Source organism: Chrysemys picta, chromosome 25 (genome assembly GCF_011386835.1).
Source record: "Chrysemys picta bellii isolate R12L10 chromosome 25, ASM1138683v2, whole genome shotgun sequence".
In the NCBI taxonomy this organism is placed as follows: Eukaryota; Metazoa; Chordata; order Testudines; family Emydidae; genus Chrysemys; species Chrysemys picta.
In genome coordinates, this window is record NC_088815.1 from 7,419,014 (window position 1) to 7,540,585 (window position 121,572).

The 121,572-nt window shown below is 48.8% G+C and overlaps 3 protein-coding genes across 13 annotated transcripts in view; 2 read left to right on the forward strand and 1 right to left on the reverse strand.

Moving 5' to 3' along the window:
- Positions 1-1,884: 1,884 nt before the first annotated feature.
- On the reverse strand, positions 1,885-15,258 carry LOC101944135 (acidic leucine-rich nuclear phosphoprotein 32 family member B). 2 transcript variants are annotated; one of them, XM_065578425.1, is made up of 7 exons: positions 15,099-15,258; positions 9,049-9,198; positions 7,169-7,291; positions 6,446-6,647; positions 5,939-6,054; positions 5,367-5,412; positions 1,885-3,852 (listed from the first exon to the last, which is right to left on the reverse strand). In XM_065578425.1, the coding sequence occupies exons 1-7, from the start codon at positions 15,150-15,152 to the stop codon at positions 3,764-3,766; spliced, it is 780 nt and encodes a 259-aa protein (XP_065434497.1). In that variant the 5' UTR covers positions 15,153-15,258; the 3' UTR covers positions 1,885-3,763. The 2 variants fall into 2 exon arrangements, with proteins under 2 accessions (XP_065434497.1, XP_065434496.1); XM_065578424.1 differs by having other exon boundaries at positions 5,939-6,057.
- A 16,505-nt stretch (positions 15,259-31,763) lies between these two features.
- On the forward strand, positions 31,764-67,443 carry ACER1 (alkaline ceramidase 1). 3 transcript variants are annotated; one of them, XM_024105783.3, is made up of 7 exons: positions 31,764-31,958; positions 37,650-37,755; positions 50,210-50,324; positions 52,325-52,463; positions 58,891-59,016; positions 64,218-64,355; positions 66,787-67,439. In XM_024105783.3, the coding sequence occupies exons 2-7, from the start codon at positions 37,663-37,665 to the stop codon at positions 66,953-66,955; spliced, it is 780 nt and encodes a 259-aa protein (XP_023961551.2). In that variant the 5' UTR covers positions 31,764-31,958; positions 37,650-37,662; the 3' UTR covers positions 66,956-67,439. The 3 variants fall into 3 exon arrangements, with proteins under 3 accessions (XP_023961551.2, XP_023961552.2, XP_065434740.1); XM_024105784.3 differs by having other exon boundaries at positions 31,765-31,928; XM_065578668.1 differs by lacking the exons at positions 31,764-31,958; positions 37,650-37,755 and adding an exon at positions 46,501-46,991 and having other exon boundaries at positions 66,787-67,443.
- A 27,489-nt stretch (positions 67,444-94,932) lies between these two features.
- MLLT1 (MLLT1 super elongation complex subunit) overlaps positions 94,933-121,572 on the forward strand; it is a 69,456-nt gene continuing 42,816 nt past the window's right edge. For 7 of the 8 annotated variants that reach the window (XR_010594881.1, XR_010594882.1, XM_024105779.3 and 4 more), the window contains exons 1-3: positions 94,933-95,092; positions 100,598-100,778; positions 111,737-111,819. Coding sequence is in view for 6 of the 8 variants with exons in the window: in XM_024105779.3 (XP_023961547.2) it covers positions 95,081-95,092; positions 100,598-100,778; positions 111,737-111,819 (276 nt within the window). In the remaining 2 variants the exon portion in view is untranslated. The remainder of the gene's footprint in view (positions 95,093-100,597; positions 100,779-111,736; positions 111,820-121,572) is intronic. The other variant, XM_024105781.3, reaches the window with a different exon arrangement.

The following is a 121,572-nucleotide window of genomic DNA, read 5'->3' on the forward strand; positions in this document are numbered from 1 at the left end:
CTTATCTAGTTAGACGGTAGGGGCCTTGGGGCTGTCTCCTGTCTATACAGCACCTAGGACACAGGGATCCTGATCTGGTTTGGGACCTCCGGGTAATACCGTAATTTAATATTTAAGAGCACTGGCCCTTCCCTTTGCATTGAAAAACCAAAGGGGGCATCCCAGCCATCTGACAGGCCTCACGCTCCCTTTCCCACCAGCTCCCAGAATCGGCCACATCCCTGCTGGTGCGATGAACTGGACGGGGGCAAGCACCTCCTAGTGCTACAGAGCAGCAGGAAACCGAGTGGGAGCAGGGATTGTTCGTGGTCCCTCACCTCAACCCCTCACCCACCCTGGAGCCTGGGGCCCAGGCTAGTCCCTTCACCAGAGATCGGCCCACCTGCCAGGCTAGGGGAAAGCCCAGCCCCTGAAGCGAACAGACTGCTGGGAAGCAGAGCATGAGATTCGCAGTCTCCTTGACCAGTGCTCTGACCCGAGCAGAGGGCCAGATTCTCCTGTCCGCCACCAGAAGGGAAGAAAGTGGGTGTCCGACCACCAGGGGGAATCCGAGGCTGGCAAAACAGGACTTCCCTTGCCTCCCAGCAGCCTAGAGGTGGGATGGGAAACTAGCCAAAGTGGATCTGCAGCAGACCACCAGTGCTCAGGACCTACTGCAGAACCCCCCATCACTTTCCTTGCAGACTGTGGACCTATTGGGGGGACAGGGTGTTTTTCTCCCAAGCCTGGATCTCCCATGGGAACCACTCTAGGTTGTCTGCCCATCCTTCCTGGGGGCACCTGCTTCCCAACTTGCTGGTCTTGGGTAAGTGTGGGCACTTGATTTTGTCCTTGAGCAGTCATGGTTGCTGGGTGCTGCCTCCCTTGCCACCTTGCTGTAGCAGCCAGGCCTTCTCCTGACACCATAAGGTAGCTCAGCTGGCCACAGCACTATGCATGATTTGGGGGCCCTGACAGATCCCAGACAAGGAGAGTTTGATCAGTCACTATTGGGATGCAACTTCCCCTTGTTTACAGCATGATGGGGCAAAGGGAACAGACTGTTTAAAGCCAGCAAAGCACAACCCAATATTCTAGAACAACCCTGCCCCTGTTATGGGGGAGGGAGGAAGATGGAAATCCATCTGGTAAGGTCTTTTCCATCTCATTTTAGGATGCTAAACTTCCTTTGCACCCAGTAGGCTGCAGGGCTGGAGTACAATTCCTCAGACAGGGTTATTGGAAACCAAGGGTCCTTGCAAACCAAGACTACTAAGGCGTGAGAGCGGTCTAGGCACCATGTTTGGCCAGTGTCCCTTTAAGCAAGTTGGCCATGGCAAAATGCTTCTGCAGGAATTGTGCCATGGGGCAAGTGTGGATGTTACAGAAAAGCCAATCAAGGAGGATTGGAAAGAAATTTGGAATTTCTTCTGCCTCCCCACCAAATCAACCTGATCCCCTTCTATAAACCTGAAAGTCAGCCTCTTCCCATGGAATTTAAGGGCATCTGCCCTATGGAACTGATAATGTAGCACAAGCCCTCCAGATTTTAACCAGGTCTTCCATTCCAGCAAAGAAATAAACGAAGGCTCCATATTACTGTTATTTCAAGAGTAGAAAGCATATTATTTCTAAGTCTGAGGTGATCGTTATACATCATGAAGGAGCAATAGAGAGCATGCGCCTACATTATTAGCTATGAAAGGTAACCAGAGACAAAGTAATCACTGGCTTCCCAGAGAGATCCTGGCACTCACAAGAAAAGCTGGCCATAAACTGTGCTTCTAGATTGAGGAGTCCTGGAGTGAAAACCTTACTCTGAGCAAGAGCGTGGACGATACACTCCCATGTGTCTCACCCAGTGCTGATTTCCCCAAGGAGCAGTGAACACACCATCCATTGCAATAGGTTTTTAAAAACTGAAGTCTTTATTAAAAGTTTTATCCAAATTTTGTAACAAAAAAAGATACAAAAGGGGTGAAGATCCTTATTTCTGGGACTAATCTGACCAATCGAAACCTGACAGTTACTAGGCGAATATAAAATCCATACAATCTGCTGAAAAAATGCAGGGAAAAAATTTAAAATATCAACTGCTGCTGTGAATTTTTTTTTAAAATTCCTTTAGCATTTATAAGTTACTCAGTTTGCATTTTACAGGAGAAGTTCATCTTTGAATGGTTATCGCTACTGTACAATGCAAGAGACAAGGGCAGGGCTAGAAATCGAGATGTGCTGCAGTACCCAATGCACCTTTGCAAAAATTGCCTTTTATAGGAGGGGTGAGAGATTTTTCTCTTCTTGCTGCAAGAGGAATACGTGCAACTGCTGGGTGCTGACATTTGCCCGCAGTGGCTGAGGGAGAACCCTGTTAAGTGCCAATGCATCTGCATTAGTATAAAGCCTCAGGGAACACCCCCACAAACCTGGTTAAAAGATAGTTGCTCTCCCCCACTCTCACCAACCTATCTGAGCAGAGATCACTAGGCACTCAATACTGAAGGGTTGGTTAATGCCCCTTGATGCCATGGAGCCAAAGCTCTCCTTAGAAACTAACAGATGTATCATGTGAACACAGGTCCGAAATCCCATGCGGCACTTGGCAGGATTCCACCTCCCTGTTCTAAAAAAATGCCTCAAACAGGTCAGAGAGGCAGTGGCTCCACTCCTACGGGCTGGGGTGAAAGGGAAGAGAGACAGCTGTCACAGCACATAGTGCATAAATGGGAAAGAGCTGGACTTCTCATCACTCTGAAAAGGAAAAGGAGAGGTGTACGTGCACCAGGCTAACAACTGAGGCCACTGTTGAGAGCTGTTACTGGCTAGCCAGAAGGACCCTGAGAATATTTAGGCTAACCCGGTCTCCCGGTGAATGCCGAGTTAGGTGTATCACAGTAATAATGGTTAGTGTGTGTTCTGTACAGTGAAAAATGCAGTTTGGTAGCAGTGCAGTATCCCCTTGCCTGATGTTTCCTATTCTTCCTTGAAGGTGTAGGTTGACAGGGGGGTGGAGAAAGCCTCCTTATGGCAAGTGAAGACATTCACATCTGCCAACCATAATTACTTTGCAGACATTCAAGAACTGAAAGCTACAAAGAAGTGGCTAATGGGTAAAAATATTCCAGTTTATTAAAAAAATAGGAAAGCAAGAGACAAGGCTACTGCAAAGTTCCTCCTAACAGGTCTGAGATGCAGCGAAGAGCAGATTCTCTAAGGGACCCAAGCCCTTTTCCCCCACCCCCAATCGCTAGAGTATCTCCAAGCATCTCCAACTATCACACCACTATTGTTGTTTCAGTTCACTTTGGGTGACTGCTTTCAGAGTCCACTTACACGAGCAGAGTTTGCATCCGCTGCTCAGAATGCTTGCAAGCTTCTTCAAATGTTGGGCTGAGGACATGTATGCTGGGGTGGTGAGCGTTCGCCTCTTGTGGTCATGTGGGATGGCAAAGGGTTGTTGGAGCTCTCGGTCCCATGCGGTAAGGCTGATTTCAGACATGAGAGATGCTCTAGGAGGAGAACTTTTTTTTGCAAAATGCTGCGCAAACCACAGAACGGAGAAAGCCTTTGGTCATAAAATACTTGTGAGAAAGTGAGTCTTGTATGGAAAGATTCCCCTGAACGCCTACTGTATTCTAAGTCTTAAAAAAATATATTGTGGACACTGCAGCCATACAAAAGGGGGAGGGGCCGGGAGAGGGGGATTTACAGTCTCACATGGACACAATGGGGAGGTTAACAAGCACAGTCATAGTCCGTAAAACTGATTGGCTCGCTAGGATTATCAGTCGTCATCCTCATCCTCTTCATCTTCTGGATCTTCCTCTCCCTCATCCTCTAGATCTCGTTTTCTCTTCTCTCCCTGTGGAAGGTCTGCAGGGAGGGAGGAAGGATTAAATTCTATTCGCAGTCTTGCAGAACAGCATTTGATCTCATTCTTCACAGGCTATTTAAGCTACACATCTTGCAGGGGAACAAGTATGAACTAGAATCACAGCAGCTGTTGGATGGAGTCCCACCCACTGTTCCATTTTACGTGGCATCCAAGCAAAAGCCTTGGGCAAGTTTTTCAAGTGGTGAGTGCTTTTTGGTGCTCTTGAGATGTTTCAGAGGGCCCAAATTTTAGATACTGTGGGCACCTGAACTCTAATGTCCCCTTTTTTGAGGTGTGAAATTGGGCACCCAAAAACGGAGGCACCTAAAATCACCAGTCACTTTTGAGACTCTCAGCCACGCTTATTCTTGGAGATTTGTCATTCAAGAGTTGTGCCAACCTCCATTTTCCTATAAATACCCTTACAAATATTTTAATCAACTATACATAAGCCCATCCAGATCCAGTCTTCAACTATCTAGGGAATTTACTTCCAAGTTAGAAAGGAGATGCCCTGTGCTTTGTTGCCTAGAGTGAAGCGAGACCCCAGCTAGAGTCTAAAAGAAACCACAGTTCCTAGAACAAGCAATTTATAGAAATGCTAACACAGCAGAGCTTCCGTTAGAGCCTCTCCTCCTTCCAGAGTATTATACTGAATTACACAGAACTGGGTTATTTTGCCAATCTACCTGATCAGCTTTTTAGCAACTGAACCTATTAATACTGACTGACTGTTTTAAATGTCTTGGGATGGTGGTATAATTTAGTTCAAGTGTTAACCAGTTTCTCTTGGGCTGTAGATTCATGCTTGGTCTCAGTTCGAAGCAGTCGTATTTCGGTAAGTGTGCAAAGTTAGGTCAGCCATTTCCCCGTAAGTCGCAAAAGAAACAGGGACTCACGGATCTGAGGCTGGAAGCTACAAAACATGGCTTGTTTTATAGAGCTCATTGAGGAAGGAAAATGGATTCTACCTGAGACTGATTTAGCTGCACTGAATGTTCTGTCAGCAAGTTTACATTAGCACACTCCGATCTCACCACCCAATCGTGGTTTAAAACAACAAGCCCTGCAGTTAAAGATGTACCAGGTCTTTTCCCTTAAACGTGCAAATCAAATGCAAAATCAGTGCAGCATTATGGCTGGAGAAACTATAAGGTAAGGAAACTCAAAAGTTAGTGGTTTTTGACGTGCAGTTTGGGATTGATGTTTAGAGCAACTAATACATTCCCATGGAACACACAGGATGCACTGAGTAGCAGAGTGGAAGCCCTAACTTTGAATTTCCTGACTTGGGTGCTTTGTTTCCCAACCTCAATACTTAACATTTTACGTAGCTGTGGGACAGTGTCCTGGTTCAGTGGGAGCAAGACTTCCTTGCCATAAAAGAGAAAAGTGCCTTGTTCTATTGCTCAGCCCCCAGAAGGAGACCGTGACTGTTCGCATCAGAGTAGTGGATGGTTAATGCTACCTTTGTGAGTGCTGCATCTTAATTAGGAGAATTAGATCTACTCACCCTCCTCACCTTCGTCGTCATCTTCATCCTCCTCATCCTCTTCCTCCTTGAATTAAAAAAAATAAATAAGAATCTTTGTTTATACAAGGACCAAGATCCAGTGACTAGAGATCTAATTCCTTTTCCACTCCAATCTTTCATGTATGACTTCAAGAGGACATTGCCCTCTGGCAGCACAGGAACTCAAAATGGACAAGTAACAAAATCAGCCCCTCTCCCTTGCACCCTAATGCCTGCCCCCCTTCCTCATCCTTCATCTCACAGGGACAGGAACTTGTGGGCACAAAGAAAGAAATTGTAATGCCGCCTGGAAACACAGCAAGGTGTTTCCCCCTCATACCATCCCCACCTACAGCATCAGGAATCCAGGCATCGCTTCCCAGAGCAGCTGACTACCTAGGAAGTTCTCTTCTTGAATGAGACTAGCCTCAGGCAAGGATACAGCATACTTGGCCAGATTACAGAGTTTCTCAGGAGGACTGATTTTCATCCGCCAGGGCACAGATGAAGTATTTACTAACAGGCAGTCCCAAAGGCTCACACTGATGTCAAACCAACAAGAATAGCCTCACCTCATCATCGACTCCATCTTCTTCCTCTTCACCTTCCAGATCATCTTCATCCTCCTCCTCGTCATCAATGACTTCCTCATCCAACTCATCTTCCTCATCGTCATCCTCTTCCTCACCTTCTACCACAACAAAGGGAGATGAGTGGGTTCCCCACCAATGTGCTCAAAGCAACACACCAGGGACAGGGAACCAGGAAATGCACCCAGACAGCTTTTTGCACAGATGTGCCAACTCAGAAAACGCAACTAACCCAGAACAGCCCTACTGGCATTAGGTAAAGCCCTATGCCCACAGAACAGACCTATGCATGGGAGGTATGTCAACTGACAAGCCCAGCTGGCTTAAATCAAGCTTGGTTTTCCAGTTCATGCCTGGGGCAGATGGGATTACCAAAGCAAGATTAGACTTTGGCAATGAATTCACACCACTACTGAGGTGGTCAGTGGGGGATGGCTAGTGAAATAGGTGGGTGGCAATTACAGAAAGCCAATCCAAAGCCCCCTTTACCTTCTCCGTTCTCATCATATTCATCATCCAACCCATCACCATCTGCTTCAGGGTCTGAGTCAGGGGCCTCCTGGTCATCGGCATCAAACCCATCCAAGTAGGTGAGTTGGGGCAGAAGGGCAAACATGCTCTCCCGGTAGTTGATCAGCATTGTCACCTCACAGTTGAAGAGGTCCAGGCTATGCAGATTCGGCAGTTTCTTCTGCAAAGATTAATTGTTAGGCCATTAGGACACCGTTCTGGTAAACTTGCTATGAGCAAAGGGATGAGGAGACATTAGGATGTCCCTGGAGCAGGTGGTTTACAACCTGACCTATAGTAAAGTAACTCTTTCATGCATACTATCTTTTGTAATATGTGCCCCTCAGAATACCTAGGACTGATGTCAGACACCCCCATGTGGGCCAAGCAAGTCATCGCCATGACACACCCAGGTGCCATCTACCTCAAACAACGTCCGACCCCTTAGCAGTCCTTTCCCAGGTGGACACGGAGCACTCTACAGCCACAATTTCATGTTCCTTTAGCAACTGGCTGCTGGTTTTCCAGACAGAGGAGCCAATCACTATTAGCCCAGCCACATATTGGGCAACTCGTCAGTTCATATTAGAACCACAAAGTGCCGTTGGGACAGTTATCAAGACTGATTTCAGCTGCACCCACATGACCCCTGAAGGAAACAACCTCTATCAGTTAGATCCATGCACGGGGCCTTTCACTCACCAGGGGTTCCAGGGTGTTGATGTCCTTGATCTTGTTGCCACTTAGATTCAAATGGGTCAGGTTAGGGGTCCTCTCCGCTAGAACTTCAAGGCCACCGGAGATCCGGTTATCGCTCAGCTCCAGCTGCCAGGAAATATTCAGAGACACTGCTATAGAGGATCTCAATGCTTGACATAGGTGAATAACATTCCCATTTTGCAGATGGGTAAGTCACGGACTCTCTAAGGCCACAAAGTGAGTCACAGCATGGACCAGAACACAGGAGTCCAGACTCCCAACCCCGTTCTCTAACCACTAGACCTTGCTACCTATAAATTGCAGATGAAGAATCCATTTTAACTTCATTATGTAACCCACAGCAGGCAAACACGAGCCCCTTTCCTCCCCCTGGATATTTGCTGTTTGGAAAGGGAGGGAAATAAGGAATCAGGGCAGGGGATTGGGCAGTTTTCCAGTACAGCTCTGATGCCCTCCCCTCCCTAACACAAACAGCAGAATGATCATGTCAGGAAGGAGCTCTATTGAGCCCACTCAAGGCCGTATATGGAACACGAGTAACAATCCAAGTTAAAAACGATAATCTGAGGTTTACTCCTCCACTCTCCTACATGCCTGACGTGGGGGGGAAATCACTAACACTTCAGCTACAAGGGGCCTGTTTACACCCGTCAGAGCACAAGGTCAGTGATATGAAATGGCCAAGGATCTTTACAACCTTGGTTACACTAATCCTGTCTTCCAGAAGATTTCACACCGCTGCATCTCCACCGGTGGCAGGGCTACTGCAGACAAGACTCCAGGCAGCTGCCTGCATTTCAACCATTGTTTCCCAGAAAATATGGTAGTGCTTAAAATGCCAGCAGCCACCCTGGAGCTCAGTTCACCCTACCACATTCAGCCACTCCAGAGGTGTTTGCAATGGTGGAAATTTTCAGAAAAAAGCTAGCGTAGCCAGCCATTCACAATGAGGTAAGCCCCAAAGGCAGTGTTGCTTCTGGGATCAGTCTCACAGGCATCTGCTAAGAGCACAGCGCTTTCCAGCCAATTGGGGTCACATGCACATAGGGTGATCGCCATCAGACACAGCACCTTCAACCTCTAAAGGGAGGATTGAAGATTATTAAATGGTTAACGTGACTGTACAGTCATTCTGCTTGGTTACTGCTCCCACATCTATTGGATTAACCCCCACTTCTACTGAGTGAGTGATGCAGGGCAGCACCCTCAACAGGGGTCGGCAACAAGTTCCCATGCTGGGTTAGCTGCAGGTGGAGAGAGGGACATGCTGAGGACAGCCAGAGCTGAGAAATCATCGTGAAAGCCTGAGATGAAGACGACCCCTGGGCTTCTGAACTGGTGCCGAGCCAGTTATTAGTACCCAGGGACCAGCAACAGAATTTTTCTAGGGTGGTCCATGGATATGGGCTAAAGGGAGATTAATTTCGGCTTCAGGCCTTCCCTGAATATTTCTTTAACATACTTCAATTTGGAAAGGAATATTTGCTCAGCACTTCAAAGTAGTACGGGAACTGCAGCACCAAAAGAGGCATGATGCCCCTGTGATGGGGGAGGCTGAGGGAAGAGGCCAAGATCCTCAAAAGTGGTCTCTAGTTTGGGGTGCTCAACTTGAGACACTCGGGTGTGCTCAGAATGATGCAAGGGGTAACCCTACCACAAGAGGCTCTGATAGCACACATGTGCATGAAAGCAGGAGGCAGGCACGGATACCTCTGATGAAGTAGGACAGCTATACAAGGGGATGGAGTAATCCCTATAAGGGAAGCGCAGCTCTAACGCCAGCCGCTACTGCCCCATTTGCCAGAAGGCTCATGGTAAGGCCGCACAGCCTCACGTCTGACTGGCACCACCTCTTAGTTTACCTTGCGGAGCTTGTTGAGTTTGGGGAGATTGGAGACAGACAGCAGGTTGACGTTGATCATGCTGAGGAACTCCAGATTTTCAAAGTCCGAGGAAAGGCCGACGATCTTCCCATCGTCCGAGCGGCAGTTATCCAGCACCAGCTCCTTCACCTAGAGAAGAAGGAGAAACACTCAGGAGCTGGCACAAGGAGCCATCATTGTCACTTAAAACTGCTGGAGTCTCTCCGCTCTAAAAATCAATTTGTATTAACTTACCGAATTAACCCATTAAGATCAAGCTCCTAAGTGGGACCGATTTAAGATTGAAGCACCATGCCCCGGTCTAAGGCACCAATACCAAATAAACCCCTCCCACCCACCCTGTTAAGGGGGTATGCAAGTAATCCACTATTTGTAAACCAAGTTTACCTTAGTGTGGGTACAAGGTGCCAGACTGGCAGTCCCTAGATACCACAGTCCTACCACAGTTAAAGCACAGGCCGTGATAATCTTCACTGCCACTATGTCATGTCACCAAGATATGGTGGGATCATCTCTAAAAAAGGTTCAGTCTCTGTGGCCCAGCTAATGTGCGGCTTCCGAGCAGTGAATGTTAACAAGGGCTTCAAAACAGAGCTGAACTGAAATATCTCAACTCATTTCATATAAGGCACCAAAGAGCTTTCATATGGCAATTATTTTCACCCAGATTTGAAACTACAAGTTTTTATCCAGTTACTAATTCCCTTTGGGTCCCATCTTTCCATTCATCTGGATTTCCCTCTTATGCTGGAAAATCTTTTAAAGTAGCATTTCCAGCCCGGCTCAAAGGCCATACTCTCCATCTACTTTATGCACTAGTCCCCAGCCAGCAGGGGAACACAACAGCGCAGTAGGGTACATGACAATTCCTCTGCCCTGACTTTTTTTTTGGTAAACAAAGTTTGTAAGATGGCCAGCTCACACCCAGACCTCACATAAACTCAATATTTACCACAGTAAAAAAAATCCACTCCCACAGCCACACATGCTGCGTTTGACGACTTGTCAGATAGACAAACATACATGGCAAGAACCCCAGAAACAAGTAGGGTTCAGTCCCAGTACTCCAACAGCAGCTGTTACAGGCTCCATTTCCAAAATGGGCTCTTGTCCTACATGTTCTTCAAAGCAGGCCAAAAGTCACATCCTTGGCTAAAAAAACTACAGATGCTCTCAACTCCTGCTTTGAATCCCACCTCCTCTGTAGCAACTACAGCTTTTGGGTGGACCAACCAACAATCAGAAAGTTGCTTTGAAGGTGTTTTGCTTGGTTCATTGACCAGAAAAACTGTTTAGCCCATTTTAGAATGATCACATTAACCCCACATTTAAAGACAGTTTCTTAACAGGCACATTAACCACTTCCAAGCACACGCCACACTCTTTGCCACTTCATATACTTTAGTTTCCTTTTTTTGCTTGCAACATTTGAAGTAATAAGTGAATGAGTGACTAATGTGCTGCAAAATGTAAAAAAAATACTCCGTTTGTAAGAGACCCAGGGTACCCTGCAGTTGGTTTTAAGTTTTATACCCCAGTTCCTACTATTATTGCCTCCCCTGCCATCCCACCATCTAGGAAGCATTTTGTCTAGCCCTAGTCAGGTCCTATTTAATGCCCACAATTGTCCTTATGTTCCTAGCCTTATTTAAAGTTGATCCACACCATTTCTCTGGCTCGCCAAAGAGCAAGACCCTATCTCCCTACATAAATGTCACCTAGACTGCAAGGTTGTCCCTAGGTAAGAGGGAGGCCTTGTTATAAGCAAAGCCTGGTATTTATAGCAAGTCAAGCCAGCACACATGAACCCAGGCATGAAGGACAAAGCACTTTTGAAGGATGCAGGAGTCCAATGCTCAAGATTCAGCTAGTCCGCTGTGTTGTCTAAGCACTCCAGCAACAATGCAGTTGAACTGGCCCCACCAGAAGGCTGGGGCAGCATTCCTTGCTTGGCTAAGGAGGTGCTAGCCACCAATAGCTCCGCAAGGCAAAAGATCAGCCAACCAGCTGGTTGGAAAGAACATCCAAGGCAACTGACTAAGATTCCAGAAAAGGGAGACATTACTCAAAGCAGCACAGATCACTCATCTGATCAACTCCTCTCCCCAGAGATCAGGCATCACCAGAGATTCCCCCATTCTTTATGCTGACCCTCCCATATCCTGTTGCACCAGCCATCCCCAAGAGATTTAACTCCTCCCACTGCAGGAGGACTCAGTTTTGTAGGGCAATTTCATCTTGAGACCAACAGCAAGGATCTCTCCTACCCAGCCACGGCACTCAATGCCCACCTTATGCCTCCACATTTCCCTATATTAAGAAACACACAGTAACAGCTCTCTTCTCACCCCCAACATATTCAATTACATTTGGGGAAGACGAGGGAGGAAGTTTAGAGTTCTTTATTCCTTTCCCCATGAACTCATTTGCACGAGGTAGAGAACAGTAATAATAGCAAACATTGGTCTGCTAGCTTGACTTGTTCTCAGTTCACAGGGTGAATTTTTCAGCTGCCCCAATTCCAGAAGGGGCAGAATCACAACCTAGAAGTATCTCAAGCGGGGGTGGGGGAGAGGATCAGCTCTTGCTCCCTGGGGCTTGGATAGTGGGCAGGACAGCCCCCCTTCAACGTGAGAAAATTCATTTTCACAACCCTGGGGGTTCAGGTGGTAAGCTGAGCAGCAGGAACCCCTGTACTCCTTTCAGTAGCCCGGAAACTCAGCTCCACTCCTATTACTACTGCAAGGTGTAGCTGCAAGCCCAGCACCTGGACAACAGCCAACTAGAATTGGGGTGGCTACAGCAGAGGATCAGAGCGGAGCATCTTTACAAGATGGGGGAAGAGTGCAGGGGAAATTAAAGTTAAGTGCCCCCAATGAGCACTGGGGAAACAGATTAGCAGCCTCCTGCTGCTCTCTAGAGAACTGGGTCTGAAAGACTAGCCGGAAGGGAGCCACAGTGCCAACAGGCTGGCCACGCACAGGGAAACCTAGCAAAGAATCAGACTAGATTTTAAACAGGCCGTGAGTCCCTTCCAAATTGCAGGTGACATCACCAGGAATTCCTGCAGATCAACAGGCAGGTCAGGTTGTTCCACTCCTTTGACCAAGGGCCAACTAGGGAATTTCAAATGATTCCTCGCCCGCTGAACTCAGCCCCAATAGTTCCACCATCAAGGCAGGTTTGCCTAGCTCTCTACTGCACTGAGTCTCCGTGATTTCAAATACCCTCCAATGCTTTAAAGGCCATCAATGTTTTCATTCTTCTCTTTCTCCAGAAGCCTACAAACACAGCCCTTCAGCTGCCAGAGGCTTGTTCGCTCTCCAGTTCCTCCCAAGACCTCCTGCACGCTCACCTGCAATTCCCAGCCATGACAATATCACTGCTGAGCCTGTACCAATAACGATTATTTTTGTACTAGGCCTAGCACAGTGGAATCCTGGTCCGTGACTGGGGCTCCTGGGAGCTACCACAACACAAATAACGGGACAGTCGCTAATGTGCCCTATCTCTGCTGCTGCTTTATGGTTTACATTTCACTCCTTTTGCTCAGTGAAAGACTGAGCAGTCACTTGTCCTTTCTTCTGCCCATATGTTAGCCCAATGCTGCAATCCTGACGTTGCCATCACCGCAGTGCAGGGATAAACCTAGCAAAACACTGGCTCCACTTTATTTCATGAAAATCTTTTAAAAATTGCAAGAAGCCCATGGTATTAACAAAACCAAGTCTGGGGTCTCAGCAATCACGCTGGAGCATGAATCTACTCCATTCCTCTCTGAACCCCCCACTCCTATACTCCTCCCAGTCATCGACAGCATTTTTACAAAGTGGTGAAACAGCTAAGAAAACCCCACAAAAGCCAGGTTTGAGGAGCCACTCATCCACTTACTAGTGACAAGCCACCTTGGCCCTCATCTAGACTAGCACAAAGGGTGAAATGAGTGTGCTCCGTAGTGCTAACTTAACTGTATTGAAAACCCTACTAAAAATGCAGACAGTTCAACACCCTTAGCTCTACTTTAGCCTTTAAAAACCTAATCAAGTGTTAACTGGAAACCCCACTGAACACCAATGTAGACACAATCAAGTTGAGCCGACTCCTAGCCTGAAGAAAGGTGTTTTTATTCCTAACCTAGACAAAGTCGTTGGTGACAATAGCCCCAACCTCCAGTAACTCAAAAAAGTGCCCACTTGAACCACAGGCAAACAATTAGGGGAGGGAATGGAAGAAAGAAAAGGGTTGTATTAGCCTGGGCAAGCTTCAAAGACAAATCCCTGATTCAGAGACCAGGAACTGCCCCTGCCAAGCATCAGTGGAATCCATTTTTGATGTCAGAAGACATCTGGTATATTATTTTCACAAGCAGTCCATGAAACTAGCCAACACTCACCACAAACTCTGAACAGGGCAGGAGGCCTGAAATAAATAGTACAGGGGGCATCAAAGTGTCAGAGGAGCCAGATGCCACACATGGTACAGTTAGGAAAGGCCATGAAGGGTAACAGGGAGGATGCAAAGCGTTCATGACATGCTGAAGCCAGCCAGCGAGACTCAACAGGATTATTCACGTGGGGGATGTGGAGAAAAGCGGGGAGACCATTTATTGAATAAAGCTCTCAAATAGGAGAAGAGCCCTGTGCATAGCTACACTGAGTGGGGAAAGGCCAGTCACTGGCCCAAGGAATAAATGCCAGCTACAAACATTTAAAAATAATAATTACAAAAGCCCTGGGCTAATTTTTAAGCCAGTAACACCAAATTCTGGGGCAAGAGAAGTATGGAACCTTCTCTGAGGATAGATCGAACATGGCCGAGTGCCACATAAAAAGAACAGGAGTCCTTGTGGCACCTTAGAGACGAACACATTGATTAGAGCATAAGCACATGTGGGTTCCAGGTGCCCATCCTCACTGGCAAGCGAGCTGTTCAGGTACACTGAAAAGGCACTCGGCTAACACCGTCCAGGAGAGAACACGGTTAAACATCATGTGTCTGGGCAGGGGCCACCAGATGCAAGTTTTACAAACCATTTTAGACAGCCAGGTTCTAGAGCAGGGGAACACGGAGCTCTTCCAGGGGGTCCATCAACCCATCGAGATATTTGCCTAGTTTTACAACAGGCTACAGAAAAAGCCCTAGCGACGTACAAACGAAAAGTTCATACTTTCTACTACTCGAAACGTAAATACAATATTTATAGTCCCATCCATTGTATGCCTCTCTGATCACAAGGAGACAGGAAGCAATTTCTCAGCACTAGTGGGCTGGGACACACTGTATTTAGGGGACGACCCTTGGGGTGCCCCAGACAAACCAGCACCGGCAAGGGGGCCAGACGTGGGAAAAGGCCCCCCTGATGTAGCGCGGGCAGGGCCGGGGCTGCAGGCGAGTCACGCTCCGGCCATGTTAACCGGATCTGCCGTTCCCGAGCGAGGAACACGAGTTCCCCGCCGCCGCGGATGGGCCCCGCACACACGCCGCCCCACTCCCGCCCCCCAACCGCCACTTCCCCGCTGGGGCGGCGTCACCATCTTGATTGTCGTTATAAAAAGAGAAAAGCCCCCGGCGGGCCCGCCCAGGCCGGCCATGCAGCGCTGGGACAAGCCCCGGCGCCTCCGCACACGTGCGCGGCTCGGCTCCGTCCCGGCCCCGGGGAACACGCCGCGAACCCCGCCGGGTCTCAGCCCCACGGGGCCCGCCAGGGCCCGGCGCGGGGCTCCCCAAGCGGCCGGGCCGGCTCCGCCAGGTGCGCCCCGCGGACCGAGCCAGCCACCAGCCGGGCCGCGAACCGGGAACGGCGACACCCGCCCCCCCCCCCCGCGCGCCACGCTCCGGCACGAGCGTCCCCCCGCCGCGGGCCCCACGCGGGACCGGGGCAGGACCCCCGCCCCCAACTGCCCCCCCGGGGGCTCTCCTGCCCCCCACCCGCCCCACAGAAGGGGCTGCCCCCACCCCCCGGCAGCCGCGGAGGCGCCGGCCCGGCGGCCCCGCACCCGGGGACACGTGTCGGGGGCGGCCCCGCTCACCTCCGCCGGCTTCTTGTTCCGCAGCTCCAGCGTGAGCCGCTTCTCCATCTCCATCCTGCGCCGCCGGCCGCGCACCTCAGACCCGCCGCCCCGCGCCGCCGCCCGAGCCAGGAGCGCGCCGCCGCCGCCGAGCCGCTTATATAGAGGAAGGCGCCAAAGGCAACAAAGGGGGAACCTACGGGGCAGCGCCCCCTGCCGGCCGGGACCCGACTCTGCGCCACCCCGCGGCGCCCCCTGCCGGCCGGGACCCGCCTCTGCGCCGCCCCGCGGCGCCCCCTGCCGGCCGGGACCCGCCTCTGCGCCGCCCCGCGGCGCCCCCTGCCGGCCGGGACCCGCCTCTGCGCCGCCGCCCGGGCCGCCCTTCCCGGGGCGCCCCCTGCCGGCCGGGACCCGCCTCTGCGCCGCCCCGCGGCGCCCCCTGCCGGCCGGGACCCGCCTCTGCGCCGCCGCCCGGGCCGCCCTTCCCGGGGCGCCCCCTGCCGGCCGGGACCCGCCTCTGCGCCGCCGCCCGGGCCGCCCTTCCCGCGGCGCCCCCTGCCGGCCGGGACCCGCCTCTGCGCCACCCCGCGGCGCCCCCTGCCGGCCGGGACCCGCCTCTGCGCCGCCCCGCGGCGCCCCCTGCCGGCCGGGACCCGCCTCTGCACCGCCGCCCGGGCCGCCCTTCCCGGGGCGCCCCCTGCCGGCCGGGACCCGCCTCTGCGCCACCCCGCGGCGCCCCCTGCCGGCCGGGACCCGCCTCTGCGCCGCCGCCCGGGCCGCCCTTCCCGGGGCGCCCCCTGCCGGCCGGGACCCGCCTCTGCGCCGCCCCGCGGCGCCCCCTGCCGGCCGGGACCCGCCTCTGCGCCGCCGCCCGGGCCGCCCTTCCCGCGGCGCCCCCTGCCGGTCGGGACCCGGCTCTGCGCCGCCGCCCGGGCCGCGGCGCCCCCTGCCGGCCGCGACCCGCCGCTGCGCCGCCGCCCGGGCAGCCCTTCCCGGGGCGCCCCCTGCCGGCCACGACCCGCCTCTGCGCCGCCCCGCGGCGCCCCCTGCCGGCCACGACCCGCCGCTGCCCCGCGGCGCCCCTTGCCGGCCGCGACCCGCCGCTGCGCCGCCGCCCCGGCCCACCTGTCCCGCGGCATCTCCTGCTGGTGGCCACCTGCCACTGCTGTACCTCCTGCTGCCCCAGCCCACCCGCCCCGCGGTGCCCCCTGCTGGCTGGGACCCACCACTGCGCCGACGTTCCACGGCACCCCCTCCGGGTCAGGACTTGCCACAGTGCTGCCCCCTGCTGGTGGGCACCTGCCACTGTGCCGCCACCCCTGCACATCCACCCTGCAGCGGGCCCCTGCCAGCCAGGACCCCCACTGCACCGCTGCCACTGCCCATCAGCCCCGTGGCACCCCCTGCTGGCCAGGACCACCACTGCGCTGCCTCCCTGGCCCATCCACCCTGCAGCACCCCCTGCTCAGTCTGACCTACCACAGCCCTGGCTCACCGAGGGCAGGGAACTGAGAGGCTGGAAGAGGCCTGGCGTAACCCCCTGCTCCTCTCCTCTGCCAAGAGTGCGCAAGGATCGTGTTGTCTTGGGAGTGCTGTGCCCCATCAGCCCCATATCCAACCCACTGCCGCACAAGATCCAACCATCAGTCCCTATAACGCTGTATCCAATCCCCTGACACGCCGGATCAGACCATCAATCCCTATAGCCTCGTATCCCTATAGCCACCTCCCATGCTGTATCAGACCATCAACCCCAATAGCCCCATATCTGACTGCCTATCACACCAGATCAGACCATCAGTCCCTGTAGCCAAGACTTCTACCTCTGTCAGGGGCCAGAAACTTATGCTTCAGGGAGAGGCAAAGCCCTCCCATACTCAGACTGACCTACTGGGAATTTTCCCAGGAGGCCCCAGGACTTGGTCCCTGTATCCCAGACGTCTCCAAGCAGGGGGAATCAGAGGAGACAAGTGGCTGCTACAAAAATTAATACTCAAGTTATTGTAGCCCAAGAATCCTGGGGAAGGGGGAATATGTTGTAGGGGAAGAGAAGCTTTTGTCCACCGGATAAACTCATGTCTTATGACCTCTTGTACAGCTGCAGCATCACAATCTTTGGCTTGTCCCTAGCTAATCCGGCTAGCCATTAATTCTACTCTGTGCTCATTGCCGTAATACCTCAGCACTTTACCTGCTTTCAAAGGAAACCCGAGAAGGAGTCTCTTTCTTTCTCTCCACTCCCATATATTTCTTTTATCCTTCCGTGCTGACGTGCAAGCCGCACCGATGAGCCTGGATCCAGAGTAGTTGGTATGATGGCCCAGCCCCCATCAAAATCAGCAGGAACCTGGCAAAAATGTGGTGAGTGGCCATGTTGGCTTGCCCAGCAGGTGTTCGTAGCACAGCTGGTGCTCACCTTGGGAGAGATGGAGGTGGAAGGGTTGATGGTTTTGTCTTGGGCCCTTGACAAGGAAGTAACATCTGATGGCAGAACTTAGAAGGATCCTCACTTTTGTACCACCTGCCACAGGCCACTCCCCCTTAGGCCGGGAGCATAACCCTGCTGCTATTCCTCTTCCCCTTCAGATCCCTCCACTTAGTTACTGACCCCCACTGCTGCATCCTTCGCTCCTGCCCTTAGGTCCAAATTTGCCCCCCTTATAACACAAAGAATGAGGAGTCCTTGTGGCACCTTATAGATTAACAAATTTATTTGGACATAAGCTTTCGTGGGCTAAAATCCACTTCATTTGATGCGTGGAATGGATGGAGTGCACTCCATGCATCTGATGAAGTGGGTTTTAGCCCACAAAAGCTTATGCCCAAATAAATGTGTTAGTCTCTAAGGTGCCACAAGGACTCCTCACTGTTTTTGCTGATACAGACGAACACGGCTCCCCCTCTGAAACCTGTCATCTTATAACACAGTAATTTCCCCTAACTCTAAAGCCGCTCTGATATCTACAAATTAGAGAACCCCCTGGGTCCCCAACTCCAGCAGAGCGAGGGCCACATGCTCATGGAATGATTGGCTCATAGGCCCCGCCCCTTCCAGCCTCCTGCGCCCCCCCGCACAGCATCCCTCTGGCCATGACAGCAATTGTCTGCAGGACAACGTAATATGAGGAGAGTGTTTGTGTGTTTAATGGGAGAAGGGTTTCACCAGCCCACATCTCGAGCTGGTGTAGCCCCAGTCTCACCAGTTCATGGTCTGGCCCCCTGGGCCTGCTTTTCTACCTGCCCCACTGCTTGGATCAGACCCCTCCAGCCATGTCAGCAGGAGCCTTGTGCACCCTCATTGCATAGGTGTGAGTGACTGATACATGGTCCCTGGCAGGCACCAACCAGGCCCGCTGCCTGCTTTCACTCATTTCATCTCCCGTTCCCAGCTGTTCTGTTCCTCGCTCCCCTGCTGCCCCACCACCTCATCCTCCTCTCCCCCTTCACGTGGTCCCCTCCCTATGCAGGGCACCTTTGCCAGCATCTCCTTTCTACCTTCATCACAGCATAGATGCCCTTTAGTAGGTACAATACAGAGTTTTAGGTGGCGGGGGGTGTCAGGGCCTGAGAACGGGGGTCAAGTCAAGCGGCTCATCAGGCTGATGTGGTTTAAGGCACCTCAGTTTCCATAGCCAAGAGTACATAAGGGAGTGGTGTGGCCAGAATCACATCTACCCACCTTTGAGGTCCCTACCTCTATGGGTCAGGTACCCATTTTGCAGTGGGGGGAATTGGAGGTGGCCTTTCAGTGAGATCAAGCAAGACACGAACCCATGAGTACCACAACTGTAGTCTAGCCCCTTAACCCTCCTTCCTCCCCATACCTCAAAGTTGAGAGAGGGGTGGGGGAAGGGAATCAGCTGCAGTCCTTGGCACTCTTCCCTGCAGCTCTGCCTGATTTCGATGTAAATTAAAAAAATCAGGCCAGGAGACAAACAGCCTGAAACTGTATTAACTCCTTAATCTAGATCCCCTTGGTGGCTCCTCCTGCTGCAGAGGGATCCAGCCGGTGCTATTGTAACTCACGCTTACGTACCATGGTTCTCTGTCTCCTTCTAGTGGCTAGTCTAAAAATAAGAGATTTTTGAGTCTGCTACAGCCTTCACCTGTGGCACATGGGTTCTTGATCTGAGGGGCAGCAGATGCTCCTGCTTTTCGATCAAGTCTGAATTGCCACCCCCTGCAGATGATACACAATCTACCATCCAGGGGTGTCACCTGTAAAATGGGTATAATGACGCTGTGTAAAGCACTTCTAGAGCGGTGGCCGAAAAGTACTTTATATAAGAGCTAGGTATTATTGTCTCAATCTAGACATAGAGCAAAGATCTAGGTTTCATAAGACAAGGTCCCATTAATAAAGAAATGCCTGGCTCCCAACTGGCTCATCCCCTTCCCCCGGGATCTTCACTTACCAAAGCAGCCCTGTATGGTCCTGATCCATCCCCAGTGGAGCTGCTGGAAGAAATGCCCCATAGTTCTGCTCTGCTTCCTAATCTGCCTTTGTTTTAAGATCCTTTCAACGGTGCTTTTAAGAGTAGTCTCCTGTTCTTCTGTCGAGGACAATGCTCCTTTGCCCGGTTCCCCTTCCTCTTTCACCACCCATTATCCCAGCCTGGCTTTAGTACTCAGCCATTTAGGATTCCTTAGACTGTGTCCAGCAGAAGCACAGTAAATCCTGCCTTTGAGAGGCAATAGTTAGGCTGGGGGAAGAATTCTTCCATTAACCTAGTGTGATGTCTATACCAGAGCTTATGTCAGCTTAACTACGTCTTTCCTGGGTGTGAATTTTTCACACCCCTGAACAACATTGGTAGAGGTCAACCCAGAGCTGGCTCTAGCGTTTTTGCTGCCCCAACTGGCAAAAAAAAAAAAAGACACGATGGGCGGTACTTTGGTGGCAGCTCTACCACCGCCGCTTCATTCTTCGGCGGCAATTCGGTGGCAGGTCCTTCCCTCCGAGAGGGACCGAGGGACCCACCGCCGAATTGCCGCCAAAGAGCCGGACGTGCCACCCCTTTCCGTTGGCTGCCCCAACCACCTGCTTCCTGCGCTGGTGCCTGGAGCCGGCCCTGGGTCAACCTAAGTTTTAGGTGTAGACCAGTCCTTACCCTGGGTTTACTATAAAGTTGAATTTTGGCCTTGTCTATACTAGAAAAATTGCCCTGATGTAACTAAATTGATTTAGAATCAGTCTAGTTAAATGATACAAGCCCCACTTTAAACTTTGTTCCATGGATTTAGGTAATTTGAGTTGACACCAATTTAAGGGCTGGGCTAGTCAGGATCGTGAACCAAAATAACTATATTGGTGGTAATTCCCATCAGCAGCTGTTTCAGTGCAAGTCCGTGTGTAGACACTTATTCCGGAATAAGAAAGCCATATTTTGGTATTACTAATGCCATTTTTTAATTGATTTAGTCATTTTGGTTCCAGTTTCCATGTAGGCAAGCCCTAAGATCAAACTGAACACCATCCAAAAACCAGTCACCACAAATAATCTGACATAAATGGCTGTCTCTGAATTATGATGGCTTTCTGATCACACAGCCTCAAAATAGGGCCATAAGAACTGTCAGACCAGATCAAACCAGTGGTGCATATAGTCCTGTATCCCGTCTCTGACAATGGCCAGTACCAGATGTTTTAGAACAGTGGCTCTCAAACTTTTTAATTGGTGGCCCCTTTCACATAGCAAGTGCTGACCCTCTGAGTGCGACCCCCCTTATAAATTAAAAGCACTTTTTTATATATTGAACACCATTATAAATGCTGGAGGCAAAGCGGGGTTTGGGGTGGAGGTTGACAGCTCGCGACCCCCCATGTAATAACCTCATGACCCCTGAGGGGTCCCAACCCCCAGTTTTAAAACCCCTGTTTTAGAAGAAGGTGTAAGAAACCCTGAAGTAGGTAATTATAGAACGACCACAGGAAAATCTCTTCTTAACCCCCATTAATTAGAGGCTGGCTTATGTCCTGAAGCAGGAGAGTTAATAACCCTCCTACTTTTCCCTCCTAGCATAACGCTGGATGCTCTCATTACCCACCTAAATATCTTTTGTTAACTCTTCTAAGCTCTTGGCCTCAAGCACTCTTGTGGCAGGGAGTTCCACGGGTTAATTATATGTTGCATAAAAAAGTATTTCATTTTATTAGTTTAGATTTGCTGTCTTTTCATTTCATGGCATGCCCCCTTGTTCTTGTACTATGAGTCAGCATGAACAGAAGTTCCCAATCAGTATTTTTCCCTACTGGCTGTTACTTTGCGTAGCCTGTCCTCTTCATTTCCGAGCTATAGAAAACAGCCTCCTACTTCTGAACCCACTCGTCTTCTTCCATATCTTTTTTTGAGATCTGGTGACCAGAACTGGATGACGTTTCAAGGAAAAGAATGACAGCCTTCAAAATCCAGAGCAAAGCTATTTTTAAGGGGCACCCTCCCAGCATGTTTCATTCCTGGGACAAAACTCTCATTTGTATCACAGTGTCTGATCCTTTCTTTATCTGATCAAATGCTTCTCAGGAGCTCTTTAGTGGGGAAAGGTGGTGAGACATCAAACAAGGGATGTCTCTTAAAATGCAGGATGAAGGTTTATCTCCGAGCTCAGGCGTGGGCAAACTTTTTGGCCCGAGGGCCACATCTGGGTATGGAAATTGTATGGTGGGCCATGAATGCTCATGAAATTGGGGGTTGGGGATGGGGTGCGGGAGGGGGTGAGGGCTCTGGCCGTGGGTGCGGGCTCTGGGGTGGAGCCAGAAATGAGGAGCTCAGGGTGCAGGAGGGGGCTCCAGGCTGGGGTGTGTGGGGAGTGTGGGGGCTCCAGCTCAGGGTGCGGGCTCTGGGGTGGGGCTGGGGATGAGGGTTTTGGGGTGCAGGAGGGTGCTCTGGGCTGGGACCAAGGGGTTCAGAGGGTGGGAGGGAGATGAGGGCTGGGGGTTGGGGCGCTGGAGGGGGTCAGGGGTGCAGGCTCCGGGCAGCACTTACCTCAAGCAGCTCCCGGAAGCAGTGGCATGTCCCCCCTCCGGCTCCTACGCAGAGGCGTGGCCAGGCAGCTTTGCATGATTCCCCGTGCACAGGCGCTGCCCCTGCAGCTCCCATTGGCCACGGTTCCCGCCAATGGGAGCTGCGGGGGCAGCACTTGGGGCGGAGGCAACATGCGGAGCCCCCCTGGCTGCCCCTACGCATAGGAGCCGGAGCGGGGACATACCTCTGCTTCCGTGAGCCGTGCGGAGCCACGGCACATGTGGAGCGGGCCAAGCCCCAGACCCCGCTCCCCAGCGGGAGTTCGGGGGCCGGATTAAAACATCAAGGGCCGGATGCGGCCCCCAGGCTGTAGTTTGCCCACCCCTGCCCTACCTGATCCCACAACCAACACTTTTGTTTAGGGATGCGCTATTAATTATTATTATTTATTTATATTGTGGTAGATCCTATGAGCCCTAGTCTAAGATCAGGACGCCATTGTGCTGGGTGCTGCACAAACAACATAATGGTCCCTGCTCTAAAGAGCTGCCAGTCTTGCTAACTCTTGCCATTTAATTGCAAGTCTCACAATATTTGGCATTTTTCCGAAAGTCCCAGCTCCTGGAGGCATGTGATTTAGGTGAGACTCTCAGCTTTCACACACACAAAAATAAAAAAATACATTACTGTGTTTTCTCTGATGGTTGCAAAGAAAAGCTTGAAAATATGACCTGGGTGCACCCTAATGACTCAAGAAAGCAAAAAGCACCCAAAATTGATTAGCTAAATTGATTGGACCCTAACTCGTGCTATTATAATACTTGGGGTTCGCAATACACATAGTGTCATAGACTTCAAGGCCTGGTTTGCTGGTCCTTCTGGATCAGTGTCCTCCCTTCCTTTACTATCAGCAACACTGAAGACCAGATCTCAGTGGATGTGACTGGGACTAGCTCCATGGAGTTAAGAGACAGCTGAGATTCTAGCCCCGAGCTTTGCAATGAAACCTTTCCTAGGCTCCATTGTAACTGCAGAGAAGTGGTGGGACCAGTAAGGGGAGCCATTTCCAAGCAATCTAAAGCGAGATTATCTTGCAGGGAAGCTCCGTTCAATGTCTCCTAGATCAGGGTGGGCCCCAGGGCCACATTGGGGTTGCGAACTATATGGAGGGCCAGGTAGGGAAGGCTGTGCCCCCCCCCAAACAACCTGGCCCCCGCGCCCTATCTGCCCCTCCCACTTCCCGCCCCCTGACTGCCCCCCTCAGAATCCCTGACCCATCCAACCCCCCTGCTCCTTGTCCTCTGACTGCCCCCTCCAGAGACCCCTGCCCCTAACCGTCCCCTGGGACTCCACCCCCTATCCAACCCCCCTGCTCCCTGTCCCCTGACTGCCCCGACCCCTAACCACACCCCTGCCCCCTGACAGGCCTTCTGGGACTCCCACGCCTATCCAACCCCCCCGTTCCCTGTCCCCTTACAACCCCCCCAGAACCTCCGCCCCATCCAACCGCCCCCCGCTCTCTGTCCCCTTACTGCCCTCCGGGACCCCCTGCCCCTTATCCAATCCCCCCCTCCACTCCCCACCCCTTACCACACTGCTCAGAGCAGTAGGAGCTCGCAGTGGTTTCCATCGTATACAGAGTTTACAGTCTGGGGCAATGGCCCTTAGCACCCCTCCTATACAAACTACTCCAACACCACAGGATGTGAGGTTCTCTGTTCACGGAAAGGGGCACAGTAAGTTTCCCACTGCCACTGTGCCTTACCTCTGATCTGGAGAGACCAGCTCTGCTGCAGAAAGAGGAGTTTGCTCTTCATGGACCGTTCCTTCCTTCCTCTCTCTATTAAGGCTGCCAACTGTGGGACCAGCAGGTGCCAGCTGGGGTGAGGACGGGGGTAGTTTTGTCATGTGGGCAGCGTGGGTAAGACCGCTGACTGGACACACATGCAGCCTTCAGATGGAGACGACCTTTGATGGCTGCCAACTTGGACTGAATGCAAATTGGTGGCCTAGAAGTGAAGGGAACCTCAGCCATGATCAGACCCCCTCAGTCCTTTAGACCATGAGTGAAAATAATTTGGTGGCAATCATTCAGTTGCCACCAGGCGACTCTGTGATGCTTCTCCACCATGGCTAATGGTGAGGGCACAGCAGTAAGTGATAGAAATCTGGGTCTTAATCCTGGCTCTGCCCCTGTACCCCTGTGTCAGTCTGGGAAGTCATTTCCCCATGCTTTGCCTGTTCAGACTGTAAGCTTGTCTCAGTAGATCCTAGCACAAAAGAGCCCCAAATTTCATTATTACTGTGTAATAACAAATAATTATAATAACAATCGCTCTGAGGATGGACATTAGGTTGGACATTAGGAAAAACTTCCTAACTGTCAGAGTGGTGAAGCACTGGAATAAATTGCCTAGGGAGGTTGTGGAATCTCCATCATTGGGGATTTTTAAGAGCAGGTTGGACAAACACCTGTCAGGGATGGTCTAGATAATACATTGTCCTGCCCTGAGTGCAGGGGACTGGACAAGATGACCTCTCGAGGGCCCTTGCAGTTCTGTGATTCTATGATGAATCCCATTGTGCCAACAGACCACTCTATTGACAGTCAGGGTGACTTTATAACAGTTTATTGTCTTTCACATGGTGGCTCCCAGACACGCTCTCTCTCGGCTTTGTCCTCACAGGTCACCCAGTGACCGATGAAGCAGGAGGTAAGGCAGAGTGGTGGAAGTCTTGGGGGAGGGAATCTCTCCTGAGTGTGAATGTCCCTCCTTTCCTTCAATGGTGATGTTCACGCCCTGCCCACCACCTAGATTATTCGCAGACAACGCCTGATGACATGTTTGGGAGATCAGGCGCCTGGTTCTTTTCTGGACTCTGCCACTTACTTGCTATGAGAATCTGGGCAAACCACTTCATCTCTTTGTGCTTTAATTTCCCCTCCAGTCAGGGGCAGTCAGACCTTTCCAGCTTTACAAAGAGCTTTGGGAGTGTCCGCTGAAAGGTGTTACGCAAGTGCAAAATGTTATAAAGTTTTTACAATTAAGACCTAAAGCTGCAGGCTCAGGCGAAATGAAAATCCCCCAGGGGTTCTTATCCTTTGCCCCTATGTTTACATGTAATATCTGCAGCTCAGAAGGGAAGACAAATCATTAGCCATTTCACATCTACGGATAAACTTGGGACTTGATTTGCTGTAAGGGTGTCTTTGGCTTGTCTATTTAGTCAACTTTCCAAGGCAGTAATTGTCTTTCACTATGTGAACGTACAGAACCTAGGACTGTGAGGTCTTGATCATGACTGGGGTTTGTTTACAGGTGCTTCTGTACTATGATTTCTTCCTTCTGAACTATATGGTTCATATTTTTAACTATAAATGGGAAGCGTCCATTCTTCTAGAGAGAGAGACAGATGTTTCTGCTTGGCATCCCATATTCGCATCCAACAGAGACTCATGTGATACAGAAGTGATTAGATATTTTTCCACCAAAACGCTATTTTGGCCACACACAAAAACAACCGCAGGCTTGGCAACACCAAAACATTTTGCAAATTCATATGAACTTCGCCACATGGTTTCAATTGGGAGGGACGGACTTTGAAATGAAATCTGAAAGAAATGAAGCTTTTTGATTTTTTTAAATTCGAAACAGCTTTTCGTGTTGCAATTTCCATGAATTAAAAAATAATTTAAAAACATGAAAAAATAATCAAAATCAACTGTTTTGTCTGATCCAAAACTTTTTTTTTTTTTTTTTACTTTTTGATTCACCAAAAAGTTTGAAAAGTTGCATTTTTGATTTGACCCCAAATTTTTTCCAACTTTTTTTGGAATTGCCAGCTGACTGAAAAATCCACTCTTCGCCCACATCTATCCGTGGTACCTACTTTGCTGAACTAGGCTTGTATCCAATTACAAATGTCCAATGCTACAGATGACATAGCAATGTGAGACCCTGTCCAAAGTCATGTCTTTGGTGTGATCACACTACGTTGGTGCTTTCATTAGGACTTTAATAAACCAGATAATTATTTACTTAATTCGAGCATCTGAATTGAAATCCCTCTTGGGTTGAATGCTCCATGGATTTAAGACCCAGGATACGTCAGACTGTATTAGGTTACTGGTTTAACTGGTACAGTACCTTGCCTACAAGGGTGGTTAATAAAGTAGCAGACCTGTTGTGCAATAATGCTGCATGTAGCTGGAATGGTGGGAAAATTCTCGGCGACCCCTACAGCAATCAAGTGATGGTCAGCCTAGCTTGAGATCTGATGAGTTGTAATGTGGCTTGCATAACCACAGATGCAATGATGTTGTAAATGGCAGGAGTTCCAGGCATTCAAGTTATAAAAGCCGCACCTTGCACTGAGTGTGATCTGTCATCTCCTTTGCCTCCACTTGTGTCTTTGCGTGGTCTGGGGCACGGACCTTTCCCTGGACAGCACCACAGATATTTACAGTCCTATAAAAGGAATAATAATGGGCCAAGTTGTGTGAGACATGCTTGTAACATGGTGATACGGTTGCTTTTCCCAGCTTTGGAAAGGGCTTCAAGATCTGGTTAATTGTTACCATTATTTCCACTAGGGTCATAGTGTGCTAGCTGGCTTCCAGAGGAGAAGGCATGGTCCCTTCTCCATGGAGCTCATGAATAAAGAGCATTATATACTGTAAGTGTTATAAAATACGATGTAACAACACTACAGGGTGGTATCACCTGCAGCAACTGAACAGGGGACCTTCTGCAGCTGAAAGCAGAAGCTGTTCTTCATTGAGCTAAAGCCCAGAAGGGAGGAATAAATAGCAACCCACGATCTGGGCCCTATCCATTTGGGATGTGGGGGGGACGCAGGAAGAGACACATTGTGATACCATGCGTAACAGTGACTCAGGATTTCATGGGCTGGAACTTTCCTTGCTAATGCTGTGTACGTAGCTGGATAGACTCTGTCTCTGTTATTTAAGGTTAGGTCGGAGGAAAGTTGTTCTTTGGGCAAGGACTGACCAGTGATTCCTTTGGTTTGAATCTAGAGCGCCCCTTTCCCTTCCGGGGGAAAAACTTGTTCAATCCGCTGGCTCATAGAACCTTCTGGGTTCCTTTCCCCCAGGTCAATGCTATCAAAACAAAACAATAACGTCCTACACACACAGTCTGCCTTGGGCTAGGTCTATACTACCCGCCTGAATCGGCGGGTAGAAATCGACCTCTCGGGGATCGATTTATCGCGTCCCGTTGGGACGCGACAATCGATCCCCGAATCGGCGCTCTTACTCCACCAGCGGAGGTGGTAGTAAGCGCTGCCGACAGAAAGCCGCAGAAGTCGATTTTGCCGCCGTCCTCACAACGGGGTAAGTCGGCTGCGATACGTCGAATTCAGCTACGCTATTCACGTAGCTGAATTTGCGTATCTTAAATCGACTCCCCCCTGTAGTGTAGATGTACCCTTGGAGGGGTGGAGAAAGAAAACAGACTTTGTTATTCCGGCTTTACACATACCTTGACTGTGTGCAATGCTTAGATTCCGCAGTGAGAGCTGATACATAGAAACCTAAGAGAGGCAGTCAGGAAAGAGGCAGTGTGGTCTAGTGGCCGGAGTACTGGAGTGGGGTCAGGAGACCTTGGGTCTATTCTTAGGGACCTGCTTTGATCTGACTTTCATCTTGCCTCTGTTTCCCTCTCTCACCCTGTCTATTTAAAGAATACGTTTTTCTCAACAGGAACTGTTTGGACAATGCCAAACACAATGGAACCCCAATCTCAGTTAAGGCTTATAGGGGCTACATTCTAAATAATCACAAGCAATGGCTCGGAGGAAGAATGCCACTGTTCAGAGAGACCATTTCCTGACAAGTAGGGCTGATATTACCACAGCTTGTTGTCTTTGACACGTTGGCTCCAGACACCCTCCCCTTCTCCAATTTTGCCCACCTACATACCATGTTAGGCAGCAAGATGTAGAATGGCGGAAGTCACGGGGAGAGAATCTCTCCTGAGCCCTGCGTGTGACGCGCCCTCCCATCATTCAAAATCGTAGGTAATTTCTGCATCAAGCCCATAACTTTCGTTCGAGCCGTAGCATATCATTGAGCAAGACATCCAGTCTTGACTTAAAGACCTCAAGTGACGGAGAGTCTACCACATCCCTCAGAACTTGGTCCAGTGGTTAATCACTCTCACTGTTAAAAATTTTGCACCCGATTTCTCATCGAAATTTGTGATGCCGCTTGTGCTGTGTGTAGATGCTGAAAGGGAACCATACGGTTCGCACCAGATCTTCCAAAACCGCTTCACACCCATTAGGCATCAAAACCAGGCAAAGACATGATCCCTGACAAGTTGTTCTCTTCTATTCTAGGATTAAGTGCAACAGAAGAACTTTCTGCTTCTCCTCCCCTTTCGAGCTGCTGACTTCTTCCTACCCTGCACTCCCCTACCTGCAGACAAGGGCACATGCATGGCCTCGTGGGGTCTGCTGAAATCAGCTTTCAAATTAGTCTAGCCCCCTCGAGCAAGAATCCTCTCCGTGTCCCACCCAGTGCGCCTTCCCCCTAGACCAAAGGGATGGGGGAGAGGACGTGTGACGGCTGCTGTCTTGGCTAACACAATTGTACCAGGGAGCTCCAGAGCTAAAAGTAAGAGTTGCTGCAGCTTGAGCTAAAGAGTCCAGGCTTCGGAGCACATGGTCGTAGCAGACTTGCATCCTCTGCAGATCAGGCGCAGAGGACCCATAATTAGGGTGACCAGACATCCCGTTTTTAAAGGGACAGTCCCATATTTAAGCTCTCCTGCGGGTGTCCCGGTTTTTTCTTAAAAATGGGCAAATTGTCCCATATTTTCTGTCTCCCCCCATCAGTACTGGCGGGTCCTGCTGCTGGCCGGATCCCTGCTCGCCAGCCACCTGCCCGCCAGAGGTGAGTGGGAGGGTCCAGTGGCCGACGATGAGGGTGGGCGTGCAAGGCTGGTGGTTGGGTGAAGATGCAGTGCGTCGAGCCTGCCGGTCCTCCTGCTACCTCCATCAGCGCAGCCCCCGCTGTGTGCCGGCTTTCGGCCAGCAGGGCCCTTCCCCTGTCCCTTTTCTGGACGGCACTGGCTGCACACTGTGAGTGCGGGCACCCATCGGCCCTTTACATGCTCCCCCATCGCTGTCTTTTTAACAGAGGCTCAGTCAACTTGATGCTAATTTGAACGTTTGTACTGCAGAGTTGATTGATTGCCGTTGAACTCGCTTGAATATGAGTCATTTTATCAGGTGTCCCGTATTCAGCATAGGGAAACATGGTCATCCTAACTAGATGGGGAGGACTCTGAGTTACTACAGTGAATTCTTTCCCAGCTGTCTGGCTGGTGGGTCTTGCTCACCTGCTCAGAGCCTAACTGATTGCCATATTTGGGGTCGGGAAGGAATTTTCCACATGCGCAGCTCAGACTGGCAGAGACCGGGGGGGGGGAGGGGTTGACTTTCCTCTGCAGCATGGGTCCCGGGTCACTTGCTGGAGTGGGTGGGTGAGGTTCTGTGGCTTGCGATGTGCAGGAGGTCAGACTAGATGACCATGATAGTCCCTTCCTGTATAGATGGCTCATAGACTTTAACTTATAAATGTCCAGTCCTTTTCTGATTCCTGCTAAGCACTTGGCCTCAGCAAGATCTCATGGCGGGGAGTTCCACAAGCCAACTGTGTGTGGTGTGAAAAAGTATTTCCTTTGATCAGTTACCAGTTTGCCACCTTTTGAATTCACTGGATGTCCCCTTCTTCTTACAGTGGGAGAAAGGGGGAAGAGAAGTTCCCGCTCTATTCTCTCCACGCCATTCATTACAGTGCGTTCTTTTATCATGACGCCTGGAGCTGAGTAGGATCCAGGTTCAAACCCCCTTATGATTGTTGGCTCGCTTATTTTGCAGTGGTGCCCATCGCCCCAGGCGGGACTGGGGCCCCATTGTGCTGGGTGCTGTACAAACACAGATGAAGAGACAGTCCTGGCCCTAATGGGCTACCTCTGCTCACCTACTTGCTTACTTGTGTAACCCACTGGTGAGTGCACAGTGTCCCATCTCTGGCCATTGGAGCTATTTGCTACTAGCAGTCACAGATGGGCCGCATGGCATTGTAGGTAATCTCATCACACCATCCTCTCCAAGGCATCTGACTCTATTTAAGATCCATATTTTTATTCATTGGGAGGGCTCTGATGGAGGAGTTGCATGGGAAGTTGCACATGTGGTTGTGGCCAGGGATTAGATGGTTTGGGGAGGAAATTATTATAAAGAGAGTTATCTTATGACAAAATGCCACCTTCTGAAAGATCCCCGACCTCTTTACTCAAGGCTCCAGTAAAGGATCTACATTGAAACAGAATGACAAATTAATTTCCATTTTATTGATAATGTGCAATACAAAAACTTGCTGCTATTAGAAAACTGTGACTTCTCCTCCTGGGGAATTGTGGTATAAATATGGACTGTCCTTATAAAGGAAAAGCTTTCAAACCAAGTCTGTACACAAGAGACACACCAAAAAGAGGATAGGTATTGAGAAATGTGGTTACTCTTTTTAGCATTCTCAGAGGAGGAGGAGGGCTCCCCAGCCAGCAAACCACAATCCTTAGCCAGGTTCTTTGGATAAGTAATGTACAATGTGTAACTTTGCTTTAACAAGAAGTTTGCAGGTTTTTATATTTGGAGCGGACTATGCTCCATTTTCAAACCCCATGATGATTGTTGATCACTTATTTTTGAAAAAGGATGGGATAACAAGAACATTCAGAGTGATAACAGTAACTAATAAATAAATAAACCAACAGGAAGTTTATAAAGGGATCTAAACCCTTCTGCTTCAGAGCATGAGTCAGGCCCTAAATAACAGGGTCAGGAGGAAACAGGCAGGTTATCCTATATTTGCCTACTGCATGGGGATTTTTAGCCTTCCCTTGAAGTAACTAGGGACAGGACACTACACTGTATGGACCCTGCTCTCATCCAATCGGGTAATTTCTGTGCTGATAAACTGGCAGTTCTACATGCTCCAGTAAGTACAGCTGGTCAACATTGTTCTCACAAAAGAGTTTTCATCAGAAAATTTGTTGTTTTTTTTTAATTGAAACTTTTCTGGAAAATAATGACTTTTTGGGAAGTTTTCATTTATCACTTTTTTTTTTTTTTGGTGACATTTAAAATCAAAATTGGTTTTAGTTAAAAGCATTCTCAAAAATGTTCTGTTTACCCAAACCCGAGTTCTTTTTTTTTTTTTTAGTAAGTGGGGGGAAAAAAGTAGTTTATCAAAAAAAAAAATCACATTTTTCTGGCAAACAAAATATCTGGAAGTTACAAACAAAATTTGAAAAATGGATTCTATTTCAAACTGCAAAATGGAAACAACTTCAAAGGTTTTGTTTTGGTGAAAAGTGTCATTTTTTTTTAAAGCAGCTATACCAGTAAATCCGAAGAGGACAGCCCCTATCATATCAATGGCAAATAAAAGATTATAATGTTTGTGTGCATATGCATGCGGGCACAGAGGGTTCGAAATGGTTTCTGATTACAGCTGCATCTACTTTTCCAGCTCACGTTCTCCATCCCTCCCCACACCCTTCTGGCTTAGAGATTTAAACCCTCCAGCCAACATGTTCTCTTTGGCAGGCACATTGGAAGGTCTGGACGGAGGGTGCTGCTTTCTCCTCTAGAGGCGTTCCCCAGAGACGGAGCAAAAGTGAGTTCATGCTTCCTGGCTTCCTCAATGACCTCACACAGTGGGTGCTCCTTCAGAACTAGAGCGGCAGGGCAGGTTGTAAGTGACTCCAGGATTGCCAGAAGCACCTTGCGGCTCTTGATATCTGGCTGCTCAGTGTGACAGCAGCTTTGGGTGGTGTGAGGGGAAGTACAGGTAAGACCCAGCTTAAGAAGCAAACAGCAGGTGAGCAAACTACCTACAGCTTCATTCACTAGTGTTGCTTAGATTTTCTTTTCCCTTTCACTTTGTTTTACTTTAAGGATTTCTTCACCTGGACTTTCTCTACATCCCTCATGCTAATAGTTGACAGAGGCTTATGTTGCTGGGAGATGAGTGATCTACACGGTGGGCTTGATTCTCTCTTGCCCTGCACCTGGTGCTGTCATTTACACCAGTGCAAAAGTGAGCGCAAACTGCTGCCAGATCAGGATGGAATTAGGTTACATCGGGGGTCGGCCGCCTCTCAGAAGCGGTGTGCCGGGTCTTCATTTATTCACTCTGATTTAAGGTTTCGCGTGCCAGTCATACATTTTAACGTTTTTAGACGGTCTCGTTCTATAAGTCTAGAATACATAACTAAACTATTGTTGTCTGTAAAGTAAATAAGGTTTTTTAAATGTTTAAGAAACTTCATTTAAAATTAAATTAAAATGCAGAGCCCCCCCCGGGCCGGCGGCCAGGACCCGGGCAGTGTGAGTGCCGCTGAAAATCAGCTCGCGTGCCAGCTTTGGCACGCGTGCCGTAGGTTGCCTACCCCTGGGTTACATCCACTTTGCTGTGGCAATGACCACACAAAAAGCAGGACCATGGAGAATGAGACCCACTAATAACCTTCATCTGCTCCTCCAACGTTTGGTTTTATTTCCAGTGTCACATTCCCATGCTCACCGAGGAACCGCATGAGTTTAATTAAGGTAGAGGTATCTTAAACATAGTCTGCTAACCTGGAGCAAAATAAGAGACAGAAGTTTATTCACAGCCCAGTTTGTCTGTTATTATGGTACAGTAGATGATGTGAGAAATTGTTGGTTTTCATATTACATTCCTATTTTCTCTCCCTTTGAATTTCCCCAGGGGGATGCAAATAAATCAAATTCAGGTCTCACTTACACTAGTATGAATCTGAGAAGCTGCATTTACTCAGTGGAGTCACTCTGGATTTCACTGGTGTAAGTGGCGGCAGAATTTGGGTCCCTAATTTCAAGGAACACGCTCAAGATACCAATTGTACTATTTCCCCTCGCAAAACGTTCCCTTCACCCTTAGATTATTAAAACTGAAAAAGCTAAAAAGAAAACAACAAGAAGAAATCAGATGTAATGCCTGTTGGGTGTTTAGAAGATTTAAATCACTAGGCCAATGCCAAGCTTTATTATTCCACGTTTTAGACTTTGCAGAGCTAGGGAAGAGTAACTAGACGTGCTCGTTTCTGTTGTGTTTCTGGTCAGTTTCAGTCTGGGAGTCTTATGCCCCAATGTAATTCTATTGAATTTGCGTTTCCAATGGTTACTGTAGAAGAAGGTTTAACTACTGAAAAACATGTACATAGCACATCTATGAGGGGATTCTGTTTGCGGTGGCTGGGGTTTTCAATGGCATCTAAGGTGCCCAACTCATTGATTTTCTGTAGATATTGGGTGCCTGCCTCTCAGCCATTAGGTTCTGGGTGTCATTTTCACACGTGACTTAGGAGCAACGACTAAGGTTTTAAAAAGTGACTCGTCATTCTGGGTGTCCCAATTATTGGGTGCCCATCTTGAGATGCCTTAAACTGAGCCACCATGCTCTGAAAAATCAGGCCCCTTTATGGCAGCTATAGTTGCATTCCTCCAAATCAGTCACTCATAGATGCTGGAATTAGCGGGTGCTGCCACAACTCCTGGCTTGAAGGAGTGATAACAACTCAAATACATGGTTTCCACCTTCAGCACCTCACTATAAAAATGGTTCCCGCACCACTGGAGTCACTTTTGAGAGTCTTGACCACAAGTCTCACGTAAGGCAATGGACCATGTGCTCCTAACACTCAGGCGCTTCTGAAAAGCCCATGCTTTGTAACTCATGTTTTACAAAACTCAAAACGCTGCGCTTAAACTGCCCTTTAGGATGCTTTAAAACAAACAAACAAAAACCCCAAAACAAGCTGGATGGGTCCAGTTCCAAGGAAATCTAGGCAGTTGGAGGCACAGAATTTTTAACCTGCCAATGTCTAAATGTGTCCCTGCCTCTCAGCTTCTAAGATGTGAGACAACCAAACAAAAAATGCAGAATTGCTTTTAAAAATGAGCGGGAGAGGACTATGAAAGTGATAGTGGCCATCTGGGGAGCAGGAGAAGAGCAGGATAAAAGGGGGTGAATTTTCCACCACCTCCTTTTTCAAAACGCAGCATCTGCAGTCATCAGGCTAGTTTGGGGATGCTAGACATATGAATGCTCAGGTGAAAATCCCTCCTAGACTGCTGAGAGCACAATGTCACTGCCAGGGAAGGTATTTTCCTCAAGATGTGCACTAAGGCAGAGATTCACCCCTGCGTAGTGGTGCAGCAGATGCCTCTGCTCCACATAGACCAGGACTTAAGTGATGCATCAATTTTCTGCTAGGGGCCTGCACAGGGGTGAATTTCACCCTTAGTGATGACCATGATCTCCACTTCAAACTGACCTAGAGCAGTTTGTAGCTTTGCTTAGTAACTGACCGATTTACCCAATGAGCAGAACTCATCCAACCCTGAAAGGTAACTAACTTTGCACTTTTCTCCAAGCAAGATGCTCCTTTGTCTAACTGCAAAAATAATAGGTTTCAGAGTAGCAGCCGTGTTAGTCTATATCCGCAAAAAGAACAGGAGTACTTGTGGCACCTTAGAGACGAACACATTTATTAGAGCATAAGCTTTCGTGGACTACAGCCCACTTCTTCGGATGCATCCGAAGAAGTGGGCTGTAGTCCACGAAAGCTTATGCTCTAATAAATGTGTTCGTCTCTAAGGTGCCACAAGTACTCCTGTTCTTTTTGCAAAAATGATGTGAACTTGGAAGGGAGAATGAGCGGAAATAATTATGGGGTTGAAACAAGAACAAGTTAAAAATTACTTAGACAAGTTAGAGGTCTTCAAGTCACCAAGGCCTGGTGAGATACATCCTAGAATACTCAAGGAGCTGACGGAGGAGATATCTGAGCTATTAGCGATTATCTTCTAAAAGTCATGGAAGACTGGAGAGATTTCAGAGGGCTGGAAAAGGGCAAATATAGTGCCCATCTATAAAAAGGGGAATAAGGACAACCCGGGGAATTATAGACCAGTCAGCTTAACTTCTGTACCTGGAAAGATAATAGGGCAAATAATCAATTTGCAAACACCTACCTAGAAGATAATAAGGTGATAAGTAACAGTCAGCATGAATTTGTCAAGAACAAATCATGTCAAACCAACCTAACAGCTTTCTTTGACAGGGTAACAAGTCTTGTGGATAGGTGGAGGAGTAGTAGATGTGGTATATCTTGACTTTAATAAGGCTTTTGATACTGTCTTGCATGACTTTCTCATAAACAAACTAGGGAAATACAACCTAGATGGAGCTACTATAAAGTGGGTGCATAACTGGTTGGAAAACCATTCCCAGAGAGTAGTTATCAGTCAAGCTGGAAGGACATAACGAGTGGGGTCCCACAGGGATCAGTTCTGGATCCGGTTCTGTTCAATATCTTCATCAGTGATTTAGATAATGGCATAGAGAGGACACTTATAAAGTTTGCGGATGATACCAAGCTGGGAGGGGTTGCAAGTGCTTTGGAGGATAGGATTAAAATTCAAAATGATTGGACAAACTGGAGAAATGGTCTGAAAGAAACATGATGAAATTCAAATAAGGACAAATGCAAAGTACTCCACTCAGGAAGGAACAATCAGTTGCACACATACAAAATGGGAAACGACTGCCTAAGAAGGAGTACTATGGAAAGGGATCTGGGGGTCATAGTGGATCACAAGCTAAATATGAGTGAACAGTGTAACACTGTTGCAAAAAAAGCAAACATTCTGGGATGTATTAGCAGGAGCGTTGCAAGCAAGACACGAGAAGTAATTCTTCCGCTCTACTGCCTGCTCAACTGGAGTATAGTGCCAAGTTCTGGGCGCCACATTTCAGGAAAGATGTGGACAAATTGGAGAAAATCCAGAGAAAAGCCACAACGGTTAAAGGTCTAGAAAACATGACCTCTGAGGGAAGATTGAAAAAAAAAAAGGGCTTGTTTAGTCTGGAGAAAAGAAGACTGAGAGGGGACATGATAACAGTTTTCACGTGCATAAAAGGTTGTTACAAGGAGGAGGGAGAAAAATTGTTCTCATTAACCTCTGGGGATAGGACAAGAAGCAATGGGCTTAAATTGCAGCAAGGGCAGTTTAGGTTGGACATTAGAAAAAACTTCCTAACTGTCAGGGTGGTTAAGCACTGGAATAAATTGCCGAGGGAGGTTGTGGAATCTCAATCATTGGAGATTTTGAAGAGCAGGTTAGACAAACACCTGTCAGGGAGGGTCTAGATAATACTTAGCCCTGCCATGCGTGCAGGGGAGTGGACTAGACGACCTCTCGAGGTCCCTTCCACTTCTATGATTCTATGTCTGGTGAGAGAGATGACCAGTGATGCTGGCAGCTGTTTTAGTGCTTACATTTGGGGAGTTTCTAGAATGACATGCAGCTTCTGAGCTGCAGGGGACGAGGAAGACACATTCTGCAATTTGATGCACGACAGGAAGAGAAGGAGACTTAGGCCAGGTCTACACTAAAAAGTGAGGTTGACCCAGCTACATCTCTCAGAGGTGGGAAACCCCCCCCCCCCCACGTTGTGTGATGGAGTTAAACCAACCTAATCCCTGGTGTAGGCAGTGCCAGGCTGACAGAAGGATTTTCCCGTCGACCTAGCCACTGCCTCTCGGTGATGGGAGTCGAACCCCTTCTGTTGCTGCCACTGCAGCCTTCTAGTGAAGCCACAGGCAGCCTCACTCTGCAAACCAAGAGCTGTTCACCATTCCACTAGTTCCTCTTATTTCCTCTGAGTCCCCCCCCTTTTTTTTTTTAAATGGGCATTTCACATAATGTTAAAGCCAAACACAGAAGCATGCCAGGAGGAATACCTGCTCAGCTCCTTAGAAACCAGAGACGGGGGCGGGGGCAGCCACACCCCAGCTCCGCTGAACATAAATGACACATCTAAAGGGTCCCAACGACTGGAAAACACCATGACAATTTCAAACCCTTTCTGAAGCAGGAGTAATCTGGCCTCTGGGACACTTAACCATGGGGGGGGGGTTGCACTGGTTGCTAAATTTGGGGTCAGGAAGGAATTCCCCCACAGCCTTGGTGTTTCCTCATCTTTCTTTAGGCTGAGGTGTGCCTGGCTCACGTAATCAATTTCCCAGAACTGCAACTGGGGAGCAGGGGGTGGGGAAAGGGACTAGCCTTTTCTCTCCTCTCTGCTGTAATTAGAGAGGGGGCTCAAGCCATAAAGTCTGGATCCAGATTTCAAACCCCATCCCCCAAGTTTGGGAGAGTTTGGATCCAGGACTTTGGTTTGCAGCATAAGGATCAGGTCCATTTGCAGAATTTGGATCTGGCCCTGCCCCGGGTTTGAATTCAAAAACAAGGGGATGGGTGAATGGACCAGGGCTTATCTCTAGTTTAACCCAGTGGCACACCCTAGTTTTACGAGGCGTGCGGTTGCCAAGAGCTTGGATATTGGTATTTTGCTCAAACTGGCTGGTGCATGAACAGAGATGCAGGAGGGCAGGCAGAGCAGGTTTCACCTCTTCCCCGGTGGTGTGCAGTGCGCTTTTCCTCTCTGGGAACAACCTCACCAGCTTCTCTCCCTTGGCAGAGGGAGCCCAAACATGCCGAGCATATTCACCTATCTCACCTCCGAAGTCGACTGTTGTGAAGGCAACTTTGAGCACTCTGAGGTCATCGCGGAGTACTACAACACGGTGAGTGTGAGCAGGCAGGGGGCAAGAACTCACTGTGAACTGCTGTGCAGTGACTGTGAAATTCAAACCCATCCCTGGGGCAGCTGAAAACAGCAACTGGGGGGCAAATGCTGTGTATAATCGAGGGAAGAGGCAAGTGGAGATGGGATAGGCCGGGCAGGTCTGAGAAGTGGGCTGTCTCCGGGCACCCCCCTGCTTTGAGTATCAGTGTTTTGGGAGAGTGGGTGTGGAAAGAAGTGCTAAACTCCAGGTAAATCATGGGATATTTATTGCTGATGAAAGTGAGATGCTGACAGCATCAGCTAGGGTGACCAGATGTCCCGATTTTATAGGGACTTTTGGGTCTTTTTCTTACATAGGCTCCTATTACCCCCCACCCCCGTCCCAATTTTTCACACTTGCTGTCTGGTCACCCTAACATCAGCTGGAGTTGGGGATCCAGGAGGTGGGTATGATGCAGGGTTCCCACTCAGAGAGCTCTGCAAAAATCCTGCTTTTCAGTCCGGCAGGTCTTCTGCCAGTTGCTGTATATGCCACAGCGAGATTCATGTAATACAGAGAAAAATACATGAGTGGCTGAAACGCACTGCAAGCCAGCTTCTGAACCCAGGACTCCAGAAAGTGGAATGTTAATGCAGTAACAAACCACATCCCCGCCACACTTAAGAACGCAGTCATTGCCCGGCTAGATCAGCTGAGGGGACCCATCTAATCCAGGGTCCTCTCTCTGATAGTGGCCAGGACCAGCTTTTTCAGGGGAAGGTGCTGAAGTGGGCAGTCATGGCATAACCTGCCCTGGGAATGTTTCCTCCTACCCCCATCCCCAATAGTTAGGGGCTGGCTTAAACCCTGAAGCATGTGAATGTGGATCCCTCCCCAGGCTCTGTTCTCATTCTGGATGTTCCCATCATCCACAAAGATGGTTCTTCCTTTTGTGATGCCTCCCAGTTTTAACAATTCCCTTAACACGGTACTGCAGCTTCCCCCTACTAACCCACTGCCAGCGTCTCCCATCCAGTTAGCGCACAGTTCTCTATGGGTAAAGCTTCGCTGCAGCTGGGAGCGAGCCTCCCAGCCCTGGCAGACAGACGGGCGCTCAAGCTAGTACACTAAAAACAGCAGCACGGGCGTTGCAGCACTGGGGGTAGCTCAGGCTAGCCAGCTGCATCTAAACCTGTCTGACCCCCTGCGTCCCAGCACGGGTGACTAGCCACTGCCTGTCCCACAACGGCCACCCTGCGTTTTAGCCCACTAGCATGAGCCTGTCTATCCAGGCTGGGAGGCACAGTGCCAGCTGCAGAGTAGGCATTACCCTGAAGTCCCCAGGACAAATTCCACCTTAGTGCAAGTGAACACAAATCCTACAGATTTCAAAGCGGTATTGCACCTGCTTGCACCAGAGCTGAGTCTGGTCCAGACAGAACGCCCACTTGGTCTACATTACCCTGGTCTTACACAAGCCAGAAAATGTCATCATCAGCGCAAGTATCCCTACATTGCCACTGGCACCCACTGTCTGACTGACTAAGCACAGAACTTGCACGGCAAGTGGCGGTGCATCGCTGCTGGATGGGCCCATAGCAGATGGGGGAATAGCACGCAACGACTCTAACATTTTTTACACTTGGGTAACTCAAGTCAGACACTTAGGATTTTCAAATGTGACTAGCGGTTCTCAGTGCCCCTAAAGGGGCCTGGTTTCGGAAAGCGGTGAGCAATCCACCCTCTGAAAACAAAGCTCCTTGGAAGCGTCTCCAACCTAAAAAATCATGAGTCTTGGCCCTGTGTTTTTTAGCACCTAAGTAAGTTCAAAGGTAGAAATGTCAAGAGACGTAAGAGCAGAGTCCCAGCCCCACCCTAGAGTCCTCCTTTTTTCTGAGATGCTTATTGATCTTTTAACCACCATGGCTCAGCCACGCCCTGCAACAATGGGTCAAAGCAATGTTTGCTAACTGTAGCCTAGCAGCCACATTATCATCACCAGCGACTCAATCCCATGTTTGCCAGTTGGATAACATATGATAATCTGTTGAATGTTGCATCTCGTTAGTGGACGCCGTGCGGCAAGTGGCGGTGCATCGCTGCTGGATGGGCCCATAGCAGATGGGGGAATAGCACGCAACGACTCTAACATTTTTTACACTTGGGTAACTCAAGTCAGACACTTAGGATTTTCAAATGTGACTAGTGGTTCTCAGTGCCCCTAAAGGGGCCTGGTTTCGGAAAGCGGTGAGCAATCCACCCTCTGAAAACAAAGCTTCTTGGAAGCGTCTCCAACCTAAAAAATCATGAGTCTTGGCCCTGTGTTTTTTAGCACCTAAGTAAGTTCAAAGGTAGAAATGTCAAGAGACGTAAGAGCAGAGTCCCGTTTTCAAAAGAGACTTGGGCTCTTCAAGCCAGATTGTTAAAGGCACTAGAGCACCTAAAGATGCTGATAAGCACCTAATGGGATTCTCAAAAGGACCTAAGGCCCTGACCCTCGAAGGCATTTAGGAGGAAATCAATGGGAGTTAGGGGCTGAAATACCTTTGAGAAGGTGGGCCCAAGTCACTTTTGAAAAGGAGACGTAAGCATTGGGATGCTGAGCCAAGCAACAACTTTAAAAAACTGGAACTGAGGCTCTTAAATCCCAGAGGTGCTTCTGAAAACGTCACCTTAAGTGTCTAAATATGGGGTTAGGTCAGAGGTGGGCAAACGACCGCCCGTGGGACCGTCCTGCCCGGCCCTTGAGCTCCCGGCTGGGGAGGCTCGCCCCCGGCCCCACCCCAGCAGCCTCAGCTGACGGCGCCGCCAGCGCTCTGGGAGGTGGGGCTGCAAGGTTCTGCTGGGCAGCGTGGCTGCAAGAGCTGCTGGGTGTACTGTCTTAAATTGCTCCCTGTAGGAATGTGCTATTTACGGGGCACCAGGACTGGCAGCCGTAAGTAGTACACCGTAAGTAGTGCATTCCTACGGGGAGCAATTTAATACACTGCACCGGCCCTCCGTACACTTTCAGAACCCCGATGTGGCCCTCAGGCCAAAAAGTTTGCCCATCCCTGGTTTAGGCGCTTAACTTTCAAACCTGGATGCCTAAAGTTCTGACCTAACCAGGTTTGTCTTATGTCATTTCCACTAGCCAGGCCTCCTACACGAGCTTGTCTCTCATAGGATGGAGAATGAGCTAAAAGTATTTTTATACCCAGGTGCCCAACTAGTGAGACCAAGAGCGAATATAGATTATGCAGACAGCGTAAACTTACTGGATTTGTTCTGGTGATGAAGTGGCTAGTTGTGTCCCTTCAGTTTGAACATGGAGCAACTGCTCAGAGAGAGAGAGAGATTTTTCTGGTCCTTGGGGGCACCTGACCTCACTTACTCCAATTGTACACTTATTAGGCCCAGAACCTAGGGTCCAGATGTCCCGATTTTATAGGGACAGTCCCAATTTTGGGGGCTTTTTCTTATATACACTCCTATTACCCCCCATCCCCATCCCAATTTTTCACACTTGCTGTCTGGTCACCCTACCAGAACTACAAAGGGATATAGGCTCTTAACTTCCATTGAAATCAATGGACATTAGGGGCCTAAATACCTTTGTGGATCTGGGCCTTACTTCTTTGACTGCAGTGGAGTCGCTCCCCATGAAGGTAATTTTGATCCACACTCAGGTTCAGCTCCCGATTCAAGAAAGCATCCCTTAAGTGGGTGTTTTGCTTGAAGCGTGTACTTAAATCCCATGGGATGGAAGCAGGTCCCTGGGGCTGAAGCATGTTCTGAAGTGCTGTCCTGACTGGGAGTGGATTTAAGAACATTCATAAGCGCTCTCCTGAATAGGGCTCTTGCATTCAGGTGTAAGAGCCCGATCCTGCAAGATGTTGAGTGCTATTCCATTAAAGTCAAGGGGAGTTGAGAGTACTCAGCACCCCTCAGAGCAGGCCCTCAGCAAGAAGAAAATCAGGACCATCATCTTCCTCTTTGCATCCACCGTATCTGGCCGTATTTCCACTTTAAAAGCCCTCCCTTCCCCCATAGCACTGTTCCATTGAGCTTGGGGCCGTGATAACGCTTTCAGGTTGTGCACTGGCAAACAGACCCACACCTGCAAACGCTCTCACGCGGTCTCCATGGAGAATGCGGCACGGCGTCCACTAACGAGATGCAACATTCAACAGATTATCATATGTTATCCAACTGGCAAACATGGGATTGAGTCGCTGGTGATGATAATGTGGCTGCTAGGCTACAGTTAGCAAACATTGCTTTGACCCATTGTTGCAGGGCGTGGCTGAGCCATGGTGGTTAAAAGATCAATAAGCATCTCAGAAAAAAGGAGGACTCTAGGGTGGGGCTGGTCATAGGATATGGAGCCTTTCACCTATAGATCCATAGTGATCAAAAGTCACTGCCGCTTGTCCTTTGTTCAGCTTTGGGCCTGATTCTCCTTTACGCTGCACCTGGTGCTGTCATTTTCACCAGTACAAAATTAATGTAAACTTGCCACCAGATCGGAGTGGCAGCACCTTATACTCACTTTGCAATGGTGGAAACAACTGCGCAAAGTGAAGGAAAAATCAGGTATCAGAGGGGTAGCCGTGTTAGTCTGAATCTGTAAAAAGCAACAGAGGGTCCTGTGGCACCTTTAAGACTAACAGAAGTATTGGGAGCATAAGCTTTCGTGGGTAAGAACCTCACTTCTTGCATCTGAAGAAGTGAGGTTCTTACCCACGAAAGTTTATGCTCCCAGTACTTCTGTTAGTCTTAAAGGTGCCACAGGACCCTCTGTTGCTTTTTGGAAAAATCAGGCTCTCTCTTGATTTCTCTCTCTTCCATCTCAGTCTGCTTTGTCTTTCCTATTAAGCTTTCCTCCTGCGTCTGGCTTTCTTCCCTTGTGGGTTTGTTGCTAGTCATTCATTTAGTTTTGAATTTTAGTGGGACTTGCTGCGGGCAGGCAATGGTTATTTCAGTGACACCAGCTGTCAATTATTCTTCTGTCTCAGAAACATCCTAGACTGAGGCAGGTGCAATGGTCACGTTTAGATAGCTACAGCTACTATCCGAAATCCATCTCTAGTCTCTGCTTTGCAAAGACATCTATGGGAATAGTGTTCCTAACTAGTCTAATGTGGGCCTCCTAGCCAGACACAAACCAAGCCCAACCTCAGAAGGGCCTGCAATCACAATTGAAACTGAACCCAACAGATACAGTTTCCTCAGGACCCATTTTTGCTTCCTTATCTCATCTGACATTCGTTCTGTGATTTGTGTGAAGTCGCACAGTAAGTCTGTGGCAGAACCAGGAATAGAAGAACCCAAGGTCTCTGTTCTCCCAAGTCTGGGCTCAGATCACATCAGCACATATGATTAATAATTATTAATTATAATCAATAATAAATCATGAATGGTCAATTATCATTCTAATTGCAGTGCAAGTACATAGCAGTAAATCAATATTTCCAAGACAGCAGGACAGCTGTAAACTCACATAGGCAAGTAACATAAGAACATAAGAACGGCCATACTGGGTCAGACCAAAGGTCCATCTAGCCCAGTGTCCTGTCTTCCAACAGAGGCCAATGCCGGGTGCCTCAGAGGGAATGAACAGAACAGGTGATCATCAAGTGATCCATCCCCTATCGCCCACTCTGTTTCTGGTAAATATAAATAAATGGGAATTAGATCCAGATAAATGTATAAATGAAGAAAATCAATAAATCCATTAGAAGTTTGTCACCGATCAGTCACTCTGGTATCCACCTGTATTTAGGGCCTAATCCTGCACCCATCGAAAGATTTGCAATTGATTTCAACGGGAGCAAGACTGGGCCCAAAGATTGTGGGAAACTCAGGGTAAGGAATTTGGGCCAGATCTTGAAAGAGATTCAGGCACTTAAATCTGAAAATAGGCATCCCGTGGGATTTTCAAAAGGCACACTGCTCCAGCACTGCGCACATTGTTAACGCTTAGAGTCTGCTTCTGCCAAGCACTTAAGCCAATTGTTCCATCAAGTGGGTTTACTGAGAAAAGGGCATAGAAAGGTAACATAGCCAGCCGCATTATCACAGGAATCTCCGCCCGGCTGATGGTGGAGAAGAGAAACCTGTTTTGCTTTTCATGCTTGAAACTGAACTGATTTGGATCAAACTTTTTTGTTTGTTTGTTTTAAATTCCCTCCAGGCTCAGGCCCAGCATGGAAAATTTCAGCACAAAAAGGGAACTTGTTTGGGAAGTTATTAGTAGCTAGAAAGAGGGGTTAGAATTGAAGTTGGAATTCAGGCTTAACTAGATAGCATAATGCCTCTCATACTGCCTATTATACCCAGTGCTTTAACCAGCTGCCAACAAACTGCTGGGCCAGATAACCCAAGACCAGGATATATTGTGTTGAGGGCTATATTCTGCTCCCAGCCCCACTAGGGCTTCTCCATGCACCACCAGCAGCAGCTACACTAGAGTGCTGGACCGCTGGTCAGGGCATTGTCAGGATCGCACAGGTAGAATCAACAGCAGTGTAGTGTGTCCACGCTAGCCAGCTTCCTCCAGGTGAGTGTCTGCCCGGCACGCAGGATTCTAATCCACCACTGCAGTCCCATTGCACTCTGGGTACCTCTTTTATCGGCAGATAGCATGGTCTTGTGGGCACAGCATTGCCCTAGCAATCAAGAAACATGGGCTCTATTCCTGGCTCTGCCACAGACCTTCTGCAAGTCACTTTCCCTTCTACCTCATGTCCATCTAGGTGGCAAACTGTTTGGGGGCAGAGACCGTCTCATGAGGTGTTTGTGCTGTTCCCAGCACAATGGGGCCCTGATCTCAGTTGGAGCCTCCAGCTGCAATCGTGTTTTTATTAATAATGATCCCACCGTTCTATGAAGCAGCAGCTTGTGGGACATTTCAAAAGGCCTTCTACGATTCCAAGTGGACCGTGAGTGTCAAACTCCCAGCACTCCTTGGGAACGACCACCATTTCTGTGGCATTCTCTCCAAATATAGGCTCGGCTGAATGGCCCAGTCGTCTTTGTCTCTCAGCTGAGGCATAATCTAATGAAGCCAGCTGAATTAGCATAAGTGTCTGCTCGGTACATGCTAAATCGGTTCGGCGTGGTTCTATGATTCTAGTTGTTATTTCCAGCTCAGGTAGACAGACACATGCTAACCTTGACTGAGATCGCAGTGTAGCTGCAAAAAGAACAGGAGTACTTGTGGCACCTTAGAGACAAACACATTTAGTAGAGCATAAGCTTTCGTGGACTGCAGCCCACTTCTTCGGATGCATATAGAGTGGAACATATATTGAGGAGATATATATACACAGGCTAGCTGCCTAAGTACTTACTAGGGTCTTAGATGGGACTGGAGTCAGGGTGGCTACAGATACATTGCTATTTTTAGCATGCTAAATTGATCAGAGCTAGTGCGTTTACATCTACCTGGGCTGGGAATTATACCTCCAGCTCCAGTGTAGACATGCCCTCTGATCATGGCTTCTTGTTGCTAATGCATAGGATCCCATGGACAGGGAGTGGATGGGTGTCATGCAGAACCCTCAAGCTAGTCCCTCAGCCTACCCTCCATCAGCTTGCTTCATCGGTATTTGCTTCTACTGTTAGTAGCTTAAGCCCTGAGGGCCCCAGGTAAATCTGGCTTGTGAGCAATAATCATTGATTATGCTACATAATCATTCTCAACTACTCAGGTACAGCATGGTGAGAAAGTCTCTTTGCCTTCTGGACAAGACCCGTTCTCTACCAATCACAGACGTAGTGGTTTGCTCTCTGCCCCCACCTGGCCAAATCCTGCTCCTCGTTCTAGATCTGGGTGAAATATTTTCAGCAAATAGTAAATTTGCAGAAAAGTGCATGGCCGTGTGTGTGACTAATGTGGGTTGAATTTGGCAAGTAGTTTCAGCTGGAAAAAGAACGAGAAAAAATTTGGGGGGAAATGTCAAACAAATGTTTCATTTTGACATTTTCCAAATGAACAGTTTGGGCACTTTGTTTCCAATCCACATTTTAAACACTGCAGTCGACCCAAAGGAAATTCTTTTTTTTTTTATTTCGTGACTTGAGAAAAACTGAAAAAAAATCAGTTCTGGTTCCAAATGAACTCGATCCCGCCCCTGGTTCGGCCATTGAACCGAAAAATCAATTCACGCCACACTCTCAGTTCCACCCTTATTAATCCAGAGACAAAATGAAGAGCAAGTGAAGATCAGGTTTTTCAGCAGCACCCAAGAGAGTTAGATGCTCAGTTTCCACTGGCTTGCAGTGCGAGTCAGGCACCTCCCTCTCTATGGTGCTTTTGAAAATCCCATCCAGCTTGATTAACCCTCGCTGCACTGAGCAGCTAGAAACACGTTAGTGTTTTACTTTTCCATGTGGGCCATTGCTCATTTAGCTCCAGTTATATAATCATGAATGGGAGGGGAGGTGTGCCCGGGAGACAGTCTCACTATTAAAAGGTGGGCCAAAAGTCTAAGAAAGCCTGTGCCTGAAGGAAAATTCTTTGGGGCAACTGCTAATGTCAGTTGAACCTGTTTCTTGAGGTTTTTTCTTTTGCCAGAGAAACTGACTCTGCTCTTGCAATGCAGGATGGATTCAGAGTCGGATTATGATATGATACAGTGTCTGAAACGGGCCCAGGCTGATACTCCTGGATAGGTGTGCCTGGCAGTGGGACAAAGGTGTCATTTGTATGTACAGTCCCGCTCCGTTGGTGACGGTTAGAGCATGAGATGGATTCCAAAGGAGTGGCTGGGAGATACCACCTGCTAAACGACCGGATTCAGTCTGACTGGGATCTAGGGAAAATAACAGCCTGGTAGTTCTTGCTGCCTCTTCTGGTATTTTCCCTAGAGGAGATCCCCTTTCTGTGGAAATGAATTTAGTGCCAGGGAACAGCACTCACCTAAGCCATGTACAGTGCAGACAGCTTCTTTGCAAAAATCTTCCACCCCTGCACCTCTAGCCTGATCTGCAGCATGCCCTGTTACACCAGTCCAGGGCCACCTCGCACAGCTCTGCTAATGCGCCGTCCTCACTGGAAGTAGCTCTGCTCTCCCAGTCCAGGTTTGCGCCTAAACTGAGACTGAGAATCTTGCCAAATGAAGTGACCTGGACAAATGGGGACCTACAACTCTGACTCACTCTCTTCAAGAGCTCAACCTGTATGTGAACCTAAAAGATGGAAAGCCAATGAGCTGAATTATAGATTAATTCCTGTTGCCATCCTTGTCTTGTTTAGCAGCTTGGAGGAGGTCAGTTGCTACTTTCTAATTTTCTAAGGGTTCACTGCTGAGGGTTGTGGGCTGTCATTATGGCCAACAATATTATTGTGCCTCATCATCTAGTTGCCAAGCTTAACTGCCCTGATTTCAGCTAGTCTGATATTTCTTGATTCTCATTTGCACAGTTCCCAGCCTAGCATCCTCCTGTATATTATACCTTTCCACTAATCTCGGCTCTTGTGGTGCTTCACACACTGTATTCTTTGGGAAATCGTGTTGAGATCAGATAATTAAGGACTCTGTCGCAATGCACAATAAAGCAGAGAAACATCTGCGTGGGCAACCTTAAACATCTACGTTTCCGATCGGCTGAGTAATTCCTACAGCTAACTCCTGTAATCTGCACTCTGCCACCCTTTCTGTGCACACTTTCTCTCCATTTGTCCTTGGCAATCCCTGTTTGTTCTCCAGGAGCCTGGTTTTCAGGAATTTTTTTACAGCCTGTTTGTGATTTTTACAGCTTTGGTATGTTTTCTCGGCCTTTCTTGAACATTTTGTCACTGATCTCACCGGTGGGACTAGTATTTCCTCTTGTGTCTGTTGTGTCACAACCTGAAGATATGAAGGGAAAGGTTGCTCCGATTCTAGCTTTGGTTAATTGCCCAGTCCAGGGTGGGAATGCTGCAAGAACTGGTGCTAAGTTACAACAGGCAGATCCCCTTGGCCTGAAAATTCCTGTAAATAAAAGCATCAACTTGTCTCATGAAAGACTGGATGCAATTCAAGATTCATCCGTAGAAGTTAAAGGAGAGAGTCAACATCTGCATCCCAAATATGCTAGCCTGTGCACCGTACCTCTAACAACTTCATTGTAGCCTGCAGCCATGAGCTGAGATCCCTTTGGGTCTCACCAGATAAGCAAAGCCTGATCTTGCAAACAGATTCATGAGATGAATGAGAGTCCACTCGGATAGGAGGGTCCACCTCTGCAGAACTGACTGCAGGATCAGGGCCCAAGTTCGTACCTAGATGGCAGACAAAAGAAGGACCACCTAGGTGAGGCAAAAACAACAAGGAGTCCGGTGGCACCTTAAAGACTAACAGCTTTATTTGGGCATAAGCTTTCGTGGGTCAAAAACCTCACTTCTTCAGGTGCTAGGTGAGGCAGGAAGTCATCTTGGTTGTTCCTCATCTGGCTTTCTTCCCTCTGGCTCATACTTAACAGATGCATCCCAAAGTTGCTACCTTTCAGATGAGATGTGACACCAAGCTCCTGACCCTTGTGGTCTAAAGAGATTTTGGGGCATTTTTCACAAGAATCAGGCTGTTAGCTCTGGTGTCCTTGCTACATTCCACCTCCTTCAATTCCTCTTGCAATTTCAACTGGATAAAAGATTCCTCTTGCCCAAAACCATTGTGGGACATTGCTGCACATTGTTAAACAGCTAAAATGTATCACCCCAGAATTGAGCCAGATACGGGTTCTCTCCTTTTATTCCTCCTTCAGGCTTGGCACTGGCTACAGGTATAGCGGGGCAGAGTTAACTTGGCCCATAGGCTCTCTGCTGGTGTGGGGAGTCTTTGCCCCATCACACCATCACTGGAGGTTTTTAAGAACAGGTTAAACAACGCCTGTCAGGGACGGTGTGAATATACGTGATCCCACCTCAGCGCAGGGGGCTGGACTAGATGTCCTCGCGACGTGCCTTCCAACCCTACAGAATTTCTGTGATTCTAAACATATTAAAACATGCTAATTACTGTAATAACATGTCATTGTAACAAAGTGCTTTGAAGATGGACTAGGAAGAGTCATCTTGTCACGTTAATTTTAAAAAGTATGATTAACGGATGTTTATTTCTTCATGGGATCACTTCAGTACTGAATAGCTGCCACCTCTCTCCCTACCCTCCACCCTCTCTCCCCCGCCCCTTGCAAATGCTAGTTCTTCCCCATCATGCCTTACTGGCCTCTTTATGCAAATCTCCTCGGTCCTAACCAACACCACCCAGCTTCCCATGTGTGTTCAGGGCTAGCTGGCAGAACAGGTGGTACTAGAGGAGTTTGGGGAAAGAGTCGGGGAGGGGAGAGAGACAGAGTGGGTGGGTGGGTAAGCACTGGCATTTCCGTGGATATGCTTGAGTAAAGAAGCCACTTTAATCTCACTGGGCCAGACTCACTCCTGACATGTCTCCATTGACTTGCACAGAATTACACCAGGAATCTGGCCCAAGGACGGCTCGCTGACTTCAGTCAGAAAGAATACAGCATTACCCTCCGCCCCAGGAGTCACTCTACGCCAGTGGTTCCCAAACTTTAACAACCCGGGAACCCCTTTCACTAAAATGTCAAGTCTCGCGAACCCCCCTCCTAAAAATGAATATTTCCAGGGATTTTCTCCTTCACCTGAGTATAAATTATAAAAGCAGTGATCTTGGAAATATAAAATTTGTTTTTATGACACGCTTATTACACACTATTATTAATTATTATTGATCATTACAGTATTTTTATTACAATATGAAAACGGCAACACTCTGCCAAGATCTCACTTTCGAAGCTTGTACAGTTTGAATAAGCCTGTTATAAGACAAGGCTCCTATGTTTCATCAGATGTGAAACAGCATGAAGGTATTTAAGAAGCCAACTCAAAGAGTTCCTCCTACACAGGCATTCAGGGCTTGAGCGGTCCAGGCAAACAACGCACGTTACAACAAAGCTTAAATTTGTTCTTCGTAATCATTTTAAAAACAACACTAGCTGCCTATTTAATTTTAAAAACAGCAAAAAAAATCCATCTCCCTTTCCAATTCTTATAAGGAGTCTTGAAGTTTAAATCTCCTCAGTGTGATAGATAGGCTTGCTTTGATCTGCTTAGTTCTTGGAAGTCAGGGGCTCCGGGCTGCTGGCCCTTATGCTGCTCAGAGTCCCTAGGGACAGCTCTGTCCGCCATTAGGGAATTTTTTTCCTGAGAACCCCCTGTAACATTTCATGAACCCCCAAGGGTTCATGAACCCGTTTGGGAACCACTGCTCTACACCCATGTTCACCCCTGCTTTCTGATTGACACCTTCGCCTTGTGCATCTTTAACAACACCTCACTCTCATACAGTGCTTTTCGCTGGAGGTAGGTAGCCATTTTATAGAGGGGGAAACTGAGGTATGGAAAGGTGAAGTGACTTGCCCAAGTTGACACAGGGCCCTTTGCCCTTTAAGCTGGATGTGTGTGTTGCTTGTTGTTTTTCAGATCAGCAATGTGAGTTTCTTCCTCCTTTTCCCCATCTTGCTGTACCTGAATCACCAATATGTCCGGCAGCGCCCCCTGTCCGCCTATAGCCTCTCCATCATGCTCCTATTAATAGGTATGTTTCAGGGTTATTAAAAGGCCTAACATAACCCCCATTGCCTTCAGCTTTCGAAAGGACCAGACTGGAAGTGACAAGGAGTGAGATTCTGTTCTGGGCTACCCCACCTGAGAGATGCTGCAGAAAGGACAGAGCCTCAAAGATAGCTTCAGGCACCTCGGACATGTCTACACTGCAGCAATAAGTCTCAGAGCCTGGGTCGATCGACTCGCCGGGTTTCAGAGCCCAGGCGTCTCCTGCCCGAGCGGGAAAGTCTACACGCGGCTGGGTTTAGCTCTGCCGCCCACGCCCCGCAAGCCTGATCCATTGCCTGGGCTCTGAGACTTGGCGCCATGGGGTTTTTCCTTGCAGTGTAGACGTAGATTCTGTGCTGCCTGCAGGATTTAAAATGGCCCCAGGCCTCAGACTTCAATGGGCTGGTTTGCAGCCCAGAATCCTTGGAGGGCTGAATCCTTCAGGCATGCCAGGGTCTGCGAGGGGGCACTGGGCGGTACATGCCAGCCCTAAGCTGCATTTGGACCAAGTGATTTCTCCCCAGCCCCTTTATGTCACCAAAGCAGGAGCCAGAATTCAGCCTAATAATTATTTTTCCCTCTGGGTTACCTATCTTCTCAGTAAAGCCTTGGGGGCCTGCAGGATTATTTAGCCCTTTTCCATGCCAGGTACGTCTACACTGCAGCTGGGAGGTGTACACGTGCTCGCTTTGCTCGAGCTCCCACGCCAAAATAGCAGGGTGGCCGCCGGCATCCGTACCTAAGACCTCGGATGGGGTGGTACTTGGGTGGCCAGCCTGAGGTGTCTCCCCGGCCGCTGCAGCCTTTTAGCACACTAGCTTGAGCACACCTAGTGCAGGTCCGTCTACCCGAGCTGGGAACGACCCCTCCCAGCTGCAGCGTAGATACACCCACAGAAGTTTCGAGGAGAGTCTCAGGTTCACAATTTTGGATCTACCCCTTCTTCTCTTATTATGGAAAAGGGTGAAAAGAAGAGGATTGATCAGCGCCTCCATCATCTCAGGACACCACCCGCAGGTCCCCTCTGCCTCACTTCCCCACAGGCTAAGACGCTGATTCAGGAAGGTCCATAAGTACACGGTTAACTATAAGCACAGAACTGCACTGGGATGTGTGCCACCTTAGACAAGTGCTTTGGGACCTTCCTGAATCAGGGCCTCCATGGGGAAAGAGTCCTTCACAATGTGTGACAGCGACCCAGCCACCGAAGTAGCAGCCCTGACAATATTAAAGACATTCGCACTGGCACGGGACGAATTCCCTTCATGTAGACTCTGAGCAGAGTCCCCCTCTGCTCTGCATGGCTGGCTGGGCAGTGCCTGGGAGCTACCGTAGGAAGAAGGGGTGGTGTGTTTATCTGGAAATTGAAACTAGGAGCATATGCTGTCTGCCATGGAAACCTCCCCCGCCGCCCAGTCCCACAAGCCTGATTCTCATTTACCCTAAGGCCCGGTCATACTTGAGTTGAAGGCCCTTTTACCTGGCCAGAAGCAGTGTAAGGAGGCTTCAGTGTAAACAGGAATCAGTCCCAAAGGGTTCAGATATCCCATTCGCTGACTGCTGGCTCAGCAGAGGCTGTATGTCCTGTGCCAGGGATACGCCAACCCCCGAACGGGTGCCCAGCACGACCTCCTCTGGTTAACCCAGGAGTGCTCTTGCCACCTCCCAAGGGAGTCCCCCCAGTTCTCCCCTACTGGACAGGTGGGGCTGGACCCCAGTCTCCATTATAAACATCCAGCCCTGCTGTGTCCATTGGGATTGGACAGGAACAGCAGCTGGGCAAGATTTGGCCTAGTGCAGGCACTAAAAGGCAGGGATGGGCCCTGCAACACAAGCACCAAGGGGCTGGTGGGATGGAACTGAACTGAGGGATCCTCTGAAGCAGAGAATCGCCCCCAGGAATTGAAGTGGATTGTCTCCTTGAGGGGGGTGCTGAGCTGGGAGGAGGAAGGTTATTAACACAACCAGCCTCACTCATTGCAGGTATTTTCTCTACCTACTATCACCTGACCCTGAGCTATGTGGGACAGCTGCTGGACGAGCTCTCCATCCTCTGGACACTCGCCTTGACGTACACCTTTTGGATCCCGAAATGTTACTTCCCGGGATTCATCAAGGACAGGTACGACCTGGGCGGGATGCGTGGTGCAGATTCCAGCAGCTGCCTTTGGGTGGGCTGTGACACTATATTGGACTTGTCTGATCCATAGAATCCCCCATTCATCAGCCAGCCTTGCTGAGAGGAGACACCCAGCAGGGTACCATCGCTTGTACTGGGAACCAGAAACCTCATAGTTCCCAGGCAGAAGCTCTGTCCATGGACCCATGAGGGGATCCTCTGTCAATGGTGGAATCTCCATCTTTAGAGGTTTTTACGGCCTGGCTTGACAAACCCCTGGCTGGGAAGATTTAGTTGGGGTTGGTCCTGCTTTGAGCAGGGGGTTGGACTAGTTGACCTCCTGAGGTCTCTTCCAACCCTGAGATTCTATGATTCCATCCCAAGAGCTTATCTCAGCTGGAGCTGGCTCTCTTTGCAAAGCTTACCACGAGGCTGAGCATGGAGAATTTCAAACACAGAGACTTGGCAAGATTGTTCTTACAGGGCATGTGCCTGAGTGGAGAAGACTTGGGTTTGCCACATTAGAGACCTAAGATCTAGCCCCTGTTCGTATAACCTCTCAGTGGGTAGCAACCGCTATACTGAGGTTGCCTAATGCTTCCCATTATACGTATTTTCCCAACCATTTTTATTTTAAGAGTCTAGCGTCTCCATGTTCTGGCAGGGATGCTGGCTTATTAATAAGGATGAAGAATTATCATCACCAGTTGCTGCAAGGAGTGGGTTTAGGACACATTAGGGTTACCATATTTTGTGCCTCCAAATGGAGGACACTCCACGGGGCCCCGGCCCCGCCCCCAGCCCCGCCCACGCCCACACCCCAACTCCGCCCCTTCCCCAAAGTCTCCGCCCCCTCCCCTGCTTCCCGCGAACATTTAATTCGCGGGAAGCCTGAAGCAGGTAAGGGGGAGTGTGGGGGGAGGAGGCACGGCCCAGGCTGGCCCCCCCCGGCGGCTCCAGCCTGGGTCGGCTGGGGCCCTGGGGTGCCGGCCCCGGCCGACCACCCCCGGCCGGCCCAGCACTGCCGGCCCCCGGCGGCCCGGCGCACCCCCCGGCTCCCGGCCCCGCGGACCCCCCGGCCCCTCCGGCTCGCGGCCCCGCGGGCCTGGACCGGCTCCCGGCCCCCCAGCCCCGCGGACCCCCCGGCTCGCGGCCCAGCGGACCCCCCGGCTCCCGGCCCCGCGGACCCCCCGGCTCCCGGCCCCGCGGCCCAGCAGACCCCCCGGCTCCCGGCCCCGCGGCCCAGCGGACCCCCTGGCCCAGCGGACCCCCCGGCTCCCGGCTCCCGGCCCAGCGGACCTCCCGGCCCAGCGGACCCCCCAGCCCCGCGGACCCCCCGGCTCCCGGCCCCGCGGCCCAGCGGACCCCCTGGCTCGCGGCCCAGCGGACCCCCCGGCCCCGCGGACCCCCCGGCTCCCGGCCCCGCGGGCCCGGACCAGCTCCCGGCCCCGCGGGCCCCCCGGCTCACAGCCCAGCGGACCCAGCGGACCCCCCGGCCCCGCGGACCCAGCGGACCCCCCAGCCCCGCGGGCCCAGCGGACCCCAGCCCGGCACCGCGCCCCCGGCTCCCCGCCCGGCCCAGCGCCCACCCCGGCCCGGCACTGCGACCCCGGCACCGCACGCCCGGCCCGGCTCCCGGCCCGGCACCATGCCCCCGGCCCCGCGACCCCGGCCCGGCCCCGCACCGGCCCCGGCCAAAGAGGCCCCGGCCGAGCCCTCCCGATTTTCCCGGACATGCCCGGCTTTTTGGGATTTCCCCCCGGACGGGGATTTGAGCCCCCAAAAGCCGGACATGTCCGGGAAAATCCGGACGTATGGTAACCCTAGGACACATGGGTCTCCCAGTTCCCAGCCCACCAGGCCTCAGTCAAAGGGGATTTTGATGGATGAAAACATGAGGATGAGGGCGATGTTCCATCTTGTCTGTGTCCTGTCCCATATGGGGGGTTCAGTTCAGGATTTCTGCTTCCGCATGATGCAGGGAGATTCTGGGGAGCATGCTCAGTGCAGGTGGAATATTCAGACGTTTTTAGCAACAAATAAGAAACTCTACTGAGCACAGGCAAATGGGGATTTTCAGCTGTTTATAACTCAGCCAAATCTGGGTGGATTTTTGTGGGGACAGCTAAAGGCTGCCCCCCGGACCATCGCCTACCAAATGTCAAGTTCCTGCTCCAGAATATGACAATAGAAGAACTCTTAAAATAAAAATGGTTGGAAAAATATTGATAATGGGCAGCGTTGGGCAACATCAATACACTGGTTGCTACCACTCCTTCTTTAGCACCTCCTGTGTTGCCCTCTGATCACTAAAACCTCTTTCTTATTTCCTTATCCTGGTTAATTTCTGGAAGGCCTTGATCTCCCTGTAACTGTCCCTGCAGTATCTTCCATGCCCAGATGGTCATTCTGATCAGCTGAGGGACATGGATGCAGCTTGGTATGCAAGAGGATGCGCTGCCTATCCCTGGGCTCTGTCCCCAAGATCAGAGACTAGGGCCAAGTCTGCCCCAATCTCAGGCTTTTTGTCTGAGCCTCAGGCTTTGGGGGGCTTTCTTGGGGCAGCCACCAAAATCTCAGGACTGTTGGTTGGAGCTGGGTCACTGCATATAGGTGCTCCCGTTGCAGCAAGCGAGAAAGAATGACCGAATACTACGGTTGCCACCTTTCTAATTCCTGGTAACTGGATCCCTGAGGCCCCATTCCTGCCACGCCTCTTCCTCCAAGGCCCCACCTCTTCCCTCAGGCCCCGCCCCTTCTCCACCTCTTCCCCCAAGACCCTGTCCCTATCGCTTGCTCCTCTCACTGGTCGCTTGTTGGATTGTCTCAAGGAGCTTGCCTGCAGATAGGAGGCGGTAATGACCCGTCACCTCCCACTGCCCTGCAGTAACTTTTGGCTCGGGTGTCATTTAGGGTTGCCAGATCCCCGAAAATCAGGCACCTGGCTCCCTAAATGGCACCCAGAAGCCAAAAACCAGACTGTCTGGGTAAAAACCGGACAGGTGGCAAATAGAGCAGTGGGGGTGGAGGGGAGTCCAGACCAGCCACAAAGGAGCCCTGCGATTCTCCTTGTTCACTCACAGGGAGCAATTATTTTTCTCAGGGCTTATTTTAGTACTATTTATTTTGTTTTTGCAGCATCCCCCCCAAGTCCCCAACCAGGACCGGTGGGCCCCATTGTGCGGGGCATTTCCTAGTCAGACTAGCACTATTGCTGCTTGTCAGTAATAAACGCATGGCAAACAAGTGGCAATAAAATCTCTGAGCGAGCCCAGAGGGGGGGCTTAGGGCAGCCTCACAGCGGCAGCTCGGGATTTCTCATTGTGGGGCGAGGGCAGGGTTGGGGGGACAGTCTGGCTTCCCCCTTCAGGCCAGTGAGACGGCCCTGACGGTGTTGCTGCGACTGCGCCCGGCGCTTTGCTCTTGGTGACACTTGGAGTTTGTCATTTTCAGGCGAAAGAGGAGGTCATCGGGAGTTCACAGCAGAGCCATGGGCGGGAGGAGCTGGGGAGGGACCTTGCAAGGGATTTGCATGTGAATGCCCCCATGCGAGAGCCCTATTGTTGTTCAGCAAGGGGCAAAATCTGCATGGGTTTGCAGGAGAAATCAAGGCCTGTCATTAGTGACAGAACTCCTGCCACTGGCTCCATCCTGCAGTCCTAATGCAAGCAAAACTCCCACTGACTATGCATCCGTCCTGCCTCTGGGTGCCTGCAGTTCCCACAAAGCAGAAGCAGGTCGTGCTTGCAGCTTCGTGTGGTTGTTTCCACTTTCTTTTCCTTTGGGAATCCCCAACTCTTCCGTGCCCACCCCAGGAGCCAGACAACCCAGCCTTACTCTCCAGGAGCCTTTTGGAAAATCCCCTCTCTCTCCCTCAGTCACGTGCCTGCTTTCTGGGAAGCGTCCCTTGGAGAACAGACATTCTAGGCATATATGTTCCATTCTATGCATCCGAAGAAGTGGGCTGTAGCCCACGAAAGCTTATGCTCAAATAAATGTGTTAGTCTCTAAGGTGCCACAAGTACTCCTGTTCTTTTTGCAGACATTCTGGGGAGACTCTGTTCTTGGTCTTGTTCTCCTGGGCTCCGCTCTGTTGCTGCCTCAGTCCAACTGTGGCTCAGGTGACCCCTGCCCTCTGCCAGGCACAGCTCTGGGTCTCTCCAGGTGGATAAAGCATACCTTGGGCTCCATGCTGGGAAGGGGGAGGGCAACAGAGCATGGGACCGTGCCTCAGGGATCATTCACTTAAAGCCAGCTGCAGCAGGCCGGCCTTGTCCAGGCGCAGGAGGGCAGTGACCTAGCTATCCTATCCCAGCAGCCTGAAGGGAGGATTTTGGCCGCTGGTCCTCATCTCCCTTCCTGCGGAAAATCCCAGAGATCCAGGTGGGGCAGCTACCAGAGAACAAAATGTTGTTTGCCAACATTTCAGCACAGGGGTTCCTTCCAAGAGTGATTCAGTTAATAAAACAAACAAGGTTTCCTAGCCAAAGGGAAGCCTGTGCCGTGTATTAGGGACAGAAAGACGGAACCACAACCAGACAAGCTGGCAAAAGCAGGTGTCCTACGTAAGGGGCTCGATCTTGAGGATTCCCCCTGAACGCGGGAACTCCCAGGAAGCTGGTGCAGCCAGATCCATGCTGGTTCTCTTAGCCCTCCTCCACGGCATGCTGGAGGCAAAGCCAGAGTGCCCTGTGCTCCAGCAATCACAACCGGCACAATGGTCCCTTGGGGACCATTACAAGCTGCTGTCAGAACAGCTTTGAGGGACTAGATCCAACACTTCCTGACCACGGCAGCCTTGGGAACTGGGGCAGATGTACAGTTAACTTGCTCCCACCCACCCTCCCGTTGTGCCCTCCAGGGTGTCTACTTTGGACTCGCAAGTTATTTACGTGCCAGATGTGCTCAAGATTCATATGTCCCTTCATGCTTCGGCCACCATTCCAGGGGACATGTGTCCATGCTGATGACGGGTTCTGCTCGATAATGATCCAAAGCAGTGCGGACTGACGCATGTTCATTTTCATTCTCTGAGTCGGATACCACCAGCAGGAGGTTGATTTTCTTTTTGTTGATGGTTCGGGATCTGTAGTTTCCTCATCAGAGTGTTGCTCTTTTAAGACTTCTGAAAGCATGCTCCACACCTCGTCCCTCTCAGATTTTGGATGGCACTTCAGATTCTTAAACCTTGGGTCGTGTGCTGTAGCTATCTTTAGAAATCTCACATTGGTACCTTCTTTGTGTTTTGTCAAATCTGCAGTGAAAGTGTTCTTAAAACGACCATGTGCTGGGTCATCATGCGAGACTGCTATAACGTGAAATATATGGCAGAATGCGGGTAAAACAGAGCAGGAGACATACAATTCTCCCCGGAGGAGTTCAGTCACAAATTTAATTAACGCTTTTTTTTTAAGAAGCATCATCAGCATGGAAGCACGTCCTGGGGAATGGTGGCCAACGCATGAGGAGGCATATGAATGTTTAGCATATCTGGCATGTAAATACCTTGCAATACTGGCTACAAAAGTGCCATGCAAACGTTTGATCTCACTTTCAGGTGACACTGTAAATAAGAAGCAGGCAGCATTATCTCCTGTAAATGTAAACAAACTTGTTGGTCTGAGCGATTGGCTGAACAAGAAGTAGGACTGAGTGGACTTGTCGGCTCTAAATTTTTACATTGTTTTGTTTTTGAGTGCAGTTATGTACCAAAAAGAAAATCTACATTTGTAAGTTGCACTTTCATGATAAAGAGATTGCACTACAATGCTTGTATGAGGTGAATTGAAAAATACTATTTCTTTTGTTTATTTTTACAGTGCAAATATTTGTAATAAAAAATAATATAAAGTAAGCACTGTATACTTTGTATACTGTGTTGTAATAGAAATCAATATATTTCAAATGTAGAAAAATATCCAAAAATATTTAATACATTTCAATTGGTATTCTATTATTGTTTAACACTGCGATTAATCGTGATTAATTTTTGTAATCATGATTAATTTTTTTGAGTTAATTGTGTGAGTTAACTGCGATGAATCAGCAGCCCTAATATTAACCCTTTCAGCCAGGGCTGGTTCCAGGCACCAGCTTAACAAGCAGGTGCTTGGGGCGCCCAAGGGAGGGGGGGGCACCTGCAGAGGGGGCAGCATCTGCAGCAATTCGGGGGCGGCAGGTCCCTCACTCCCTCTAGGAGTGAAGGACCTGCCGCTGAACTGCCACCGCTGATTGTGGGTTTTGTTTTTTTTTCCCCCCCAATTGCCGATCGTGATCGTGGCTTTTTTTTTTTTTTTTGCTTGGGGTGGCAGAAATGCTGGAGCCAGCCCTGCTTTCAGCAACTGACTGGGAACTTTCTCCGCCCTGCATTGCTGTGAAATGTACAACCATGATACTCACCCCCATCTGTCTGTCTCCCCTTTCTCATTAGGACTCAGTTTGTCTGTCTGGTCGGCATCGTCACCCTGATGTCATTCATCCAACCAGCCTTCAACGCTTATCTGCTCAACAGCATTTCCCTCCATCTCCTGTACTTAACATCTCAGGAGCTGAAAAAGTAAGATGTGGCTTTTCTTTGCAGGAAAGTTTGTTTGCACTTTTATTGCATGCTTCTGCAGGGAAGAGTGCAGGGGAAAGCCAACTCACACAGACGCGAAGAAGTACCCACACACGTTTGTGTGCACACAAGCAAAGACGCACATACCTGCACACAAATGTGCCCACACAGGCCCATAGGCACACACAAACACACACACAAGTGTACGCGCACCCACATGCACTAAAGCACACGCACACAGGCATGCCAGCACATACATGCAAAGGTACCTGTGCATGTACAAACATCCTCACACCTGTGTGCACCAACAGGCATAGACACTGCATCACCAGCTCTGCAATAAATCAAGATTTCCAAAGAAGCTGCCATAGGAATACACAAACACTTTGGACAGACGTACATCTGTCCATTCAGATTTCTTTTGCTTATTTGCCTTGTGCCTCAATCTGACTTTTAATAATCAATAGTACCTGTGGACAACAGTGGTGAAATTAAACTGAAAATCAAACTGGGGACTTCTCCTACATTCTGTGAGAACCCTAAACCATAGCTGAAATAATATATGGAGATATACCTATCTCATAGAGCTGGAAGGGACCCTGAAAGGTCACAAAGTCCAGCCCCCTGCCTCCACTAGCAGAACCAAGTACTGATTTTGCCCCAGATGGCCCCCTCAAGGATTGAGCTCACAACCCTGGGTTTAGTAGGCCAATGCTAGGGTTACCATATCTAATAAATAAAAAAAGAGGACCCTCCACGGGCCCTGGCCCCGCCCATTTCCCCACCCCCTAACCCCGCCCTAACTCCACCCCCTCCTACCTCCCACTCCCAGCCACGCGGAAAGGGCTGCCCCAGCGCTACCGGCTTCACGGTTTGCCGGGCAGCCCCCAGACCCTGCGCCCCCGGCCGGGCACTTCCCCTCCCGTGCTCCGGCGGCACAGGGTCCGGAGGCACGGGGGCTGCCTGAAGCCGGTGGCGCTCGGGCAGCCTGGCTCTTAAACAGAGCCGAAGAGTCAGGGGAGGAGCAGAGCCGCCATTTTCCCGGACATGTTCGGCTTTTTGGCAATTCCCCCCGGACGGGGGTTTGAGTGCCGAAAAGCCTGACATGTCCGGGAAAAAGAGGACGTATGGTAACCCTAACCAATGCTCAAACCACTGAGCTATCCCTCCCCCATAACTTGAACAGAAGTCAAGCTGTACACGTTTGTATAACATCTGTGCAAAGGGCTTTGCAAGCCTGCAGTTTAGATCTGTTATTTCAACAGACATAAGCAATTATGTAAGAACCTGCCATGCAACAATTGCTAGTTTAGAGCCGAGTCGGCAGAATTAACAACAACTCAGTCATCAAGCGACGCAAATGCCTTGAATCAATTACAGATTTAGAAACTGGTACTAGTTTATTTACCAGGTGAGTGTTGTGGGAAGTCAGCCAAGCGTCAAGTTACGGCATGATAGTGGGCGCTGAGCAGCAGCCATTGCTGATAAGGTTGCAAAAGGTATTCCGTTAATCCCCCTCTTTTCACTTACTCAGAATTGACCACAATATTCACCCGTTAGTGTCGGCCTGTGGGGAATTTTTTTCAAGCTTGCACTAAGCCCCTTCAGCCATTAGGGTGCCAAAAAAAAAAAACCCTTTTCTCATCTGACAATTCTAACCTCAAAATGAAAGGAAACTAGATATTGAAACCTACTTTAAATACCTTTAATGGGAAAACAGTAATGACTGAATCTCACCCGTAGGGAGACATTCACACAGGCGCAGAGGAACCGAGGCGTAACTCGAAGACACAAATCTTGTTTTGGTTCTGCCCATTAGGGGAAGGATAACCCAGTGGTTAGAGTGCAAGCCTGGAACTTGGAAGGCCTGGGAACTTCCTGCTTTGCCACTGTTCCCCTTCTTTAGAAGGGAAATAAATAGCATTCCCCTACCTCACTGTGCGTTTGTGAGGATAAATACATTAAAGACTGTAACATGCTCAGATGGGGTAATGACAGGTTTCAGAGTAGCAGCCGTGTTAGTCTGTATCCGCAAAAAGAACAGGAGTCCTTGTGGCACCTCAGAGATTAACACATTTATTTGAGTATAAGCTTTCGTGGGCTACAGCCCACTTCTTCGGGTAATGAGGACTGTATAAACGGCTAAGATAACACCTGAGTAAGTCTATCTCTACTCTAAATGAGTGTATCCTAATTCTATTCTCCATGAGCTTGATCCAAAACCTGCTGATGTCAATGGAAAGACTGCCTCCCAGGGGCTTTGGAACAGGTCATCCGTTCCGATTCAGGTGGGCCCTAGAAAGATACAGAGCCAGTGCCTGCATTAAGGCCCCAGTTCAGCCAGGCATTCAGGTACCTGCTTAAGCACATCCCTATTCAGGGAAGTAATTGAGCATGTGCTTAAGTGCTTTGGTGAATAGGGTTGGAGTGCTGTGCTCAACTGGGGCTTAAATGACACAAAAACCTCAGACACAAGGGGGGTGAGATAATATCTTTTACTGAACCAGCTTCCGTTGGTGAGAGAGACAAGCTTTCGAGCTTACATAGCGCTCTTCTTCAGGTCTGGGAAACCTACTCAGGGTATGTCTACACTATAGGGTGACCAGATGTCCTGATTTTATAGGGACAGTCCCGATTTTGGGGGCTTTTTCTTACATAGGCACCTATTACCCCCCACCTCCTGTCCCGATTTTTCACACTTGCTGTCTGGTCATCCTACTACACTAGCACTTTGGTCGGTATAACTTGGATGTTGCTCAGGGGTGTGAAAAAAACACCCCGCTGAACGACGTAAGTTACACCGACAAAAGCGCCGGTGTGGCCAGCGGTATGTCGACAGGAGACGCACTCCCATGGACATAGCTACTGACGCTTGTAGGAGGTGGTTTAATTATGTCGACAGCAGAGTTCTCTCCCACCAGCATAGAGCGGCTAGTGCAGCTGTATCAGTACAACCTTGCTGCTGTAAGCTTGCTAGACATGACCTTAGGGCTTGTCTACACTGACAATTTACAGCGCGGCAACTTTCTTGCTCGGGGGGGTGAAAAAACACACACACCCCCGAGCGCAGCAAGTACCAGTGTGGACAGCGCACCAGCGCGGTCCCAGTGCTGGTAGCTACGCCCCTCGTGGAGGTGCTTTTTTTAGAGCTCCCTCCCAGCGCTCTGCCACGACCACACAAGCCACGTTAAAACGCTCCCGTGGCAGCGCTTTAGCATTGCCAGTGTAGACAAGCCCATAAATGTTACAGCTAAATACCAGGTAGGACGGATTGTTTAGCATAAGGAGTTAACACATATTTCAAGTTGAAGTGGCCCATTCACACCTCTCCAGTCATAGGGGGAAAGGAGAGAACAAAGCTGGGGGGGGGGAGTTAGAGGGGATTGTTGTAATAAGCCATAAATGCAGTGTCTCTATTCAGTCCGTGATTTTTAGTGTCTAGCAAAGTTAAGCTCCCAGGCTCGTTCAGCTCAAATGAGGGATGTAACTAAAGATGCTTCAAGGTGCCATCTAAACCAAACTGTCAAAACCCCAAGGAAATAATAAATCGTACTGAAAATGGAGAGGGAACCCACAAAACTGTGAACAAAGACAACTTGCCTTTATTTTAAGGATCAGGCTGGACAGCTGGACCCCACTGACATTTGGGATTGACACTCAGCCTCTCAGAGTGAGCTCATACAGGCTTCGCTGCCCCCAAATCAGTAAGTTCAGGCTCACCAACCTGAGAAAGAACGGACAAATTATCGTTTCTTTGCAGATGCTCAGAATCTAGTGAGCTGGGGAAGGGAATCTTCGTCTGTAGGTCAGTGGCTCAAATCCAGCTTCTGTCAGTGAAGAGCGATTGGTGTTCCCAATTTGAAGCTGTTTGATGGCTTCTGTGAGGTGGGCTCAGTTCCTAATGGGCAAATGCCCAAGCACATGAAACCACCAGCACAACTGGTATGAATGAACCCTCCTGTTGACAGTCTAAGGAGTATGTCTACATGGCAATCCGGTGTTGCAACTGCCGCACGTGTAGACGTACCTGAGCTTTGATCTAGTTAGATCACCGCTAGCTTAAGTAACAGCAGCAGTAAACGCACAGCAGCACAGCACAGGTTAGCCCGGCCCACCCTCCTAAGGCTACCGCAGCTTCACTGTTACCTAAGCCATCTTTGGGCTAGATAGATCAAAGGGAGCTTGATATGCTTCCTCCTCCTCATGCTGCAATCACCCTCCTGACTTCTGTGCAGAAGTTTGCTCTGCCACTCCCCGTACTGTACTTGTTCTGGGGACAGAGGCTGGTATTTTCAGAAGTGCCTAAGGGAGTTAGGAGCTGAAAATAGTCCACTTGGAGTTAGGTTTAAGTGGGAGCCGTGTTAGTCTATATCAGCAAAAAACAAAAACCCGAGGAGTCCTTGTGGCACTTTAGAGACTAACAAATTTATGTGGGCATAAGCTTTCTCTAAGGTGCCACAAGGACGCCTCGTTTGTTTGTTTTTTCAATTGGAGTTAGGTGCCTTACTCCCCTAGGCTCTTTTGAAAATCCCACCTGAAGGGTTCCAGGGTTGTCAATACCGCACATTTCATCATCACCAAACCAGTGCTTCATTTGGAGTGAAAAAGATGCTGGGGCTCAAGCAATATTTTTACTTTCACAACTGATGCAGCAAGCCCAGAGGGGCCGGACTATGAACTGCCAAGCCTAGAGGTGCCCGGGCTCGGCCCTGGCAAAAATTATGCACTGCACACTGCCAGTTAGATGATGTCTGTCTGTATCTGTGCAAGTTTTTTGTTGAGGTTGATGGATTTCCACTCCATACGGCTAAATTTAGTGCCTTGCATGGTGTCAAGTATCAGGGGGTAGCCATGTTAGTCTGGATCTACAAAAACAACAAGGAGTCTGGTGGCACCTTAAAGACCTTAAAGTCTGGGTTAGTCTTTAAGGTGCCACCAGACTCCTTGTTGTTTTTGTAGATCCAGACTAACACGGCTACCCCCTGATACTTGACTGCCAGTTACATAACTAAAATAGTGTCTGGAACAGCAGGACAATGTGGTTTGTCCATTTCCAATGGGAAGCAACCCAGTCTTGCTCTGATATATCACGGTTGGCAAATTAAAACTAATTGTTGCTTTTTAAAAATGTATCTTACACCAAAAGGACAATTTTCTCCTAACCTCAAGAAATCAATCTTTCTCTCACTCCTGTCTCCCAGGTGCAGTAACCCACGTGTTCACCGCATAGCTGCGTCCATGGTCATGTGGTGGGTGCTAGCCATTAGCTGCTGGTTAAGCGACAAGTGGTTCTGTGGATTTTGGCAGAGGATCAACTTCTGTTACCTTCACAGTTTCTGGTAAGAGTGGCTGCTTCTTCTCCAGGGCTGCTTTGACTCAGTGGGGAAGTCGCTATGAGGTTACTCCACAAGGGGAAAATCCATCTTGCTGGTTTCAGAATGGAATGCCCAGAGACAGCCTGGGGGCTCAGGAGATCAGAAAGCACTTGGGTGTGTGTGTGTGTGTGTGGGGGGCATGAGAAGCTCTATGGTGATGTGAAATCAATATAAGGGTTGATAAATGATCCCTTAAAGTTATATTCTTCATTTTTTAATTCTTTTAGGCTGGGATTTCCAAAGGAACCCAAGGGAGTCAGGTCCCTAAATCCCATTGGATTTGTGTGCCTAACTCTCTTAGTCTGCTTTGAAAATCCCAGCCTCGATCTTTATTTCTCGAATTGGTTGACGTTTTTCTGAAGGAGCAGTTGTCTGTCAGGAATAAGCTGATTCAACAGAATTGAAGCGTTCCACCGGAACGTGTCGATTCTGTTCAAACTCTCTATGGAAACCAGAGAGACAAGGTGGGTGAGGGAATATCTTTTATTGGACCAACTTCTGTTGGTGAAAGAGACAAGCTTTTGAGCTACCCAGATCTCATCTTTCGGTCTGGGAAAGCTCTTGTCTACACTTAAAACGCTGCAACGGAGCAGCTGCTCCGTTGTAGCACTTCAGTGAAGACACAATCTACTCCAACAGGAAGTGTTCTCCCATTGGCGTAGGTATTCCACTTCCCCGAGAGGCAGTGCAGTAGCTGGGTCAATGGGAGAATTCTCTGGTCAGCCTAGCGCTGTCTACACTGGGGCCTAGGTTAGTTTAACTATGTCGCTCAGAGGTGTGGGTTTTTCACACCCTTGAGCGACAGGTATACCGACCTCATTTGCTCAAGCCTCAAAAGGGTCACAGCTAAATACAAGGTGAAACAGATTGTTTAGTATTTGTATTTAACACATATTGTAAAAGACCATACAAGGTGAAGTCCCCAGTTAACACTGCAGGCAGCTTGGATGGCTTTCTGGTAGCTCACCCACCTGCCAGTCTCCCCAGACAGCTGGGTCCCTGGGTCCCCGGTCTGCCATCTTCCCGGGAAGCTGGGTCCCTGGGCTTGGCCCAGAGTGTTTTAAAACATTCCCTTACAGTTCTTCCAAAATGGACTTTCTCAACCATTTCCGTTCTGCAGAAACTCTCACACTTCTGACTTTTTGTTCCAGTTTGTAACTACATTTTTGTCTGAAGTGTGAAACTTCCTGCAGGATGGAAATTCCAGCTCTAGTTATTTGACACTTTCTGCAATAAGGGCTGCATCCTGAGGTCCTGATTCAGTTTTTACTCAGGGTCTGTCTACACTACAGCCTATGTCGGCATAATTTGTGTCACGCAGGGGTGTGAATATTCCAACCCCCTGAGCGACATCAGTTACGCTTGTGTGCACTGCGCTATGCTGGCAGGAGAGTTTCTGCCACCGACATAGCTTCTGCCATTCATTGAGGTGTTTTTTATGCTGACAGGGACAGCTTTCTCCCATTGGCATAGAGCTTTTTCACCAGACATGCTGCAGCAGTCCAGTTGCATCGGTACAACTGCGCTGCTGCAGCGCTGTGTGTACAGACATGGCCTCAGTTTTTACTTACGCAAAACTCGGTCCATGTTTTGCACCACTCAAGATTCGGCCCTAACAATTGATTAAACACCACGTAAGTCCTTGGCACTAGCCAAATGCATTCTTAACAAGCAGACCTTCACTTACACTGTTCTGATTAAATAGCAGTCTATGCCTTTTGCTTTCCATATGCTGGATCTCTTCTCAGGGAGCTGTATCAACTGTCATGTTCTCTGGATTCTCTGCATAACTGACAATGAAGGAGAAGGATAATAATTTGCTTCCACAGGATTTATAGCTGCCTGAGTGGGTCAGCCAGTTTGTTCAAAAACTCTATGCTCAGGGAGCATCTCCAAATTCCCCCCTTCCGCACAGCTAAATGTTATGAGACCGGAGATCCAAATGATCAGGCCCTGAAATCCAGAACATACAAGGCCAGACAGTACATGATTTCTTGATCATTTGGTTTTGATCTAGCTACACTGTGGCTGGAATTGTTCTTGCATCCTCCACATTTTCAGGGCTCTAGCATGACTTCCCTCAGTATGGACTGAGTTTGGGTTTGAGAATCGGGAGAGGGTAATGACTGGGCCAAGACCTCCAATGGTGTTAAGTGGCCACTGACTTCAATGGAGCCACATGGATTTACACCAGAATCTGGCCTGGTTTGTGTCCAGCAAGGTGGTCTAGTGTGTTCTTCATACAAACCCACACCACACTATCCTGGCAACTACTGTGTGGCTGGAATACTTTCCACCATCATGAGGACAGGGGCTGTGTCATTGCAGAGAGCAAGATTTACTGGCTTTGGTGTTGCCACCTGCTTCTCACCCCCATTCTTTGTTTCTTTGCCAGGCATGTACTGATATCCATCACTCTCCTCTATTGCTGTCCCTTGTTTATCTACTTCGATTCTCGGTACGAGATTCCTGCCTTTGAACCGGAGCTGAAGTACTGGCCTAGTGACTCCTGGCCAATCGCACTGCCCTATCTTGCTCTGAGGACACCTTACAAACGGTGTTAGGGCGAGGTGCTGCAGTTCAGATCCCTGGTGTATATTGGGACTGGGAGGGGGAGGAGTGATAGAGCACAGCCATTTTCTGCTAAAATACCAAAATCTCTCTCTGTGTTGTTTTGAATGGCTGTTTGGGTGTCACCATGGTGATTGGGGTGCAGCGCCTGATGCTGGAGACTGACTGTGAAGTCTTCACAGTCGGAAGAATCCAATGTTTTCCTGAGGTCACACTGTGCACTGATCTCCAGTGAGAGGGGGTGACCCCTGCTGGAGGAATCACACTAATAAAACCGAAGCCAAAGTGCTGGCAACTGGCTATGGGGCTGCTATGATTAACATTATTGTTATTTATTGATGTATATGATACCTCTCAGGAGTGTTGTGTATTAAAGCTATAGACACTGATGATTGCCGGAACACATCTCTGTACCTAACTTCACACCCCTTGTCTGCGAGTCACTTGGACAAAGATTTCCACCAAAGCCTCCGTCTGCCATCTGATCCTGAGAGGGCGAGGTTTTCGAAGTGCTAGATGATGACTGGGTGCCCAAAGAGGGGCAAGGCACGAGGAGCCATTCCCTCTTACTGACCCTGGGTAGGACTCAGGTATAATTGCAGTCCTAGCAGCTCTCCTGAGCACAGGTGCTGCTCCCTTCTACTGTTACCTGTAGCTCTGCTAACCCTATAGGGGGCATCCTTGGAGAAGCTGCTAACATGAAAGGCTTAACTGGACATGCAGTCATGCTGTGTTCTCTAAGTGCATTCTCCCAGCATGCCACGTTTCTGCAGGAGGGATGGAGATGCAATCTCTTCTCGAGTCCCTCCTATGGAGGGTGCAACTGAGTAGCACATCCATCACGGGCCCAGATCCTATCAGGCCCAATGTGGCCCTAAACCAACAGTACAGCTAGCCATAAAGTGCTCTGTACAATTACAAACCATACACGCATCGGAAAAATTCCCTTCACTCACTGCAGCAATGCAGCCATCTCTGTGGTGGGATGCCACAGCCACGCTACACAGTGGCTGGGACCAGAAGGAAAGATACTGCATCTATGGGCACAATTCTGATCTTACTCAGACTAATATTACACTGATGTACCTCCACTGGGGTTACTCTGGCTTTACACTGGTGTAATTGAGATCAGAATTTGACCCAATAAGTGGGTCGGGAAAGTGATTCTCTCTTCCTCTCTAAATCCTACGTTTCACTGTCCAGTACCAAGTCAGGAATCTGGGAGGGAATGGATCAGAAACACAGTATCCACCACCCAGCTATACTTAGAGCACTTTGGGTTTATCCTTCCGTAGATATGTTCACTTGATTTCCCAGACGTAACCTCCCCAGCTCCGTGCCCCCACCCCAGCTAAAAGACCTTCTCAGATTACACAGAGCTATTTTAAGACCCATTTCTCTGCTCTCCATGGGGGAGCCAATTCTAACCACACAAAATCTACCCTGAGCTACCACCCCAATTTCCAATCAACCCAATATCCAAGAAGGTTCTGTCCACTTTCACAAGGTGTTCACAGAACAAGGAGCTGATCTAGACAGTATTTGGTCCTGCCATGCGGGCAGGGGACTGGACTCGATGACCTCTCGAGGTCCCTTCCAGTCCTAGAATCTATGAATCTATGAATCTAGCAGCAGGTATGAACCAACCCAAACCAGAGAATCCCAGGTGAGCGAAAGCTTCACAGATTCCCAAACCAAAGACATTCTCATAAATTCTGAACTTTGGAATCCCTCCAGCTTCCCGCCCCTCACTCCCTCTCCCTGTGTTGCAGGCGCACCAAAGCTGACGGCTGGTTTTTGATAAGGCACATCAAAGTTATAGGTGACAAAGGGATCAGTCTCTCTGCCCAGCTGGGAGGTTGGATTAAGTACAGGACTTGGAGCCAGGAATTACTGAGAGACAGTGATTCCATCTATGGCTTTGGGTGAGTTACTTCACCTGTCTATGTTCCAGCCTCTGGGTAATGGGGGTAATATTGCTGACTCACCTCCCAGCGATTGTTAAGATTAATTAATGTTTGCACAGGGCTTTGAAGCCATACAGCACTGGGTAATTGCTCAGGATGGTAATCATGCCTCAGGTGTTTGGAAAGTCAGATACACAAACCAGGATTTGTTTTGCTCTGATACGAAGCATTATGTAAGTGCTCGGTATTATTATTATTAAATGAAGTGAGTTGGCCCATGCCTGGGAAACTTGAGTGATGACAGCATCTTCCTTTCCATGGCCCTCCCTACCAGAGGGAAAGATTTAGCAACTGTCAAATTCCCTTGCATCTCTAGGGAGCGGGGAGGGGGAGTCTGAGCTCGACCATAAGCAGCTACAAGGTTTTAAAAGTGTTAAATCCTGTCTACACTAGTGGTTAAGCACATGTTGCCTGACATGTTTTCAAAAGTGAGCTATTTTCCTAGTCTAGACAGGGACTTAGCTAGCTTGTAGGGTCAGAATTACTGTGCATGCACAGTCCACCTTGTGCACCTCAGCACCCGTTACCATGCATGAGACAGTTGCCCACTTTGACATAAGACCTACCCCTCTACCACACCTCTCTGACACAGGGATAGCTCAGTGGTTTGCGCATTAGCCTGCTAAACCCAGGGTTGTGAGTTCAATCCTTGAGGGGAGCTACTTAAGGATCTGGGACAAAATCAGTACTTAGTTCTGCTAGTGAAGGTGGGGGGCTGGACTCAATGACCTCTCAAGGGCTGTTCTAGGAGATAGGATATCTCCATTAAGTCATTTTTTTTTAATTTAAAGCCCTCTCTAGTCCCCTCCAATACAAGCCCCCCCAGACACACAATGCAAGCCCCCAACCCACCTCTGGCAGAACCCTTACCGAATGTGAACTGAGCCACCTGATACACCCCCCACATCCCCCCGAGAGAGGAGTCAGTGTCACTCTCTTTGTTTCACAGATGGTGAAATTGAGGCACAGAGCAGCCCTGCCCCAAGTCAAGCAGCATGTCTGTGACAGTTGGCTCTCCAGACACCAATCCACTGCTGGAACCCCTAGGCCACACTCCCCAGCATGCGCACACTCTCCCACCCGCTCTGCCAGCTCCTGCGCTCCAACCCCCCCGTCGGCAGGGAAGGGCCAGCTCTCCTGGATTCGATTTCACAAAGGGACAGCGCCCGGTTTCTTTGCCTTTCCTTGGAGGCGAGAAGCAGCCTGGCTTTGACTGGGCTCCTCACGCCAGCGTGCAGCACAACAGGATTCTCTTCTCTAGCGGGATGCTGACAGTGAGGAAGGGGAGGCAGATCACCAACCGCCGGCCCCCCCCAGAGGCCTGCTCATCCTCCCCTTACCCAGCACCACTGAGAGGACGAGGAAGAGCCGCGTGAGGAAGAGGAGGGTGACGGCCCAGAAGAGGCTGTGGCTGCTGACCAGCATGGCGGAGAAACGCGAGAAGAGAGAGCACAAGCACCATGGAGTCGGCAGCCTGGGAAAGAGAAACCCACTTCGTGCTCGGAGAACACGTCACAGCCAAAACAGGGACTATGCTAGCCCTGGGGACTATGTCAGCGGTCATGGCAGCCCCTGGAGCAGCCCAGCATCAGGGAGGGGCAAGGGCGGCTCAGAGCCATCCTCTTTCTCTCCCCCCACTCTCGGTCTGCAGCTCGGTACCTGGATTTATACCTCTCCAGCTCTCTCGCTACACTTCCCCCTCTCCTTCCCTTTACTGCTCTCCCTTTCTGTCTCCCTCCATCCCCTTCCCCCACCACCGCCAATCTCCATCTGGCCCTGCCTCTCCCATCTGGGGACCATCCCTTACTGTGACACTCTCTGGCCGTGACCCAGCAGAGGATAGGGCAGCCACATGCTAGCTGTTGCCATCTGGGAGGGACAAGGGATGAACATAAGAATGGCCCTACTTGGTCAGACCAAGGGTCCATTTAGCCCAGTATCCTGTCTTCCGACAGTGGCCAGTGGTGCCCCAGAGGGAATGAACAGAACAGGGAATCATCAAGTGATCCATCCCCTGTCGCCCATTCCCAGCTTCTGGAAAATAGAGGCTAGGGACCCCATTCCTGCCCATCCTGGCTAATAGCCATTGATGGACTATCTTCCATGAACTTATCTAGTTCTTTTTTGAACCCTGTTATGGTCTTGGCCTTCACAACATCCTCTGGCAAGGAGTTCCACAGGTAGACTGTGCGTTGGGTGAAGAAATACCTCCTTTTATTTGTTTTAAACCTGCTGCCTATTAATTTCATTTGGTGACCCCTAGTTCTTGTGTTATGAGAAGTAGTAAACAACACTTCCTTATCTACTTTCCCTATACCGGTCATGATTTTATAGACCTCAATCATATCTCCCCTTAGCTGTCTCTTTCCAAGCTGAACTCAGGCACTGGTGTAAAGCACTTTGGGCCCCTTGGATGGTAGGAGTCAGAGTGGACTTAAAGCCCCAGCAGAGGGAGCTGCATTGTGCCAGGCCACAGCCACTCCACAGCCTTTTCTGGCTGCCTACACAACCATGGTGTCGAAGATGGAGCTGGGCCCGGCCGTGTCCCCAGACCTTTCTGGGTGATGACAATGCTGGTGATGAGGTCAGGCAGAGATGTGTCGGCCGCCAGGATCGTCAGTCCCATGACCTCACTGATGCCAAAGGCTTCACCTGACTGCAGCGAAAGGACTCAGTGGGTTGTTCAGGCTGAGAAGAGGACACAATTATTGGCCCCATCTCTCCATGTCCTCTCTGTGGGCTGGGAACTGCCTTGCCTCCCAGGGGCCACCCTGCCTGGGGAGTCTGTGTCCCCGCACAAGCAGTAGGAGAGGATCTCTGCAGACAGCTTAAAAGGTGGCTCCGAATGGGGACCAGCTGCTGAAGTGGTTCACTCCCCACAATGTTACATGCCTCCCAGAGTCAGGTAACCGTGGGTGCACTTGCACTGGGAATGGTCAGGCCTTTCCCCACCTGTGGTCTCCCACAGCTGAAGTAACAGCAGAAACACTACATGGCAGACAGTGCTTCAGTGTGTTCACCACGGCACCGGGTCATCTCAATGTGCTTTGAATGGGGTTAGACAACAAACCCCTAAGAATACCAGTGCCCTGGTGATGCTAGTTCCAGGAGAGCTGCCTCGGTGCCAGAGTCACCGTGCAAAAGTGCCAGGAGAGCTCCCGTGAACACCAGACCTTTCCGCCCAACCCTGCTGGTTCCCTTTACTACCCCCTCTGCCGCCACTAGGTGTCAGCACTGCATGTCAAATTAGGTAAACATTGATGGTTCCAGAGAGAGACAAAGGTGCGCGAAATGAAACAGTGGGCCGGATGCTCCGCTGCCCTGTGCAGACATATACACCAGTACAAAGGGGAACGCTGGGGTGGTATTTTACACCCACTGTGCCCTCACTTTACCCTAGTCAAATGAGTGCACAAGCTGGAAAACGGAGAATCAGATCCCCTGTCTTTGTCTGCCTGGCTCGCTGCTCTCTTTCTCTTCCAGTGTGTCTCTGTCTCTCCCTCTCTTTGTCTCTCATATTCCATCACTGTCTGTCTCTCCCTCTCCCTTTCTAATTCTCTCTCTCTCGCTCACCCGCTCGCTTGGTCACTCGCCCCCTCCCCCTCCCATTGCATTCTTCTGCTGCCTATTAATAACTTCTGGTCAATTTCACAGGTTGCCTGCTGGGCACCCTCCCCGCCAATGGAGCGATCCAGCCCCAGCCATTCAGCATTCTGGCACCAAGTTCAAAAGTGCAGTGGGGCTTGTATCCCCCTCCCCCAGCACAAAGAAATGACTCCGTTGCCGGGTAACTTGGCACAGGAAGATCTGGTCACCTATGCTCCCCGAGCCTCTTCCAGGGGCTGCCTGGAAGGGCTGTGGTGGTGGGCATTTCCCAAGGCCCTAGAGACACACAGAGGCCATACAGGGAAGCAACAATCCCCACACTCAGCAAGTCGCTGTGATGGCAGCTTCCGCTGCAGACAAACCCAGAGGCACAAGCCCCTGCATCCGACCGTAACAAGGGATGTGTTCTAAGCGCATCTCCATTAAAAATGAGGTTATTGCGCTTGAGTGGGTGCCCCAGGCCTCAGTCACAACTAGGGGTGTGACCGAAACGCCCAGTCAAGTGGATCGATATCCGGAGAGGCCTCGTGGCATCTGAAACCTTCATGGGTTTTTGGATGAAGCCGGACGCTATTGCCAAGGCTGTGTGCTGAGTCCCTGACCCTAGTCACCTGTAAGAAAACACAAGGCTGCTTTAAAGGGGCTGCAGGGTGTGCCCCCACCAGCATCCTCTTGCATGCTAGCTTGGGGACAGCAGTGAACGTGGGCTAAGCAGGGGAGTGGGTTCTGCAGGATGAACGTGACAGACATGGGGTGCAGATCAAACTGTCATGCTTACGAACACAGTATTAGAAAATGGATGGGATCGCCAAAGGGACAGTTCAGGACATCTTTCTCTGTATTTGAATGGATTTGTGTTTTGGACCATGCATGGGGAGCAGCATGAATGGAGGGGGGATGTCGGGGTGCCACATCCTGCATGCTGAGTGCAAACAATGCCACAAAGGGCTGTGAAGACACTGCTGTGGCCATAAGTGTTTTAAAGGGGGAACATTTAGGAGCAGGCAGGGTAGGGGCTGCAGACCCTGGTGAGGAGAGGGACTGCATAAAAATAAGAATCAATTCACAGAGGTTTGGCCAGATGTTTCTCTTTGGTTCTAATGCTCATAGTCCCCGTCCCCCCCGGCTGCTCCATGCCCCCTACCAAACATGTTGCTTTGGGTTTCAGGTTCTAACGAACCTCAAAGACTCAAAGGGAAAGTGGACTTCAGCAATCAAGTTTCCCTGGTTTGCGGTTGACATTCAGTAAGCCCAGCAGCTCCCCATTACATGGATGTCAAGTGGGTGAGGGAGGGTCAGACCCGATGAGCCCACCACACCATGAGGTAACAGAGGCAGCCAATCCACAGGGTGGAGCAGAAGAAAGGCACTGCAAAGAACTTCTGCGAGAACTGCAGACAGGGCTCTGAATCGTGAGGTTCCAGGGCAGCAAACTCAGACACACCCTGGTGCCAGTGCTAGGAATGCTGCTGCTCACATTTCCAACCTGAAACCATCTTCTCTCCCTTCCTAACTCTCTCCTGCACCCCTGAGTGCTCAACACCCACAATTCGGGACAGACTTTTTAAAAAGAGCTCAGCTCCCTTAGGGCACCTAAAGTGGCCGGTTGTCAAAGCTAGAAGACTACACGGGGAACTGAGCTCTTGAAAATTTAGCCCATAATGCAGGGCAACAATGAATTGGACCTTTGGGTTCTTCTCAAGCATCCTCCCGTAGTCCGTACCTGCTGCCAACAGATTCACTTTCAGGAGCACCTGGCGCTTCATGGAACTCTTTTGAATGTATTTTATTTACATTGAGAGGCTACGGCCATGCTGTCCGGGGGTCAGAGCAGGAGGCTGGGAGTCATGACTCCAGCGTTCTATTAGCCGCTCTACCACTGACTAAGTGATTTTAGGCAAGTCACTTGCACCCTTAGGAAAATGGGCAACACTTAAATGTTAATAACCCTAAGGGCTAGTCACTTCCTAACTGGGGAACTGAACAGACTCTGACTGGGGATCTCTAGGGGGCTCTGTGCCAAGCAACAGCCCCATTCTGTGCCTCAGTTTCTCCATCTGTGAAATGAGGACAATAACACTCAACTTTTCCCCAGGAGGGTGGCCAGGTTAAATCAATGGCCAGGTGGCCTAGTGGCTGGATTGTTGGTTAGGGAGGATGTTGGGGGACCTAACCCCCTCACCCGGTCCTGGCCCAGGATCCTGTGACACTCAACCCCCAAAAAGGGGAGATGGATCTTTCTACCAGCCGGGGGGGGGGGGGAAGGGGTCAGGGGCTGTTTTCCTGGGCTGCTTCCTATGAAAGTCCTTTTAGTTTGTGTGTGCACTGGGACAGTTACCCCGCAGTTGGGTGCCATGTTGGCTGTCGGTCCGTGCCTTCAGGCAGGCAAACAGAGAGCTCCTACCTCTTTGCCAGTCAGCCTCTAACTGAGCCAGACTCCCTCCTTTTCTCCCCCCTCCAGGCCTGGCATTGGCTATAGGTATAATGGGGCGGGGCTAGCTGAATCCACAGGTTTTCTTTAACCCCTGCTGTGCGAGGCGGCAGTTTCTCTGCTCCCTCCCATGGTGTTTGCCCGGGCCCTGAGATGAAAGGTGCTGGAGAAGAGCAAAGGATCGATGTTATCCCTCTTCCGGGCACACTGGTGAAGTGACCATCCCAAGGTCACCTAGCAGAGGCAGAGAATAGAACTCAGGTCACCAGACTCCGATGTCCCATCCCTGCTAAGCGCTAGGCCACTCTTCCCCTCAGTAGCTCTTTAAGGCATGAGGCAAGCACATCGCACCTGCCCTCCCTTGGGCTACTGAGATGGCCGCATTGGTGTAAATGACAAACCATGTAATGCCCTGGTGTGGCTTCCATTGCAAAGTGTGGGCTGAGCTCTCCATGTTCCTTTCCACACAATTCACAGAAGACACTTTCACAGAGAGAGTCCCCATTAGGATCTCAGGAGGCCAGGTGACCTCACAAGCCAGTGCCGCCCCTACTTACTCCCAGATCTGGGACCCCATGGGCTGCTCCTTCAGGGGACGGGGTACTGCCTGCAACCTCCACTGACACCTTTCTCGCATCTTAAAAATGTAGGACTCAAAGGGACCTCAGTATGTCACCTAGTCCAGTTCCCTGCATTGAGGCAGGACTAAGTATTATCTAGGCCAACCCTGACAGATGTTTGTCTAACCTGTTCTTTAAAACCTCCAGAGACAGAGATTCCACAACCTCCCTAGGTAATTTGTTCCAGTGCTTAACTACCCAGACAGTTAGGAAGTTTTTCCTAATGTCCAATCTAAACCTCCCTTGCTGCAATTTAAGCCCAGTAGTTCTTGTCCTGTCCTCAGTTGATAAGGAGAACAATTATTACTCTCCTCTTTATAACAACCTTTTTTAATTACTGGAAGACTGCTAGCATTTCCCCCCTCCGTTTTCTCTTCTCCAGACTAAACTAACCCATTTTTTTCTATCTTTCCTCACAGATCATGTCTTCTAGACCTTTAATCATATTGTTCCTCTCTTCTGGATTTTCTCCAATTTGTCGACATATTTCCTGAATAGTAGTGCCCAGAACTGGACACAGTACTCCAGTTGAGGTCTTAACAGTGTTGAGTACAGTGGAAGAATTACTTCTCGAGTCTTGCTTACAACACTCCTGCTAATACATCTCTGAATTAAATTTGCTTCCTTTGCAACAGCATTACACTGTTGACGCACATTTAGTTTGTGATCCACTATAAACCCCACATCCTTTTCCTCAGTACTCCTTCCTAGGCAGTTATTTCCCATTTTGTGTTTGTGCAATTGATTATTCCTTCCTAAGTGGAGTACTTTGCGTTTGTCCTTATTGAATTTCATCCTGTTTATTTCAGACCATTTCTCCAGTATGTCAAGATCATTTTGAATTCTAATTCTGTCCTCCAAAGTGCTTGCAACTCCTCCCAGCGTATCGTCCACAAATTTTATAAGTGTACTCTCTATGCCATTATCCAAACCATTTATGAAGATATCGAATAGAACCTGACCCAGCACAGACCCCACTAGATATGTCCTTCCAGCTAGACTGTGAATCATTGATAACTACCCTCTGAATATGGTTTTCTAACCAGTGGTGCAGCTGCCTGTACCTATTGGGTTCCGGGAAGTGTGCAGCTGCCTGTACCTATTGGGTTCCGGGAAGTGTGCAGCTGCCTGTAGTGGGGTGGTTACCCCGCTCCTGCCCTGAAGGGCTTAAAACAGCCCTGGGGGAAGATTGTGGCTGGGAGCTGCTAAGCTGGGCTGATTGGGAAGCAGCTGCAGCTGGGCCACGCCCCAATCAGGCTTCAACAGGCCCTATATAAGCGGCTGGGAGCCAGGAGCTCAGTAATCTCTCTCTGCATTCAGAGAGAGAAGGGCCTGGCTGCAGGGAGCTAGAGACAGAGTAACTGAGTGGAGTAGGGCTGGGGAGCTCCAGCCTGGAAAGCCCCAGGCTGTGGCCTAGCATAAGACCAACAGGTATTGGGGGTTCAGAGGGCAGCCCAGGGATAGGCCAAGGCAGCAGGTCCAAACCCGACCTTGCCTGTGATGAGTGGCTTATACTGCAGTCTGCCCCAAGGCGTGGGGGCTAGTTGGTGACTGGCAGTGGCCTTATTCTGAGGTGAGGTAGGGACAGTGGGTGGGGGTTCCCTGGGGAGGGGGAGACCCAGAGCTGTGGGGGTACTGCCAGGGGGCAGCACCCCAGACAACATGGCACTGGGTCTGGGAGGGATATGGGCCAAGCAGTGGCAAGGCGGATCACCAGCCTGCAGGGGGTGCTCCAGGACACTGGAAGAGCTAATTCCTGGAGACAACCAGCAGGATGCCACAGGAGTGAGTCCCCTTGTCTACACCACCTTATAGTAGGTTTGTCTAAGCTACATTTCCCTAGTTTGTTTCTGAAAAGGTCATGTGAGACAGCATCAAAAGCCTTACTAAAGTCAAGATATATCACATCTACTGCTTCCCCCCTATCGACAAGGCTTGTTACCCTGTCAAATAAGGATATTAGGTTCGTTTGACATGATCTGCTCTTCACAAAACCATATTGACTGTTACTTATCACCATGTTATCTTTTAGGTGCTTACAAACGGATTATTTGATTATTTCCTCCATTATCTTTCTGGGTACCGAAGTTAGGCTGACTGGTTTATTATTCTCCTTCTTTACAGTTCGGTACTATACTTGCCCTTTTCCAGTCCTCTGGGATATCTCCCATCCTCCAAAAGTCCTCAAAGATCATCGCTAATGGCTCAGAGATCTCTTCAGCCAGTTTCTTAAGTATTCTAGGATGTATTGCGTCACGCTCTGCCAACTTGAAGACATCTAACTTGTCAAAGTAATTCTTAACTTGTTCTTTCCCTATTTTAGCCTCCGATCTTACCCCATTTTCACAGCTGTTCACTACATTAGTCGTCCGATCACTGCTAATCTTTTTGGTGAAAACGGAAACAAAAATATGGGCCCCTAGGTCACTTGGGTACCTCTAACTCTGCCCCTATCTCAGTCCCCCACATGGGATTTCCTTCCCCTTACTCCCTGACTCCTCCTACTAGGGCTGGGGTCACACTGCAGGAAGATGACCGGCAGGAACATTTGATGGAATCTGGAAGATAATTTCAGACTCCGAACCCAGCTCCCCTGTGAGGGGCAGGACACAGGAAGAAAAATAATTTAGGAACAAGGGATGATGCAGAGGCAGACAGTTAATTAAAATTCCCCCCCTCCACCTGGGGCCCTTTAGCACAGAAGGGAAGCTCTAGCATCAGATCTGCCCTGGTGAGATGGGGGGCAGGTTTGCACTCACTGACTGCCCAATGTCAGGAAGAGTGGTGCGGTATCATTTCAACTGTACACTGGTGTAAACAAGAGAAAAAACTGGCCCTTAAAATTAATTTTCACAGACTTTACACAACTAGGAATAAGCCTCCTTTTTAGAATAGGTTCACTTATGATCAATATTTTATATTGACCCAAAAGCAACATGCCATAAGAAGAATTCTCACCCCTGGCTTTTCTGCTGTTCATTTTCAGGCAGCGATTTGTATGGACTCCAAGACCTGCAGCTTAATGAGGAACCAAAGCAAAAAAAGAGGCTAGATCATAATCTGCAAACATTAAATAATCTAGCTGTTGTTAGTTGCTAAAATCACTTTGTTCATTGCTGACCAATAGATGCTGTGGCTTTTCGTGGCCAGATTAGTGACCTGTACCTTGATGTCCCTATTCTGGCATCATTATATTGCAGCATACACAGAATTACACCTCTACCCCGATATAACGCTGTCCTTGGGAGCCAAAAAATCTTACTGCGTTATAAGTGAAACCGCATTATATCGAACTTGCTTTGATCTGCCGGAGCACGCAGCGCCCTCCCTTCCCCCCCCGAGCACTGCTTTACTGCGTTGTATCCAAATTTGTGTTCTATCAGGTTGCGTTATATGGGGGTAGAGGTGTATATGCAAATACTCACCACTTTTGAGCGGTTGACAAGTGATCCAGTGTACTGCCTGTACAGTACAGTAATATATTTTCCACGTACATCAGATGTTTCATGACACATTTCGCACACACATTTAAATGATATGTGACTGCATATAAAAATAAGTGGGGAACAGAACAAATCTGGCCAGCATCTGTGATGGTTACAGAATGCATTTTAAAGGCATAAAATGTGGCCAAATTGATCGTATCCTCCATCCATCTCAACTAGTTGTGATGTATAAGAAATATATACGCCCCACGGGTAAGTGTGTTTTACACTTGGGTGTTATAGCTCTACGTAGGGAGATCTGGCTCAGTAGTTCAAACAATAGCGCTAGTGGCCCCTGGTTCAACCCCTGGTATGGCAACCATCACATATGTCCTACACCTTGTGGCCCACCATGGGCCACCAAAACGGAGAGAGCTGTGGTTCTGTGCTGCTGCACCGGATTCCAAGGCACCAGAGACAGCAATTGCTGTTAGAGACCCAAGCACTAAGATACCGTATTGGGGTCTGTAACCTTGGAAGCACCAGTTACAGTCAGAACTACCAGCACCTAGCGGCCATATTAGGATTCAGGCACCTCAGAAATTCCAGTCATTCTGAGCTCTGTGGTCACTGAAATGCTGCAGTGACACCCGGGAACCTCTGTGAGGGCTGAGAGAATCCAACTGCCATGTTGGCTCTCCAAAGGTATCAGAAATGACCGTCACTATGAGGACTGCGGGCACCGAACTCGGACACTAGGGCTTGGGGCATCAGAAACATCAGCCAGCGTGAGGACCACCAACACCAAGCTGTCTGAGACCTTCCGAAACACCAGCAAGCATATATGCCATGGCCAACTATACTCCAGGGTAAGGGGAAACACTAGCCAAAGTGCAATAGCCATGGAGATGTTCTACTCCAGGGCAGTATATTTTTGCATTGGCTGTTTTCAGAGGCTGATTCTCGAGTGGTGAAACAAACCTCCCCTTTTGGACACTGTACCTCTTTGATCCAGGTGAGCAGTTCAACATGGGCAGAGTTCTCAACACCGGTCTGATTCCCCTGCCCGCAACTGCTGGTCACTGCCTTTAGGAGGTAGGGTAATACGCTCTCCATAGAAAATAATATCCTACTTTTTGTGACCTTGTTTTTTCTGTTAACTTATAAGCCAATCAAACATTCTATCAGGGAAATCCTTTCTTAGGTGAATTGTCAGCAGCAAACATAGTGCTTAAAGAACAGGAGTATTTGTGGCACCTTAGTCTCTAACAAATTTATTTGAGCATAAGCTTTCGTGGGCTACAGCCCACTTCATCTGATGCATCCTGTTCTTTTTGCAGATACAGACTAACACGGCTGCTACTCTGAAACCTGTCATAGTGCTTACAGGTTGCATCAGTCTGATATATTGCAATTGAGCAGCTTCCAGTGAGACTGTCATCAGTGCTAGCCCATGTATCAGCCAGACGGAGGCACCTGTAGAGCAGATGGTGGTTTCTTCAGTGCGCTGTCACCCTCCCATTGCATCAGAACTGCCTAAGCTGCCAAGTGCAAGTCATGTGATTAGGCCTTCCCGTGGCAGGATTTGCTGTCCAGCATGCAATCCTGCCAAGATCTCACATTCAGTATTGGACGTGTACGCCAAGTAAAATGTTCATTGCGGAGGATCTGGCTGGCTCAAAGGACTGATAATAGAAGGAGCCATTCCATCACTAGTTCGAATCCAGCATAAGTCTGTAGAGTGTGACCAAACGTGATTACCATCGGAGGCTGTCCAACAGTCTGTGCAACAGAACTTGGTGGGTCTCGGTTTAGATCCCAGTGGACAAATGGCCACATTGTAAAACCAGCCTCACCTTTGGTGTTAATGGGACCTCTCACAAGCAGTCTCAAGCAGAGAGGTGAAGGACTGAGTAGAAGTGGAAAACGGATGGTACGCCTTTCCTGCCCATAAAGCTGGTCCCTCCAATTCAAGCACGTTAGCAGGGCAGCCTGGGGACACTTGCACTGCCTGTGCTGCATCTGTTAGGGACATGTTGTATTCATGACTGGTTCATCTGGTTCTTTTCATCAGCACTAAATACACTGAAAGAAGAAAATAAATTCCATTATGTTCCTACTTACTAAGAAAAATTTCTCTCATCCTTCTGGCAAGGAGGGTGATTGTGCTTTTAACGTCTTTTGCATTTTTCAGTTGATATACACTATAATTTAGATTTTTCTCTACCACAAAAGAACTTAGTTAAGCTAACTATCTGACAGTGTGTTTTTTTTCCTACTGAGTCCCTCACTAATCAGGGTTCTAGAAGAATTTTCAAGCTGTCAGTAATTTTTCCCAGATGCAGCTCAGAGTTGCTAAGAGTATCTTTTTGGCAATCCAATTTCTTGGCTATTAACAATCTGGGCCTTCACTATCTTGTGTGCTGGAGTTAAATCTGTGCTGTGAATAGTGGGGGTGAAGAAGAGGCATTGCACTTCATTTTAAATAGTAATTCCTGAGAGAAGAAAAAATATTAGTTTTTAAGAACTAACACGCTCATAAGATATCCTGCATTGTCGGGATCACAATATACATCAACATGCCGGGAGTCCCTGAGTATCAGTACTATAACGGGGTATGAATCAGCGTTCACGTCACACTCCCCGTCAGGACCTGGCCTGGGCCAGGGAAGCTAATGATCCAACCAGCGGACCAAATTTAGTGATGAATCCTGGTCACATGCCACCTGAGGCACATTGCGCATACACTAAGAAGAAGTACTAGAACATCAGAAGGATATATGGCTGTAGAACCAAAAATTTTTCACCCTGCCAGTTGTTTTCTTTTTCAGAACAAAGGGTAGTAACAATCTTTTCTCTGGCAACCAACATGGAAGTGTTCCTTGGAGATTGTGTCCTTCATTGAAGACTGGGGCATGAACCAAAGCAGCACACGGCCCCTCACTCTGCCCACAGTAACTGAATAATTTCTTGACCTGGGGTTTAAAATATGTGCTAAGTGTGTAAATGGGGGATGTGATATCATTACTAGCAATACCACCCAGCAATTACATGTGCCAAGAGAAGAATGTTGAGTCCCTGTTAGTTACTGGGTTTGGGAAATCGATATCTATATCCATAAATATACAAACCAGAGTCTCTCAGGTTCAGAGGCAGTTCTGCTATTTTTGAAGTTCTTCATCAATAATACCTAGCTCTTAAATAGCACTTTCCATCAGTAGATTTCAAAGTGCTGTAAAAAGGAGGTAAGCATCATTATACCCATTTTATAGATGGGAAACTGAAGCACAGAGAGGTGAAGAGACTTGCCTAAGGTGACCAGTGGCAGAGCCAGGAACAAAATCCAGAACTTCTGAGCCCCAGATCAGTGCTCCATCCACTAGGCTGCACTGCATAAGGAACAAAAGAGGAACAAAATGGCTCCCCAGTGAATACCAAGTTAGATGCAAGGTCTGTGTCTTAATCCTCAAAGCTCTTGCAGGGGACTAGTTCAAGCTATTAAAGGGCGTCCTCTTCAGGATCACTACTTTCCACATCAGCCATATTCTGCAGAAACTGCAAACATGTTATCTGACACTCGTGAGTACAGGAGATAGTTTTTCTTGCAAGAAGGACCACAACGACAGAACTCTCATCCGCCAAAGCACAGAATGACCACGAAGTCTGGCACCTTCAGCTCAGAGTGTAAAACACACTCCTCTTAGCTTTTCACGCACATCCTCAAAGAATCAAAAAGTAATAATACAACTATAATACTGATAATGATCAATATATCTCCATGGGTGTGACAAAGAGAACAGGGATTAAACAGATGGCTGGATTTTATAAAGGTTTCAAAATCAATCACTCCAAAGTTTGGAAATACCAGAATTAAGGTTTCCCATATGGGGGCCTGAAGGTACTATGGTAGTTGGGGGATGGTGGGGTGGGTTGGAGTGTGAAGAGTCTCCTGGACTCAGCTTTGGCATCTGCTCTCCTGTTTCCTCTTTCAAACAGATCCAGGCACATGATCTCAAAGGGCTCAGGTAAAGAAGCCTTAGAGCTGAGTGAAGGGGTGACAGAAGTGAGGGGTTCAGTGCCTGATGGCCAGTTGGCTCCCCAGAAGAGTGGGGTAACTAAGCACAGCTTGCACTCTGCTAGACTGATACTGCCAGACTCTCCACCAACCCATCCGGACTCACTTCCCCCGTCGACACAGAAGAGTTTCCCCCTCGGTGGCATCAGACGCAAGCCTGTAAGCTCCTAGGATAGCAAGACTTAGCTGATGCTATGGGGATATATCTGGTCCAGGCTTGTGCACCTCGTTTGTTTGATGTCCCTTTTGCACCCTCCCAGGAAGGGCTGGAGATTAGTCTGTCCTTGGTATCTCTCCATCTGCGTTGAACAAAGTGATCCAGTTGGTCTTCTCCATCTGGTTCCCTAGGGAGGTGGTGGAATCTCCTTCCTTAGAGTTTTTTAAGGTCAGGCTTGACAAAGCCCTGGCTGGGATGATTTAGTTGGGGATTGGTCCTGCTTTGAGCAGGGGGTTGGACTAGATGACCTCCTGAGGTCCCTTCCAACCCTGATATAACTTAGAGAATTTTTTCACTTCAAGGTCCCAGAAACAAAGGCAAGGTTTTCATCTCGAGACCAAAAGACCAAAAACATCAAGACACTTGATCATGGCCTTGGATAGACCAAGAGACTACCTACACTATGATTCTATGATCCTTGGACTCTGTGATTCCCTTTTCCTCTTACACATGAACATTGAGGCAGTGTTTACATGAGAGATTTTTCCAAAAAATATCCCTCCTGGACTAGTCCTAACACCAGTTTGTCTGATGGTAGCACCAACGAGAGCCGTAGTGACCTGCTTGGCTACATAATCACCCACCAGTTTTAACCCTGGTGGTAGAACCAGTGGGGATTATTTTGCAAAATTCTCTATTGTGGGCAAGGCCCAAGCCAAGGATTTCAGAAGCAGAGCCTCTGAAAGAAAAAACCTAAACAAGAATAAAGGAGATCTACCCCACTGAATCTGCATATATGAATATGCAAATTAGGCCCCTGTTTCTTATCCATGGGCACTGGGTCTGCTGTAGATGACAGCAAAATAGCAACTCTCTGCCAGAATACAGCCCCCAAAAGAAAGAAGCTAATTGGATTTGCATCACCCACTGCAAAACTCAGAAGTTGCTGGAATGAATATAAAGAAACAGCAGCTCAGCCCATGGTTGTCTTGGATGCTGAGACGTTCAGCTGACAGCTCATTAATGTGGGACATCCCCATAAATTTAGAACCATTGAGAGGTCTGATTTGTCTACTAGCTATGCCTTCCCCAATGCTTTGTGCACATTACATTCCGTATGCACTCCCATTTACTCATGCAAGCATTCCACCTTTGTGATCTTTTCAAATCTCATAAAGCACGAAGGGATAAGCACATCAGTGGAGACCCCCAAAGAACAGGCAGGTATCAGAGGAACTAGTGTTGGTAACACTGTTTTCTCGGAGGCTATAGCTACACTACAGATACGACAACGTCCCCTGAGCGATGTAGTTAGGTGGATCTACGTTTTAGGTATAGACCCAACCTGAGTCAGTGCTGATCTAATGCCTCAAGAGCCGTGCTAAGGGATGTTAAATCAGGGCTGTCTTTCAGGTAAAGTACTAAGTATGTTTTTAACAATATAGGTCTTGTCTATATTACGAAAATCATCTGGTTTAATCTCCTGAGCAGAGAGCAAACATTTGGCAGATGTCAGTTGTGTTGCTTAGTGCACTGCTGGAAGGCACTCAGGGTATGTCTTCACTGCAATAGGCCAGGTCTACACTACAGACCTATATTGGTGTAACTACATCACTCAGGGGTGTGAGAAATCCACACCCCTGAGCGACATAGTTATACCAACCTAACCCCTCTTGTACGCAGCCCTATGTCGACAGGAGAGCTCCTCCCATCGACATAGCTATCGCCTCTCGGGGAGGTGCCTTAATTATGCCAACAAAAGAGGCTCCCCCATTGGTGTAGTAGCACTGTACGTGAAGACAAGTCCTTAGTGTTCAAAACAACACTGGATTTACACAGTGATTTGATTAGCAGCACAGAGTGATCGAATTAGGCGCTGAAAAGTTGTTGCGTCCCCACAGCATTACTAGCTTCCTCATTTCAGCTTCGACCCCCTCCCCGACCCCTGCCCTCAACAGGGTACCTAGCTCGAACTTAAAGCGCCACTTAACTTGAGGTAGAATTTTGTGCGTGTAGGTGGGAGTTGAATTAGGGGTAACACTCGCGTTACAACTTGAGCTAACCATGCTGTGAAGACACACCCTCAGATATGATGGTGACAAGTGTGGTATAAATCCTATATAGAATACTTAAATGCTTAAATTCCAATTGAGTGTATTTACATTCTTAGTGATGCATTGATATAAGTAAACATGTGCAGCTTTGTCCTGCATCCACACTAGTACTGGGCTACCCTGATTGTGGTACGTTGCTCTCTGGGTCTGTATCCCAGAATTCCTGGCACTGCTCACTAGCCCGGTGCTGTGCCTTCTAACTTCTGGGCAATTTGTGCTCAGTAGTGTGAGATAGAACCAGGGCTACTCCAAGGAACTGTGGGAGGAGGAGTTAAGGAATTTCCATAAATTCTTGTTGCAAAAAACAGCTCTGTATCCAGAAGGTGCTCACTAGGATATGGCTCACAAATGAACTTCAGACAGTGTCCAGCACTACTGGTATGGTAGATGACTTCCAGCCAAACTGATCCCTGGACAGTAGAGTGCAGAAAGGTGACCAAGCCATTTTTGCAGTCACTGGTGCACTGTGGGACAGCAGTGGGAGGACTATTTCTATTTTATGGTGTTAGCACAGTAGTGAGATGGGTTCACAAGCAAACAGTTGATTGAGCTAATTCCAGTTAAGGTTAACCCCTACAAGAAATCGGGATAACTTGAACAGACTTGATAACAAGTGAAAAGTCAACTGTAACAAATTTGTGTGTGTGACGGGCACATCCTACTGAATGAAGAACAATTCAATTGATCTCTCCAGTCTAGACAAGGCCTAAGAGTTCACATTGCTCTATATTATGAATATGTAATGAGTTGGCATATTATGTAGATTTGTTATGGGTTTCAGATGTCATTACATGTAAGTGGTAGAGCAAGTTTTGCAATAAGAACGACAATGAATAACAAAAAACATTCTGAAAGCTCAATTTAGTATAAACTTTGGGCTAAATTCTGCCCTCTTCCACCACGTAATTCTGTGATAAGTCTGGAATTAGTCCAGATTTACAGCCGTTTAAACTGAGGGTAGAATTTGTCCCTTTTCCATACACACCTACTTAGTTTGTGATACTAATTTATAAGTGATGTATATTATACAGTGAGCCAACAGATACATTCTATAGTACATTTGGTGTACCTGCCTCTATCTACAATATGGCCACAGTGGAAAGTTCCAGCATTAAGATATCAATTCAACTGATGCCAGTTCAAGGCCTTGGTCCTAATATTCAACATGATTCCTGGATCAAGCACCAGCTACATTATAGATCGAATTTTGATCTTTGGACTACTGAGACAGTTACACTCTCCTGGGACAATGGGGATCACAGACCCAAGAACGAAGTACATGAGAGCAGGGGACAGTCAAGGGGATGAGGCTGTGGAACAAACTTCCAGAAATCAAGCGAATACGGAGGTTAAGCACCATTAGGAAATGCCGTAAAACTAGGGTGACTAGATGAGATGAAGACAATATTGGGACGCCGGGGCGGGGGGGGCGCAAAAGCAAAAATAAATAAATGGTCGAGTGCTGCCGGCCGAGCAAAATATTGGGACAAATTGCATCCCGACCAGAGATCGGTTGGGACACGGGACAAACAGCTAAAAATCGGGAGGTCCCGATTTTATCAGGACATCTGGTCACCCTACGTAAAACCTTCCTCTTGAAAAACACATTTCCACCATAGCAAAATTGTCACTCACAAATGCTGACGTCCCACAACGCCCCCTCCCCAGAAAAACCCGATAACAACCAAACAAAAAACCAAAACAAAATAAAACAAAAACACCCATCGCAAACCACTTCAAGCAGCGTTTTTACCACAAAAAGGCAGGAGGAGCTACAGAGTCCATGAAGTCTACTAGGGACTTTTCTATTGCTATTGATTTTACATGGAAGGTGCTCAGAGACTATGATGATAGGAGGCAGTATAAAACTCTTAGATAGATAGATATGTTATCAGTTCATTTGTGTGGCCGTAATTGCAGCATACAATCATTTAGAATCCTGCTTTCCTTTGTAACTAAATAATGAAGATGTATTCAAAGGATAGCTGCCCTTGTGGTCATTTAACATCCTCAGATATTTTTCACAAGGTTAATCATAGTGTCCTGGGCCAAATTCTAATTTGGGTAACTGCTTTCAACCTCCTAAACTCCCTCCACAGTTTCAACAAAACGAAGTATTCTCTTTCTCTTCATAAATGAAACTGCTGTATAGTGGTGTATCTCGAGCTGACTGTGAAACCTCTGCAAAGACTCCAGCTGATACAAATGCAGTTGCCCACTTCCTTTGTGGCTTAGCCTGAATATAGTAAACCTTTGCTCCAGCTCCATGAATCCATTTAGCCTTTGCTCCAGTCCTACCACTGGCTCCTTCTGCTGCTGCCAGTTTAAATCCTAATCTCCAAAACAATTAATGGATCAGGTTCAAGCTACATTAGAGACCACATTTCAATCTATGAATCACCAAGGCAGTTATGAGACAATGCAGAACGAAACACTGAGGACTTGAGCTGGTGGGGAATGTCCTGGTGAAATGGTTTTATATCAGAAAATGTCGACTTGTTGGAACCAAAACTGTTTACAAGAAAGGGTCAGTTTTGATGAATCTTTCAAATTGAACAGTTTTTTTGAAGAAAAAAAAAGTCAAGATTGTTGAAACATCCCATTCTGACATTTTAGGGGGAGGGGAAATCATTTTTTTATTTCAAATGACTTTTTGTTTTGAAATCTTAATTAATTTATATTTTAAAAGGTACAAATAAAATGTTTCAAAAATTTACCAAAAGAAATGTTTTGATTGATCGGTTCCAACATTTGTCAGATTACTGGTTCATTAATATTTTTGAGATTTGGACATTTTGTCCTATTTTGGGACAGGAAACATTTCAAAATCTTGAAAACTCTCACAAGATGGAAAATTGTTTCCCACCCAACTCTACAAAATATTCTTGGTTGAGGGAATCCAGCTATGGAATGAATTTCCAGAGGAGATCAGATTAAACCAAAGTCTGACCACCTGAAGGAAATGCTGGACAATCCTCCTTTTTGATAAAGTTTTTCCATCATAACCAGAATGGTATTTACAACATCAGCCACCCCACTTCCCCCACCAGAAATCTCCACCCTTCCCTCCCCATGCAGAAAGATTTCTATAATCCATAATTGGTGTGCCAGAGACTCCAAGAAGGCCACACTGGATTTTGCTACTGCCAGTCTATTTTATGTGGGAAGTGCTCATGAACTACAGTGGTAGGTAGATGTACAGAACCTTAAAACAGATAAATTGATAGATTCTCTACTAGTCCTAGCTACATGCTTTACCATTAGACTGCAACATAAGGGTGGATGTACCTCAGAAAGGTAGATAATTCCTCCTAATCAGGAGAAATGTCATCAAAAAATGAGGAAAATCTCTGCAAAATCCCCATAATTTTCTCCATATTTTCCATTCTCTCCCACTTCTGCAATGTACTCCTGTCCCTTGTGACAAATCATGGTGCTGCTGTAACCATGGGTGTATCTACATTGCAACTGAAGGTGTGATTGGCTTGAGTAGGCATACTCATGCTAGCTTTCATCTAGCTAGAACAGCTAAAAATAGCCGTGAAGACATGGTTACACCATTTGCAGCCTAGCAATGCAAATACGTACCCAGGGTCCTAGATAGGCTTGTACAGCCCAGCTGAAGCCTGGGCTGTTGCATCTTCATGCTAGTTTTAGCAATGCTAGCTAGATTAAAGCTAGTACAGGTCTGGCAAGCTGTAGTTGCACTTCTGACTGTAGTGTAAACTTACCCCACGTGTTGCAGGAGAAACATGGCGAACCTCATGCTCTGCAGCTTCTGTTGAGGGAGAGGGGAGATTATGCACATTAGTTACACTGAAGGAGTAATGTTAGATTTTTGCACGTATATTTTGGAACCTAAACATGTCGACCGTGCTCCTTTAAATAAACAGCTGCAGGGAAGATATTGTGTTCCCACTGTCATACTGGGAATTTTGTCATTCCCACAGTGTGAGCATTATGTGACCGTTACTTGATGTCAGATCATTCTAGCTATCCTCAAATGACGTGTATTTTCCTTCCTCGGCACGCAGTTTTTGGACTTGATCCCACATTAAGGATTGGTTGGTCTTGGCAAGGATCCTTTCCTCTCTTACGCTCCTCCCAAAGGGCCTGAGCCAAGTCCCCTGAAAGTTAAGGGAAAGACTGTCAAATTAATTTCAGTGGGAGTTGGATCAGGACCTAGGTAAGAAGGGTCTCTCATACCTTTCTTAGCACTATCCTATCAAAATACTCATGCATTTTCCAATCTACAAAGATTCTAGAAAGTGTAATTAATTTGAATTTGTGCAGCAAATTGTTCTGCCCACTTCCCTTTTTCAATGATGTAGAATGTAATTTTAAATGCACCACAAAATTTTCCTGAAGAGAATTTTTAAAGGTTTCCCTTGAAAAGTACTTCTACTCTGAAAAGTTACGCGGCCTCTGGCTTCACGGGGTTCTGTGACTCCAGATCACAAGAAAGTCAGTTCACAAGAAAGTAGCCATACCTACATGAGGAAAAAAGGTGTATTTTTAATGTGTCAGCTAACACAAGTTAGCCAACTGGTTTTAAATGCCTAGTGTAGACAACCCAGGGCTGGTCCACACTGAATAACGTAGCTGAAGTCGAAGTATCTTAGTTCGAACTACAAAGTACTTACCGCGGGTCCACACGCGGCAGGCAGGCTCCCCCGTTGACTCCATGTACTCCTCTCGCGGAGCAGGAGTACCGGCATCGACGGCGAGCACTTCCGGGATCGATTTATCGCGTCTAGACAAGACGCGATAAATCGATCCCAGAAGATCGATTGCTTACCGCCGAACCCGGAGGTAAGTGAGGTAATATCTTTTATTGGACCAACTGCTGGTAGTGAGAGAGACAAGTTTTCAAGCTTACACGGAGCTCTTCTTCAGGCTAGGGAACTAACTCAGGGGAAGTCTACACAACAAAATTAAGTCGACCTAAGTTCCGCTGACGTACAGCCACCACAGTAATTACATCGCTTTTGCATGTCCACACTATGCTCGTGTCGGCGGTGCATGTCCACACCAGGGGCGCTCGCACTAATTTAACTGTCAGTGTGGGGCAGCTTCTGAAAGGCAGCAACAGTTGATGTAAGCAGCGCAGTGTCTACACTGACCGTGCATCGACCTAACTACATCAACCTAAGCGCTATGCCTCTCGCAGAGGTGGAGTTATTAAGTTGGCGTAGTGGGCAAGTTCCATCAGTGGGAGCTACATTTTAGTGTAGAGACAGAGTTAGGTCAACGTAAGCTGCCTTATGTCAACCTACCTCTGTAGTGTAGACCAGGCTTCAGAGTGTCACAGCTAAATACAAGGTAGAACAGATTGTTTAGCATAAGTAGGTATCATATATTTCAAGGGACCATTCAAGATGAAGTGGCCCATTAATACCCCTCTAGTCATAGGAGGAAAGGAAGGAAGGGAAAAGCAGCTGGTGGGAGCAGGGTTTGGAGTGGGTTATAGATTGTTGTAATAAGTCATAAATTCAGATTCTTTATTCAGTTCATAATTTTTAGTGTCTAGCAAAGTCATTAATTTTAGCTCACAGGTTCTTCTTTTGAAAGTGTGGTGCACGTTTCCTTTGAGGATGAGGACTGATTGGTCAGATATAGAGTGATCGCTTTGTGAAAAGTGTTCACCCATAGGTGATGCAGAGTTTTTGTCTTTTATCATTTTCCTATGTGAGTTCATTCTAGAGTATAGTGATTGTCTGGTTTCACCCAGACAGTTGCTATCAGGGCTTTTAGTGCACTGGATGAGGTACACAACATGTTGTGACAGGCATGAGTAGGACCCTTGGCTCTTCAAAAGTGTGTTGTGGGGGTGCTGATCATTGTAGCAGTGGAGAGATGTCTACAGGAACCTAGAGTTTACATTGACCAGCTAAGACGTATTAAAACTACAACTTGTTTTACATACACAAGGATTTTAATTGGCGAGTTAATACGTTAGCCACTCCATGTTAAAAGAATACAAGACCCTAGCTACACTGATCATGTAGGGTTATCCGGAGTAAAAATCAATGAAACCTTATTTTAATCACTAAAGCCACAAATACGAATCGGAAGTACAAGATCTATGGAGTAACACAGTGCCATTTTTACATAGATTAGAACCATACTTTAAGAAGAAATTTTCTTTCTCAAAAGTTGACTATTATAACCCAACCTGTGCATCTCTCTAACATTAGCTTTCAGGTTCTGGTATGAATTTATTCAAAACACTATCATTTTGCACACAAACTTTACCAGGGAGACGACCGGATGCAATTTATTACCCCCAGACCTGGCTTTGAAGCATATATTCCTCACTAGTATGGGAGCAGAGCATCGGAGTATGTCAAAAATGTATTTAGAACCACCCCACTCATTAATTTATCACCTCCTTAGACCTCACTTTAGATGAGGGAATGTTCATGTTGTATGTGCTACATACATTTTCACTGCTGAAATCTTCCTCATTCTCCAGGCATTTCAGATGGCAATAGTTTTAACTGTGCTAGCTAGAGTGGCTCTGTACTGAGTCCTTGGTGTATGTTTTTTGAAAATTCAAAATGGCCTGGGGCAGAGTAAAGAGATGTCTTTAATAAAATGAGAGCCAGAAAGGTCACGGGAAAAAGGTCAGAAGAGAAAATGGCTGAGTTGTAGTGAGCACTGAGTCCAGGAACAACTGAAAGCCAGAAGGGAAACTTGTATTCAAAGCCAACGGAGGTGATCAAAGACCGGAGAGATACAGTCCCACATTCTGAAGTGAGAGAATAGTCTGGCCATTGCATTGTGGGCTCCCTGGAGTTTAGAGGGTGGTAATTTAGGAAAAGTGTTAAAGAAAGAACGGTAATATTTGATATAAAGAAAGATTAAGGAATTAAAATATTTTTGACGGGAGCAGGCTCAAAGAAAAGAAGTATCCTGATAATATTCACATACAGATAAACTGAGAAGTTGACAATTTACAGAGAAGGAAGATATAGGATGAACAGTTCAAGAGGAACAATGACACAAATGACTTGTTTTGGGAGCAAAGTTTAAGGGTAACAGTTAGCAGTGAAATTCAAACCAGGGGACGGTGATGGAGTCATTGCTGTTACTTTGACAACTGAAATTATACACTTCTAGTCCATTTTGCTCTGCAAACATCTGACATCAGGCTAATGAAACTGTTTCTGTGTCTAGAATAATTTAGGATCTTGGTTAATTTTTTGCAGATGTCACTAACTTACCCTCATTTTCATCCCTGCCTCTTCCCTATGAGTTGGCTACACATACTATGTTAATGGATGACATGTATTTTTGTATGTTCCCCTACAGACTTCAACAAACTTTCAAAATGTGATGATAGTCAGGGGCTTATTTGGAGCCTTACACAACTGAGGAAAATAACTTGTCTTCAAGGCTTAAAAAAATTAAAAACTTTTGGTTTTTTGGATGTAAACGTGACACTCAAACTCACCAGCAGCGCTGAGAACCACATCTGAGGAGCTTTTCTCAGTGAATTGTATGTACAGACAACAGTTCCTTTCAGGAGCCTCAACCACAGCTGGGCTGGTGGCAGGTGGCTAGTAACTGCTGCATCTTATAGCACAGCTGGGCCTGTGGCTAATAACCATTCATTTTGCAGGAGTCACTTCGTATGATGTTGCATTGCCAAGGCTTCTTGATGTACAACTGAAAACGTGCAATCAACTTTTCGGTGCCATTTTTCTCATGCATGATAATCAGCAGCACATTGCCCTTTCCCATACTGGAATCATCTGTCTCCATGGAACATGAAGGGCAGTTTAGATCCAGATGACACACTCCATGCTATGAGACCAGCATGTGGGGCATGTAGGGGGCTGTACTGTTTCTGGTGCACCGTGTTCTGGAGATCCTCCGCCTCCAGCTGGCTGAACTGGGGTGATTCATGTTAGGAGCTGTAGCTCTTGCCCTGGTGTGATGGGACCACAGGCTGGTGCAGGCAGGGGTGCTGGAACAATTTGTGTAGTGGGGGGGGGGGCTGAGAGCTATTAAATCAAACTGTGCACCCTGCATATGATGGAAACCACTTCAACCCAGGGCATGCAACAGCACCCCCAGTTCCAGCACCTATGGTGTGATGGGGCCTGCTGGGAGCCATGGGCCCTGCAGGGCCGGTATGAGCGGTGAGCTGGAAGCCACGGGCCCTGTGCGGGTGGTGTGGTGGGAGCCATGGGCCCCGCAGTGGTGGTGTGGACGGAGTGCTGGGAGCCACAGGCCCCGCAGGGCCGGCGTGGGCCACGGGCCCTGTAGGGCTGGTGCGGACGGAGTGCTGGGAGCCACGGGCCCCGCAGGGCCGTTGCGGGTGCTGTGATGGGTGGTGTGGTGGGGCCCTGGGCCCTGCAGGGCTGGTGTGGGGGGTATGCTGGGAGCCATGGGCCCCGTGGTGTGGTGGGGGCCATGGGCCCTGCAGGGCTGGCGCGGGCGGAGTGCTGGGAGCCACGGGCCCTGTGTGGGTGGTGTGGTGGGGGCCCTGGGCCCTGCAGGGCTGGTGTGGGGGGTATGCTGGGAGCCATGGGCCCCGTGGTGTGGTGGGGGCCATGGGCCCTGCAGGGCTGGCGCGGGCGGAGTGCTGGGAACCACGGGCCCAATGTGGGTGGTGTGGTGGGGGCCCCGGGCCCTGCAGGGCTGGTGTGGGCGGTATGCTGGGAGCCATGGGCCCCGTGGTGTGGTGGGGGCCATGGGCCCTGCAGGGCTGGCGCGGGTGCTGTGCTGGGAGCCACGGGCCCAATGTGGGTGGTGTGGTGGGGCCCTGGGCCCTGCAGGGCTGGCGCGGGTGCTGTGCTGGGAGCTGTGATGGGGGCCCCGGGTCCTGCAGGGCTGGCGCGGGCGGAGTGCTGGGAGCCACGGGCCCCGTGTGGGTGGTGTGGTGGGGGCCCTGGGCCCTGCAGGGCTGGCGCGGGTGCTGTGCTGGGAGCCACGGGACCCGTGGGGTGGTGTGGTGGGGCCCTGGGCCCTGCAGGACTGGCGCGGGTGCTGTGCTGGGAGCCACGGGCCCCGTGTGGGTGCTGTGGTGGGAGCCCCGGGCCCTGCAGGGCTGGCGCGGGTGCTATGCTGGGAGCCACGGGCCCCGCGGAGCTGTGGCCCTCCGGGGCGTGGAGGCATTTTGCACTGGGCGCAGCGGTGCCAGGGGCTGGCGCGGGGCACGGCCGAGAGCCGGGGGGCCGAGGAGCGGGGGCCGGAGGTTCCGCAGACGGGTTTTGTGCCGGGGGCGGGCGGGAGCCATGGGCCGGGCAGAGCCTCCCGGCTGAGTCGCTCCCACGGCCCCAGGCCCGCCCGAGCCCCACGAGAGCAGCCGCCCTCCCGCCTGGCGCCCCGACACCGGGCCCAGCCCCCTCAGCTCCACGCTGCCGCCAGTCCCCGGCGGGCGGGGGGGCCCGCCGCCTCCTGCCGCCTGACCCCAGCAATGCGCCGGCTGGCCCCGCCCCCACCCGCCTCCTATTGGCCGTAGCGCCGGCCAGTCAGCGGGCGGCAGAGCGGGGCGGGCGATTCCCGACGGAAGCGCCGCCTCCTGGAGGCGAGCGGAGCTCCCATTGGCGGCGGAGGCTGCCCGTCCGGGCGCGTCTGTTTCCGGATCCGTGGGGCGGGCTGGAGGGGGGGAGAGGCAGGGACTCTGCCTGTGAGTGACACACAATGAGGCGAGGGGCCGCGGCGGGGCCGTGAGGGGCCGGGACCGAGCGGGGGGAAGCAGCGGGCCCAGCCATGGACAATCAGGTGAGGAGGAGGAAGTCCGGCTTCCCAGGCACCGGGAGAGTGAAGGGGCGATAGGCCCCTCGCCCCCTCAGCGGCATGGGGGGAGGGGCAGCAGCCGGGCTGGTGCCCCCCCCTCCCCTCAGAGTCATAATTGGGGGGAGGGGCAGGAGCGGGGCTGGTGCCCCCCCCTCCCCTCAGAGTCATAATTGGGGGGAGGGGCAGGAGTTGGCTGGTGCCCCCCCTCCCCTCAGAGTCATAATTGGGGGGAGGGGCAGGAGCGGGGCTGGTGCCCCCCCTCCCCTCAGAGTCATAATTGGGGGGAGGGGCAGGAGCGGGGCTGGTGCCCCCCCTCCCCTCAGAGTCATAATTGGGGGGAGGGGCAGGAGCGGGGCTGGTGCCCCCCCTCCCCTCAGAGTCATAATTGGGGGGAGGGGCAGGAGCGGGGCTGGTGCCCCCCCCTCCTCTCAGAGTCATAATTGGGGGGAGGGGCAGGAGCGGGGCTGTTGCCCCCCTCCCCTCAGAGTCATAATTGGGGGGAGGGGCAGCAGCCGGGCTGGTGCCCCCCCTCCCCTCAGAGTCATAATTGGGGGGAGGGGCAGGAGCGGGGCTGGTGCCCCCCCCTCCCCTCAGAGTCATAATTGGGGGGAGGGGCAGGAGCGGGGCTGGTGCCCCCCCCTCCCCTCAGAGTCATAATTGGGGGGAGGGGCAGGAGCGGGGCTGGTGCCCCCCCTCCCCTCAGAGTTATATTTAGGGGGAGGAGCAGCAGCGGCGTTGTTGCCCCCCCTTCAGACTCATAAAGGGGGGAGGGGCAGCAGTGGGGTTCTTACTCCTCTCATTCAGTGCTTAATTTGTTCTAGGGCTTGCTAGGGCTAAACTCTGGCACTTTTCGGCTTGGCCGTTCAGCGCCCCAGCACCTCTGAGCTTGCTGCATCAGTTATGAATGTAAAAATATGGCTTGAGGCCTGGCACCTCTTTCATTACAAATTAAGCTCTGGTTGCCCCCTCAGAGGCATAAAGGAGAAGGGCGGCAGCAGGGGTGTTCTCCCCTCCCTGTTCCCCGAGAGCCATAATGGGAGGGCAGAGGAGTGGCAGTAGGGCTGTTGCCTGCTCCAGAGGAGTAATGGGAGGATCGGTAGCAGGGCTGTTGCCACCCCCCTTCCCTTACCAAGTGGCATAATGGGGGGGCAGGAGTGACAGCAGTGCTCTTGCGTGCCCACCCAGTGACATAATGGGAGTGAGGAGCAGGAGCCCTCCCATTCCCTCAGAGTTATAATGGGGGTGCAGCAGTGGGGCTGTTTACCTTCTGCCTCCACAGAAGCATTAGGGGGACCGTGCGGTGGGGCTGTTCCCCCCCCCCCCCAAAGGCATAAGGGGACAAAAAAGGCCAGTGGGGTTATTGTCTCCTCCCGTCCCCTCAGAGGCGTAATGTGTGGGGCAGGGGCAACAGTGGGGAGCTGTTGCCTTCCCCTGCTCTCTCAGGCATAATTGGGGAGAGGGGAAGCAGTGGGGCTGTTGCCCCTCTGCCCCTTCAGAGACATGGGGGGGATAATTCAGCTGGCCTGTAGCCAGCTCACAATCTACCCACACACCCGGACATGGGAAGAGGGGTATGATGGATAGCAGCAGGCCTGTTGCTCCCTCACTCAGACATGAGGGAAGAAGGACAATATCAGTAGCAGGGCTCTGTATACTGTCCCCTCCCACAATGGGTGAGCAGAGCGACTGCATCTGAAGGGGCATTGCCTTCTCTAGACATTGTTTGCGGGAGGACCAGTGTCAGCATTAAGGTTATTGCCCTGCAACTCTCCTTCACTCAGGCCTGCTTGAAAGGAAGTCATGTCAGCAGGAGTGCTATTGCCCCTTGTCAGACATGGGTGGGGGAGCGCAGAGGGAGAAGAGGTGTTATGAACAGGGCTATTGCTGGCCCTGGACATGGGGGGAGGCCCTGCATTCTCAGAACAGATATTACCATGCTCGGCCAAGTGGGAGGTCAGGGCTTTATTTCAGATCATCTTTTTTATTTCAGATCATCATTTTTCCCTAGTCTTGTTCTGTGCGTCCATGTATGTATTTTGACTGGAGTGTAACATATCTGCACAAGTACAGGCTTATGAAGTAATACGGGAGGCTCAGTTAGTGCTTGATTGATAATCCAAAAGGAAGAGAGAATAGGTAGATTTGGTGACTTGAAAACAATTGGTACATCAAAAGAAAACTAGAGGGGAGGATTGAAGACTTTCAGTAAAATATTGTAGCGTATATTCATCCCCACCATCACCAGTTGAACAGGGATTTTGTTTCCTGGGGGCATGAAAGGAATCTCTTCCTCCAAAATTTCAGATGGGGCAAATTCAGATATTTTAGGCAGGGAGGTTTTATTTGGATTTCCTTTTAGCTATTAACTGGACCTGAAGAGAATGTCGAGAATAATTCCCACTTGAAGCAGTTCTTTTCTATATTTAATTTTCCCCTCATCCATATAGTTTTAGCTGAGAACTGCATGGGACTTCTTCCCCACTGAAATTGAGGAACCTCCATAAGGTGATAGCCATTTATACTTCTCTGAAGAGTAGAGCGTGTTGGATGCAGTATGAAAATTTAAGGTGTAATTGAAGATACAGAATAAAATGAATCTGCTGTAAAGAATTCCTGTTTGAACATCATGGGAAATATCCCAGATAAACTTGCTTTCAAGAGGTTTCCCCCATGGATGTCAGAATTTAGGTAGACTATCTACACCAGGGGTCGGGCAACCTTTCAGAAGTGGTGTGCCGAGTCTTCATTTATTCACTCTGATTTAAGGTTTCGCGTGCCAGTAATACATTTTAACGTTTTTAGAAGGTCTCTTTCTATAAGTCTATAATATATAACTAAACTATTGTTGTATGTAAAGTAAATAACGTTTTTAAAATGTTTAAGAAGCATCATTTAAAATTAAATTAAAATGCAGCGCTCCCCCGGACTGGTGGCCAGGACCCGGGCAGTGTGAGTGCCTCTGAAAATCAGCTCGTGTGCCGCTTTTGGCATGCGTGCCATAGGTTGCTTACCCCTGATCTACACAATGGTGCATCACCATGTACTAGGTTCCTGTGTGTTGATTAAAACTCAGTTTGCGTTTTTTCTTGGACCTTCATGATTTTTAAGCCTAAAGAAAGGGAAGCATTTGTTAAGAAACAGAAATATCTGACAACAGAGTACCTTCAACTTTAATACAGAGGTGTAGCCCATGGAAATGACAGGTCCCAACGTGCAGAAGAAGAAAATGACCGAGCAAGATAACTTTAAGAGGAAAGGTGACTCAAGAGACAGACATTGATAGAATGGATTAAGCAGTTAATTAGAAGAGCTGGTTCCTCAGTTTCATGGTTGTTGCATGAACTGCTGATCTTTGAAAGTATTTGATGGTGCAGATGATAGCTTGGAAGAAAATTTTTAAAAATCTTTTTGCCATAGAGAAACAATTTTGAAGGTTGGTTTTGTGGTTGAGATACTAGACTGGGACTCAGGAGATCAGAGTTAAATTCCTGGCTCTGCTATAGATTTCCTGTGTGATCTTCAGCAAGTAGCTTAGGCCAAGATTTCAGAAAGCACTCTGATTTTTGGCTGCTCTAATTAAGACTCCTTAAAGGGTCTAGATCAGGGGTGGTGAAACTTACTGACCCGCTGAGCTGCATATGACAATCTTCAGAAGTTCGAGAGCTGGGGCGCACCTGTCAAGGCTCGGGGCTTCAGCTCCGTGGGAGGCGCCTGCCAGGGTTTGGGGCTTCAGCCCAGCTCCGGCTGAAGCCCCGGCAGGTGCACCCTGCAGTGCTGAAGCCCCGAGACTCCCCTCCCTTCTGGGCAGAAGCTCTAGTCCCACCACTCCATTGCAAGGAAGAGGTCCTGAGGCATCCCTCCCCACAAGTCTGGTAGGTGGAGAATGGGCAGGAGCATGGGGAGCTCTGTGAGCCGCACTTTAACGATAAAAGAGCTGCATGTGTCTCATGAGCCACAGTTTGTCCACCCCTGGTCTAGATTATCAGCAATTTCTGATAAAACACCTTCTGAAAACCAAGCCCCTTCAAAGTGTGTCAAGTTTGGACATTCTAAATCACTATTATCATACTCTCAGTTCACCATTTCACATATGGAGAAAATACCCTGATCTCATTTGGGGCCCCTGCATGCAGCTGTAATACAAATAATAACATTCCCCTTAAAAATGCCCATCTGAGACTTGACTAGGTTACGCACACAATTTATTAGTGAAATCAAATCCCTTATTCCTCATAAATCTTAGTTGAGTGGGGATCAGAACCAAGCACCGCCAACTTTCATGTGGGTTTGACTTCTACTTGGTTAATCTTACACTAAATTTAATAAAATGATCAGGTGGTCTAGGCAACTACGTTAGTTTGTATAGGGCACATACTTCAAACTAGAGTAGTACGTACATGGCACATATTCTCAGGTGAGTCTCTGGATCTTCAAATCTCTCCTGAACCCTTTTGGTGTGCTTTTGTGTAATTAACACTTTGCCTTCCCTCTCCTTCATCCACCTACCTCCTTCCACTGTCTCCAAGATATAAATTGTCTGCAGTAATCTGTGCATCTTAATTTAATTTCAGCTGGTTTTTTTACTTTACGTAGTGGGCTTTTTTCCTACTTGTATGGGGCACTATACCCATTTTTTCCCTAGTGTTATCTGTTTAATATTATTTAGACTACACTTCAGAAACTTTAATCAGGACTAGGTCCCCATAGTGCTGGGTGTTTTACAAATACATGCAAAAACACAGTCTCTGCCCTTAAAGAGTCTTGTGATCCTTTCTTTGAAAGAGGTTACATAAATTATTTGGTAAATACACAGAACATCATAGTTACATTTTTTGGTAAATTACATAATTCTTCTACTAGCAAACACACAATAGTGTATTGTCTGTATAAGTCCATGTAAGCGTAGGACATGTAAATCAACTAATGTATGAAACTTATAATGCAACTATGAAAATACATGATACTTGTGTCCTGGAACTTTACTAACTCAAGTGTTGTCAAAAAGCAGTACTATAAAATTTTGTGTGGGGTTTCATAATATTCTAACCCAGTGAGCAAATGTGTAATACTCTTTAGATTATTTTACTAACTGCAAGTGCTGTAAACTATTGGGCTCTGAGAATCCAGTTGTTCTGCCTCTGTCTTCCTGAATGATAAAGATTGTGGAGTCAGAACTTAGCTTACAGCTTAGTTGATGTATCTCTCTTCTATAGCTGTATTGACTCTGCAGAGTTAGGTGTGACTCTGGCACACACAATAGATTTATGATGTTAGAAACCATTTTCACAGTCACTTTTCTTACTGACCACAATTTAGTTTTAAAGAATCACCATGATCTTCTGTGGCAACTTAGTTTCATTGTGATAGACACTTAATTTTCTTCTTGTCCTTCTGATACTTAGTACCTTCTGTCTGTGGATCTCAAAGCTCTGTAAAACAATGTCATCTGGCCTATATTGACCAGTGTCCCACATCTCTCTCCCTTTCCAGTGCACGGTGCAAGTGAAGCTGGAGCTGGGGCACCGAGCCCAACTCCGGAAAAAGCCCACCACCGAAGGGTTTACTCATGACTGGATGGTATTTGTCCGTGGCCCAGAACAATGCGACATCCAGCACTTTGTGGAGAAGGTGGTCTTTCGGCTACATGAGAGCTTCCCTAAACCCAAACGTGGTGAGTGTGCATGTTAACCATCATGCAGTCTCCTTTCTCTGGGGGATAGTCATGCAGTCTGGATCTGGCATTGCACTGTTGTTTCTGTGGAACATTTTCTTAAGGAGAAACAAAACACACATTGCATACACTTGAGTCTTGAGCTTTGCCACTTTTGTTTGAGGAAGATTAGAGAGAAGGTGACCTTTCCTCTAATGAAAGGGTCAAAGGTGAAATGTTTCCTCCCTCTCTTTTTTTGTTACTGAAGCATTAGTATATGCGTGTTTTCAGAGCACTTAATGCCGAGAGAATGGGGACAAATGACTATCATGTTACATGGTGGGAAGTGCCACTGGTGGTTATGCAGCTGTCTTAAGGGTATACACTTGTCATGGTTATTTGTGAGACTCTCATGCTGTGAAAAGCAACTTGAAAGCTTATTGTTCTGTCTTAAACCTGTGCAGGTAATACATATAATGATTATGTCTGTCACAAGTTGGTGGCAATAAAATTGATGTATGGTAGGAAACTGGACTGCTGAACTAGAAACAAATTTATAGAAAGACTTGAATAAAAGTTGCAGTTTGCTGTGCTGGGATCCTTGTCAGCCAGCATAATTACCTTATAACAAACATCTTTATGATGACTATACATCTTTGCTAACCAGATTACTGTGTCACCCAGCACTGAAAATGGTAGTTTGTTTGTTTTCCCCTTCTTGATTCACTTACCTTAAGGTTCACCATCATGCCAACCGGCTTTTCATCAGAGAGAGGTTGGAATAGAGGGATTTTGCAGTCCATCTATGCTATTCCTAGATTGGCCTGAAGGGTTGTTTCAAATGACTCTTTCCCTAACCCGGAGCAAGAGATTGTTGGCAAGGGCTGGACTGCACTGCTAACAGGTTATTTTAACAACTTTAAAATATTGTAGAAACAGTTTAGTAAAATAAAAAAGGCTGCCTGCCATATAGTCTAAAAATCTGAAATCATTTCATGGTAGGATTTTAATGTGAAACCAGAGTTAAAATCAAGTCAATTGACTCTTATTTCAAAATGGCTTTTTTATTGTTGAGAATGCAGGGAATTGTTGGGTTACATCTATTGGCACCTTTACTATGGAGTAAGAGTTTGGAAGTGGGGAAATTAACTTGCATGGTGTTAGGTTTGAGGAAATTGCCATTTCCTAATCAAGCTAATAATTTAAAATTCTTTGAGTGATGGTCCCTATATGTATTCCATATGTGGGTCCACATGTGTGGCATGCGCCTGAGTTTGGAAGTGTTTGGTAGCAGTGTCCTTTGACCCGCACGTGTGTAGTGCATCCCCTCCTGCTTGCGGCTGAGGGTATAATAGGCTGTGTGGGTTGACCTCTCTCCAGTTCCCTCTTACTGCTGCATGGCTTGAGTTGGAACCCCTGTTCCTTTGTGTTCTTAGTTTTTGCAAAAAGAGTTACTTCTGTCCATTTGTTGTAGATAGTCGTATATAGTTGTAGATTGTAGTTTTAGAGTAGATAATTTAGTTAGTGATGTTTTTCCCCTGTTTGGGGAGTGTCCTCCCTCCCTAGGACTATGCCCTGGATTCTGGGTTTTAAAAACTGTCTCTCTTGCCCTCGCCCATTCTCTGTGGGCGACAAGCACCAGAGATGCCTTTGTTGCCTTGGCGAGGCTCACATCATGCCTTGCTGCTCCATTTTTAAGTTCTTCCCGCCCCAGACCTGGGAAGCTCAGGAGCTCCGCCTCCGTAAGTTCCTAATGGAGTAAGCTGTGCGACCACATGCACGCTCGGATCCGGGACCATTGGATTCCCTGTACAGTGGCTGTCACCAGCATCTTGCAAGCCCGAGGTCCAGCGATATCGAAGACAAACAAGCTCCAACATGAGATACTCTCATGGGCACAAGAGCAGATCTTTGCTGCAGACTGTTCCCATGCGCAGCTTTTCCTACCTGAGCTGGGCCAGGTTGGACGAGATGTTGCACACGAATCTGGCTGGACCAGCACACAGGCTTCCCTGGATGGAGGGTGAAGCTCAGTGCAAACAGGATTCAATGGTGACCCTGGTATCTGTGTGTCCGGAGTGCTCACTGGCACACGCACCACCTATCCTGCCATTGTCCCCATGGCTCCTGGAGAATCTGGCCCTGCAGATGCTACCAGGGCCCTCTGGTATCTCCACGGGCACACCAAGGACTCCTGGCTGCTTGGAGCCTCTCTTGTCAGCAGCAGAGCTGATGCTCCCATACCCGCCATTTCCTCTCCTCTCTGGACCCTCACTTGCCTAAGATGTCCCACCTCTTCTGCTGTTGCCGGACAGACCCCACACTGCAGCCCTCCTGTGTCACCGGTTCCCCCACTGCCAGAACTATCCTTGGAGTCGGAGGAGTTTTTGGAGCCAGAACCCTCGTTCTCCCTGAGGTCGCGCTGCAGTTCAGACTTGTATCCCCACCAGCATATGATCCAGCAGCAAGGGTCTGGTACCATTATCTACCGCATCCGCAGGACCTTTCCCCTTGGCTATCCTGGGGACCCTTGCACCCCTACTGCCAACAGCACGCACCCTTCCTGGCATCCTATCGTGCCGCCCCTGCTCCTCCACCAGCACTGTTGATCTCTGAGGAAGAGGCAGACGTTGAACTGAAACCATCTGCTCCGCCGGTCCCAACTGCTGCTCGCTCTTCCCTGGATGAGGCGCTTATTTCCCTCTCACTTTCTCTGCCGGACAACCACTGGCGATATCAGGGTAGCAGCAGACCTGGGAATTCCCTTGGAGGAGATTCAGGACCAACAGATTCAGCTCCTGGACATTCTCCAACCTCAGGGGCCCTCTAGCGTGGCACTACCTATTGATGAGGCCATCCTGCAACCAGTGTGGGCAGTGTGACAGACCCCTGCCTCCTGTGCCCCCACACCGAAGCGGGCAGAGAGGAGGTTTTTGGACCTGCTAAGGGATTTTCTTTTTTCCCATCCACCCCCCAGCTCTCGTCGTCCACACCGCAGCAGAGCATGCATGCCAGCACCCACAGACGTCGACCCCTCCAGACCAGGCAGCAAACCACATGGACCTGCTGGGGAGAAAAGTATAGTCTTCAGCAGCACTACAGTTCCGGATTGCGAACTATCAGGCTCTGCTAGCCATGTACAATTTTAATAACTACGTGAGGCTAGTAGAGTTCCGGGACAAGCTGCCAACCGCGGCAGTTTCAGTCGCGGCTAGACAAGGGGTGCCTAGTGACCAAGGTAGGCCTATAGGTGGCTGTGGACGTGGCTGATAAGTCCCCTCGCTCTCTCACAACTGGGGTCGTCATGCGATGAGATTCATGGGCCCAGTCATCCGGCTTGCCCAGGGAGGTCCAAAATACAATTGAGGACCTCCCCTTTGATGAGAACAGATTGTTACACGACAAAATGGATGAATCCCTTCACTCTTGGAAGGATTCCAGGGCCACGTTACCGTCCCTTGGTGTGTGTATATATATTCTGGCGCCATGATGCAGACAACAGAGCCAGCAGTTCTGTGCTTGCCCCCCCCACTTCCTACTCAGCCCACTACTAGCGTCCCCACATAGGCAGCACCGCTCTCAACAACCTCGCTTCCCCATCTCTTCCACAGCTGCCACAACCACCTCCTCGACCTTCTCCCACCAGAAGTCAAAAGCTCAGTTTTGACATACCAATCGACACCTGAGAACCTCCCCTGACGCCACCTGTGGTGCCTCAGGTTGTCTTTGGGGATCGTCTTGCTCTGTTTGCCTCCAATTGGGGCAAGATCAACATGGACATTTAGGTACTGGAGATCATCCACCATGGATGCTCCATAGAATTTCTCATTCCCCGCCCCACATCAGCTCACTTCCCTATTCCAGGGAGCCATGGAACATGTCCCACTTTACTACATGGGATGAGGCTTCTACTCACCATACTTCCTCATCCGGAAGAAGGGCAGAGGGCGCCGCCTCATTCTTGATCTTCGGGTGCTGAACACCTTTTATCAGAAAGTCCAAATTCCGTATCGTGAAGCTGGCATTGATTATCCCATCTCTTCCCCTGTGGCTCTCAACATGAAGGATGCCTAATTCCATGTGGCTGTTCACCCAGCCCACTGCAAATTTCTCTGTTTTTGGGTAGGACACAACCACTACCAATTCCGGGTCTTTTCGGCATAGTGACGGCTCCGCGAGTCTTCACAAAGTTCTTCACTGTGGCAGCAGCACAAATGCACCACCTTGGCTGTTTGGTATACCCCTACCTAGACGAGTGGCTCCTTGTCGTGCTATGCTGATGGGAACTCACCTCAGCCATTCTTGCCCTTTGCACTCTCCTGGAGTCTCTAGATATTTGCGTCAATGAGGAAAAGTCATTGTTGATACCTACACAGACAATCCACTTTATTGGAGCATGGCTCAACCCCATCATGGCCTTTCTTCCAGCGGACTGATTCACAACACTGACGACCATTGCCATGGGCCTGCACCACAGTCTGACATTGTCTCTCTCTCCGTGGACATATGGCAGCCTGCACCTATGTGACACCACACATGTCTGCACATACATTGCCTCCAGATGTGGCTCCTCTCCATCTATGGACCATATTGTTCCCCAGATTGTGCTGAACTCTCTCTCACATGGTGGACCGATCCTTCCAAGGTCATGGTTGGCACCCCCTTCATCCCTCCCACCCCACAGGCCACCATCACAACAGACTCCTTTCTCGTGGGTTGGGGAGCCCATCTAAACCATCACACAGCCCAGGGAGTGTGGATACTATGGGAAGCCAGGATGCATATAAACATTCTAGAACTGTGGGCGGTCTGTTTTGCATGCCAGGCATTTCTTCCTCTCATCCAGTCCGCGTTCAGTTGCTCTCCGACAACAGTTCAGCAGTTGTGTACATCAACAAGTAGGGCAGCGCCAAGGCTCCCTCCCTCTGCTCCAACTCCGTTCACCTTTGGAACTGGTGCATCAAGCACCATATGAGGCTCCAAGCCATGTACATCCCAGACATCCAGAATTCACTAGCCGACACGCTCAGCAGGACTCTCTACCTCAACCACGAGTGGGAGTTGCACGACGCCACACTCTGGTACCTCTTCGACAAATGGAGCATCCTTCAGTGGGACCTCTTTGCCACTTACGAGAACCAAAAGCTCCCCTTTATTGTTCTAGGGGAGTAATAGGAGAGGACTCGCAGGGTGACACTATCCTCCTCCCCTGGCCAGGCGACCTCTGCTATGCCTTCCCCCCATTCCCCTCCTCCCACAAGTGATACATGAGAACCCTTGGGACTCGTAGCTTTGTCCTGGCCCTGTCAGTTCTGATGCATGGACCTCCTCAGACTCTCCATCCACGCACCGCTCTGCCTCCGAGCACTCCTGGATCTCCTCACACAAGATTGGGGCCAGATCTGGAACCCCAATCTGGGCCCTCTTCACCTCATGGGCTGGTGTTTGGATGAGGCTCGAGGGTAGATAGGGCATGCTCCAGCCCAGCGCAACACATTTTTAACCAGAGCAGGCGGGCATCCACCAGGGCCTGCTGCTGAGCTGAATGGAGATGCTCCACCTCACGGGCTCACCACAATCAACACCAGTGAGTACAATATCTATACCTGTCGTCCTTGACTACCTTCTCAATCTCAGAACGTCGGCAGTGCTCAGTGCCTTTCTTCCTCCCATGGGTGGCACCGCTCTGTTTACACACCCGACCACCATCTGTTTCATGAAGGGTTTACTTAATACCTTCCCGCCAGTAGTCAAACCCACACCCGCATGGGACCTTAACCTTGTTCTCTCCACCCTCTTGAAGCCACCCTTTGAGCTGCTGGCAATGTGCTCCCTTTCCCACCTCTCCCAGAAGGTGATATTCTTGGTAGCCATTACCTCAGCTAGATGGGACAGTGAACTGGTGGCTAGGATGGCAGACCCCCCCCCCCCCCAAACACACACACTGTATTCCACAAGGACAAAATGTCCTTACGACTACACCCTAAATTCCTCCCAAAAGTAGTGTCAGAGTTCCACCTACATTGGTGCATCCTCCTACCTGTTTTCTTCCCCAAACCACACGCCTCCTACGCAGAGAGGGTCCTGCATTCCCTGGATATCTGCTGTGCACTGGCATTCTGCCTCTACAGGACTCGCTCCTTTTGCACATTGCCAAAACTATTTGTGGCCATTGTGACTGATCTAAGGGCCAAGCGCTCTCCTCCCAGTGAATCTCCAAAGGGGTCTCGGGGTGCATCCACGCATGCTACACACAATCCAGCGTACCCCCCGCCTGATGGAGTCACAGCACGCTCTACACGAGCACAAGTTCTCCTGGATACAGCAGAAACCGTGCAGAAAACTCCTGCCACCATTTTGGCAACTTGTAAATGGGCGATAACATACTATCCCCCCACCCTGGAGACTCAGAATTTTTGTTTGCCCATCCCCACCTAATTCCCTGGTGCTGAATGCCATAAATGAGCAGTGTAGAGAGCATTACTCTAGGTCTGCTCCTTATGACAAGGACCAGAAAAGGTCCTTTTTGAACAGAAGGCCTACTCATCTGTAATCCTCCAGTTTTGAATCGCAAACTGTCATGGCCAGGTATGACTACATGAATTGCAACAAGTTTGCATCCTTTATTGAGCATCTTCCAGAGGAGCATAGAGAATGCTTCCAGGCTGTCTTAAGGGAGGGTCTGTTATTAGCCAGATCCTCTCTCCAAGCATCTTTGGATGCTGGAGACGCTGCTGCTAGATGCATCTCCACAGCAGTTATGTGCAAGGCATCGTGGCTACAGTTGCCAGGATTTCTGAGAGAGGTTCAGAATATAGTTGAGGCCCTCCTGTTCAATGGTCAGAAACTCTTTTCAGGAATTTCGGACGTGTCCCTGCACACCCTGAAGGATTCCAGGGCCACATTGAGGTCTTTCAGCGTATACAGTCCTGCTAAATGTCCTCTTATTCGTAGATCTCAAACTGCCCAGAGATTGCACCCAGTACAGTTCTCTGATTTTTACAGAACCACCGAACACACCAGGAAAAGAGATTCCAGAGGAAAAGAGCTTCCCACCCTCCTTCAGCTACTACCTAGTTATCATTGAAACAGAAATTTTCACAGGTTGATTGAGAGCTCAACTCTTCCCTCACCTCTAGTTTGCAAGCCGCAACGTTTTGCCTACCTCCCCACTTCTGGAGGCTGCCTTTCCTATTTCCAACAGGCCTGGCAGCATAGTACAACAGACAAGTTGGTCATAGTGGTTATAACATCACGCTACACCATCTGCTTCATGTTTCTCTTCAGAGACCCCTTTCAGGAGACTATGGCCTTGGCTACACTGGCGCTGTTTAGTGCTGCAACTTGCTGCGCTCAGGGGTGTGCACCCCCCCCCCCGAGCGCAGCAAGTACAGCGCTGTAAAGCACCAGTGTAATCAGAGCCTGCAGCGCTGCACGTTCGCTCGCAGCGCTGCAAGCTATTCCCCTCGGAGAGGTGGAGTACTTACAGCGCTGCGAGAGAGCTCTCGCAGTGCTGGTGGTGTGACTACACCTGCGCTTCACAGCGCTGCCGCGGCAGCGCTGGAAAGTCCTGAGTGTAGCCAAGGCCAAAATTGAGTCAAGAAGTATGCTTCCTCCTTTGTTTAGAAGCCAATGAACGGGTCCCATCCACTCACAGGTGGAAAGGGTTTTAATCAAAGTATTTTCTTGTGACAAAGAAGGATGGAGGGTAGAGGCTGATGTAGATCTAAGACAACTGAAGAAATCTCTTCTCTAGCGGCAGGAGATTAGTTTTGGCCCTCAGCCTACAGGAGCCCTATTTCCATGTAGTGATACATCCCACCACACAGGAAATACCTGCATTTCACCAGGGGCCAGGATCGTCTTCAATACTGAGTACTTCCCTTCAGCCTCTTTTCAGCCCTAAGGCTGTTCTTGAAGGCTTTAGCGGGAAAGGCTGCTTACCTTCATAAAGAACAACAGAGAGTCCTGTGGCACCTTTAAGACTAACAGATATATTGGAACATAAGCTTTCGTGGGTGAATGCCCACTTCGTCGGATGCATGCACCCACGAAAGCTTATGCTCCAATACATCTGTTAGTCTTAAAGGTGCCAAAGGACTCTCTGTTGCTTTTTACAGATCCAGACTAACACGGCTGCCCCTCTGATACTTCATAAAGAAGTAATTTTAGTCTTCCTGTATCTTAATGCCTGGTTCCTCAAGGGCTAATTTTATGAAGCAGTACTAACTTTCACTCAGATGGCTCTCTCCTTCTTCCAAGAGTTGGATCTCCAGTTAAATGTAAAAAAAATCCAACTTAGCCCCTGTACAGAGAATACAGTTCATAGGGTGCATATTTGGATTCATTGATAGCCAGGCTTTCCTTCCCACAGACAGATTCATAACTTTGTCGAATCTGGTTGGGACAATTCAAGGAATCCCCCATACTACATTAAGGAACTGTTAGCAACTCCTGGGTCATATGGCAGCTTGCACCTTTGTGATGGAGCATGCAAGATTATGCCTCTGCTGTTTTCAGGGCTGGTTTAGGGGGACCTATTCCTCAACCAGAGACCGCTTGGACAAACGAGTTACCGTTCCTCTAGATGAAGAACTCCCTGGGTTGGTTGAAAGACCAATTCAATGTCTGCACAGGCGTCCATTTATCCACCCAGCTCCAACAATAACAGTGACAACAGATGCATCACTGTTATTGTGGGAAGCACACCTCAACATACTCACAACTCAGGGCAGATGGTCACCTGAGGAAACTGGTCTTCAGATCAACTTATTAAAACTCAGGGCAGTCAGGAATGCCTGCCTTCAGTTCCTGTCCCTCATCAAGGGCAAATCAATCAGAATCATGATGGACAAACAAGGAAGAACAAGGTCCATCTCTCTGTGTGCCAAAGTTATGAAGTTATGGAACTGGTGTATTAGCCCATCAGATTGCTGTTTACCTTCCTGGAGTTCAGAATGCCACAGCCGATATGCTCAGCAGGTGCTTCTTCCAGGACTATGAATGGGAGTTGGACTCTCTCATCCTTCATGGGATATTCCAGAGGTGGGGACTTCCTGTTGAGAATAGGTGCACCTGTGGAAGTGCCCCTTATTCTGCTCAAGAGGAGGTCTAGATTGCCTTTCTTTTGGGAGACCCTTTCTCCTTCCTTGGACAAATGGGGCTTGTTCTACCCATTTCCCTCCAATACCACTAATTCTAAGAGTGATGAACAATATCAGGCAGGAAAAGGCCAGGGTTATCCTTGTTATACTGACCAGACTGAGGCAAGCTTGGTATCCTTACTTGCTTCACCTGTGTGTCCAATCGGCACTCAAGCTTCCGACCTTCCCTCATTCCTCTCCCAGGATGCGGGTCATGTGCTTCACCCCAGCTTAGGGGTCTTCTGTCTCCAAGTATGGCTCTTACATGGTTCCCAGGATTAGAGTACTCCTATCAAACAGATGGACAAGTATTACTAAATGGTAGAAGGCAGTCAACTTGAATTACTTACCTTCAGAAATGGAAGAGGTTCAATCACTGGTGTCAACCTCATGCCTTGTGCCAGAATCTTCTTTGCTCTCAGTTGTCCACTGGACTTATTTAATAAACCCAATTTTTTTTAACTGTTAAGGTTCATCTTGACTCGATATCAGGATTTTATTCCCCACTAGAAGGGTTTACCTTTACCCCAGGCTAAGAATCCTACTCCAACATGGGATCTCAATCTTGTACACAGATATGGAGGCTGCATAAGGTTTGATCTGCTTCTTACTTCACTTAGCTACTAGAAAGGCCATTTTCATAGATATCACATCAGCCCACAGGGTTGGAGAATTTGGAGCCTTGATGGCAGCAGACCCTTCATTTATGATATTTTTTTCAAGAACAAGATGTCCCTATGACTGCACCCAAAGTTCTTACATAAGGTGCTGTCAGATTTCCATTTTAACCACTCTGTTTATCCACCAGTATTTTTTCCTAAACCATATAAATCTCAGTGGGAAACTTCCCTTCCCATAGATGTATGACAGGCATTGGTCTTTTATCTGGATAGGACCAAGCAGTTTTGGAAATCACCTAGACTCTTATCGCAGAAAAATCAAAGAGATCCATGACCTCTTCACAGAGACTGTCAAGCTGGATCTCTGGGTGTATTACTGCTTTCCGTGATGCTGCTGGTGTTTTGCCTCCCCAAAGAACTATGGCACACTTTATCAAATCACAGACAATTTCCATGGTGTTACTCAAAAACATTCCAGTGTCTGAGATGTGCGGAGCTCCTACTTGGGCTTCAGTGTATACCTTTTCTAAATATTATGCCTTAGTCCATGCTGCCAGATCTAGTGAGTCTGTTCTGGTGTACTGTCTTCAGTCTTTTGTACTTAATTCTGAAGCTCGCTTCTCCCTGTGAGGATACTGTTCGGGAGTCAACTGAAGTGGAGAAGCCCTAGGGACACTACTTGAAGAAGACGAAGACGTAGTTGTTACTCACTTTGTGCAGTAACTGTGGTTCTTTGAGATGCGTGTCCTTGTGGGTGGTCCACTATCTGCCCTCTTTCCCCTGTGCTTCGGACTGTTCTTATTGGATGCTCAGCTAGAGAAGGAAGTGAGTGTGGTTTCCCCCATGCAGCCCTGTATACCTTTGCAGCGCAGCATGAGATTGTATAGGGTGCATGCGCAGGCCGAACAGACACTACTAACAGAAAATCTCTGATTGAGGGCTCATGAAGTCACTCGCACATGAAGCGAGCACCCATAGGGTGCACATCTCCAAGAACCACAGTTACTGCACAAAGTGCACACCTTTTATTTTTGAGGGTAGCGGGCGAGCAGTTTTCCTACCCCTAATTAAGCATATGATCTTTTTCTGTGTTATAAAGGTCAAAGGTTTGCCTTGCATTGTCAGAGGCTCATTTCTCTTCCTTGTAATTGCTCTGATCTTGGATATTGTTACATGATGTCTGAAGCTAATGTTTGTTTTGCTTTTTTCTTCTTAGTGTGCAAGGAGCCTCCTTACAAAGTGGAGGAGTCCGGCTATGCTGGTTTCATTATGCCCATTGAAGTATACTTCAAAAATAAGGTAGAGTTGTATTCGCCTAATTGTTTTGATTGCTTTGAACTGCACCAGACAGTTAAACTACCTGGCAAAAATGTGCTAAATTATGTGACCATTTTGTGTGGTTTTTATTGCTCTGATGAACAGAAAATGACTCTGATTGTTGGAAGTTATAGCAAGCTTTCTGCCAGACTTCGAAAGGAAACACTCCTGTCTGGTAGAGAGGATGTTCTATAGAAAGGTAATATAAGGATAGTGTAGCAAGTTATGGGCTTGTCTAAACACAAGTTGGTATAGTTGTACAGATCCCCAAGTGGGGGTGCAGTTATATTAATATAAAGGTGTGTATACCAGAATAACGTATTTGTCTTGCCGTACAGGAGTAAACTATAAGCACCTTTTTATATTGGTTTAATGTCTTCCACACTAAGGATTGTACTGCTATTAATTTTTTAAAAAAAAACTCACACCCTTAACCTAAATAGTTATACCAGTATTAATATGGTGTGTAGACACAAACCTAAGACTTGTGTGTCTTGGACATAGTAATTCACAATAGATACTATAGGTCTGAGTTTATGTTCACCCCAAAAGAAAATGCTAACGACTATAAATCTTAAGATTCAACTATAACAATGTGAAAGTTAAAATGTAGTACAGTATTAGCTGCATATAGTGAAGATAAAGTTTAGTTCTGTCTCAAAAGTCCTTTGCCACATGACTTGAAGAAAGTTACAGAGAAGGGATTTGTCAAACCAATTTTGCACTCGCTGGTTGTATATTCAATTTCAAATTAACTCTTTGTTGTGATTGAGTACTGAGCGTTCCCTTCTTTTGGTTACTACACAAAAAATTTAATAAAAAGCAACAGAGGGTCCTGTGGCACCTTTAAGACTAACAGAAGTATTGGAGCATAAGCTTTCGTGGGTGAATGCCCACTTCATCAGACGCAAGTAATGGAAATTTCCAGAGGCAGGTATAAATCAGTATGGAGATAACGAGGTTAGTTCAATCAGGGAGGGTGAGGTGCTGTGCTAGCAGTTGAGGTGTGAACACCAAGGGAGGAGAAACTGCTTCTGTAGTTGGATAGCCATTCACAGTCTTTGTTTAATCCTGATCTGATGATGTCAAATTTGCAAATTAACTGGAGCTCAGCAGTTTCTCTTTGGAGTCTGGTCCTGAAGTTTTTTTGCTGTAAGATTGCTACCTTTACATCTGCTATTGTGTGGCCAGGGAGGTTGAAGTGTTCTACAGGTTTTTGTATATTGCCATTCCTGATATCTGACTTGTGTCCATTTATCCTCTTGCGTAGTGACTGTCCAGTTTGGCCAATGTACATAGCATTGCTGGCATATGATGGCATATATAACATTCGTGGACGTGCAGGTGAATGAGCCGGTGATGATGTAGCTAATCTGGTTAGGTCCTGTGATGGTGTTGCTGGTGTAGATATGTGGGCAGATTTGGCATCGAGGTTTGTTGCATGGGTTGGTTCCTGAGTTAGAGTTGTTATGGTGCGGTGTGTGGTTGCTGGTGAGAATATGCTTAAGGTTGGCAGGTTGTCTGTGGGCGAGGATTGGCCTGCCTCCCAAGGTCTGTGAAAGTGAGGGATCGTTGTCCAGGATGGGTTGTAGATCACTGATGATGCGTTGGAGAGGTTTAAGCTGAGGACTGTAGGTGATGGCCAGTGAATGTTCGGTGTGTTTGTCGGCTTTCCCTTTGTAGCTTGTGGAGCTCTGACCTTTATTACTGAAGCAGTAATGAACTGGTGAGCAAGTCCAATAAATTCCCCATGTTTTGCCACAGAGGGAGCAACTCTGACATAGCATTGGAAGCTTTTTTTGCCCAAGACTGCCATCGTTCTGAGGCTGGCACATGGGGGAGCCCAAGGCATGTAAAGAAAAGTGGGGATTGCAGTGCCTGGGGCATGAGGGTGGGTGATAGAAGCAGCTTTGCCCAGACCCACAAAAGTAATGAGATTTTAAATAGAGAAAATTTGTGACTTCCTTCTGATTTTTTGAAAGCTTTTAGGTGAAAGCCACACCTCCCCCTTCCTGCACTCACTTCAGGTTCAGAATTCACCTTTAAATACCCAAACAAAAAATGTGATCCTCTCCCCTTTGGCAGCTGGGAGGGGACTCTCCTAATCCCTGGTGTGGGTGAACAGTCATTCACTTGCTCTTCACTTCTCTCCCCATCACTGTCTTTTCCTCTCTTTCATTTTCCTCCCATTCTTTTGCCCCACTTGCATTCTCCCTCCATGCTACCTTATAATCACCTGTCTTTCACATGCCCTCAGTCTCCCATCTCCCCACATTCTCTCTCCTGCACCCACATTCGATTGTCCTTCCTGCCCTCCATATTCTCTTGCTTTCCCTGTCTTCCTCCCCTATTCACATGCTCGTCAATGTCCCCTCTTTGCCACCTAATGGCATATAGGGCTGCCACCTTCCCTGAATATAGCTTGGTTTGACCCTTTTGGGGAACAATGGGAGGTGGTGGCCATCATTGCAAAAGACTACTTAAATCTCCTCCTTCACAGATATTAGGGACATGGTGTCCATCTTAACTGATAAAAGCAGGGGTGCTCTCTTTCCCATTGAGAACAATGGGAGGCGGTAGCCATTTTGAGGGTCTTTGCAGAGAAGGAAATGCGAAGAGGGGAGGAGGAGAAGAGAGGAAAATCCCAAAGATCTGGAAGTGGAGGAGAAACAGAAAAGAAGATAAGGAAGAGAGAGGGCAGGATTACTAGAGTCCTGCAAATCTGCGGATATCTGCTTTATATCCGTGGACCATGTTTGCAGATCAGATGCAGATACAAATTTTGTGTCCATGCAGGGCTCTAAGGATTACTGTTGGCTTATAGGGGAGCGTGCTTTCTCGCTGAGTGATGAAAGTGACATTAAGGCACTGAACAAACAAATAACTAAATGTTTATTACTTAAAGGCTGTATCGTCCCCAAGATCTGTGTGCAAACCTACTGATGTCAACGGCAGGCCTGCTATATATTGTGAGCACATATAGTCCTGAATTTATATTACAGTTATGGGTCATAATTAAATATGGAACTTGGCCCTCACTTCCAAATGAGTTTGATGCCCCTGCTTTAGCTTAGTTAGAAGTTTTGGATTTGATACAACAATCAGTTAGTGAAATACTCTGTAGCCTGTATCTGTGCAGGAGGTCAGACTAGATCAGGGGTTGGCAACCTTTCAGAAGTGGTGTGCCAAGTCTTAATTTATTCACTCTGATTTAAGGTTTCGCGTGCCAGTCATACATTTTAACGTTTTTGGAAGGTCTCTTTCTATAAGTCTATAATATTATAACTAAACTATTGTTGTATGTAAAGTAAATAAGGTTTTTAAAATGTTTAAGAAGCTTCCTTATAATTAAATTAAAATGCAGAGCCCCCCGGACCAGTGGCCAGGACGTGGGCAGTGTGAGTGCCACTGAAAATCAGCTCGCATGCCGTCTTTGGCACGTGTGCCATAGGTTGCCTACCCCTGGACTAGATGATCACACTGGTCCCTTCCGGTCTTAAAATCTCTGAATTTCGACAGTTTTGGTGTATGGTTGAAATGTGTCCATGTGGTGACTCAGAGGTGTTCGTCAGTTTTGACCCTCATATTGTGTTCCTGTAGGTGAATTGAGAATTACAAAGGGTTTAGGCCCTGTAACAATACCACTTTTAATAGGCTTTTGAAAGGTTGAGGGGTAGGAGGGTGGAAACAAACTGGAGTGGCAGTGGACCCCTAATCCACGAGGGTACATCTTTTTCATGGTTTGCTTAAATTAATTTTTAATTCCAAGGTTTTAGTCTCTCCTCTAACTCTTCCACTTTCCCATTTGGTTAGTTTCTGAATGGTTGCTAAGAGGGGAAGGTAGTGGTGGTTGGAGCCAGTGTCGTCTTTACCTTTTGAGTAATGAAGCATGTTGCCATCTAGTACTAGTGGAGAATCTTACTTTGAGAGTATCTTCAATGAGCTTCTTCGGGTTCTTCTGGGCAGCCTGGTATAACGCTGCCAGTCAGCTCTGTCCTCTGCATTGTCTCACTGCCCAGTTGGAGTTGGGAGAGTCAGCAGCCCCAGCACCTCCCTAGCTGGAGCATGTTTAATTCTGGTGCCTCTCTGAGGGTACATCTACACTACAGCGGGGAGTCGATTTAAGATACGCAAATTCAGCTACGTGAATAGCGTAGCTGAATTCGACGTATTGCAGCCGACTTACCCCGTTGTGAGGACGGCGGCAAAATCGACTTCTGCCGCTTTTTGTCGGCGGCGCTGACTACCACCTCCGCTGGTGGAGTTAGAGCGCCGATTCGGGGATCGATTGTCGCGTCCAGACGGGACGCGATAAATCGATCCCCGAGAGGTCGATTTCTACCCGCCGATTCAGGCGGGTAGTATAGACCAGACCTGAGAAGGCAGAGATGGCAGAGTTCTGAAGGTGTTGTTGGGAGCTGTTCTTACCCCCCACCCCATGTGGCCCTGCCTTGACTCTGTGTGTTCACCTTCACTATACCGTAATTTGGTTCATCATGGGTGGGTGAATGCTTAAATTCTTGTCCTTTTGACTTGGAAAAAGATCCTAATGATCTGAAGGCAAATGATTTGAGTCCTCCACAATGTCAGAGTAGTCTATGTGGGCAATAAGACTTTCATACCATAAAGGTGGGGGGGGGGATCCTTTCATTGGCTAATCTAATGCTGGTGGCCAGCTAGAGCGCCTGCCTCTGGAATCAAGCCTGAAAATAAAATGGAAGGTTCTCAGCAGATTTTGTGAAAAGCAGTTTTGTGAAAGTGAAATTGACTAATAGTAACTGCCAATTCATTTGGGACTGTTTGACTGAAAATGTTAGCTTGCCCACTTCTATTTTTAAACCCTTTCTATTTCTTCCTGTAATTGGATCAGTATGAACTGGTTACAGTAAATGCATTGCAATCTTTCTCCTACTCCTTCCCCAGAAATCTGGTGGTATTGAAATTTCTCACAGCCTGCTGCTTGTTTCCAAATACATATATCGGAACAGCACCCACTTAAATCTACAACATAAAATATAGGTATGGTTTGTGGTTTTCAACCACTATTATTACATTGTGGACACTGACCAAATGATTATAAACTATCAAACCTAAAGAACCAAATACAGTTTCATGTTATACCAAGATCAGACAGAAGATATTAATGTGATAGGTATCAAAAAATATTGCATTAAGACCTAAATAAAGTTTACCATCTTCAAACTGCAGTGTTAAAAAGAGATGATTTTCAGTATTTACATAATGGAATACATACAGTGAAACTTAATTTATTCTCCATTACTAAGAAGGGAGATGGGTGGGGAAGGAGAGATACCAATTTGGTTCTTATCCAACATTTTGCTTTTATTTAAGAGCTTTTTTTACTTTGTCTAATATTTGTTTTGGAAGAAAACTTCTTTTGCATTAGCAAGTCTCCTTCAGGGTTTGAGTTAATTGTTTATGGTGATCCAAAAGAGTGTAACTAGGAGAAAAGGGATGGAATGAGCGAAGGAAAACTTAGGCTAAATAGCAGGAATCTTCCTGTCAGTGAGATATATTAATTTGTGGAATCGTCTTCCAGGGAAATTGTGGAGAACCCATTTTACCGGAAACACTTAAAACTTTACTGAAGAAAGCACTTTTAAGGTGCCGTAGGGGAAAATTCCTGCACCGATTGGGGGTGAGAAGGGATAGATTTGACCCCTTTCATCTGTTGTTTAATTGTAGTATGCTGAAAAAAACAAGAATTTAGTTTACTATTTATTTGGTTCATGCTTTAAATCTGAACACACTGTGATCTTACATTTTTCAATAGCATTCCTTTTCTGTTTCTTAATCAGCCCTGCAACATTTTCTAGTGAGCTGCTGATGAACAGAGAAATATTTGTACTTTTGTATTCATCTTAAATTCATATTTGTTGCTTTGTTTTAGCCATTTTCTTTTTGGATGGACTGGAGTTTGTTCAGTATGGGTATGTCTACGCTATGAAATTAGTTCGATTTAATAGAAGTCGATATTTTAGAAATCGATTTGATACTGTCGTTTGTGTGTGTCCCCACTAAGCGCATTAAGTCGGCGGTGTGCGTCCACAGTACCGAGGCTAGTGTCTACTTTTGGAGCATTGCACTGTGGTAGCTATCCCACAGTTCCCGCAGTCTCCGCCCCCCCATTGGAATTCTGGGTTGCACTCCCAATGCCTGATGGGGCAAAAATATTGTTGCGGGTGGTTCTGGGTACATGTCATCAGCCTCCCTCCCCCCCCCCCCCCATGAAAGCAATGGCAAAAAATCGTTTCTCGACTTTTTTCCGGGGTTACCCGTGCAGATGACATACCATGGCAAGCATGGAGCCCACTCAGCTCACTGTCACCATAAGTCTCCTGGGTGCTGCTGACAGATGCAGTACTGCAGTGCTACCCAGCAGCAGCTCCTGCCTTTGCAAGTTGGCAAAGACGGTTACCAGTCATACTGCACCATCTGCTGCTGTCATGGGTGCTCCTGGCCGGCCTCGGTGAGGTCGGTCGGGGGTGCTTGGGCAGACATGGGAATGACTCCCCAGGTCATTCTCTTCTTTAAGTTTTGTCTAATGGAGATTCAGTCCTGCCTGTAATATCAGGCAAACAGCCGCTCTGGGTCAGAGCCCCAGACATCCCGCAGAAATGATGAGCTGCATGCCATTCTAGGGGGTGCCCCTACAACAACCTCACTCATTGCTTCCCACCTCCCCCACCCCTCCTGGGCTACCTTGGCAGTTATCCCCCCATTTGTGTGATGAAGTAATAAAGAATGCATGAATTTGAAACACTGACTTTATTGCCTCTGCAAGCAGAGATCAAAGGGGGGAGGGGAGGGCAGTTGGCTTACAGGGAACTAGAGTGAACCACCATTCTGCACTTAGGGTAGGTGCGACCACATGGTGCTGCCGACTGGGAGAGCAGCCTGAGGCAGAAGCCTCTAGCTGGCATGATATTCCAGGCAGGACTGAATCTCCATTACACAAAACTTAGAGAGAATGACCTGGAGTCATTCCCATTTTTGTCCAGGCGCCCCCAACCAACCTCACTGAGGCCGGCCAGGAGCACCCATGTCTGCCCAGGCACCCCCGACCAACCTCACCAAGGCCAGCCAGGAGCACCCACGGGACGACGATGACGGCTACCAGTCATACTGTACCGTCTGCTGTCCGCAAGGCAAGGGGATGCTGCGGTGTAGCCCTGCGATACTGCGTCTGCCAGCAGCACCCAGGAGACATACGGTGACAGTGAAAAAAGGCGAGAAACGATTTTTTCCCATTGCTTTCACGGAGGGGGACAGCTTGACGACATGTACCCAGAACCACCCACGACAATGTTTTTGACCCATCAGGCATTGGGAGCTCAACCCAGAATTCAAATGGTTGGCGGAGACTGCGGGAACTGTGGGATAGCTACAGTCGTTACTCGCCCTCCTTCCGTGGGAGCAACTGCAGACAATCGTTTTGCGCCTTTTTCCCCCGCGCAGACGCCATAGCGCGGCAAGCATGGAGCCCGCTCAGATCGTCACGGCAGTTATGAGCACTGTAAACGGCACGCGCATTATCCTGCAGTATATGCAGTACCAGAACCTGCAAAGGTAGGCAAGGAAGCGACGGCAGGGCAGTCACGAGAGTGATGAGGACGTGGACACAGACTTCTCTAAAAGCACGGGCCACGGCAATTTGTCCATCCTGGTGACAATGGGGCAGGCTCATGCCATGGAATGCCGATTCTGGGGCTGGGAAACAAGCACAGACTGGTGGGACCGCATAGAGTTGCAGGTCTGGGATGATTCACAGTGGCTGCGAAACTTTCATGGAACTTCGTGACTTGCTTTCCCCTGCCCTGACGCGCAAGAATACCAAGATGAGAGCTTCCCTGACAGTTCACAAGCGAGTGGCAATAGCCCTGTGGAAGCTTGCAACGCCAGACAGCTACCGGTCAGTCAGGAATCAATTTGGAGTGGGCAAATCTACTGTGGGGGCTGCTGTGATCCAAGTAGCCAAAGCGATCTTTGACCTGCTGCTATCAAGGGTAGTGATTCTGGGAAATGTGCAGGCCATAGTTGATGGTTTTGCTGCAATGGGATTCCCTAACTGTGGTGGAGCGATAGACGGAATGCATATCCCTATCTTGGGACCAGAGCACCAAGGCAGCAAGTACATAAACTGAAAGGGGTACTTTTCAATGGTGCTGCAAGCACTGGTGGATCATAAGGGACGTTTCACCAACATCAACGTGGGATGACCGGGAAAGGTACATGATGCTCGCATCTTTAGGAACTCTGGTCTGTGTCAACGGCTGGAGCAAGGGACTTACTTTCCAAACCAGAAAATAACCGTTGAGGATGTTGAAATGCCTATAGTTATCCTTGGGGACCCAGCCTACCCCTTAATGCCATGGCTCATGAAGCCATACACAGGCAGCCTGGACAGTAGTCCGGAGCTGTTCAACTATAGGCTGAGCAAGTGCAGAATGGTGGTAGAATGTGCCTTTGGACATTTAAAAGCGCACTGGCGCAGTTTACTGACTCGGTTAGACCTCAGCGAAACCAATATTCCCATGGTTATTAGTGCTTGCTGTGTGCTCCACAATATCTGTGAGGGTAAGGGGGAGACGTTTATGGCAGGGTGGGAGGTTGAGGCAAATCGCCTGGCTGCTGATTATGTGTAGCCAGACACCAGGGCGATTAGAAGAGCACAGCAGTGCGCATCAGAGAAGCTTTGAAAACCAGTTTCATGACTGGTCAGGGGCCTACGGTGTGAAAGTTCTGTTTGTTTCTCCTTGATAAAAACCTGCCCCCTTGGTTCACTCCACTTCCTTGTAAATAAACCGCCCTCTCCTCCCCCCTTTGATCACCACTTGCAGAGGCAATAAAGTAATTGTTGTTCAAAATTCATGGATTCTTTATTACTTTGTCACACAAATGGGGGGGATAACTGCCAAGGTAGCGCAGGAGGGGTGGGGGAGGAGGGAAGCACCGGGTGGGGTGGGGGAGGAGGGAAGGGCAAGGCCACACTGCACTTCAAAACTTATTGAATGCCAGCTTTCTGTTGCTTGGGCAGCCCTCTGGGGTGGAGTGGTTGGGTGGCCGGAGGCGCCCCCCCCCCCCCCCCACCACGTTCTGGGTGAGAAGGCTATGGAACTTGGGGAGGAGAGCGGTTGGTCACATGGGCTGCAGCGGTGGTCTGTGTTCCTCCTGCTGCCTGTCCTGCTCAACAATACACCGGAGAATATGAGTTTGATCCTCAAGTAGCCTGAGCATTGCTTCATGCCTCCTTTCATCACGCTGACGCCACATCTCCTCTCGCGCGTCCCTCCTGTCCTCTCGCGCGTCCCTCCTGTCCTCTCGCGCGTCCCTCCTGTCCTCTCGCGCGTCCCTCCTGTCCTCGCGTTCATTTTGTGCTTTCCTGCACCCTGACATTGTCTGCCTCCACGCATTCTGCTGGGCTCTTTCAGTGTGGGAGGATTGCATGAGCTCAGAGAACATGTCATCGCGAGTGCATTTTTTTTCGCCTTCTAATCTTCGCTAGCCTCTGGGATGGAGATGATAGGGGGAGCGTTGAAACATTTGCAGCCGAGGGAGGGAAGAAAAAGGGAGAGTAGTATTTAAAAAGACACATTTTAGAGAACAATGGGTAGAGTCTTTCACGGTGAACAAAGCTGTTAACATTACATAGCACGTGTGCTTTCTTTACAAGGTCGCATTTTGACTCTTATATTGAGGGCCTGACGGTTTGGT

Excerpts from the sequence above, each read along its gene's own strand:
- ACER1 (XM_065578668.1), top strand. The coding sequence starts at position 46,857 with ATGGGGACCTACAACTCTGACTCACTCTCTTCAAGAGCTCAACCTGTA. Across the intron at positions 59,017-64,217 it reads ACATCTCAGGAGCTGAAAAA|GTGCAGTAACCCACGTGTTC; the intron begins GTAAGATGTGGC and ends CCTGTCTCCCAG. Across the intron at positions 64,356-66,786 it reads TGTTACCTTCACAGTTTCTG|GCATGTACTGATATCCATCA; the intron begins GTAAGAGTGGCT and ends TTTCTTTGCCAG.
- LOC101944135 (XM_065578424.1), bottom strand. The coding sequence starts at position 15,152 with ATGGAGATGGAGAAGCGGCTCACGCTGGAGCTGCGGAACAAGAAGCCG. Across the intron at positions 6,058-6,445 it reads ATATGATGAGAACGGAGAAG|AAGGTGAGGAAGAGGATGAC; the intron begins GTAAAGGGGGCT and ends TTGTTGTGGTAG. Across the intron at positions 5,413-5,938 it reads AAGATGGAGTCGATGATGAG|GAGGAAGAGGATGAGGAGGA; the intron begins GTGAGGCTATTC and ends TTTTAATTCAAG.